At 38.4% G+C, this 104,230-nt stretch overlaps 8 protein-coding genes, 1 long non-coding RNA gene and 1 pseudogene across 15 annotated transcripts in view; 6 read left to right on the plus strand and 4 right to left on the minus strand.

Moving 5' to 3' along the window:
* LOC131792870 (EF-hand calcium-binding domain-containing protein 5) overlaps nt 1–5,417 on the minus strand; it is a 13,919-nt gene extending 8,502 nt beyond the window's left edge. Inside the window, exons 1-8 of the mRNA XM_059110291.2 lie at nt 4,487–5,417; nt 3,012–3,075; nt 2,830–2,903; nt 2,162–2,274; nt 1,963–2,005; nt 1,615–1,714; nt 688–1,035; nt 414–536 (exon numbers count right to left, since the gene is read on the minus strand). Coding sequence (XP_058966274.2) covers nt 414–536; nt 688–1,035; nt 1,615–1,714; nt 1,963–2,005; nt 2,162–2,274; nt 2,830–2,903; nt 3,012–3,075; nt 4,487–5,308 — 1,687 coding nt within the window. The 5' untranslated portion in view covers nt 5,309–5,417. The remainder of the gene's footprint in view (nt 1–413; nt 537–687; nt 1,036–1,614; nt 1,715–1,962; nt 2,006–2,161; nt 2,275–2,829; nt 2,904–3,011; nt 3,076–4,486) is intronic.
* Nucleotides 5,418–5,515: 98 nt separating this feature from the next.
* LOC131792845 (uncharacterized) lies at nt 5,516–11,176 on the plus strand. 2 transcript variants are annotated; one of them, XM_059110255.2, is made up of 6 exons: nt 5,516–5,555; nt 5,735–5,906; nt 7,228–7,324; nt 7,974–8,084; nt 8,476–8,538; nt 10,166–11,176. In XM_059110255.2, the coding sequence occupies exons 2-6, from the start codon at nt 5,797–5,799 to the stop codon at nt 10,271–10,273; spliced, it is 489 nt and encodes a 162-aa protein (XP_058966238.2). In that variant the 5' UTR covers nt 5,516–5,555; nt 5,735–5,796; the 3' UTR covers nt 10,274–11,176. The 2 variants fall into 2 exon arrangements, with proteins under 2 accessions (XP_058966238.2, XP_058966237.2); XM_059110254.2 differs by lacking the exon at nt 5,516–5,555 and having other exon boundaries at nt 5,562–5,906.
* An 8,382-nt stretch (nt 11,177–19,558) lies between these two features.
* LOC131792871 (circumsporozoite protein) lies at nt 19,559–22,162 on the plus strand. Its single transcript, XM_059110292.2, has 4 exons — nt 19,559–19,729; nt 20,397–21,131; nt 21,405–21,512; nt 22,015–22,162. The coding sequence occupies exons 1-3, from the start codon at nt 19,588–19,590 to the stop codon at nt 21,473–21,475; spliced, it is 948 nt and encodes a 315-aa protein (XP_058966275.2). The 5' UTR covers nt 19,559–19,587; the 3' UTR covers nt 21,476–21,512; nt 22,015–22,162.
* Nucleotides 22,163–22,966: 804 nt separating this feature from the next.
* LOC131792872 (ataxin-2-like) lies at nt 22,967–37,243 on the plus strand. Of its 4 annotated transcripts, none has more exons than XM_066162400.1 (31): nt 22,967–23,213; nt 24,367–24,478; nt 24,689–24,721; nt 25,100–25,165; nt 26,175–26,294; nt 26,477–26,580; nt 27,312–27,366; nt 27,505–27,536; nt 28,984–29,151; nt 29,593–29,691; nt 29,767–29,865; nt 29,935–30,033; nt 30,161–30,259; nt 30,330–30,428; nt 30,502–30,600; nt 30,673–30,771; nt 30,841–30,939; nt 31,234–31,307; nt 31,563–31,620; nt 31,776–31,962; nt 32,630–33,129; nt 33,199–33,297; nt 33,368–33,466; nt 33,536–33,634; nt 33,704–33,802; nt 34,082–34,155; nt 34,411–34,468; nt 34,624–34,810; nt 35,478–36,212; nt 36,486–36,593; nt 37,096–37,243. In XM_066162400.1, the coding sequence occupies exons 1-30, from the start codon at nt 23,115–23,117 to the stop codon at nt 36,554–36,556; spliced, it is 3,921 nt and encodes a 1,306-aa protein (XP_066018497.1). In that variant the 5' UTR covers nt 22,967–23,114; the 3' UTR covers nt 36,557–36,593; nt 37,096–37,243. The 4 variants fall into 4 exon arrangements, with proteins under 4 accessions (XP_066018497.1, XP_066018498.1, XP_066018499.1 ...); XM_066162401.1 differs by having other exon boundaries at nt 27,315–27,366; XM_066162402.1 differs by lacking the exons at nt 22,967–23,213; nt 24,367–24,478; nt 24,689–24,721; nt 25,100–25,165; nt 27,505–27,536 and having other exon boundaries at nt 26,178–26,294.
* Nucleotides 37,244–38,038: 795 nt separating this feature from the next.
* On the plus strand, nt 38,039–67,676 carry LOC131792869 (Fanconi anemia group J protein homolog). Of its 2 annotated transcripts, none has more exons than XM_066162415.1 (35): nt 38,039–38,294; nt 39,460–39,571; nt 39,782–39,814; nt 40,179–40,244; nt 41,251–41,370; nt 41,553–41,656; nt 42,375–42,595; nt 44,026–44,115; nt 44,692–44,794; nt 45,243–45,365; nt 45,819–45,914; nt 46,224–46,359; nt 46,636–46,682; nt 47,185–47,334; nt 47,604–47,647; nt 47,923–48,033; nt 48,567–48,612; nt 48,722–48,749; nt 49,207–49,262; nt 49,919–50,059; nt 50,456–50,524; nt 51,011–51,061; nt 51,182–51,253; nt 51,689–51,761; nt 51,833–51,907; nt 55,021–55,130; nt 61,247–61,282; nt 61,773–61,874; nt 62,426–62,451; nt 63,212–63,276; nt 63,351–64,504; nt 64,844–64,913; nt 65,523–65,693; nt 66,789–66,922; nt 67,146–67,676. In XM_066162415.1, the coding sequence occupies exons 1-35, from the start codon at nt 38,196–38,198 to the stop codon at nt 67,200–67,202; spliced, it is 4,191 nt and encodes a 1,396-aa protein (XP_066018512.1). In that variant the 5' UTR covers nt 38,039–38,195; the 3' UTR covers nt 67,203–67,676. The 2 variants fall into 2 exon arrangements, with proteins under 2 accessions (XP_066018512.1, XP_066018513.1); XM_066162416.1 differs by having other exon boundaries at nt 42,378–42,595.
* LOC131792823 (nucleotide-binding oligomerization domain-containing protein 2-like) lies at nt 55,189–59,581 on the minus strand. The gene has a single exon (XM_059110230.2). It carries the CDS (start codon nt 59,294–59,296, stop codon nt 56,093–56,095), a length of 3,204 nt encoding a protein of 1,067 aa, XP_058966213.2. The 5' UTR covers nt 59,297–59,581; the 3' UTR covers nt 55,189–56,092.
* A 200-nt stretch (nt 67,677–67,876) lies between the features above and the next one.
* LOC131779695 (uncharacterized) lies at nt 67,877–72,789 on the minus strand. Its single transcript, XM_059096266.2, has 4 exons — nt 71,756–72,789; nt 70,352–70,504; nt 70,037–70,127; nt 67,877–69,691 (listed from the first exon to the last, which is right to left on the minus strand). The coding sequence occupies exons 1-4, from the start codon at nt 72,594–72,596 to the stop codon at nt 69,454–69,456; spliced, it is 1,323 nt and encodes a 440-aa protein (XP_058952249.2). The 5' UTR covers nt 72,597–72,789; the 3' UTR covers nt 67,877–69,453.
* A 747-nt stretch (nt 72,790–73,536) lies between these two features.
* LOC136279050 (uncharacterized) lies at nt 73,537–75,923 on the plus strand. Its single transcript, XM_066162417.1, has one exon. The coding sequence runs from the start codon at nt 73,553–73,555 to the stop codon at nt 75,197–75,199; it is 1,647 nt and encodes a 548-aa protein (XP_066018514.1). The 5' UTR covers nt 73,537–73,552; the 3' UTR covers nt 75,200–75,923.
* Nucleotides 75,924–75,930: 7 nt separating this feature from the next.
* Nucleotides 75,931–77,692, plus strand: LOC131779689 (uncharacterized). Of its 2 annotated transcripts, XR_010716681.1 has the most exons (3): nt 75,931–76,337; nt 76,488–76,706; nt 77,313–77,692. It is a non-coding gene; the product is annotated as an uncharacterized lncRNA (long non-coding RNA). The 2 variants fall into 2 exon arrangements; XR_010716680.1 differs by lacking the exon at nt 75,931–76,337 and having other exon boundaries at nt 76,344–76,706.
* A 4,909-nt stretch (nt 77,693–82,601) lies between these two features.
* LOC131779694 (uncharacterized) lies at nt 82,602–84,265 on the minus strand (annotated as a pseudogene).
* Nucleotides 84,266–104,230: the final 19,965 nt, after the last annotated feature.

Consider the following 104,230-nt stretch of genomic DNA (forward strand, 5'->3'; position numbering starts at 1 on the left):
TGGACTAGGTGTCATAAAACAAAAAAACACAGTCAATACAACAACCAATCACAGCAAGCCTAAACATCACAGGCAAACTACATGAGGCACAGAAATACGTGAGTAACCAAATTGTTGCATCAGATTGTTTGAGAGGGTGGTGGGACTTTTCTGAACCAATCACTGGGCAAAGTAGAGCAGGATAACTTTCAATATTAAGTTGAAAATCACTCCAAAGGTTCAAACAGCAAAAAGCTCCACAAGATGTGTTGGGTAAAAGTAAACAAAAATTTTTTCAGTGGTGCCACAAGCATACAACCAAATGAAATAACAATATCAACCAATGCTTGTGTTTTACAGCATTTTTCTGTGTTAAATATTATCCTCCTCTATGTAGTAAGAATATTGAGCATTTTAAATAAAACGAGACATACTTTCATCTGGGATTGATTCCAGCAGCTTTCTGTCTTCTTCTTCGTTATCTAACAATTTTTCCTTTATGTTCTCTTTTTCAACAGCATTGTCTTGTAATTCGTCTTGATTATCATCTTCCTCACCTTAAAACAGTAGATGAAAACTCCAATAAGATGTTCAACTATTTCATCTACTCTATTGGAATGAATCATAATAACAAAATTGCCTCTTTAATGTTCTGGATAATAGAGAATTCAAAAATAGGACAGTGAGGAAGCAGTAGCATGTGCAAACCTTCTATCTGTTCATCACCATTTCCATCACCAGTTTGTTCCTTAGCTTTATCAATGCTTTGCTCCTCTCCCTCCACAGCTTCTTGAGGTTTTTCATCTTCTTCTGTTGGTTTCTGGGCAGTGTCTTCTTCTGCAGGAGTCTCTTCTAGCTTTTCTTTCTCTCCTTCTTTTGGTTCCTCTGACACTTGTTCTGGTTCATTGGCATCCTCCTTGGGTGGGATTTCTTCAGGGTCTGCTTGTTCTACTTGTATTTTGGGTTGATCATCTGTTCCTGTTCCAGTGTCTTGTTTGCCCTTCGGCTCTTCATCTTCATCTTCATCTGTGGTTTCTTCTATTTCTAAAACTGGCCCTGATAAACAACAAGTAATGGTTGAATCACAATCGGAAATCCTCAGATAACACCTCTACAATTACTGCATATAAACCAGCGGTAAATTTAAATTTGAGTCTAAGGGTTGCCACAAATGCATTCATCCCTGCCCAATTATTTGTCAGTGCCTTTTGTTTAAATTTAATCCAAACAAAATGCACTGATGGTTGTCCTTTCTTCTTTCCCATTGTATCTTCTGTGCAGTCACTGCAGCTAGTAACTACTTAAAAGCTGAAAGTGGCTCTTATGAACTTTCCTTTCTAGATGGAGATGTAAATTCCCCAAACTATCCTTCCTACAATCCTTGCTATTTGAGCAAGAGGATGGAAAAAATCCTGTATATTGCACCTGTTTCATAGAGCTCTCCTAGTTAAGCAGTAACAGGTAACAGTTGCTGTTTGTTACATCACTAATTTTCTTCGACCTGTAACTACTTAGAATTCATAAAAATTCAACTAATAATTTTTTCCATATTTATCAGTTTGTAGGATTAAAACCTACTTGCCTGTGTTGTATTGGAAATAAGGGAGAACAGAAATTTGGATACTTAGAACTTACATTTCCTTGGATTTTGTAAAGAAGACCTAACAGCTTCAACGGCATTATCGTAAAATGAGCTCATGATATCCAAAATACGCTTTCTGTCCACATGACCAGACTTGGGAAAAAGAAAAAAATGTGATAAAATCATAAAATAACTTGACTTTGGGTTAAGATTTTTGTTAACTTAATAAACATGTGTTTCCAGGTTGAGTGTTGTTTACATTTTACAAAAATTTAAATGAAATGAACCAATTAAACAAAAATTAGACAAATCTTGACAACAGACTGTTATGTCACATATTTTAAGCGACAAATACAAGCTTAAGGTAAATGAAAAGGAGGTTTTATTTCAGAGTTACTTACATTCTTCATGTCACAGCTCAAGAAAAGGTTCCTCAAAGTAAGTCTGTAAGGTAAAACATGAAAATTGAAGAAATGTGGTTAATTTGTTTCCTCTAGGAGGTTTGGACAACAAAAAAATTAATATAATGTCTACCATTCCAAGGAAAGAAAATTATTACAAAATTATGTAAAACTCAAATGATGACAATTTTAATATTACCTCATGGCTTCTTTCACAGTTGCAATTCTGTAGTGTGCAGCACAGCGAGTTAAGTGTTCAATAAATGCATTGAAAGCTTCCTTGGACAAATTGCCAGCATATGGACGAACATACTGAAGTGAAAAAACCAACATGAAATTTAACAACATAAAGCAAATAGTTGCAGCAATGGGGTAATTTAGTATTATCAAATGAGTTGATAACATAAGTTGGCCACCATAAAGAGTTTAAAAGCTGACGTTTCGAGAGTTAGCCCTTCGTCAGAGCAATTCAATTGCTATCTGTCACTCTGATGAAGGGCTAACACTCAAAATGTCAGCTTTTAAACTCTTTACAGAGGTCAATTTACATTATCAACTCATTTGATAACACTTAAAATTACCCTGTAATACACCAACTGAGCATCACAGTTTCTTTAAAAACTTATCCTCTTTATTCAGTTGCAGCAACAGTTGAAAAATACAAAAGAAAAGTTGAGCAAAAATATATGGAAAATGTCTCTTTATTTTGTAGAATTTTGCAGCAGTGGTGGAAAGCAATTAAACAAAAATGAATTAGAAATAACCTTTTGAGTGTAGCTGAGAATGACAATTGCAAAGTAAAAATGCATATCTTATTGATCTTAATCATATTATGAAAGTGTATAATGCAAATAAAACAAAACTTACTTCTTTAAATTGCTGAAGATTCACCATCTTGTCAGTGGAATCTGTTGTTTCAAGAGGAATAAGAAAGGCTGCACCTGCAAGAGTATAAATAAACAACCACATTGAATTTCATGATTTTCAGAATAAAAAGAGAAATGAGATGACTTTCAAATCATCACAGAGATGATATTTCAGAATATTACCTTTCCTGATTTCATCTGGAAGATTTGTGGCTACTTCTTCAAAAGATTTCAGCACATTTTGAACCTGAAATTTAAGAAAGATTGTTAATTGATTCATTTACATGTAGATCTCAAAAATTTAGCAAAAGTTCAAAGCAGATAAAAACTACAGTGATATTGACATGTATCAGTGGATCATAAACACTCTAATAAGCCTATAATGCCTTTCTAGGAAGTCTCTTATTCAGAGCTTTAACTTTGTAAAGGCAATCAGCCTGCACCTCCTCCTCCCATTTAAAAAAACTCTTAACATTGTTATTCATCTTACATGTACATCTTAGTTTTGGATAAGCTATCTTTGTTCCTCTTTTTAGCTTGACAGGATTTCAAATCAAACAACATTCTTTAATTTACAAGTTATTCATTAAAGACTGGATGACATTTTGGCTCTTATCAATAAGGTTTCAATGAGCCCCTCTCCCCACCCTCCTCCCCCCAGGTTCTCCCACTTAAAAACAAAGCTCCTCTTTAAGAAGCAATGGGAATCAATACATCATTGGAAGTTAGGGCATTTGTGGCATTCTTGAATTAAGCAATGGATTTAACCTACAACCATTTTCATCAAGTCCTAGGTCACAAAAATGGTTCCTCCTGTCCAAATTAACAATAAACTTCAGCTAATAAATGTATGTACACATAATTAATAATCCCAAGGTCTGATTTTTAATAGTCCATTTTACAGTTGCATGCTTGATTGCCAAGCCTTTGAACAGGACTGAGGTGACCTTGTTATAATACAAACCTTGCTGCTCTTAAAACATAAATAACTTTTTATCATGCTAACTAGATCATGGTCTCTATCACAGGATGGTCAACTTCAGCCTTATTTTCCTGTAAAATGGTTTGAGAGAATTTAGCCCAACATGTAGATCAGGGAAACATAGTTAAGTGTCTCATCCCACCACCTGTTGGCTAGGTTATTTATTAACAGTGTAAGGGAAATTTTCATGTGGCATGAAAGCATTACTCAAGGGAAGATCCAAGAATTGTGGGTGGGGAATTCCAAACTTATAAAGAGTTTTCTTTTTACACTAGTGCTTAAATATGTATGAAATAATTCAAGAAGAGTAAAATTTTGATATTTCAAGTTGAGGAATAGTAAGAGATCTTATTGTTACCCATGAGTCTGACTGGGGGCCTAAATCTCCCAGACCCTCCCCCTGGATCCACCACTGTTACTGGGTGTTTAAGGGTTAATTAGGACTGAACTGTTGACCCTTTAGCTCCCACGATTAACCAAGACTGAATTTCTCCTTATAATATCAATAAAATATAAAGCAGACAAGGGATGAGAATAAAGGAAAATATCAATGAGGGCATGATCAGTTGATCCACTGCCAAATTCTCTGAACAAACAAAGTGAGAATGATATGGAAGATAGTAAGGAGAACAAATAGTGATATCTTGGGAGTGAAAGGGCTGATGAAGAAACTTACCACTGACAGTGGTAGAACCCCATTCCAATCAGCCGTCCACTCAGGAAATTGCTCCTCTAATGCTATAGAACGCCGTCGCTTTTCCCTGTTCCTTTCATTCTCCTCTTTTTCTCTTGCTTCGCGCCTCTTCTTGGCATCAGCCTTGAGTTTAGCAAGTTTGTTATTTTCCATAGAAAAAACCTCCTTCTTGAGGTCTTCCACTACTTTGCGCAGGCCCTTTGCGTAGGGAGAGGCTTCAGCAAAGTTACTGTATCTGGGATTATTTCTCATAAGAAACTGAGCTAAATAATCTATGGGATTGAAGTCTGGACAGAACCCCTCAGAATCTGCCAAATCTCTCTTTTCCACCTCGTTCAACAGTTTCTCCACTCCTAAAATCAACGTTGGCATGAGGTTTTCCACCAAATACACTCTCACATCCGAACTAATTTCGTTGTCATTAAGCCAGTCTCTGGCCAAAACATCCAAAGGAACTGTTCTAGCCACAAGCCGGGTAAGCTCTTTACTTTCTGCATCTCGCTTCTTACGCTCAGCTTTCACCTCCAACAATCTTCGTGTTATCTTCTTTTCCGCGTTACCTCTCCACCGGTTAATTGCACTCCGTGTAAAAGCCCTGATAATCGGAGAAGCCATACCATCCCTTTCCATAATATGCTGACTCAAAACATCAGAGACAGACAATGCTCTCGGTCTTTCAGACGACATGCTCTCTGATCTTCGAGAGTCATTTTCTTCGAGGTCATCCTTTCCAAAATCGTCTAATTCAAATTCGATCTCCGTAGCGTTAGGAGGCTCTTTTGATAGTGCTACTGCTGCAGCCATTTCTAACAACACGGTAAGTGGATTCTAATTGGATCTCCAAGTCAGGTTCTAATTTATCACCGCAGTATTTATTCAGAGTTTCTTTGATTCGTTTGCGAATGTTATGACTTCAAACATGGCGGAAAAAGAACAGTTGACTGTATCTATGACAACGAAAATTGACTAATTACCATGCCACCCGCTACGCCGACTGTTATGAACGCCTGGGATATATTTCCACACAAGTCACCGAAATTTGCATTTGCAGGTAAAGTTGATTTATCACACTTCATTTATCACTACCGGTAGTCTTTTATCCGGTTCGGCCTTAAATATCATATTTTGTCCTGACACGCCACTTGGTTCACGAAAGATCGTGTAATTTTCGGAGAATATTCGGTCGATTTTCGGTCAACCGTCCCGTTAATTGTCAACTCCCACTTGTAGGCGCGCTGTTGCCATCCGAGAATCGAATTAGAAGGTGAAAGAAGCACTACTGCTGTAATCAAATGTCTTCAGCTGATTGTTGTTGTGCCATGTGGCAGTCGCCAATTCAGGGCGTACTGAGACCCGCTGTATGGTTGCCTGGTGTTAGAAATCTCCATAGTTGTAAAGAGACGTAAGTTTCTTTAATCGTTTTCCTTGTTACTTGTATGATATACACTGCATTTATTTTAAATGCCATTACCAGCGAATCCGTTCGGTATGCTTTAAATTTTCCTTAAAAACTTAATCCAAACAGGATCACTCCATTATTATCTCTTGATTTTAGAGATGATATATTTTGGATTGACTGCGTTGGCGTGGGGTCTTGAAACTGATCATGTTAAGTCCTATTCAAAACACCCAGCTGTTTGGTATTTAGAAACAACAAAATATGTCATATTTTTATTGAAATCAGCATGATGTTATTAGGTCGTGCAACCCTTCAACGTACGAGAAAGTGAATGATTTATTAGTATTTCGCACTTTACGTTTGAATTATTACCAATATTGATATTTTTCTAATCATGGTCATCTAAGGAGCCCCGCGAGTTCTGATACAAATCCAAAAGACAGTTATCAGAATTTGTCCATTAACTAAGAGTAATTTATATGCATAAGCTAAATGTTTAAATGTACTTTCAAGAGATTTAATGGCTTTTTTATTTTCTTTCTTGTTTGCAACACTATATTTCTTAATAATTTAGTCTCTTTGGGTTTCTGCTTAGACTTGAATGACAGGTGAAATTTGGACTGTGAAATTATAAAACATTGAATTATTTAAGGGTCATATGAAATGCATATAAATATTGATTATTTCTCACAGAGCAGATTTGTTAGTTCAATGCAGAGAAAAATGTATTATACACTCTTTGGAAACTAATGATAATCTAATTGTATAGACTGAGCTAAATTTAAAGGTTTTCAAACATCTTTTAGAGTCAAATTTGAGTGTTTTGAAGCTAAGTATAAAGCACTTAACCCTTTAACTCCCAGATGTGGTTAACATGTAATTTCTCCTTATAATATCAATCATTATCCAGCAAATAGGTAATGAGAATATTCGATTTTATTAGGTGGATGTTGTTATCTTGATCAAACACCATATTCTCCCACTAAATTTATAGGGAAATGCATAGTTTCTAGAGGGGAGAATTAACAGTCAGGTCTTAGTAGTTAAAGACATCGCAAGGAGACCCTGGGGAATATACCTCATAGAGTTTCTAGTGAATTTATTAAGTTGAGCCATGAGGTAGACAATGCAGAGAGTAAGATCTTGAGAGCTAAAGCTGTGAGGGTGTTGCTGTTTACAGGTAATTGTTCCAAAGGTAGACTGTTCTGAAAGTTGTATGGTTTTCATATCAGATAATTGCCTGAATTTTTTTGACCAGCCAAATTAAAAATACTTTATTTGACTTTAAAATTATATGTTGATACGTTTTTATTAAAACATTAAGGTGGATAATACCAGAAGCAACTCCAGAAGTGTGCTTAGAACATTTGGTATCAGCCATATCCTTACTTAGTGAAACTGAGAAGATGCATATAAATAAGGTGAGTGAAGAGCAGACTTCAATACTTTAGTAGACCTTTAAATGCAACAAACCATTTTGACATGAAACTTTTAGGACTCTCACAAAAATTTGAAAGATGTGTCTGAAAAAAGTTTAAAATGGTGAAATTTGAGATACTTCTGGTTTCATGCAATATAAGGGTGGTCAATTGCATTTAGGCGACCAATGAGCCAAGCAGGAGACCCACTCCACTGCATGCAACCTATCCCAGTTTTCATTCCACAAAGTGACAAGGAATTGTGCTTCTTCACCTGGATGTGTTGCTGATATTTCAAAGGTTATCCCCCTCCCCTTTCCCCTCAGTTTTTTAGTCAGGTTTTTGGGACACTTTGCTGACACCCAGACATTCTACTGGTTATATGGAGACACTGGAAGAAAAACAGAGGCATGTTAAAAGTTTTTAGGGAATTGGTTGACCAACCATTGGGGCTTTGAAGAGATAAGATCCCAGAGAACTCAAAGTTAACCAAGGCTAGAGAAAATAACCAAGATTCTCAGGTTAAAGATGCAAGGGTACCTCATAATCCTTTAAAACTTAGTTTAAGGTGCATATAGCACACTTCAACTTGTTTTGAGATAGTAGTAAGCTTGCCTTAGGGACATTTATTTAAACTACTTGTCTTCTGTAGATTCATCATGAAAGACATTTTGTGCAAATATTTTCTTATACTGAAGCTGAGTGGCTGGACATTGTGGAAATAGAATTTCAACCAGGGCAGGAGAGAGGAACTCTTGCGAAGGTAAGTAAAGAAAGTTGGTTATTATTAATTGTAAAATTGTGAAGTGAAAAGCCCTCTATCATAGGGTCTCTAAATGTTTTTGATAACTAAAATACTGAAAATTTTAAATAAATACAATTTAACTGGCAGAAGCAATGTTGCACAGCTCATACACATGAAGGCTCCTTTCGATGGCTTGCTTACCCTCCAGTACTGTTGATAAACTCACAGTCAAATAGAATTGTCAACAGTTCTCCTGCATGTAACACATTAAGGGTCTGAGTATCCACCACAAACATGCTCCTCCACAAGGCATCTCCATTAAGTTAAAAAATTTCCTCTAGCTTGAAATATTTTTTATTTATTTATGACACTGAAGAAATAACCTTTACTGTGATATTTTTTTCCAAAGGCAAAGTCATTTTCAACAGGATTTCTTCCTTTGATGATTCCATTTGCCTTTCTTCTAAACATGGTAGGAAAAAGCTCTAAATGTGCAGATCAATTTGAAGCTTCAACATCCCCCTCTCCTTTCACCTGCATACCCCACTGATATCTTATCACATTGTAGAATGATGTTTACAGGCAAAAAAAACCTAACAGTGGAACCAAAACCTTTGCTAAATTCTGAAACATTTATTGATCACAAACAATTGTTCAATAAAAAGTTGTGCTTGGATAGGGCATTTTAATGCAGATTTTGTCCTGGGGGGTGGGGAGAGGGGGGCAGGAATATAAAGAAACCAATCTCAAAAGTTCAAATGCACAGGAAGGGGGAACATTGAAGCTTGGAATTGATCAACACATAATGATCGACCAATAAGCTCTGATGTTATTCTTAGTATTATATCTTAGTATTACTCACTCAGTGATCACCTGTAAGTTGTTGTTATTCATAGTGTTCTTCTATAATAATTTTAGAGCTTAAAAACAAAATTTCCATTTGGAATTGCTCCAAAACCCATCCATTTTTAGCAAACTCATGACAGTCGCCATCATAATGCTATCAAACAGTCTCCTAAACACCACAACAGACAGAGGCTTGTTTTGGGACCAGACAGTTTATTGAATGTATAATGTAAATAACACACAAGACTATTACATAAAAAATCCAGTCCAGTAATCAAGAAAAAATTACAAACACAAATTAGATTAAGATACAATCAAAACTGTCAATGTTGGGTGGGATCGAAACTAAAACTTTCTAAAAGCTAGAAATAAACTTGTTGCTTGCTTGCTAGGCTACTAATAACATGTACACACCTAAACAGTAATATACTAAAGTAATTTTGCAATTAAAACGCATTAGCATGGTGAATAGCCATTGGCTCTTATGACTTGTATGCTGAACAAATTGCTCAATCTTAAGAAAAGGGAAAATACTAATATGCACCCTGCCTGTACCCAGTCCAGGCGTCTCAGTTATCAATGTCTAGATTCACATTAATAGAGATTAATGTTCACTGCACTGAAGGAAAGTCAGTACTTAAGTCAAGTGACTCACACAGGCAGAACTTCTCACAGTTTCTGTTAGATGAATAGGAGTATTACTTGTCTCAGTCCATCCCAGGTTACCCTTTCTCATTTCATTTAGTCTCCCTGGTGCTGGTAGCCATTTATACTCCTGGCTGGAGAGGGGCATGTTGAGATAAAAGTGTTTTACTAGAGAACACCACACAGTCAACAGGCCAGGTCTGCAGCCCAGATTTCACTGTGATAATAATTATTGCTAACCAACTTTGTGCCTCACTCTGAGTTTTCTTTTTTTTACCAGCTCTCCGTGACCTTACCTAAAATTCCCTTTCTAATGAAGAGTTATGTTGGATCTAGACATCATCCTGAATTTGAAGGGGAAAAAAGCCTCAAGTGACCTTTGCTCCAACATCAAATTCTCTTTTTGATTGTCAAGGAAAGACAAGGCAATATGGAAGGAGAATCTGGCATTTTACCAGTGGTCACATGGGGCTTTTTCCACTCATCCCTTTACATTATCCTTTACATAATGAACAAAAATTGTTTAGAATCTGTAAGTATTTGCCTTTTTAAACTCCACATTGAGTCAACAAATTTACTGATATTTTCTATGTGCCTTTGTTTTTCAGATCTTTTTCTTTGTCCCTTTTTCTGATAATAAATACAATGAGATGAGGTTGACGCGAATTCGTCAAAAAATGAATCTTCACATTGAAGTTGCTAGAAAAGAGTCATAGAAATTATAAAATTTCTAACATTTCAAGAGTCAATCATCAACTACTCATTGAAGTATCATAAATAAAAAATAGAAGTTTTGAAAAATATAGAATGTTAATCATGTCTTCAGGAGTAATTTGAAATTGCCTTCTGTGGTAAATGATAGGTTACAGGAAATAGTTTAAGTATGGTAATTTAAGAGTTTAGAACTTTTTTTAGTTTCCATATTGGAGTTTGTTTTAAATTGAAATTGGATGGCATTTATTCACTCATAGCTTAGGAGCTAGGCCCAATTTCTGTCACTCTTTGGAGTCTACTTTTTGTTCCCTAGCCAAAGAAGGTGCATAAACTTGATTTTAAAAGAGGTTTTGTATTGCCTTTTTAAATGGCATTCAAAGAAAAATTAAGACAGAAATTCTTTTCTTTTGATATAAATCTAATTTTTTAATATTTCATGGTAATATGAGGGATTCTGGTATAAAAAATCTTAGATGACTTACATTTATAGCTTCATGCAGAAAGGCATAGGTTGCATTTTCCAGTGGTGGATTTCACACTATCTTTGTAGTCGATCAAACTGTCCATATGAGAGTTGTCCTGAAAGGGATTGTTGTCAGTGGCGGTCACTGAGACTCTGACAACCTGAAAGGAAGTCATCAGTAGGGTCACTTAACTTACTTCTGTTCAGGTTGTCCAAATGTCAGGAACTTTCATTGACAACAGACCTTTTTTAGGAGACTATCATGCAAACAGTTTGACCATATGATCAACTGCCAACCCCTGGGTTTAAAGTATTTACCGCACTATCTTCCTACTGACATTTGGGGCATGCCAAGTGATTTTAAGTAAGATCACTTTTAGATTAATTTGCATGCAAGCTAAATTTGGCCTTTCAGATGTTAATAAAAGATAATTTAACATTATCAGTGTTGTGCCTCTACAGATAAATCATTGAGATATAAATTATTTACTGTTAGTATGCACCCAGGCTATCTCGCTATAAACATTTAAGTATTCTCTACGGTTATGATATGGAAAAGTTCTGAATTTGGCAGATGGTTAGCACGACTTAGCGAATAAAATCAACCATATAAATTGATACCCCATTCTTTACTAGTAAGCTGACAACTTTATGTGGGCGGTTCACTTTGCGCGTGAACGTAGTACCAGACCCCGAATTGTAGTTCTATCACTCGGTTTATTTGATTGAGAACGATATTTGTGTGAGATTTCAACTCGACTTCTGGAGAAGACAAATCTCAATGCTCTTTTGTAAAATAGACATAAATGAACAGGCGAGTAAAAATGGGCATCATCCTATAACTTTTTTGCATGTCTCCTTAAACTTGAAGTATGCCTCTAAACCTTAAGGGCTGGCGAATAATTACCTAAAGGTCCGTCCTTCTCCTGAACGTAAGAATAACGCGAAGCAGAACCCTCCACACCTGAGGTTTGGCATTTGCGCAAATTTAGTTAAGATGAAGTGTGATTTTTATAATCTGGATCAATTCTTTACTTTTTAGCTCCAATTTTGACACAGCATACTCTGACAAAGGTGCAGGTTTTAGTTCAAATGAACATGATTTTAACTTGTAATTTCACGAAGTAACCGTTTGATATATGCGCAAAACAAAAGAATTAGATGCTCAGGAAGCCCAAAGTATGACCAAGACCGCTTCATAGAGATGTGAACGTTTACAGAGTTTTATTTTAGTACATTTGGGAAGTTAATTTGGGGATTTGATCCTTGACCGCTTATTGAGTGGCGCGTAAAATAGACTGAAGTTAGAGTCATCATTTATCTCCATGTTATTGGTTAATTTTGTTTAAGTTGGCTCGGTAGAGCGTCCGTAACAGTTTTGGTAACAAAATGTCAACTAATTTCACTGATTAACGATTAGAAAACCGCGCGCGCGACTTCAATTATTTGCGTTTATCTGATTAGCCTCTGTGACGTCAATTAACACTGACTCATTCAAACCTTTCTCATTATCTTCGACCATGGCCTTTGTCACTGTGTGGCAGGCTTTTTTCGTTGGTAATGACATCATAAGATATTTATTAGGGGAAAAAAACGTGGAAAATGTTCAATCAAGTGACGGAGTTGAAAAGGTACATCCTAATTTAGCATTATCAGAGCTTTCGAAGAGCGAAAAAGCACACCAAAATCAGTCTACCTTAGCATTGCGGTAGCCGCCGAAAACGCCTTTTTTTTGGCTTTCATGGGAAAACGACTGCTTTAAGTTTTGAATCTGACTAGTTAAAAAAGTGGCGCAAGTTTTTCTTGAAAAAGCACATAGCGCATTACCTTCGACATTTAACTGAAAATTCCTCCAATCGTACCGGTCTGGTTTGAATTCTCGGAATGGGACAGAGTACTCTCTGTGGAAGTCACCTGGCGTAGTACGAGTCAACGGATCGCCTATAGGATCGGAAACAGTATTCACCATCGTTTAACAAATAATATTTGAGGCATCATGGTTATAAAAGGAACTACGCAGCAACTACAAATCTCCACTTTTAAAATGGTGTAATTTGGCAGATAAAAAACAAATAAGACCATCAGTGTTTGTGCGCGCTTTAAGTTCTCCAGCTGACACAAAATATTTAGAGCAGATCAACATGATCAAAGTCTTATGCTGAGACTACAACCCAATTTGTGGCTCCTAAATGTTCTGACACTTTTCAATCTCGTTAGAAATATTTCGCCAGTCAGTCAAAGGCATTATTGTATACAGAATTGTCAGATATCAATTTATTAGAGAACATTATACTCCTACTTTGATCCTAGTCTTTGAACTAAAACCGTTGAAAACGGTTCTGGTGTGCAGGTTAATCACAGGTTTCAAGTCAGTATGGTCAATCATGACCCCCGACACCTGGAATGAACAAGATTTTCAGTTTTTTTCCATCCCGCTGTTTGGTATCAGACAAATCACTAAGACATGTTTGTTTCCACGTCCCACACAGGTGGTTAAGGTGCATGATCCCGAAAAAAGGGATACTGACAAAGACGTGGAAAGCAGCAGAGAGACGACTGAGCGAGTTCAATCAGTCGAGCGCGCTCATGAGGAAACGGAAAATACGAGTGGCCAGTGTAACCTTGAGGGATGCCTGGATACAAATGAGAGGAAAGAGGTATTATCACTTTTTGATACTTTTCTACCTTTCAATTAGGAGATAAAAAAACCCTCCATTTGCTTGGTAGAGATTGGATGTAGAATCCTCAACGTTCTTCCTTTTCATCACAGTGCTCCGTTGGCTACCGAGCACGCTGATGAAGAAAAGGACGTTGAGACTTCCTGCAATACTGAGGAATACGAGAATACTGGTCAAAGTAAAATGGTATGGTTGTGTGAAACTCTCTTCTACTTTTCAAGAAAGGTAGATTAAGTCTCTGTTTGGTTTTAAAGAAACAAATATAAAACAAACGGAGTACTTTGAACAACAAAAGAACATAAGCATTTCCTGTAACTCTGAGGAGTGCGAGGATATTGGACAAAAAACAATGGTACGTCTTTTTTTCTACTTTTCTTCTCTTCAGGAGAGGTAGATTAACTCCTTCCTTTTGGTTTTTAGGGAATGGATGCAGAACAAGAGGAGTATTCCGAGGAAGAGAACAACGTTGGGGTCTCCTGCAGCTCCGAGGAGTGCCAGGATATTGGACAAAAAACAATGGTATGTCTTTTTTTTCTCCACTTTTCTTCTCTTCAGAAAAGTTGGCGAGGTTAACTCCTTCTTTTTGGTTTTTAGGGAATGGATGCAGAACAAGAAGAGTATTCCGAGGAGGAGAAAGACGTTGGCGTTTCCCGCAACTCCCAGGAGTGCCAGGATATTGGTAAAAAAACAATGGTATGTCTTTGTTTTCTACTTTTCTTCTCTCCAGGAAAGGTAGCCAGATTAACTTCTTTTGGTTTTTAGAAAATGGATGCAGAACAAGAGGAGTATTCCGAGGAGGAGAAAGACGTTGGGGTCTCCTGCAACTCCGAGGAGTGCCAGGATATTGAACAAAAAACAACAGTATGTCTTTGTTTTCTACTTTTTTACTCTTCAGAAAAGGTAGCGAGGTTAAACAATGGTATGTCTTTTTTTTCTGCTTTTCTACTCTTCAAAAAAGGAAGATTAACTCCGTCCTTTTGGTTTTTAGGGAATGGATGCAGAACAAGAGGAGTATTCCGAGGAAGAGAAAAACGCTGACGTTTCCTGCAACTCCGAGGAGTGCCAGGATATTGGACAAAAAACAATGGTATGTCTTTGTTTTCTTCTTTTCAACTCTCCAGGAAAGGTAGCCAGGTTAACTCCTTTTTGGTTTTTAGGAAATGGATGCAGAACAAGAGGAGTATTCCGAAGAAGAGAAAGACGTTGGGGTCTCCTGCAACTCCGAGGAGTGCCAGGATATTGCACAAAAAACAACGGTATGTCTTTGTTTTCTACTCTTTTACTCTACAGAAAAGTTAGCGAGGTTAACTCCTTCCTTTTGGTTTTTAGGGAATGGATGCAGAACAAGAGGAGTATTCCGAGGAAGAGAAGAACATTGGCGTTTCTTGCAACTCCGAGGAGTGCCAGGATATTGGACAAAAGACAATGGTATGTCTTTGTTTTCTAACTTTTTACTCTTCAGAAAAGGTAGATTAATAACTTCTTCCTTTTGGTTTTTAGGGAATGGATGCAGAACAAGCGGAGTATTCCGAGGAAGAGAAAAAGGTTGGCGTTTCTTGCAACTCCGAGGAGTGCCAGGATATTGGACAAAAAACAATGGTATATCTTTGTTTTCTACTCTTTTACTCTTCAGAAAAGGTAGATTAATAACTCTTTCCTTTTGGTTCTTAGGGAATGGATGCAGAACAAGAGGAGTATTCCGAGGAAGAGAAAAACGTTGGCGTTTCTTGCGACTCCGAGGAGTGCCAAGACATTGCTCAAAAAACAATGGTATGTCTTTTTTTTCTGCTTTTCTACTCTTCAAAAAAGGAAGATTAACTCCGTCCTTTTGGTTTTTAGGGAATGGATGCAGAACAAGAGGAGTATTCCGAGGAAGAGAAAAACGTTGACGTTTCCTGCAACTCCGAGGAGTGCCAGGATATTGGACAAAAAACAATGGTATGTCTTTGTTTTCTTCTTTTCAACTCTCCAGGAAAGGTAGCCAGGTTAACTCCTTTTTGGTTTTTAGGAAATGGATGCAGAACAAGCGGAGTATTCCGAGGAAGAGAAAAACGTTGGCGTTTCTTGCAACTCCGAGGGGTGCCAGGATATTGGACAAAAAACAATGGTATGTCTTTGTTTTCTACTCTTTTACTCTTCAGAAAAGGTAGATTAATAACTCTTTCCTTTTGGTGCTTAGGGAATGGAAGCAGAACAAGAGGAGTATTCCGAGGAAGAGAAAAACGTTGGCGTTTCCTGCAACTCCGGGGAGTGCCAGGATATTGGACAAAAAACAATGGTATGTCTTTGTTTTCTACTCTTTTACTCTTCAGAAAAGGTAGATTAACTCCTTCCTTTTGGTTTTTAGGAAATGGAGGCAGAACAAGAGGAGTACTCTGAACAAGAGAAAAACGTTGGCGTTTCCAGCAACTCCCAGGAGTGTGAGGATATTGGTCAAAGCATACAGGTATATTTATGTGCTCTATATTTATTTACTTTTCAGGAAAGGTAGATTAAGTCTCTAGTCAGTTTTTAGGTACATGTGAATAGATATATTGTCGGCATTGGAAGACCAATCCACCTAGAAAGCATTAGCTCATTCAGTGGATTGCACCTGCAAAGTTTACGATAATGTTTGCTTGGCAAAATTTAGTAAACCACGTAATCTGTCGGACTTGACAGAAGAAGGGAAGAACAACAATGTAGGCTCGTTTTTGTTGATCAGAACCGCGTAATAATGTTTTTACAACTTTTGACACAGAACTGTGCTGTTTCCCAAAATGCGTCTGAGCCAGCCAGCCACAGTGAATGTACTACGCATACCAATGGTGAAAGGTAAGAGATGTCATGGTCGAAATTTTCATTGATTATGCTGGATATCTGGAGAATATCAGGTTTTCATCCTCAACGAGTAGAACATTCGAATGTTTGGTGAGAAATAAGCGTTAATTCGATTATTTTCTTAATAATTAACCAAGATGATAGACATTGAAAGCGCTTTACGATGAAAAGGGAAGTTATAGCGGAGAACGGCGTCGAAAATAGTTCTTCCTTTTAAAAACATACGCATCGTTTTATTTACTTTCACAGTGGCGTCAATGTGAGCAAGCTGAACCCTCTAGCAAGAGAATTTCATCCATCATCTCAGGTCTGCAATTTCACTTTCAGTAGATGGTGTGATTCGTTTTTAATGAGCTTTGTTTTCCTTGCAAATCATTTCTTTATCTAACAAAAGAAAACGAATTCCTCCATCGATCAGGGATAACATCCTAACGAGCTTCTTGTTGTATAATTTCTCTACAGACTATTTGTCCAAGGAAAGAAGTGCAACCCAAACGTAAATCTCAAATGGTTAAATTCGATCCACCAAGCCAAGGGCGGAGGCGGATGCGGTCATGCGGTCCTCCTCAAATGCTTGGGGTGGAGGCACCTCCGTGGAGCCATCCCCTGCCAAACCATCTCCCACCAAGGTTCCCTCCCATCCCACCAGGTAAGTACAGAGCAAAGACTTATCGCTGCACCTTAAAGTCATACACACTGACAATCTGGTGAATCATATTGTATAAATGGCTTCTTATCTTTCAATGCAATGTAATTTTCAGTCTAGAGTAAAATCCAATTAAATAAAACTTGGTGATTCAACGCAATGGACAACTGTCCAGTGCAACGCTGTGTAGAGGAATGCAAAGATAAATTATCTACTCAGAAGGGAGGGGTGCAATTATATTTAATTGTACCTTAACTCAACGAAATGCAAAGCGTATACAATGCAACTGTTTTCATGTAGCTGCTCTAGTTTCTTTTCAAAAAGATATCTAACTGCAGCGTCAAACAACTTGCTTATTCAACGTCACTCGCAGAGCCACTAGGCTAATACGAAGTGCAGTAAATACGGCGAAATCTGGTGCAAACACAACACCACTGCGCCAACAAGGCCTGAACCCTGTAACAGGACAGTGCAGCAACAATTCGCGGTTTACTGCGGAATAATACAGCGGAATGTGAGGGTATAGCAATACAAAACAAATCAATTCCTCTCGTGGAGAAAAAGTCACTAAAACACGATTAAACAGACTACAAGGAGACGGAATGCAGCTAACACAAAGTACGTGATACGTTGCTATTAATAATTATGAAAAATGGTCTCTTTTTTGTAGAGAGACATTGCAGGTTGGAAAGACCGAGAGTGCGGTTTTCTGCTTCCAGTAACCGGCCAGTTCCCTCGCCGATGAACATGATGCCCAGCGCGTGGCCAAATAACGACAGATATTACACGAACCAAAGAAACGGAGCCCCTACAAAACATACCCCTCATCCCAATGATCCCGTGGGGCTGTCACCAGGAGTTGCACCTTGGCTGCGGCCTTCTGTTCCAAACAACTGGCCTACTCCATCATCGATGAAAATTATGCCCAATGCTTGGCCAAATGCACACATGTGTTACACGGACCGAGCAAACGGTGTCCCTGCAAAACTGAATCCACATGCCTATAATCCTGTGGGGCCTTCACGAGGTGTAGAACCACGACCGCGGCCTTTTTTCTCCAACAACAAGCCGACTCCTCCAACAGAACAAAAGGAGTATTCCGAGGAAGAGAAGAACGTTGGCATATCCTGCAACTCCGAGGAGTGCCATGATATTGGACAAAAAACAATGGTATGTCTTTTTTTTCTGCTTTTCTGCTCTTCAAAAAAGGTAGATTAACTCCGTCCTTTTGGTTTTTAGGGAATGGATGCAGAACAAGAGGAGTATTCCGAGGAAGAGAAAAACGCTGACGTTTCCTGCAACTCCGAGGAGTGCCATGATATTGGTCAAAAAATACGGGTTTGTCTGTGTTTTCTTCTTTTCTTCTCTCCAGGAAAGGTAGCCAGATTAACTCCTTTTTGGTTTTTAGGAAATGGATGCAGAACAAGAGGAGTATTTCGAGGAAGAGAAAGACGTTGGGGTGTCCTGCAACTCCGAGGAGTGCCAGGATATTGCACAAAAAACAATGGTATGTCTTTGTTTTCTACTTTTTTACTCTACAGAAAAGGTAGATTAACTCCTTCCTTTTGGTTTTTAGGAAATGGAGGCAGAACAAGAGGAGTATTCCGAGGAAGAGATCAATGTTGGCGTTTCCTGCAACTCCGAGGAGTGCCAGGATATTGGACAAAAGACAATGGTATGTCTTTGTTTTCTACTTTTGTACTTTTCAGAGAAGGTAGATTAACTTCTTCCTTTTGGTTTTTAGGGAATGGATGCAGAACAAGAGGAGTATTCTGAGGAAGAGAAAGACGTTGGTGTCTCCTGCAACTCCCAGGAGTGTGAGGATATTAGTCAAAGCAGACAGGTATGTTTATGTGCTCTATATTTATTTACTTTCGGGAAAGGTAGATTAAATCCCTATTCAGTTTTTAGGTACATGTGAATAGATATATTGTCGGCATTGGGAGAACTCTCCACCTAGAAAGCATTAGCTCATTCAGTGGATTGCACCTGCAATGTTTACGATAATGTTTGCTTGGCAAAATGTAGTAAACCACGTAATCTGTCAGACTTGACAGAAGAACGGAAGAACAACAATGTTGATCAGAACCGCGTAATAATGTTTTTACAACTTTTTACACAGAACTGTAGTGTTTCCCAAAATGCGTCTGAGCCAGCCAGCCACAGTGAATGTACTATGCATACCAGTGGTGGAAGGTAAGAGATGTCATGGTCGAAATTTTCATTGATTATGGTGGATATCTGGAGAATATCAGGTTTTTATCTTCAAGTAGTAGAACATTCGAATGTTTGGTGAGAAATAAGCGTTAATCCGATTATTTTCTTAACAATTAACCAAGATGATAGACATTGATAGCGCTTTACGATGAAAAGGGAAGTTATAGGGGAGAACTGCGTCGAAAATAGTTCTTCCTTTTAAAAACATACGCATCGTTTTGTTTGCTTTCACAGTGGCGTCAACGTGAACAAGCTGAACCCTCTAGCAAGAGAATTTCATCCATCATCTCAGGTCTGCAATTTCACTTTCAGTAGATGGTGTGATTCGTTTTTAATGAGCTTTGTTTTCCTTGCAAATCATTTCTTTATCTAACAAAAGAAAACGAATTCCTCCATCGATCAGGGATAACATCCTAACGAGCTTCTTGTTGCATAATTTCCCTACAGACTATTTGTCCAAGGAAAGAAGTGCAACCCAAACGTAAATCTCAAATGGTTAAATTCGATCCACCAAGCCAAGGGCGGAGGCGGATGCGGTCATGCGGTCCTCCTCAAATGCTTGGGGTGGAGGCACCTCCGTGGAGCCATCCCCTGCCAAACCATCTCCCACCAAGGTTCCCTCCCATCCCACCAGGTAAGTACAGAGCAAAGACTTATCGCTGCACCTTAAAGTCATACACACTGACAATCTGGTGAATCATATTGTATAAATGGCTTCTTATCTTTCAATGCAATGTAATTTTCAGTCTAGAGTAAAATCCAATTAAATAAAACTTGGTGATTCAACACAATGGACAACTGTCCAGTGCAACGCTGTGTAGAGGAATGCAAAGATAAATTATCTACTCAGAAGGGAGGGGTGCAATTATATTTAATTGTACCTTAACTCAACGAAATGCAAAGCGTATACAATGCAACTGTTTTCATGTAACTGCTTCAGTTTCATTTCAAAAAGATATCTAACTGCAGCGTCAAACAACTTGCTTATTCAACGTCACTCGCAGAGCCACTAGGCTAATACGAAGTGCAGTAAATACGGCGAAATCTGGTGCAAACACAACACCACTGCGCCAACAAGGCCTGAACCCTGTAACAGGACAGTGCAGCAACAATTCGCGGTTTACTGCGGAATAATACAGCGGAATGTGAGGGTATAGCAATACAACACAAATCAATTCCTCTCACGGAGAAAAAGTCACTAAAACACGATTAAACAGACTACAAGGAGACGGAATGCAGCTAACACAAAGTACGTGATACGTGGCTATTAATAATTATGAAAAATGGTCTCTTTTTTGTAGGGAGACATTGCAGGTTGAAAAGACCAAGGGTGCGGTTTTCTGCTTCCAGTAACCGGCCAGTTCCCTCGCCGATGAACATGATACCCAGCGCGTGGCCAAATAACGATAGATATTACACGAACCAAAGAAACGGAGCCCCTACAAAACATACCCCTTATCCCAATTATCCCGTGGGGCTGTCACCAGGAGTTGCACCTTGGATGCGGCCTTCTGTTCCAAACAACGGGCCTATTCCATCATCGATGAACATTATGCCCAATGCTTGGCCACATGCAAGCATGTGTTACACGGACCGAGCAAAAAGTGTCCCTGCAAAACTGAATCCACATGCCTATAATCCTGCGGGGCCTTCACGAGGGGTAGAACCACGGCCTCGGCCTTTTTTCTCCAACAACAGGCCGACTCCTTCACCGATGAATATTATGCCCAATGCTTGGCCAAATGCCAACATGTGTTACATGGACCAAGGAAACGGTGTATCTGCCGTGCAGAATCCAGATGCTGGCAATCCCATAGGGCCTATGCCAGGAGTAATGCCGTGGCCACAGCCCTTCATTTCTTCCAACACTTGGCAGACTCCTTCACCATTGAACGTTAGGCCAAACACATGGACAAATAACAACGTGCCTGACATGGACCAAGGATTTCAGATACCTGCGGAGCAAAATCCATTTCCTTATAACAACGTTGGACCCGGCCCGATACAAGTTCAACAGTTATCATCATACCCAACAGGTTTGTTGTTCACATTGCGGTTCCTCTTAATGCCCAGGCTTGAGACGCCTAGAACGTTCTTTGATGAGCATCTTACTCATTCCTACCTTCTAGAAGCGTGTATATCAGGGAAAAAGCTTCTCTGCAATTTAAGCATACTTTTAGGCATAGTTTGGGTAAAGAATATTCATATTCTTAGGAGTTTAAATTACCAAGTCATTAGCCACAATCAGTGGTTTTATAATTGCTATTAGACCTGACACTTAAATAAGTTTCTCATCTTATCCTATCAAGTACCTTATGCGGAGCAGTCTCCAAATGTGCAAAGCCATACTGTTAATCCACCAGAAACTGTGGATCCTTGATCAGTGCACAACTGAAGCACTGAACCGTCCGCAGCAGGTTTGTATAAACACCTATTTGAATGTTCATTTTTAATACGTTGTCGCGAAATCATCTAAAAGTTTCCACGGCCAACACTCGGAACATGCAGAAACAAGCGACCCTTCCCACAGAGTTACCATAAATGCAACGAGCCAGACTCTCACTTGGTCTGAGCGGTATAAATTCCTATGCAGCATAGGCTACAGCCCTACGTTCGTCAGACAATACGCTGTATCTTGTTCATGGGGAGAAATCTGTCGAAAATGCGGCTCAGTGTTGGTACTTGAGCAACTGCGCTCCTACTCCTCCCCTACCTTAACTTTAACTCTAACTTGTTATTAGTCGATTGTTATTGGGCCAGGGGAGGGGTAGGTAGGTGCTTAGTTGCTCAGATACTGACATTGAAAATGCCTTTTGAGCATTGATCGCCTTGGTTTTTAAGTTGAAATGTAGAACCGAAATAGACATTATTTTCAATGTTTTTACGACCTGTTTTTTAAATATGTTTATTTATCAACAGGTGACTTACATGACACAAGTTGCCAGAATTTTTCTGCGAGGACTGTTGTCTCATTTTTTCTATTTAACTTTTTAAAAAGAGTGTTTCGATATATATTTATGAATGCAGATGTCAAACTAACTCTTTGTCAATAGCTCGTAATGCTTCCACAAATGTTAATTGTAAATTAAGAAAATACATCATATTAAAATGATAACAAATATTAAATTTCAGTTGTCTTGGGGTTTTTACTTATCAAATTAGTAAATGAGGGCTACAATAGATTGCTCTAACAGCCAAGTTTGGATTTTGGACCCTAGTGGCCGAATTTGGACACTGGTGGCCAATTTTAAATTACAGAAAACATTGGCCAATTTTGGATTTTGGATAGTAGTGCCCAATTTTAGATTTTGGACACTAAAATCAGAGCTAGAGCTCACTGAGTGACTCCGGAAAACATTCTTGAGTTTTTCACCTGGTTTTCTTGTTCGTGCTGTATCACCCTGCAGCAGAACTCTAAAATGAAGTATTCCATCGTCGCAAGCCCCAAGGAACCATAGGGGCCCGATGCTACATTCTAAATGTAAGGAATAGTATTTCAAGCCTTCTCTCGAAAAGCAGTACTTTCTGTTTCATTTCCTAGTACTTTTGCTGTTACATTGAAGAACTATTTCAGGCCATATTTCTGTATCAAACTTAAATTTTATCGCGTTAGTTGTTAACCCTTTAACTTCCACAAGTGATTAACATGTAATTTCTCCTTATACATTATTTAGAACACCCAAAACTTATCAGGTGCAAGGTATTGTGTTGATTTAACACCAAATTCTCGTATCTTATTTACAAGGAACTGTGTAGCACCTGGAGGGGAAATTCTCAGATCTTGAGGGACTTCGAGGCGAATGCTCAATAAGCGAGGAGACCTGGAAACTAGTCTCTCAACGTCTCGAATGATTTCCCGCGCCCTCCAACTTCTTTTCGCTGTTTCCGTGAGCGTAGGCTGGCGTTTTGTTGTTTTTAGAGGCCTTTCATTCCTAAGTAGGGGATGTATGGCTCAGAATTTACCTTAAAGATGACGCAAATATTATAGAACCAGTTCTTGAGGGGAAATTAACGTTAAAATGGAGAACGACGACGGCCAGTTTGTGTACACCATCCATGGCGTCAAAGTTTCCTTTCCTTGCAAAGCATATCCAACCCAGCTGTCCATGATGAACATGGTGAGGTTTGAATCAACTAGCTACATGGCTCCGACTTTTGAGAAAGTTGCTAATGATGCGAGATTATGTGTGTGGTTTACTGATCATTGAAGTAACTGTTATTGTGTTTAGCAAAAACACGCGAGATCGAAAGAGATCGATAATCGATTAGCCCTCCAGGGGACTTACCTGATTAAAAATATTTTAATACATAAAAAAAAATTTTGAAACACTGCCATTGTAACAACACGGAGACGCAAAGAAACAGTGGGATAATCACAGTGATAATGATAAATAGGTTTTTGTTAAATCTATAATGAAACAATTCATAGTAATCTGTTATTAATTATAATAATTATTTATCGGAGTAGATGTGAATGGCGGTAGATGTTTAATCGGTGACTTCGCAGTTTGGTAAATATCTATCACTTTGGATGACAATGAGGCAAGAATGAACTCAAGTAAACAGCATGCAAGCAGAATAGCTAGCTGACCAATTTATGTTAAGTGCTTGGAAAGCAAATAAAAGTCTTGGTGCATAACAATGCATGTTAATTTTCACTCAAAGGAAAGTTGAGTCAAAAAATGTATGGGAGGCACTTATTTTACTTGTTCTTGCTTCATTTTCTTCAGTTGCTATGTGAAATTAGTCTTATTGTAGAAACCACTCTGTCTTTAAAACAGCTGTTTCATGGATTGCATTATGACATGCGATCAAATTGCTTTTTATGTGTTGGTATTTGTGCTTGTATATGTATCTGCATTGAAGTAGTTCATATAAATTTTGCATTTGTTTATCTTTGCATTGGCATGAAACTTGTAAACCAAACCAATTTGTATGCCATATATTTGGTTGTTTCTAAATGATAATACTACTTTAAATTGACATACCTTTGACCCCTAATACTTACCAGCATCTAGTTTTTCTGAAAAATATGGCTCCTGAATCAAACAGTAAGGTCACAATAAAGGATATTATTACTAACTGAAGAGCTTCTTGCTTATTTAAAAAATTCTCCCTGTTGTTACCCTAGGAAATGTATAGAGAACAGTATGGAGAATATGCATACTGATGTTTGGGTGTAAAGGGTACATGTAAGTTAGGATGATTACAGCCAGTGGTTGTTGTCATTCCTTCTTCATGTAATTTTTTCACTGTTGCTTTATATTTTAGATTATCAAAGGAATTGAAAGGCATCAGAATTCATTGCTTGAAAGTCCGACAGGAAGTGGGAAGAGTCTAGCTTTGCTCTGTTCTTGTTTGGCTTGGCAATCTGCAGAATATGGTACAACCATTTGTTAGTGGCAATTTTTCTACTGATCGTAGAAATGACATCGTAAAATGCTTAAAACTAAAGTGAATCTAGCTGAGGGATTTTTGCAAGTAAAATACATTAATAAACAGATAACTGTTCGAGCCACCACATACATGTAGAAGTTTCTGTATTTTGTCTTGTAAGTGGATGTCTAATTCTGGTTTTTATCTTTATTACCAGAAAAAAAGGCAAAGATTGAGGAACAAATGAAAGGTTGGTGGTTATTTATGTTGTCCTTTATCTTTTGTACCAAGTCTGTTGGGCTATTATTTAAGGTATTGATTTTTCAAAGGAAACACTTTTGTTTTAAAATTGTAGTATGGTAATACAAATGAGGATTTGTGATTTAAAAGGTGCATGAAGAAAGGTTAGTTTTCAAACAATGTGGAAGCTTAATAATTATTATGGTAAGCTAAGATTTGTTACTGCAGAATTCCATCCTGCAAAACCCCAATAGTCTGACAACCATGTAATTTTGACCACATTTTGTACTCCATGAATGAATAAAAAGCTTAGTTGCACATTTATCCTTGGTGGTGAGGCTTATTTTACCAACAGGAAATCACATTTCTTTTCTTTTCTCTTATACAGCAGAAATAGGGAATGATGAATGCTGTATTAAGACTTGCAGTGATGAACAGAAGCAGCTTCCAATAGGTACAATGATGTAGTCTGTAATTCTCCTGTTAATTCAGTGAACAATTTTTAGTGAAATGAGACAAACTGAAAGACAAAGTATGATTTCCAAGCTTTGGTTACTCCCTGACTTATACACTGGCTTAGGTATGTTTACACCCTCCCTTTATAAAATTTTACCTCAGAGGATACTGTATTTCTTCAAATGAGCACCCATGTTCTAATTAGTGCCTTCCTCCAAATTAGCACCCACCCTCAAGGCCATGATTTTCAGTTAGTTCCCCCCTTGGAATCAATAACAGAATCAGTGCAGGAGAATACTCAGCACCCCCTTCAATTTAGCACCCTCCCTCCAATAAGTGTCTCCCCCCCCCCCTTTAAATAAGCACTTGGGCACTTGTTAGGGGAGATCAAGGTTGGGCTCTAAGAAAAATTGAAGGGAGCCCAGAGTTCTGAAACTGTGAAATCCAGGCTGCCCAGCATATGCTTTTTATGAAAAAACTAAAATTCCTGAGTTGCCCATGAGCAAAAGTAAGGCACCAGGGGCCATCGGGTGCTGCTAGACCACTAGAAAAAATAATAGAAAAAATGTTAAGATTGTTTACTAGAGAATTATTTAAGAAAAGAGAGTGTGCTTATACCTCTGGCTATTCATTTTCAAGAGGTTTTCTTCTCACTGATGTTTTCCTCGGAAAATTACACTGAGAGTAAGGTTAGACATGTGGAAATATGACGTTGACAACAAAGAGGTAAAGAGGTGAGATGAAGGAATAGAAAGAGCAATTTAAAAAAAAAGAAAGAAACTGGAAGGAAATCTAAAGGGCTAGATATATTTTCTGTTTTAAACTTTTGTCAATTTTTTTTTTTAATATGCATCAAGATGCTTCAGTCAGCATAGCACAAAGCTTGCCATCAAAATATTAATGTCAGAAATGTCAGACCAAGCATGGACCAACTTTCATGGAAAGATATCTTATCATATATTATATATTTCTAGCATTTATTTGTTATTGTATTTTTGGTTCTTTAGATCCAGCGAACCAAATCAAAAGTGATTATTTCCAGCAAAATAATTCCAGTCTTCATGTAAAGATTTCTCCTGAAACACCATTGAAAACAGAAGCAGCAGTCACTCTGAAGAAGATGCCAGGTTTGTTTTTATTGGTTTTTATTTTTTACAAATCCAGTGTGACATGCAGAATTTTGACAATGCATTATACTCTGCTTAAAATATCATTTAAATTGTGAAAGGAGTTGAAATGAAATCCAAGGTATCTATGGTATAGATAGATTTAACTTTACAGCAACTTTATGTCTAAACTTCTCTCCCAGAGCAAAGTGAGTCACTTCCAGATAAAGATGTTAAGTCTGGAAGCCCAACTGATGATGATTTTCAACCAGCCAAGAAGCGCTTTAGGACTCCAGGGAATAACCAGGTGATTAAAACTCTTATTTACTTATTTGGAATATTTAAAAAGGTTGGTCAAGTTCAGATTTAAAGCTGGTTTAAATGAGGGCCTGTATAAACAATTTAATGAGACCAGACAGTAACATCAGCAGTGACAAGTAAAAGAGAGCTGTTGCAAAAGGTAATGAGGAGAGAATTTTTCCAAAATCAAATGGCTTTAATTTTTTTACGAAATTATAAGAGCAAAGGTTTGACATCAAGTTTTTCTATTTTCAGATCAATTTCTAAGTATTTTTTTGAACTGAATATGTTTATGGAAAATGATGTTGGGTTCTTTCAGAAAATGTTCTCAAATTAGAACAGGACAATATTATTTTTGTGTTTTAAGAAAATAGTGCAATTATCCTACAAGAAATTAGGGATCATAATTAACTAAGTGGTAGAATGATTTGATTTTCATTTTGAGTTGCTGTCTCATAAACAGGTAGGCTAAACATAATTTTGATAATGAGATGGTGGAAGATAAAGATGAGAAAACTTCAAAAATCAAAATCTCTTGTAAAAAAAGAGAAACTGAGATGATGTGAAAAAGAAATTCTATCTGATCAAAATGATTTTTGAATACATCAGTGTCAGTTTCTTCTATAAACTACAAATTTTTTAATTGAGCGTAGTTTTTTTGTTGAATTTTCTTTTCTTCTGGAGCCATTTCATTTTAGGATAAATATATTCTCACCTTTACAATTTAAATTGATTTAGCAGACTGTGTCGTCATCGAAAAAGAGGCGTGTCCATCCTAATGCTGGACCTTCAGGTGAAGATGAAGCTGATATTCTTAAGTAAGAGATAAACAGAGCATCTAGAAAGAGTGGTTTCAAATGGTGAAATTTGCGCAAATGTAGTTAAGATAAAGTGTGATTTTTATAATCTGGATCAATTCTTTACTTTTTAGCTCCAATTTTGACACAGCATACTCTGACAAAGGTACAGGTTTTAGTTCAAATGAACATGATTTTAACTTGTAATTTCACGAAGTAACCGTTTGATATATGCGCAAAACAAAAGAATTAGATGCTCAGGAAGCCCAAAGCATGACCAAGACCGAAGCATAGAGATGTGAACGTTTACAGAGTTTTCTTTTAGTACATTTGGGAAGTTAATTTGGGGATTTGATCCTTGACCGCTTATTGAGTGGCGCGTAAAATAGACTGAAGTTAGAGTCATCATTTATCTCCATGTTATTGGTTAATTTTGTTTAAGTTGGCTCGGTAGAGCGTCCGTAACAGTTTTGGTAACAAAATGTCAACTAATTTCACTGATTAACGATTAGAAAACCGCGCGCGCGACTTCAATTATTTGCTTTTATCTGATTGGCCTCTGTGACGTCAATTAACACTGACTCATTCAAACCTTTCTCATTATCTTCGACCATGGCATTTGTCACTGTGTGGCAGGCTTTTTTCGTTGGTAATGACATCATAAGATATTTATTAGGGGAAAAAAACGTGGAAAATGTTCAATCAAGAGACGGAGTTGAAAAGGTACATCTTAATTTAGCATTATCAGAGCTTTCGAAGAGCGAAAAAGCAGACCAAAATCACTGTCTACCTTAGCATTGCGGTAGCCGCCGAAAACGCCTTTTTTTTTGGCTTTCATGGGAAAACGACTGCTTTAAGTTTTGAATCTGACTAGTTAAAAAAGTGGCGCAAGTTTTTCTTGAAAAAGCACATAGCGCAGTAAATTGAGGCCAAAGTAATCGGTCGCATTACCTTCGACATTTAACTGAAAATTCCTCCAATCGTACCGGTCTGGTTTGAATTCTCGGAATGGGACAGAGTACTCTCTGTGGAAGTCACCTGGCGTAGTACGAGTCAACGGATCGCCTATAGGATCGGAAACAGTATTCACCATCGTTTAACAAATAATATTTGAGGCATCATGGTTATAAAAGAAACTACGCAGCAACTACAAATCTCCCCTTTTAAAATGGTGTAATTTGGCAGATAAAAAAAAAATAAGACCATCAGTGTTTGTGCGCGCTTTAAGTTCTCCAGCTGACGCAAAATATTTAGAGCAGATCAGCATGATCAAAGTCTTATGCTGAGACTACAACCCAATTTGTGGCTCCTGAGTGTTCTGACACTTTTCAATCTCGTTAGAAATATTTCGCCAGTCAGTCAAAGGCATTATTGTTTACAGAATTGTCAGATATCAATTTATTAGAGAACATTATACTCCTACTTTGATCCTAGTCTTTGAACTAAAACCGTTGAAAACGGTTCTGATGTGCAGGTTAATCACAGGTTTCAAGTCAGTATGGTCAATCATGACCTCCGACACCTGGAATGAACAAGATTTTCAGTTTTTTTTCATCCCGCTGTTTGGTATCAGACAAATCACTAAGACATGTTTGTTTCCACGTCCCACACAGGTGGTTAAGGTGCATGATCCCGAAAAAAGGGATACTGACAAAGACGTGGAAAGCAGCAGAGAGACGACTGAGCGAGTTCAATCAGTCGAGCGCGCTCATGAGGAAACGGAGAATACGAGTGGCCAGTGTAACCTTGAGGGATGCCTGGATACAAATGAGAGGAAAGAGGTATTATCACTTTTTGATACTTTTCTACCTTTCAATTAGGAGATAAAAAAACCCTCCATTTGCTTGGTAGAGATTGGATGTAGAATCCTCAACGTCCTTCCTTTTCATCACAGTGCTCCGTTGGCTACCGAGCACGCTGATGAAGAAAAGGACGTTGAGACTTCCTGCAATACTGAGGAATACGAGAATACTGGTCAAAGTAAAATGGTATGGTTGTGTGAAACTCTCTTCTACTTTTCAAGAAAGGTAGATTAAGTCTCTGTTTGGTTTTAAAGAAACAAATATAAAACAAACGGAGTACTTTGAACAACAAAAGAACATAAGCATTTCCTGTAACTCTGAGGAGTGCGAGGATATTGGACAAAAAACAATGGTACGTCTTTTTTTCTACTTTTCTTCTCTTCAGTAAAGGTAGATTAACTCCTTCCTTTTGGTTTTTAGGGAATGGATGCAGAACAAGTGGAGTATTCCGAGGAAGAGAACAACGTTGGGGTCTCCTGCAGCTCCGAGGAGTGCCAGGATATTGGACAAAAAACAATGGTATGTCTTTTTTTTCTCCACTTTTCTTCTCTTCAGAAAAGTTGGCGAGGTTAACTCCTTCTTTTTGGTTTTTAGGGAATGGATGCAGAACAAGAAGAGTATTCCGAGGAGGAGAAAGACGTTGGCGTTTCCTGCAACTCCCAGGAGTGCCAGGATATTGGTAAAAAAACAATGGTATGTCTTTGTTTTCTACTTTTCTTCTCTCCAGGAAAGGTAGCCAGATTAACTTCTTTTGGTTTTTAGAAAATGGATGCAGAACAAGAGGAGTATTCCGAGGAGGAGAAAGACGTTGGGGTCTCCTGCAACTCCGAGGAGTGCCAGGATATTGAACAAAAAACAACAGTATGTCTTTGTTTTCTACTTTTTTACTCTTCAGAAAAGGTAGCGAGGTTAAACAATGGTATGTCTTTTTTTTCTGCTTTTCTACTCTTCAAAAAAGGAAGATTAACTCCGTCCTTTTGGTTTTTAGGGAATGGATGCAGAACAAGAGGAGTATTCCGAGGAAGAGAAAAACGTTGACATTTCCTGCAACTCCGAGGAGTGCCAGGATATTGGACAAAAAATAATGGTATGTCTTTGTTTTCTTCTTTTCAACTCTCCAGGAAAGGTAGCCAGGTTAACTCCTTTTTGGTTTTTAGGAAATGGATGCAGAACAAGAGGAGTATTCTGAGGAAGAGAAAGACGTTGGTGTCTCCTGCAACTCCGAGGAGTGCCAGGATATTGCACAAAAAACAACGGTATGTCTTTGTTTTCTACTCTTTTACTCTACAGAAAAGTTAGCGAGGTTAACTCCTTCCTTTTGGTTTTTAGGGAATGGATGCAGAACAAGAGGAGTATTCCGAGGAAGAGAAAAACGTTGGCGTTTCTTGCAACTCCGAGGGGTGCCAGGATATTGGACAAAAAACAATGGTATGTCTTTGTTTTCTACTCTTTTACTCTTCAGAAAAGGTAGATTAATAACTCTTTCCTTTTGGTGCTTAGGGAATGGAAGCAGAACAAGAGGAGTATTCCGAGGAAGAGAAAAACGTTGGCGTTTCCTGCAACTCCGGGGAGTGCCAGGATATTGGACAAAAAACAATGGTATGTCTTTGTTTTCTACTCTTTTACTCTTCAGAAAAGGTAGATTAACTCCTTCCTTTTGGTTTTTAGGAAATGGAGGCAGAACAAGAGGAGTACTCTGAACAAGAGAAAAACGTTGGCGTTTCCAGCAACTCCCAGGAGTGTGAGGATATTGGTCAAAGCATACAGGTATATTTATGTGCTCTTTATTTATTTACTTTTCAGGAAAGGTAGATTAAGTCTCTAGTCAGTTTTTAGGTACATGTGAATAGATATATTGTCGGCATTGGAAGACCAATCCACCTAGAAAGCATTAGCTCATTCAGTGGATTGCACCTGCAAAGTTTACGATAATGTTTGCTTGGCAAAATTTAGTAAACCACGTAATCTGTCGGACTTGACAGAAGAAGGGAAGAACAACAATGTAGGCTCGTTTTTGTTGATCAGAACCGCGTAATAATGTTTTTACAACTTTTGACACAGAACTGTGCTGTTTCCCAAAATGCGTCTGAGCCAGCCAGCCACAGTGAATGTACTACGCATACCAATGGTGAAAGGTAAGAGATGTCATGGTCGAAATTTTCATTGATTATGCTGGATATCTGGAGAATATCAGGTTTTCATCCTCAACGAGTAGAACATTCGAATGTTTGGTGAGAAATAAGCGTTAATTCGATTATTTTCTTAATAATTAACCAAGATGATAGACATTGAAAGCGCTTTACGATGAAAAGGGAAGTTATAGCGGAGAACGGCGTCGAAAATAGTTCTTCCTTTTAAAAACATACGCATCGTTTTATTTACTTTCACAGTGGCGTCAATGTGAGCAAGCTGAACCCTCTAGCAAGAGAATTTCATCCATCATCTCAGGTCTGCAATTTCACTTTCAGTAGATGGTGTGATTCGTTTTTAATGAGCTTTGTTTTCCTTGCAAATCATTTCTTTATCTAACAAAAGAAAACGAATTCCTCCATCGATCAGGGATAACATCCTAACGAGCTTCTTGTTGTATAATTTCTCTACAGACTATTTGTCCAAGGAAAGAAGTGCAACCCAAACGTAAATCTCAAATGGTTAAATTCGATCCACCAAGCCAAGGGCGGAGGCGGATGCGGTCATGCGGTCCTCCTCAAATGCTTGGGGTGGAGGCACCTCCGTGGAGCCATCCCCTGCCAAACCATCTCCCACCAAGGTTCCCTCCCATCCCACCAGGTAAGTACAGAGCAAAGACTTATCGCTGCACCTTAAAGTCATACACACCGACAATCTGGTGAATCATATTGTATAAATGGCTTCTTATCTTTCAATGCAATGTAATTTTCAGTCTAGAGTAAAATCCAATTGAATAAAACTTGGTGATTCAACGCAATGGAAAACTGTCCAGTGCAACGCTGTGTAGAGGAATGCAAAGATAAATTATCTACTCAGAAGGGAGGGGTGCAATTATATTTAATTGTACCTTAACTCAACGAAATGCAAAGCGTATACAATGCAACTGTTTTCATGTAGCTGCTCTAGTTTCTTTTCAAAAAGATATCTAACTGCAGCGTCAAACAACTTGCTTATTCAACGTCACTCGCAGAGCCACTAGGCTAATACGAAGTGCAGTAAATACGGCGAAATCTGGTGCAAACACAACACCACTGCGCCAACAAGGCCTGAACCCTGTAACAGGACAGTGCAGCAACAATTCGCGGTTTACTGCGGAATAATACAGCGGAATGTGAGGGTATAGCAATACAAAACAAATCAATTCCTCTCGTGGAGAAAAAGTCACTAAAACACGATTAAACAGACTACAAGGAGACGGAATGCAGCTAACACAAAGTACGTGATACGTTGCTATTAATAATTATGAAAAATGGTCTCCTTTTTGTAGGGAGACATTGCAGGTTGGAAAGACCGAGGGTGCGGTTTTCTGCTTCCAGTAACCGGCCAGTTCCCTCGCCGATGAACATGATGCCCAGCGCGTGGCCAAATAACGACAGATATTACACGAACCAAAGAAACGGAGCCCCTACAAAACATACCCCTCATCCCAATGATCCCGTGGGGCTGTCACCAGGAGTTGCACCTTGGCTGCGGCCTTCTGTTCCAAACAACTGGCCTACTCCATCATCGATGAATATTATGCCCAATGCTTGGCCAAATGCACACATGTGTTACACGGACCGAGCAAACGGTGTCCCTGCAAAACTGAATCCACATGCCTATAATCCTGTGGGGCCTTCACGAGGTGTAGAACCACGACCGCGGCCTTTTTTCTCCAACAACAGGCCGACTCCTCCAACAGAACAAAAGGAGTATTCCGAGGAAGAGAAGAACGTTGGCATATCCTGCAACTCCGAGGAGTGCCATCATATTGGACAAAAAACAATGGTATGTCTTTTTTTTCTGCTTTTCTGCTCTTCAAAAAAGGTAGATTAACTCCGTCCTTTTGGTTTTTAGGGAATGGATGCAGAACAAGAGGAGTATTCCGAGGAAGAGAAAAACATTGACGTTTCCTGCAACTCCGAGGAGTGCCATGATATTGGTCAAAAAACAATGGTTTGTCTGTGTTTTCTTCTTTTCTTCTCTCCAGGAAAGGTAGCCAGATTAACTCCTTTTTGGTTTTTAGGAAATGGATGCAGAACAAGAGGAGTATTTCGAGGAAGAGAAAGACGTTGGGGTGTCCTGCAACTCCGAGGAGTGCCAGGATATTGCACAAAAAACAATGGTATGTCTTTGTTTTCTACTTTTTTACTCTACAGAAAAGGTAGATTAACTCCTTCCTTTTGGTTTTTAGGAAATGGAGGCAGAACAAGAGGAGTATTCCGAGGAAGAGATCAATGTTGGCGTTTCCTGCAACTCCGAGGAGTGCCAGGATATTGGACAAAAGACAATGGTATGTCTTTGTTTTCTACTTTTGTACTTTTCAGAGAAGGTAGATTAACTTCTTCCTTTTGGTTTTTAGGGAATGGATGCAGAACAAGAGGAGTATTCTGAGGAAGAGAAAGACGTTGGTGTCTCCTGCAACTCCCAGGAGTGTGAGGATATTAGTCAAAGCAGACAGGTATGTTTATGTGCTCTATATCTATTTACTTTCGGGAAAGGTAGATTAAATCCCTATTCAGTTTTTAGGTACATGTGAATAGATATATTGTCGGCATTGGGAGAACTCTCCACCTAGAAAGCATTAGCTCATTCAGTGGATTGCACCTGCAATGTTTACGATAATGTTTGCTTGGCAAAATGTAGTAAACCACGTAATCTGTCAGACTTGACAGAAGAACGGAAGAACAACAATGTTGATCAGAACCGCGTAATAATGTTTTTACAACTTTTTACACAGAACTGTAGTGTTTCCCAAAATGCGTCTGAGCCAGCCAGCCACAGTGAATGTACTACGCATACCAGTGGTGGAAGGTAAGAGATGTCATGGTCGAAATTTTCATTGATTATGGTGGATATCTGGAGAATATCAGGTTTTTATCTTCAAGGAGTAGAACATTCGAATGTTTGGTGAGAAATAAGCGTTAATCCGATTATTTTCTTAACAATTAACCAAGATGATAGACATTGATAGCGCTTTACGATGAAAAGGGAAGTTATAGGGGAGAACTGCGTCGAAAATAGTTCTTCCTTTTAAAAACATAGGCATCGTTTTGTTTGCTTTCACAGTGGCGTCAACGTGAACAAGCTGAACCCTCTAGCAAGAGAATTTCGTCCATCATCTCAGGTCTGCAATTTCACTTTCAGTAGATGGTGTGATTCGTTTTCAATGAGCTTTGTTTTCCTTGCAAATCATTTCTTTATCTAACAAAAGAAAACGAATTCCTCCATCGATCAGGGATAACATCCTAACGAGCTTCTTGTTGCATAATTTCCCTACAGACTATTTGTCCAAGGAAAGAAGTGCAACCCAAACGTAAATCTCAAATGGTTAAATTCGATCCACCAAGCCAAGGGCGGAGGCGGATGCGGTCATGCGGTCCTCCTCAAATGCTTGGGGTGGAGGCACCTCCGTGGAGCCATCCCCTGCCAAACCATCTCCCACCAAGGTTCCCTCCCATCCCACCAGGTAAGTACAGAGCAAAGACTTATCGCTGCACCTTAAAGTCATACACACTGACAATCTGGTGAATCATATTGTATAAATGGCTTCTTATCTTTCAATGCAATGTAATTTTCAGTCTAGAGTAAAATCCAATAAAATGTAACTTGGTGATTCAACGCAATGGACAACTGTCCAGTGCAACGCTGTGTAGAGGAATGCAAAGATAAATTATCTACTCAGAAGGGAGGGGTGCAATTATATTTAATTGTATCTTAACTCAACGAAATGCAAAGCGTATACAATGCAACTGTTTTCATGTAGCTGCTTCAGTTTCATTTCAAAAAGATATCTAACTGCAGCGTCAAACAACTTGCTTATTCAACGTCACTCGCAGAGCCACTAGGCTAATACGAAGTGCAGTAAATACGGCGAAATCTGGTGCAAACACAACACCACTGCGCCAACAAGGCCTGAACCCTGTAACAGGACAGTGCAGCAACAATTCGCGGTTTACTGCGGAATAATACAGCGGAATGTGAGGGTATAGCAATACAACACAAATCAATTCCTCTCACGGAGAAAAAGTCACTAAAACACGATTAAACAGACTACAAGGAGACGGAATGCAGCTAACACAAAATACGTGATACGTGGCTATTAATAATTATGAAAAATGGTCTCTTTTTTGTAGGGAGACATTGCAGGTTGAAAAGACCAAGGGTGCGGTTTTCTGCTTCCAGTAACCGGCCAGTTCCCTCGCCGATGAACATGATACCCAGCGCGTGGCCAAATAACGATAGATATTACACGAACCAAAGAAACGGAGCCCCTACAAAACATACCCCTTATCCCAATTATCCCGTGGGGCTGTCACCAGGAGTTGCACCTTGGATGCGGCCTTCTGTTCCAAACAACGGGCCTATTCCATCATCGATGAACATTATGCCCAATGCTTGGCCACATGCAAGCATGTGTTACACGGACCGAGCAAAAAGTGTCCCTGCAAAACTGAATCCACATGCCTATAATCCTGCGGGGCCTTCACGAGGGGTAGAACCACGGCCTCGGCCTTTTTTCTCCAACAACAGGCCGACTCCTTCACCGATGAATATTATGCCCAATGCTTGGCCAAATGCCAACATGTGTTACATGGACCAAGGAAACGGTGTATCTGCCGTGCAGAATCCAGATGCTGGCAATCCCATAGGGCCTATGCCAGGAGTAATGCCGTGGCCACAGCCCTTCATTTCTTCCAACACTTGGCAGACTCCTTCACCATTGAACGTTAGGCCAAACACATGGACAAATAACAACGTGCCTGACATGGACCAAGGATTTCAGATACCTGCGGAGCAAAATCCATTTCCTTATAACAACGTTGGACCCGGCCCGATACAAGTTCAACAGTTATCATCATACCCAACAGGTTTGTTGTTCACATTGCGGTTCCTCTTAATGCCCAGGCTTGAGACGCCTAGAACGTTCTTTGATGAGCATCTTACTCATTCCTACCTTCTAGAAGCGTGTATATCAGGGAAAAAGCTTCTCTGCAATTTAAGCATACTTTTAGGCATAGTTTGGGTAAAGAATATTCATATTCTTAGGAGTTTAAATTACCAAGTCATTAGCCACAATCAGTGGTTTTATAATTGCTATTAGACCTGACACTTAAATAAGTTTCTCATCTTATCCTATCAAGTACCTTATGCGGAGCAGTCTCCAAATGTGCAAAGCCATACTGTTAATCCACCAGAAACTGTGGATCCTTGATCAGTGCACAACTGAAGCACTGAACCGTCCGCAGCAGGTTTGTATAAACACCTATTTGAATGTTCATTTTTAATACGTTGTCGCGAAATCATCTAAAAGTTTCCACGGCCAACACTCGGAACATGCAGAAACAAGCGACCCTTCCCACAGAGTTACCATAAATGCAACGAGCCAGACTCTCACTTGGTCTGAGCGGTATAAATTCCTATGCAGCATAGGCTACAGCCCTACGTTCGTCAGACAATACGCTGTATCTTGTTCATGGGGAGAAATCTGTCGAAAATGCGGCTCAGTGTTGGTACTTGAGCAACTGCGCTCCTACTCCTCCCCTACCTTAACTTTAACTCTAACTTGTTATTAGTCGATTGTTATTGGGCCAGGGGAGGGGTAGGTAGGTGCTTAGTTGCTCAGATACTGACATTGAAAATGCCTTTTGAGCATTGATCGCCTTGGTTTTTAAGTTGAAATGTAGAACCGAAATAGACATTATTTTCAATGTTTTTACGACCTGTTTTTTAAATATGTTTATTTATCAACAGGTGACTTACATGACACAAGTTGCCAGAATTTTTCTGCGAGGACTGTTGTCTCATTTTTTCTATTTAACTTTTTAAAAAGAGTGTTTCGATATATATTTATGAATGCAGATGTCAAACTAACTCTTTGTCAATAGCTCGTAATGCTTCCACAAATGTTAATTGTAAATTAAGAAAATACATCATATTAAAATGATAACAAATATTAAATTTCAGTTGTCTTGGGGTTTTACTTATCAAATTAGTAAATGAGGGCTACAATAGATTGCTCTAACAGCCAAGTTTGGATTTTGGACCCTAGTGGCCGAATTTGGACACTGGTGGCCAATTTTAAATTACAGAAAACATTGGCCAATTTTGGATTTTGGATAGTAGTGCCCAATTTTAGATTTTGGACACTAAAATCAGAGCTAGAGCTCACTGAGTGACTCCGGAAAACATTCTTGAGTTTTTCACCTGGTTTTCTTGTTCGTGCTGTATCACCCTGCAGCAGAACTCTAAAATGAAGTATTCCATCGTCGCAAGCCCCAAGGAACCATAGGGGCCCGATGCTACATTCTAAATGTAAGGAATAGTATTTCAAGCCTTCTCTCGAAAAGCAGTACTTTCTGTTTCATTTCCTAGTACTTTTGCTGTTACATTGAAGAACTATTTCAGGCCATATTTCTGTATCAAACTTAAATTTTATCGCGTTAGTTGTTAACCCTTTAACTTCCACAAGTGATTAACATGTAATTTCTCCTTATACATTATTTAGAACACCCAAAACTTATCAGGTGCAAGGTATTGTGTTGATTTAACACCAAATTCTCGTATCTTATTTACAAGGAACTGTGTAGCACCTGGAGGGGAAAATTCTCAGATCTTGAGGGACTTCGAGGGGAATGCTCAATAAGCGAGGAGACCTGGAAACTAGTCTCTTAACGTCTCGAATGATTTCCCGCGCCCTCCAACTTCTTTTCGCTGTTTCCGTGAGCGTAGGCTGGCGTTTTGTTGTTTTTAGAGGCCTTTCATTACTAAGTAGTGGATGTATGGCTCAGAATTTACCTTAAAGATGACGCAAATATTCTAGAACCAGTTCTTGAGTGGAAATTAACGTTAAAATGGAGAACGACGACGGCCAGTTTGTGTACACCATCCATGGCGTCAAAGTTTCCTTTCCTTGCAAAGCATATCCAACCCAGCTGTCCATGATGAACATGGTGAGGTTTGAATCAACTAGCTACATGGCTCCGACTTTTGAGAAAGTTGCTAATGATGCGAGATTATGTGTGTGGTTTACTGATCATTGAAGTAACTGTTATTGTGTTTAGCAAAAACACGCGAGATCGAAAGAGATCGATAATCGATTAGCCCTCCAGGGGACTTACCTGATTAAAAATATTTTAATACATAAAAAAAAGATTTGAAACACTGCCATTGTAACAACACGGAGACGCAATGAAACAGTGGGATAATCACAGTGATAATGATAAATAGGTTTTTGTTAAATCTATAATGAAACAATTCATAGTAATCTGTCATTAATTATGATAATTATTTATCGAAGTAGATGTGAATGGCGGTAGATATTTAATCGGTGACTTCGCAGTTTGTTAAATATCTATCACTTTGGATGACAATGAGGCAAGAATGAACTCAAGTAAACAGCATGCAAGCAGAATAACTAGCTGACCAATTTATGTTAATTGCTTGGAAATTATAAAAGTCTTGGTGCATAACAATGCATGTTAATTTTCACTCAAAGGAAAGTTGAGTCTAAAAATGTATGGGAGGCACTTATTTTACTTGTTCTTGCTTCATTTTCTTCAGTTTCCATGTGAAATTAGTCTTATTGTAGAAACCACTCTGTCTTTAAAACAGCTGTTTCATGGATTGCATTATGACATGTGATCAAATTGCTTTTCATGTGTTAGTATTTGTGCTTGTATATGTATCTGCATTGAAGTAGTTCATATAAATTTTGCATTTGTTTATCTTTGCATTGGCATGAAACTTGTAAACCAAACCAATGTGTTTGCCATATATTTGGTTGTTTCTAAATGATAATACTACTTTAAATTGACATATCCTTTGTCCCCTAATACTTACCAGCATCTAGTTTTTTCCGAAAAATATGGCTCCTGAATCAAACAGTAGGGTCACAATAAAGGATATTATTACTAACTGAAGAGCTTCTTGCTTATTAAAAAAATTCTCCCTGTCGTTACCCTAGGAAATGTATAGAGAACAGTATAGAGAATATGCATACTGATGTTTGGGTGTAAAGGGTACATGTAAGTTAGGATGATTACAGCCAGTGGAGGTTTACACAGTGATTTTCATTCCTTCTTCATGTAATTTTTTCACTGTTGCTTTATGTTTTAGATTATCAAAGGAATTGAAAGGCATCAGAATTCATTGCTTGAAAGTCCAACAGGAAGTGGGAAGAGTCTAGCCTTGCTTTGTTCTTGTTTGGCTTGGCAATCTGCAGAATATGGTACTACCATTTGTTAATGGCAATTCTCTTACTGATTGTAGAAATGACATTGTAAAATGCTCAAAACTAAAGTGAATCTAGCTGAGGGATTTTTGCAAGTAAAATACATTAATAAACAGATAACTGTTCGAGCCACCACATACATGTAGAAGTTTTTGTATTTTGTCTTGTAAGTGGATGTCTAATTCTGGTTTTTATCTTTATTACCAGAAAAAAAGGCAAAGATTGAGGAACAAATGAAAGGTTGGTGGTTATTTATGTTGTCCTTTATCTTTTGTACCAAGTCTGTTGGGCTATTATTTAAGGCATTGATTTTTCAAAGGAAACACTTGTTTTAAAATTGTAGTATGGTAATACAAATGAGGATTTGTGATTTAAAAGGTGCATGAAGAAAGGTTAGTTTTCAAACAATGTGGAAGCTTAATAATTGTTATGGTAAGCTAAGATTTGTTACTGCAGAATTCCATCCTGCAAAACCCCAATAGTCTGACAACCATGTTATTTTGACCACATTTTGTACTCCAGTAGTTAGTTGCACGTTTATCCTTGGTGGTGAGGCTTATTTTGCCAACAGGAAATCACATTTATTTTCTTTTCTCTTATACAGCAGAAATAGGGAATGATGAATGCTGTATTAAGACTTGCAGTGATGAACAGAAGCAGCTTCCAATAGGTACAGTGATAGACAATGTAGTCTGTAATTCCCCTGCTAATTCAGTGAACAATTTTTAGTGAAATGAGACAAACTGAAAGACAAAATATGATTTCCAAGCTTTGGTTACCCCCTGACTTATACACTGTGTGTACCCTCCCTTTATAAAATTTTACCTCAGAGGATACTGTATTTCTTCAAATGAGCACCCATGTTCTAATTAGTGCCTTCCTCCAAATTAGCACCCACCCTCAAGGCCATGGTTTTCAGTTAGTTCCCCCTTGGAATCAATAACAGAATCAGTGCAGGAGAATACTCAGTGTCCCCTTCAATTTAGCACCCTCCCTCCAATAAGTGTCCCCCTCCCCCTTTTAAATAAGCACTTAGGCACTTGTTAGGGGAGATCAAAATTGGGCTCTAAGAAAAATTGAAGGGAGCCCAGAGTTCTGAAACTGTGAAATCCAGGGTGCCCAGCATATGCTTTTTATGAAAAAACTAAAATTCCTGAGTCGCCCGTGAGCAAAAGTAAGGCACCAGGGGCCACTGCTGCTAGACCACTAGAAAAAAAAATAGAAAAAATGGTAAGATTGTTTATTAGAGAATTATTTAAGAAAAGAGAGTGTGCTTATACCTCTGGCTATTCATTTTCAAGAGGTTTTCTTCTCACTGATGTTTTCCTCGGAAAATTTATACCGAGAGTAAGGTTAGACATGTGGAAAGGTTCATATGACGTTGACAACAAAGAGGTAAAGAGGTGAGATGAAGGAATAGAAAGAGCAATTTAAAAAAAAAGAAAGAAACTGGAAGGAAATCTAAAGGGCTAGATATATTTTCTGTTTTAAACTTTTGTCAATTTTTTTTTTTAATATGCATCAAGATGCTTCAGTCAACAAAGCACAAAGCTTGCCATCAAAATATTAATGTCAGAAATGTCAGACCAAGCATGGACCAACTTTCATGGAAAAATATCTTATCATATATTATATATTTCTAGCATTTATTTGTTAATGTATTTTTGGTTCTTTAGATCCAGCAAACATTATCAAAAGTGATTATTTCCAGCAAAATAATTCCAGTCTTCATGTAAAGATTTCTCCTGAAACACCACTGAAAACAGAAGCAGCAGCCACTCTGAAGAAGATGCCAGGTTTGTTTTTATTGGTTTTTATTCTTTACAAATCCAGTGTGACATGCAGAATTTTGACAATGCATTATACTCTGCGTAAAATATCATTTAAATTGTGAAAGGAGTTGAAATGAAATCCAAGGTATCTATGGTATAGATAGATTTAACTTTACAGCAACTTTATGTCTAAACTTCTCTCCCAGAGCAAAGTGAGTCACTTCCTGGTAAAGATGTTAAGTCTGGAAGCCCAACTGATGATGATTTTCAACCAGCCAAGAAGCGCTTTAGGACTCCAGGGAATAACCAGGTGATTAAATTCTTATTTACTTATTTGGAATATTTAAAAAGGTTGGCCAAGTTCAGATTTAAAGCTGGTTTAAATGAGGGCCTGTATAAACAATTTAATGAGACCAGACAGTAACATCAGCAGTGACAAGTAAAAGAGAGCTGTTTCAAAAGGTAATGAGGAGAGAATTTTTCCAAAATCAAATGGCTTTAATTTTTTTATGAAATTATAAGAGCAAAGGTTTGACATCAATTTTTTCTATTTTCAGATCAATTTCTAAGTATTTTTTTTAACTGAATATGTTTATGGAAAATGATGTCGGGTTCTTTCAGAAAATGTTCTCAAATTAGAATAAGACAATATTATTTTTGTGTTTTAAGAAAATAGTGCAATTATCCTAGGAGAAATTAGGGATCATAATTAACTAAGTGGTAGAATGATTTGATTTTCATTTTGAGTTGCTGTCTCATAAACATAGGTAGGTTAAACATAATTTTAATAATGAGATGGTGGAAGATAAAGATGAGAAAACTTCAAAAATCAAAATCAGAAACTGAGATGATGTGAAAAAGAAATTCTATCTGATCAAAATGATTTTTGAATACATCAGTGTCAGTTTCTTCTATAAACTACAAATTTTTTAATTGAGCATAGTTTTTTTGCTGAATTTTCTTTTCTTCTGGAGCCATTTCATTTTAGGATAAATATGTTCTCACCTTTACAATTTAAATTGATTTAGCAGACTGTGTCGTCATCGAAAAAGAGGCGTGTCCATCCTAATGCTGGACCTTCAGGTGAAGATGAAGCTGATTATGAACCCCCAGAGTGGACCATGGAGCTAACAACAGACAGAGAAGGGAAAAATACTTCACCAAGTACTGCTGCAAATGCCTTTGATAACAAAGACAAGTTATCACCAGATGATAGTGGAAAGAGTGACTCAAAATCAGAAAGACTGAAGTAAGGGTTTTTCTCTTTTTTTCAGTATTCTTAAGTAAGAGATAAACAGAGCATCTAGAAAGAGTGGTTTCAAATGGTGAAAAAATTTCAAGAGTGGTACAAGAGTGCTTCTGCTTAAACAATTTTTTTGTCTTAGCCTCTTCTTTTTCTCTTATTTTGGCAACATGAGATGTGTCAAGCATTTTTTTAAATTCAAGTTTTAACTCCAATCACCATTTTTGCATTTTGTTGGATAAAAAGAGATTCCTTTATTGATACTATACACATACATGAGCCAAATGGGACTCAGTGGGTATTCTTTTTCATTACTTAACTCTTTCACTCTTAGGAGAGATCAAAAAGTAATTTCTTATTGGATTGTCAATACACTATCACCAGACAAGTGATGAGAAGAGAGAATATTATGAAATAAGAGAATCTTTTGGGTTAAGCACCAAATTCTGAAAGCTCATCTATCGTCATGAGAAGTGTATAGTGTACAGTAACGTGAATTTGTGCAGAGAGCCAGGGAGGGAAAGAGTTAGTAGGATAGAGAACACTAGATTGAGTATGCTCCCATGTAATATTTTACATAAACTGGGTAATTTAGTATTAACAACTGAGTTGATAACATTAATTGGCCACCATAAAGAATTCAAAAGCTGATGTTTCAAGCATTAGCCCTTCATCAGAGCAATTGGAGGAATTGTAGGTTATGTGTGTGGGTTTAAATGGAATGAAAATGGAGCTACTCTATTGGTGAGAATATTGTGACGAGAAAACAAGAATTAGCTGAATGAAAAGTGCTCATTGATACCTTGGGATTTAGTGTGCTGATTTGAAAGATAAATTTTTGTTCTAGAGTTTCACATCTTTCCAAACATCCTAGATGTAGGGGAAGGCTGCAAACTGCCATATGCTGCTTAGCATGATTAGGGAGATTAGTGTCTAGCAACTGGTTTGGAGGGGTCCTTGTCAGTTCTTTCTAAGTTGCGATGGTGTTCTCGGAAACAGTCACTTGATCATCTTTCTGTTTCACCAATGTATAACTTTTTGCAATAAGTGCATGTTATGTAGTAGATGATATTGGCAGAGGTGCACATGAGTTGATCAGTGATCTTAATGGATCTCTTGGGTCCTGATATTTTCTCTATGTTATGAATGAAAGGACAAGTTTTGCATAGTGAGTGAGGGCATTTGAAAGTTTCAGGTTGGTCATAGGTCATAACATTAAATTACCTTACTTTCCCACCGATGCAGTACCACTGTTTCTTTAGAAACTTACCCCCTTTAATATTTTATGTTACTAGTCCAACTACTTTCCTATGCTGCTCAATCTGAAAGACTAGAGAACATTGCATTATAGAATGGACAGTGATGTCTAGGGCACATATAATGACAGAAGAATCTGGGGCTAGCTAACTTAAAATTTGCATTTTGTTTCTTTATAGGATTCCAAAAATCTTTTTTGGAACAAGAACACACAAGCAAATTGCTCAGATTTCAAGGGAACTCAAGAAGACTGTCTACAAGCATGTTAAGTAAGAATGAAAATGAGATATGAGATGAGTTTTGTTGATATAATGACAAAATAACAAGTTTTTCTCCTCAATAATGTGTCAATAGTGTTTGATCAATTGATCCCTAAATACAATTATCAAAAGATATTGCATACCTTTCGGAAGCAGCCTCTCTTTCACTCTTTCGGTAGACCTAGAAGACAAAGGAAATACCCCAAAGAAAAAAACAATAATCAGGTTATGGCAAATCTTTGAAAATCATAAAACAGTTTCCTTTTATTCAGACAGGTTAATTGTGTATAGAGTGCATTAAAACAACTATCATGGTAAAATTTTTAAATAGTGTTCATTCCTGTCCTGGAAAGTCATGGAAATCTGCTTAACTCATGCGATAAATTTTTTGGAATTTGTATGAGAAATGTATGTAGGCCTTAAGGAGAATGATTTTTGAAATCTTGGGATTGATAGGGTCTAAGGTGAAATTTAGAGTCCTGGAAAAATCAGTCTGAGTTCTGGTAAAGTCCTTAAAATTTGTTTTTGAAAATGGGAGTGATCCCTGTAATAATTTGTAGGTATTATTTCTCTTTACTTATGCAGGATGACTATACTTTCCAGTCGAGAGCATTCATGTGTTCATCCAGTAGTTTCCAAAGGTAAAAAGAAGAATGAGGAGTGTAAAAAGTTGCTGGATGGTTCAGAGGTTTGTAGGGAGCTATATTTCATTTTTGATTTTTTTAAACTCAAATTAAAACCATATCAAAATGCGTCAGAAGCGACCATTTTTGGATTCTGTAGTATAAGTATAAGTTGTCAATTTAACAAATAGACTCTATGTTGGTGTGCGTCTGTTCAGTTAAACAAATAGATTTCATTTTCCTTGCCTCTGATCACAGACAGCTTCAAAATGTGATAAGAACAAAATACTGGGACACAAGGTGCAGCCAAGTGTGTTCTGATGATCTTACTATATTTTAACTATTCTGTGATCTCTTAATTACTGCCAGGTTAACATCACATTTATTTGCCTTGTATAAAAAATTTAAAAAAAAAGCTTGTTGATGGTAATGTCACCCTACATTGCATTACCTTTGTTGTGCTTCAATTTCTAATAACTTGCGTGTTTTGGTTTCTTTTTTAATAATTTCAAGGGTATGACCTGTAGATACTATCAAAAAGTTCACACCATTCGGACTCAAACCAGCTTGAGATACCATGGTCTGTCTGTTGCCTGGGACATTGAAGACTTGGTAACTCTAGGAAGTCAAATCAAGGTTAATTAGCTTTCATTATCATTAATTATCTCAAGTTGCAATATTGATATATTGTTTGAATAATCTTTCATCATTCAAATCATAGTAAGTACTAGATGCAAGTTGTACTGATACTACACATAGGATTGAAAATGATTTCTAAACAAAGGATTATTTTATTGTACATTGTGTTCCCTTCTCAGTAGTGTTATTTATGGTTAATTTTTACCTGTGTTCACTAAAATGCCAATCAAATATTCAACCCCTTCATATTTTCAGTCATAGTTTTTAAAGGAGAAGAGAGGTCACTCTATAATTTCTCAATTTTCAGTCATTATTTTTGAAAGGAGAGAGGTCACTGTCATTTCTCCATTTGTAGTCATAGTTTCCTCCTGTGTAGTCAACTACACTCACTTTTAACAGTTACACATGATCATTCTAAATAGAAGTATATTTTGTTATGTCCATTTGTAGGCTTGTCCATACTTTGCAGCAAGGGAGTTAATGAAGGAAGCTGATGTCATTTTTTGCCCATATAACTATCTCATTGATCCAAAAATTAGAATGCAGGTATGATTATGTTTGTTCTTTCTCAAGACATTTGTTCTTAACCCTTTAACTCCCAGATCAAATTTGCCATTCTCCTTAATGTCAACCATAAAAGTCTTATAATGCTAATTCACTTATCTGGTTGATATTGTATTGATATTGTAAGGAGAAATTCTGTCTTGGTCGTTCATGGGAGTTAAAGGGTTAACTATCTTTCATTTTCTACTAAGTAAAACCTTAAAGTTTATTTGAATCAACTAATTTCAATCCCCAGAAATCTTTGCAGATTCAGATCAGTTGGATGTGTGTTGCTTATTTGATATTTTTCAGATGGATATAAATCTCAAGGACCAGATCGTTGTTCTAGATGAAGCGCACAATGTTGAAGACTCTGCACGAGAGGCAGGCAGTCTTACACTGACAGCTGTAGAGTTACAGAACACTCTAGATGAACTTGATAGACTAGGTTAGTGAACATAGCAAAACTAGCTTTGAATTTGAAAGTATAGTGCCGTCTAATAAAAGTCTAACAGGTGTGTTGTGCTCTGGGGTCTCATCTAGCCAAAACAGCTCACAGTTAAATGGAGTACCAGCACATACCAAAATCTGATTGCATCCTTATTTATGCCAGCTTTATTAGAAGAGAGTACTCCCTTTTTCTCTTTTTTTCGTTAGATAGAGATCAGTATTATTTCAAGTATTATTTTTTCCATAAGTGCATGAAAATTGCTCTTTTCTATAGTTCAAATGCAGGTTTTGACAGAACACCATCGCCCTTTACATTTGATGGTAAGTATACCCCTGTTTGTATCTAGGATCATTTGTTGTTGTAATTTATGCTTATCCTTAAAGAGTGCATTTGGATTGGTGTGCCCTTCAGTTCAATTAAAATGGTTTCCTGGTGCAAGAGCCTTTACCAGATATAATTATTTTAATTTCCATCTCCACTTTTATCCCTTGAGAGTGGAATGTTTTTCCCAAGAATGTGAACACAGACTGATCTGAGTATATGGTGCCCTTTCAGAAGATTTGGCAATCCATCATTCTCTTGTATATTTTGTAACCTGTACTCTTAAACAAATTTCTCTGAGCCTTGTTTTCAAAGTTAGTATGTGTACATCTCACTGTATTTACTAATCTTATTTGCAAAAGCTATTATCACTGATAATGAAATAGCATCGTGGTTACTCCCCAGCAAAGATTAAAAAGATTGCTTCCTTCTTTCAAACACAGAAAAAATGGTGTTCTGACTATCAGCTCTGTAGTTAACTTGATTTTGTTTCTTGGTAAGATTGGGAGTTTTCTGCGATGGATTCATGAGAGTTCTGCACAGTTGAAAGAGAGAAGCTTTGAGCAGTCTTCTAAAGTATGGTCTGGAATGGAAATCATAGCTGCAATGGAGAAACAAACAATCACACCTGGAACCTTCTACATATATTTTGTATGTGACTTTTTGATTGATTTTTCTATCAGGGCTGACATGTTGTGTTCGAGGTGATTGGCTGGTCATTCAGTGAAGAAAATAGCCAAGTTAATGTGAAAATTTATTTTTAAATTTATAGTCTAATTTTTTTGCTATTTTTAATGTTTTGGTTCTAGAAATACACTGTGGGTTTATTGACAGAAAGTTATATTTTGAAATGTCTTTAAGTTACCAGTATTCTAGGTAAATTAGATCTTGTTATTTCAATGTATTCTTTTTGTGAACAGGAACATTATCAGTACATTATGGCAACCATAAAAGATCCAACAAGGTACATATAAATTGTGATTTGGCATTTAAATGCTATGTTGTATGTGAGTGCTTTTCTTATAGTGGACTTTGTTTATGTATTTCATGATTTATGGGCATAGGAAATGTTTTTAAGGTTTTGTAATTGCTAAAGGTTCATTTAAATTATTAAAAATCTTTCTTAGTACTGTAAGTGTATTGTGTATTGGCTTGTTACTTTCCCATAAAAATCTGTCTAATTACACTAACATTCATTTTGCCATTACCTTTATTTTAATCCCTTTCTTCCATTCTCAGATCAAATGACATGCCTACCTTGTCCTCTCATAGTCAAAGTCTGCTGGAAGGGATATTCCTTGTTGGGAAATATATGATGGCAAACAATATGCAATATATTTCTGATTACAGGTACACTGTTTTTCAATGCATTTGTAAAATTTATGTCTTAATCTTTTAAACCCTGAAAGTGAACAGCATGTAACTTCTCCTTACAATAATACTGTTGAATCATTCTTTAAGATTATGAGAATAAAGGAAATGATCACCAATCCTTGGAAGCTTTGATTGTTAGACAAAATTTTCCTTGTCAGTGCCAAAATAAACTTATAGAGAAAAGTATAGTATAAAATGGTTATAAATGAATTTTTTTCTCAGGTTTAGAAAATCCTCCACCTCACTTCATACTGGATTTGTTCTTCATAGTACCAGACTCTTATTATTAGATGCATGACATGTTCTTACACATATGTGTAAAATGGCTAACAGGCATGACTCTTGCTAATTAAGAAACTGTCACCACTTTCTGTCCGTTTGTTTGTGTGATTTGTGACACTGAACCTAAAAACCCTCTTTAGGGAATGGTCAAGAAAGGTGGTTGTTTGTTTGTAATGTTAAAAGTGTACTACCCAGGAGAATTGATTGGTTTTTTTCTAATCTTCCAGGTGTGCAGTACTGAAAACATCAGTCATGGTTAGGGATGTAGTTTTGGTAAGTATATAATAGCTTTAGCAAACCTGAAAAAGTGTAAAAATACGACCAGACGATTCAATTGAATGAAAACATTTGATAGAATTTTTTCCTTTCCTTTTAACTGTAGCCAGGAGGATGGAGACGATCTCATGGAGGTGAGAATTATTGCACACTGATTGATCCTCAACACCCAGATATCGTATACATATTCTCCATTCTGTCATCTATACATTTGTTATGGTACTCACTTGGTGAATTTATTTATCAATCAACAGCTTCTGTAGTTGGTGATCAGTTCCCTTTTTCTTATGACCTTAATTCCAGGTTCAGCTTTTATACTTTAAGGAGAAATTAGGTTTTTATCACTCTTAAATATTAAAGGGTTAAACACGGTCAGTGGGGTGGCAATTATAGATTTTGGCCGATAGTTGGACTGAACATCGCAAAGGAGCGCTTGTTCGAGGGAAAGCGTCGATTCAATGGTTGACGATGTATGGCAAAATTTTGAGCTTAAGATTGCAATAGATGGAAGGAAGAATGGCTGACGCGCAAGTAGCAATGGGGTGTTATTTTATTTATGGCCCTAATGAGGAACTTACTTCATCTGAACAGGAGCTAGAAAGGAATGGACGCAATCTTTGAACTTTTGGTGCTTAAACCCTGCTGTGGTAAGATATCCTCGTGCAAGGATGATGCATTTTCGCTCCTATTTTAAGTCAGTAAAGAATTCTTCTCGTTCGGTGTTAATCGTCAGTAGGGTTTAGATTTTTGCTTGTGGCTTGTTGAAAGTAATGCTAGCAGTAATGTCAACAGACGTAAACCTTGGGTTAAATGCCACTGTTTTTTTTAACTCCTACGTTAATTTGGTGATAAATCAGATTTAAATTGAGATTTTCAAAGTGAAAATGGACAACCTGCTTGAAGCGCGGGAAAACGCGAGTGACAAAGTTGGGATTGGTTTTACCTCTGCATCTAAATGGTTGAGTCGGTGGCGCGAGTTTTTCAGACAAATCACAGGTCGAAGTAAAGCGAAACTAAAGTAATCTGAGATCCATTTGGATACTCAATTGGATAAGAGTTTGCTCTATTAAGAGAGATACATGTATCTTAATAAAGCGTTGAAGGTACTCATCGTGGTAAATGCCCTGCGAGTCGTCTTCATGCCAAATGATGAAGACTTCCAGTGTGCAGTCAAAACGTTCCAATCCTCATCGGAAGTGACTACATCGTGAGACAAATGGTTATACCTCATTATCTCAAGAGAGATCTCTCCCCCAAGCTTGCCCATGGGTCTTTCCTCTTTGTCTTGTTTTTCGTTCTTAAGGTTTTCTCAGAGCTTGGCTCTCAGGCTCGTTGTATTGTGCTGACGTCTGGAACTCTTTCACCCATGGCTTCATTCTCGTCTGAGCTTGGAATCAAATTCCCAATCCAGCTGGAGGCAAATCATGTCATTGCTAATTCACAGGTATCGTTCCATAATTTGCTCCAAAATTCTAGGGACAATTTGTAGCCGAATAGCATCTGACGGTGTACTGGCAGCTAGAAGATGCAGTGACACAACTAGAGGCTTTATCCCGACTAGGGAATTTGGGAATAAATAGCTGGCCTCAAATCTGGTTGATCATAAAAGTACAACTGTAATTTTCAACTTGTCGAGATAAGCCACATTAATTGAATGTGAAAGCAAATCCAAGGATCATACTGTTTTGAATCTGAAGAAGTGAGTTGTAGGAGATACACGACTTAAAGAGACTTATGATTCTCTTGGTGACTATCCAGAATGTAGAACTGGTAGGGTGTTGCTTTTGTTGTTGTTATTGTCGTTTCTTTTTTAATGAAAGATTGTCTGCTCAACTATTAGGTGTGGGTTGGGACTCTGTCATCAGGACCAAGTGGATCAGCTATCAATGCAAGTTATCACAGTGCTGAGGTATGCTACAGAATGGCTATGAGATCTCAGTGCCTCCCAGTGATATTTCTTTGCTATAATTGGTTGTTGTGATTGCTTCGGTTTTGGGTTTTGACTCTCAGCCGAAAAGCGTGCTCATAGTCACTTGCGGTCAACAGAGCCTACTCCATTGAATGAAAGGTGTAAAACTTTCCTTTATTTTGATGACAAGTAATAAAATGGTAATGACAGCGAAACAAATTATTTCATTTAACCCTAAAGTTATGCGTACTTATCCTCCCAGGATTTGTCGCCTGGAAATTTTATCCCATAAAGCAAGAGATTGCCTTCAGTTGCCGGATTTTAATTACATCTCTATAATGTGATAATAGCAATAACGATAACGGTAATGAAATTGATAAAGATGATGATAATAAGGATGTTAAGAGATGTCGTATAGGTTGAATATTATAGGCGTCCAGTTCAAGTCAGGTTTTGTTTTGTTTAACTGAGAAAATTTATTTGTAGACCTTCACTTTTCAAGATGAGGTTGGCAAAATTCTGCTTAATGTTTGCGAGGTAATTTAGATGTCTAGCCATCCATGGAGATGTTGAGTTATATTTCACTGTCTTTTTCCTTTGGTTTTATTTCTCTTTGCCCTTAAATTGACTCAGACCTGTTTGTCGCCTTCTCTGTAGACAGTGCCTCATGGAGTACTCTGTTTCTTTCCTTCTTATAACATGCTGGACAAGCTAAGCAAACGTTGGCAGGTATGATGTAATAGTAATAGAGGTAATGTGTAATAGTTTTTTTTTTCTAAAGAGGGGGATTTGAATGGTTTTGGGAGATTTAAATTGAATTCCACTCTGGCCGTGAGTTAATCCTAATTTGACCCAATACTAGGCTCACAGGTACTGAAAAAGGACATGTTGTTCAAAGTTGATTACTAATAGCAGGGACTGAGAAATGTTCAAGACTTTCGTCTGTGGAAATAAACAAATGATTGCTTGTTTTTTTTCACATACAACCTATTAGCTGACTGGTTTTGAATGTACGTACATTGAAGAATAAATATTGTGATTGTTACTGAAATAGATGCGCCATCTCTGGCCACTTATCTTCTACAGGGCGTGAAGAGAGAAATCTCCATTGGGTGAAGCGTTTTCATTGTGTTAAAATGTTTTTTTTTTTTTAATTTCGCGTAGTCAACAGGTTTGTGGTCAAAGCTTGTGGATAGAAAAGTACTTGTCAGTGAGCCACGCAGTGGGGACAAATCAGGTTTGTTGTGATTTATTTTGTCTTTACAAATGTCTCTTTTGTCATGGTTTTTTCGCGTTTTAAATTGCCAGATTTTGATGATATTATGCACCAGTTTTACCATGCTGTGAGAGCAAGTGAAGGCGAAGAGAGTAACATGCAGCAAGGTAACTTCTAGATACCTTCTTACCTTTATGTCAATGCACTGTAAAATAGTTTACATGTTATTTGAATCGAAGAATGTAATTGATATTATACGGGTAGTGATACCGCTGAAGGAACAAATAACGCCGCTGGTCTGTGGTATCGACTCACACAGTATGTGCCCTTAAATTCCCGCGGAGCATTCGTCTTTTATCGGAGATCTCCTTTTTCCCTTTTTAGAGGAGCGGAGGGGGGGGGGGGGTGGGGTGGGGGTGGGAAGAGAGAGGAGGAGAGAGTTATAGTGGGACTCTCATATTTCTAGCGTTTTAAACATCTTGTTGAGGTTGGAAGCAGAATTATCGTCCTGATTTGGTGATCTTCATTTCGAAAATTGATTTAGGGAAAGGAGATTCAAACCGTGTGAAATCGGCATTTAAATAGTGCATGATAACTCAATTTAAAACAATTAAAAACCTCTGGCCAGAACTGTTTATCAGATTCTTGAGGTACTTCTAGCCCATACTTTCTGCTGAGCCTTTAAGGCTTCATCTAACATACCTTCTACTATATCAAGTTCCACTGCTTCTTGGCAAACATTAATATGTATTGCAGTAGTCCCATTATTTTCAGAGATTTCTCGACAAGAATTTCGCTCTTCTTCGCATTCGCTTGTGTGAGATTCCAAATCCTCTATGAAAACGGAATTTTGGACGATATTTCCAAAGCAAATGGACCTGTCTTGTCTTGACTGGCTGGTAGCATCATCGGCTGATCGGGCATGCTCGGGAACACTTCGAACAGGACTTGAGATAGGCATTGTCCGGAAAAGATCGAGGAATCCGTCATCTTTGTCGGGACTGACCGGAAGGCTAGCACAAGAACCTCGGTTGTTTTCAAACAAATCTCCATTCGCTTTGTATACGCGAGAGTGCTGTCTGCCAAAACAACTGGTTAGTTCCTCTCCCTCTAGTCCGGTAACGCAAAACCCACAGAAAAGACATCTGGTGCATTTGTTACTCCGCATAACGTATACAAAGGGTTTGATAGAGCATTGCAGCCAATAGAGCCAAAGGAAAACACATACCACTTTATCTGGTATGAGACTTTTCCCAGGGTAGAGGCTTTTATTGTTTACGATTCCTGCGATGAAGATAGGCGCTACCAGAATGACGTAGACGAGTATGAACGTCAACAGTGTCCAAGCCGAGTGCACATGCGCAGCCATGGTTAACTTTTCCTCGTTTGAGAGCAGGCCAGGACTTACCCGTCGTCTGAGGGGAAGAATCAAAGACAGAATTTTCCGAAACGAAAACGTTACAAAAAGTACCACAAAAGCTGCGATAGCGATTTCTGTTGCAATGTTAATGGCATTCCAGTGCTGAGGGGCAAGGAAACACATTCCTGTGTATGCATTGTAATCGAATTGATGACTAAGCATAACTGCAGAGGGAGGAATTGGACAAATCCAGGCGAAGCACAGCAAAATGTTGGTGTTCTTTCTCGATAAACTGGGAAAACGCTTGCGATAAATTGCTTGGTATCTCTCATACACCATGGCGCCCACATTAAGGCATGCTACTTGGGCGAAGTAATTACCGAGTGTGACATGTAAGGCGCAGAACACTTGGCCAAAAATCCATTTACCAGACGCCAGTGAAACAAGAGCGAAAGGTATTAGGAGAAGGCAACTAGCGAGGTCTGCAAAACTTAAGCTTGCTACGAAACGGTTCAACGGTGGACGTATTACATCAACAACCAACACAGTATAAAGAACGCGACCGTTTGAGAAGGTGCCAACGAGCATGAAGAGGAGAAGTGAGGCTGTCTTCAGACCAGTTGTGGTCAAATTGTCTTCTTGTTCCAACAATGATCGAGTCGTGTTGTCCATATTTAGTGGTAAGATGTTATCACGACACAGCGACTTTTTCTCTTAAGGGTCAGCCATTTGCACACACAGTAGTCGAGGCGAAACTCTGTTTTCACAATTTAGTTGTAATAGTTTTGCTTCCAGTGTTCGTATGTTTTATAATGACTTCGTTCCGTCGATTATCTGTTTTTATTAAACGAAATTCCTCCAAACTTTCCGTGAGTTTAGTTCATAACCCTTGTCATTAATCCTCCATTGTCTTGCTTTCATGTGGTGAAGTAAGGTATATCTTGTGCTGTTTCTTGCTCCTCACCGCTTGAATTTCGATCGTCCCTTGTATTACATAACTATCATTTTTAAACCAATTTCTGTACTCACGTCTCAAAATTATTAAAAGGTTATCCGTGCATTTGCAAATCTTTAGAAACTCGCTCTCATAGATGGAAGAGTCGCACGATATTTAAACGTTCCAAAAATGCTGGAACAGTAATAAAGAACTGAATGACGTAAAGAAACCAAATCAATGAGCTCTTTGCGGTACCGTATTTGGAAATTTTAATGATTTTTCAATAGGATATGTTTCCCACCTTATTTCTTTTCGTGAGTGGTGGAAAAAGTCTCGGTGGATAGTTGGACAAAAAAAAAAAAGAAAATCTTCAATTTTCTGTTGTCGAATTTGCAAATTCTCAGATCCGTATGAGTATTCAGTTATGAAGATTTTATCAGGAGAGTGAGACTCGCGGAAAGTAAATGACGTGGAAAGATTACTACGTCAGTAAACGTAGCAAAAGTCATTCTTTATAAACAATTTTCAAAATTTTATCAAATTTTCTCTGTAGCTCAGTTTTCATGCAACGCATGATACATAGAAGAAGTCCAAGTAACCGATGAAAACATTTGGCGAAAACGACTTTTATGGGAATTTGAACTTAGCTTATGATGTTATCCCATTTATTTCACGTTTTCACGCCCTACTCTCACACAATTACATCGTCAAACTTTTCGTCCCATTCTAAAAGAAAGCTATCACCTCGAAAGAGAGCAGTTATCCATTTCTTGTGCATGTCTACTGAAATTTTGTTGGTTTTGCTTTACTTTACTCTGCGATTGTTTTCGACAAATCGCGCCACTTTCTGAACCAATCTGTACTTTGTTCCAAGTTATTACGGAGGTGCAGAATATTCGCGAAATAAATTGATGCCAATAAGCAGTATCCATGATTTTATTGTGTGTGAGCACTCATCCTGGTGACTTCTGTGTTTTATGTAGATTCCGATGACGAGTCATGTGTGGACGGTGGGTTGTTCTTAGCCGTTTGTCGAGGAAAAGTAAGCGAAGGACTCGACTTTGCTGATAACAATGCTAGAGCGGTGGTTACGGTAAGAGTACCTGATTAATAGGCCATTTTATAGTCGTGTACTCAGTTGCCAAGCCTGTGATTTAGAGTGAGGCTGACGGTGACCTTGTTGTTATAGAGACCAGTATCTAGTTAGCATGATGACAAAGTAATTTACATTTGAAAAGTAGCAAGGTTTGTATCATGACAAGGTCACCCTTAGCCTCACTCCTGTTCAAAGACTTGACAACCAAGCACACAACTGTGAAATGGACTATTGCCCTCCGAAGCTTTTTGTTAGGGACAAGAACAGACTAAAGCCTCGACTGACTTCGAGAAACTTCAAGATGAAAAGTAGAATAACTGTAGCAAAATTAGAAAGAGTTTTGTTATTACAATTATTTACAATACTACAATCTTCGTGCGACCGCAAAGTATTCAGAAGCCTGTCTTTGTTAAATTTAAGTTATAGTGGTGTAGTATCAGCACAACTACGGGGGGGGGAGGAGAGTCGCTCAGAGTGACATTATTTTTTCTCTACGCCAAACCTTGAATAGTGCAACATATGCAAAGCCATAATTGCACCGTATAAATTATCACTTTTTCAGTTTTATTACTGGACTTAAACAAAGCCAGTTGAACTGACCTGAACATAGGAAAGACAATCTTTTTTTTCAGCCTCGAAGGAATTTTGAACAACTTTCTGAAAAATTTAATTGACTTCATCAATCAGTCAGTCACTAAATCGATGATAAATCTAGCCATAAAATTTGAACAAACCCATCCTCTTAAGTGGTTCAACCTCTCGTTTTTATAAGCCATTTGGTTGAAAACGGGAACTTAGCCCTGCAAATGCATATACTCGTCTGCATCTGTCCCTTTCGCGAGGTTTATACAAGTCACATTTAGGACGGTACAGTCCTTGCGACAGTTAATTTAAAATTAAGTGATTTTCCCTTTTTCTTTCCCACTTCCCCCCCCCCTGTGAAATGTATATAACGAGAATTAGAAGTGGACTGCATGAAAAAACTCAAGTTTGTGAGATGTTTCACGGAAACTTATCGAGGGTTCTAGTTCCTTTGGAGTTTGTTTTCTTACGGAAATGGCAGCTTCGAGCGCATCTTCAAGCTTCTGTTTGCTTCGGTTATTGATGTTCCACGAAGTAATGTGTAGCGTCGAGAGTTTGCAATTCTGGTGCTTCACTGCTTTACACAAATTTGGCAGCACCACAGCAGTAATTCGGTTGCTGGTCAGGTTGAGCAATGTAAGTTTACAGTGCTTACATTCCAGTGCTTCACAGAAGTAGTGTACTCCTTGATTTGTTATTTTATGGCCCGAAATTCTTAACGCGGTTAGGTGGCAGTTTGGGTGTCTAAGTGTTTCACAGAGCTTTAGTATGAGCGCATCAGTCCAAAAGTCGTCATTGGTCATCTTCAGGTAGGTCAATGAGGAGTTCACATGTTGAAGTGACTCACACAGTTGTGTCAATACATTATCAGTGAGTTGGAGTCCTCCAAGGTTCAAATGGGTGAGTTTGCAACTCCTCTCTTTCAGCGACTCGCATAAAAGACCCAAAGCTTCTGGAGTGATCGAGGTATTCTTAACAAGGTTCAACTTTTTGAGTTTGCAACTGTCCGCACTGATAGCTTCTACCAGTGCAATCAAGCCCTGATCGGTGATATTGTTCTCGGGTATCACCAGTTTGACTGGACCTCCCTCTTTTAGCAGCTTTGAAAGTTCTTTACAACCGCCATCTCCTAAGGAATTGCAAGTCAGCTCAAGGTAGTAGTTTAGCGGCTCAATGTGTTTTAAGAAGTAAACGATTGCTGTGCAATCGGCAGGTGTGACGTTACAGTTCCATAACTGAATGAATCCGTGGAAATCCCTGTTCTGCTTTAACATTGAGGCTACTCTCTTCACTGTAGCCTCGTCATTGTATTCGTACAGGCAGTTCATCATGAGCAAAGCCTTCCTTCTTGACGGTCTGCTAGGTGATTTTGAGAGCAGCGAATCGTGAAGGCAAGACACAATACCCTCGATGGCCTCCATTTTTTTACCATGGATCAATCCTGCAACGAATTGAATGACAAGCTGCCACTTTGGATCCTCAGCGTTGGAAGTGATAAAGATCTTCAGTTCAGCCGGATCCATCTTCGAAATTTCCCTTGCCGCGAGAAACTCTTGTAAGGTTAAATGGATGAAGCTGAAGCGCTGTTTGAATTCCACCGGTGACAACCTTGCGTCAGGTAATTGGGTCAGCAAACCACAATTTGTCATTCCTGCGACTTCTTCTTTATCGAATATTAACCGTCCTTCCTCTATACCTCTCCTCGCCAACGATCCAAGATCAGTCAAAGTCTTTTCAACCGCATCTGAAAAGCTTTCGTTTCCTCGAAATGGTTTATCTCGAAATTCAGGATGATGTGAAAAGACAAACAACCTTAGGGCTCCAAGGTACACGTCCGTCAGTCTTGTGGGCAAAATGACGCTTCCTGCGTCAGGTGGAGATGGCTTGATTAACTCCTTCAGAAAGTAACAAAATATGCGGCAATTCACAGGGATGTAACATAAAGACAACAAGTGTAAGTTACTACTCAGATGCTCCCATATTCTGGCTGCAGTGTGGCCGTCTCCTTGGCAGTATTTGTTCACATATTTGTGAGCCTTCTCTTCCGTAAATCCCATAATTTCCACAGTCCTCTCAAAATGTGAGACCTCGACGCTTTCCAATGCTGTCGGCCTACAGCTCGTCACCACTGTTACATCCGGAAGGAGTTTGCCTTGCAGTAACTTTACGAACAAGGCTGATACCGGCATTTCCTCGGTAGGAGAATTACCGAACCGTGCGGCTTCGTTTGCAGTACAACTGCCCTGGTCCCTAAATTCATCTAAGCCATCAAATACAAGCAGGATTGTCTCGGGGTTGTCCAATAACTCTTGAAAAAGGCCATGGTCGACTGGTCCGTCCATACAAGCAGCGCGATTAAACAATTGCCAAAGGGAAATCTTTTCTGTCGTTTCTGCATAGAATGATCGAAATTGGAACAAAAAGGCGTACTTAAAACGCTCCGAAATGTTACGGAAAAGTTCCCCTTTGCTCCAGTCCCGAAGCAACTTTCGACAGAGCAGTGACTTCCCGATGCCAGGGCGACCAACGATAAGAATTTTGCGAGGGTTGTCGGCATCTTCGTTGGCTAGAAAAAGCTCTTTGCGCGTCTTGATCTCAACAGATCCTTTTTTACTTTCAGGCTTCAAGTAAAAGTCGTATATTAGATGCCTTTTGCATTCCCTAAGAAATTCGTCAGTAGCTCTTCCGGTGTAAATGATCACATCGAGGAATATTTCATCCAAAGAAACCCTCTTATTTGCGCTTTCCTTACCACAGTGGATAAGTGGTTCCAGAAATTCTGTCTCTTGTAGTATTCTCCTTTTCATGCGTTGACGAGAGCAAACTGGTGTCAGAGCTGTCACGCTTTGGTGAAAGAAATAATTCGCACAAAATTCTGAGTCAGACGCGAATTTGCTTCTTCGAAATGCTCGCACTACAAGATAAACAATTTCCCCGAAGACCAGAAATGCAAATATGACATTAACTGCAAGGACCAACAGTGCGCATGTGCCCTTTTCAGACGCAACGGAGTTGTGACAATATGTAATAGGTTCGCTTTTTGCGGACGAAGCGCTCTTTGTGCCATTCAACGAAACGCAGACGAATGCGACTTGAAAGCCGCCTGAATAAAACATGAAGTTTTGCAACACCGCGAAAATGATCCCCAACGACAGTCGTGCAACGAGATGAAGGAAATACAAGAAGAAAATACAACGAGTTTCGACTCTAGGCCGTGGACGAGGGTTTTCTGCGTCTGGTATTACCGCCGCTTGTAGCTTATCCACTCGAGATTTCACGCAACACCAACTGTAAACAAGGCATACCACAATCACCGTAGCAAAATTTAATAGGACAAACACGTAAAACGGCAGCGGAGAATTATAATGTTGCTCATACTTGTCAAAGCACTGCGCCTGAAGAAATAGTTTGTCAGCCGGTTGTGCGCCGCTGAAATCGCAAAGAAACGTTCTCCTTTCGTTCAGTCTCAACTTACTTGTGATTCCTACAAATACAACTCCTGCGAAGAAATAGACGATTGCGACAATGTAGCCGAATAAACTGAAGCGAGTTGAAGTTAGGAACTCTTTCAGTCCTTCCATTGGAACGGTGAAGATTTGCTTGACGATCACTTCGAAGCCGAATTAGCTTAAGGACGAAGGAGTCAAAAGCGCATCTTTTGATTCATTCGTTGCAACAACATCCGCCGGCCATTGAATAGGCAAATAATTTTAAAAATGTGAAAATCATGAAGTCTTCCTTTTGTCCTTCCAAAGCGACAATTTGAATCGGTTACAGTGGATCCACGGATATGAATAACTCTTCGAACTTTTCATTGCTTCGACACCGACAGCTGACAGAGAGTAGGATAGTTAAAACGCAGATCACGTTCTTAATGGAGCAACCAGCTGCAATAAATTTTGGAGGGTTATTTTAAGACTGACAAGAAGTCCATTGTCACTGATGAAATAATATGACAGCTTTTTGTATCGTATTTCTGTTTGAACATGTTTTTAAAACTGAGACATTTTTTTTCGTTTCCCCGGGTGATTTTTTAAACTTTTTCGATTCATGGATTTAAACGGAATTGATAATTTGCTAATGGAAAAAACGCCCCAGGTGAAAGATCGAAAAAGAGATTAATACGGCGCAACTGATGTCGTTCAAACAATGATAAAAATGCAAATTTTATTTAATCCTGTCGAGTGATGTAAATTAAGATCGATAAGCGGTTGATGTTATAAAAACAGCTTTTTTCTTACATTCAATTATTGTGTTTCAATCCTGTCTGACTCCACAAAATGGGCAGTTTCGCGACATACATATCCATTGAAAGATTTTCAAGATACATCCCAGGGGTTTTTTTACAAAAAAGTCAATAAAGAAAAAGGGAAGACGTGTTAACGACTATGCGTGAGGTCAAGATGGCTGGATGTTGGCCCAATTCCCTTTTTTTCTGCGATTTTTATGGAACGAATGGAAGTCGCGGCCAGTAAAAACGTAAAGAAAAAAAACGAGGCGAATATTTTGCGGTCTTGTCAGTAAAGGATTTATCACATAGCAAAAAGATATGACTTCAAAAGCCCAACTGTGTTTGAAGCGCAGTAAACCCACGAGAATCGTTTATGTTTTACTTTTTTTTGACTGCCTTCGGGCCCATCTTGCCCGCTCGGATAGCCAATCAGAAGACAGGATTCGCTTCATATTTCCCGTACCGCGGGTGATATAATGAAGGCGTTTATTTTAACAGCTAGGCCGTCAGAAGATCATTGGAATTCAATCTTATAGTTTTTGGAGCCCAGATCTCTTCTCTTTGTTGAAAATCATTCATCTCAGTTGATGTCTTTGATCAAAGCCTTGTCAAAGCGTATTTGATCGAAGTGTTACAAAACCAAAGCTTCAGGGAAAAAAAGCCAATCAGGGCAAAGTTGAATGTCACAAGGAGCCAATGAAAACGCGCTTTTGATTGTTAGACAAATTCTCCTTTTCAGCCCCCAAAAAATGTACAGAGAACAGTATGGAGAATATGCATAAACAATCACAGAGCGGAGAGAGGCAAAGCTTATCAGTTTTTTGTCACTTACGGACGTTCTGTACTAAGTCGATTCGTACCCAGTTAGAACTTAATGTGTATTTTACTCGTTTGACTCAACTAACTTGTTGTATGCAACAATCGACGTCTTTTCACGCCCTTGTACTAAGGTATTTCGTGACATATCTGGGCTCTGTTCGTTACTGAATGTAAGGATAGGCACGAATCGATCAACGGTTCGGGTACAACTGACATAAACTAGGTACGAATCGTTTGAATTTGGGTACGAATCGAATGAGCGTGAAACGTCCTTGGGTATGAAATGACTAGTTGCCGAGGCAAAACCGAGGCAAACCATATGGATGTTCAATTGTAAATTTTATTACTCTTGATATAAAAGTTTGAAAAGTCAGAAAGAGTTTTAACTTATGGAAGAGACAAACCCAATTTATTTTAACTTGGGTAAGAGACAACCCCAATTTGTCTTAAAAGAACGTTTTCTCTCTCTCTTCTTATGCAGATCGGAATTCCTTTTCCAAATGTGAAAGATGTCCAGGTAATTAGGCGATAAATTATCTGAAATAACCTATCTTGTGCTGTTAGCTATGAAATACAATTGAAGTTCATAAAATGTCGCTGACTGACAAAACTACGTAGGCGATTGTGTCGAATGACCGCCTGGGTTGGTATGACTTTCCTGTCAGTGCTCAGGTGAAACTGCTGAAAGCCAATCATGATCGAGAATTTGTTATAGTGGCGATGAAACCTCTAGCTACCAAGAGCGATTAGTTTTAAGCCAATTCAATTTATTTATTAGTATTATGATATTTATCTTGAAATTTTGGAAATGAAAAATTAGGACCTTTTTGTATATCCTCCGAAAACGATATTCCGATAGATCGGAATCGACGATGGCATATTTTCTTTTCATTTCGTCCACCTCAAGAGTAGGGTTGGATTCTGTTCTTAAAAAGGCAGACGACGTGAAGGGTAGTTTTTGGGACCTTCACCTTGTTCAAAGCGTTATTTTTCACTTTTGTTTAAAGGTGGAACTCAAACGAAAATACAACACGCAGTATTCAGCGAGCCGAGGACTGTTAACAGGAAGTGAGTGGTATGAGATCCAGGCCTACAGAGCGTTGAACCAGGTTAGTCTTTCAAGTTAATCAAAATGAAAGGTAAAATTAGCTTACGAGCTTACGGGCTTACAGCCAGAATGCTGCTTCTGCTGGAGCTTATTCAATTTTCAGAGGCATGAAGGGACTAGGAGCATTGTTACTTACCTCTTGACGGGATGTTAGTCTCTTGTAAGGTTACCTCTTCCTTCCTCCCTTCCCCTCCCCTCCGACAGTATTCTTTCAGGCTTTCCCGACAGTTAGTCGGTAAGTGCATATTATCCTGTGCACCGAGAGGCTCTGTGAGATTTGAGTGTTTTGCTCAAGGACAAATAACAATCCGCCTGTTGGGGCTCGAACCAAATGCCTATACCGTTTATTACCTTTTTTGCGTGGCGACACGGTTGAAAACAATGCGGAGTGATGATACCTTAATTTTCTTCCGGAGGATTCAATGGATTTGACATTCTCGTCGGCCTAATCTAGAAAGAAGAGCCTATTACATCGCCGTTCGCATGTCGAAATATTTGTAGTAGATTAAACATCTATTACAAAAATATCTAAAATCTTAATGCTTTTTTCAGGCTCTAGGAAGATGCATTCGCCATAAGTGAGTATGTCTTATTTTATATGAACTGCCTAAAATTGAACTCAAAGAAAACAGGCTAGCAAACTAAACTGGTATAAACTCGGAGGGCCGGTTATTTACACGAGATCTAACCCAAACCAACGGTTTTACGCAATCAGTGGACTTCAAGCTTTCTATAAAGGAGGGTTCCTTCCACTGTTAGCTTTCGGCTCTCTTTTGCCCGCAAAAATAAATGTTCAGATGAAAGGTTCGGCAAAATTAGAATTCTTTAGGGCACGGTTTTGTCATATAACGGCTAAACTTTGCCGTTTTACTAATGTAATGGCTTGCCGGAAACTGAGTTCTTTCGTCAATCTTAGACTTCTACTACTATGACGATAAGTATCATATCGTTTGTATAAGTTTTTTTAGTCTAAGAAACTATTACAACAAGGCTGTGACAGATCGCATGGCTATTTGGTACTTATTTGTTGTCAGGTTACTTCGTTGTAGGCAGTCCGCACCTAACTTACACCTAGCTAGGCTGTGCTAGGCTATCAGTTAGTGGGAAAGGGAAAAAAAGGGAGCATGTTTACAATGGCGAGCGAGTACTCGAAGAAATCCTTAATAATCACTTAATCTGTTTCTGAATAGAGTGTTTTATTTCAATAATTACGTTTGCGGGTGGATTAAGGCTTCAGAGGGCCGACGGACTAGAGGCTCTCTGGCTTAAAATTAAGTACCCTATAGCGTTGAACCTTCTCCTAAGCGGCCTGGTAACTAACAATTTGACTTTTCACAGGCAAGACTGGGGAGCTATTCTATTGATAGATGAACGGTTTAACAAGTCTCCAAAGTATACAAACGGTAAGAAACTACATCTGTGAACTTCACAACAGGTCTGCTTAGTTTTACCTAACAAAATGTAACCATCTATATAGGGATATCCAAATGGGTCCGAAAGAGAATTGCAAAGTTTAACAACTTTAATGAGGCTATGTCGTCCTTGAAAGAATTTGCAACTGTGCGTAAACTAGATCCATGCCCTTCCGGTAGCAGCCCGGGCTCACTCAGCCAGTTGAGCAAAAGCACAGTGGAGACTCCAGCTAAAGAGCAAGGCGTTCACTTTCGCACTAAACCACTTGAGGACGACAGACTGTCTCCACAGCTTGATCCCAGCAGAACTCCGGTTCAATACACTGGTACTAAACCATTTGCCGAGCAAACATCGCCTGTCAATTATCAAGGAAATAAAATCTCTGGGTTTATGCCTGCGTCTCATTTGACCCCTTCGGCACTCTCTGAAGCCACTCCCCATGGCGTATCTCTTAGTGTTGAGAGGGCTGCCTCAAAACTTGCGCAATTCAAGCGGAAAAGTGTTGGTCAAGACAAGAGCGAGAAGCACGTTTTCAAAGGGATGGAATCGATTTCTGATTTTACACCAAGAAATGGCGGAAATGTTTTATCAAGTAAGCGCAATGAGGTAAATGAGGACAAGAAATTTGTCAACCAGGTGTCGGTTGGGAAAGTTGACTTTAATCATACCAGCGAAAACCACTCAAATGAACAGCTGTCTTACTCTCCTGTTCTGTTTGCTACGCCCCAGTCCAGTCCTTCGCCTTCACCAGTTAAGCAGGAATTTGACACGTATAAACCAGTTGAAAGAGAAGTGAGGACAGATGTAAACTCTTCGAACATGAATTCCTTCTGTAACACATCAAGTTATGCTAAAACTGTAGAAAATGGATACAGTGATCTAAGCAAAAGTTCAATCCAGGTGTCAAAAGATATCAGTGATTTCGAAGAATCGGGAGGCCAAGGCTTCGCTGTTAAGGAAATTCCCTGCGAGGTAAAAGAAGAGAGTAAGCCACGTGACTTCTTAGACGAGGTTGAAACTGATTTTCCCTTGGATAAGTCTGAGTTGGCAAACCGTTATGTAGACTCAAATGTGGGTGCGAAGAAATGTTTCGATGGGAAAAATTGTAAATCTGAGATGCCGAGTAACGTTCGACAGGGACGGAGAAAGAGTTCGAGGCTCAGACGATCTTCAAATGGCACCGGGTGCACTGAGAAGGAACAGAAAGAAGAATGCGAGGTATCACTGTCACTTTTTCGTTTTTCACTTTAGTAAAGACGGGAATCATGTTGATTAGCACCTGCCTCAAACGACGCTCATTTTTTCCTAGTGTGAAATTTCACGTTGGTGGTGCCCTGTTGTTTGTAGCATTATGTCTTGCGGTCAGTATTTAAAAAGCCGTATTAGTCTCACTAAATTACGAAGTCAACTTTCGTTTTGATTTAATAGTAGTATGGTTACATTTTCATCTTCATCTGGAGTACAATATAGACTTGGAACCACTACAGTCGATTCCATTATGTTGTTTGCGGAAAATCACTTTTTTCACATCACTTTTATTTCATTTCTTGATTTTAGGAAAAACCAGAGGTTAAAGGTGGCAATCCAATACTGAGTTGTGGCCGATGTGGAAGCAACCTTGTTGCAGGTGAGTTAGTAGAGCTGTTGCACAACCCAAGCAGGTTTCCAGGCATTTCTATAATATAAATAAGCCATATCTTTGGTATAGGAGGCACGGATACCTTTTCATGATAACCAGGTTAAAATGTTCACAATTAAACCTTAACTCCCTAACATCAGTAGGCATATTCTTAATACTCTTTTCGATGTATTTCTTTTGATACTGACATGGAGAATTTGTTAAACAATCAACAGGTTCTTTAGTTGTTGATCATTTCTTTTTATTATAATGACCTCAATGGGGTGATATTGTTAATAGGAAATCAGACGCTAGTCACTTTAAAGGGTTAATGCACTTAAAATCCCTTTAGCTCCTCTCTTCACCCAGGGTATGAATGGGACAAATGAGTATAAATGGGTACAAGTGGGTTGTTAGGGAAGTCTGACGAAATGCCGGGTGATGCCCTTTGTTGGATTTTCATCCCTTCCTGGGAAAATAGCAATACTGTTAGTTTTCATGGTAGGAAACCTGGAATAAGCTGCATCAGTGGGCCATTAGGCTCGTTAACAGAGTTAACCTTTAATTCGGAGCTGTAATTAATTCTAGTTCGCTGATCTTGTCGTCTCGTCCCTGTAGGTCGCGTCGTTGTTAGACCCTTCCCACAAAAGATTCCGGAATTACTGCGGAGCTCTTTTAGGATGTTGGAAACAATTGATGACAAAAGTATCAATGTTATCGACAAGGGGGCTTGCGAAATTTTAAACCTGGGTTACCCGGTTGCAGATGCAAAAAACGATGACTTTTCAGGTAGTAAACAATAATTTCACTTATTTTAGTAAAATTATTTCGGTGGGATTGTTAAATCGTAACCTTGAATCCCGTCAGGAAAAAGCATTTAAGTGTGAAACAGCAACAGTGTAGAGACTATTAGTCCTTGATGTTATTTGTTTCTGATTTCGATCTCTGATTTGTCTTCGTTTTGTTTTGTTTCTGTTTATCTTCATAACGTGGGCGAAACACAGTGGGACGGTTATTTAAACAAAGTTTAGCCGTTATACAAAACCGCGCTCTAAACAATCCTAAATTTAGCAGAATCTTTTTTCTGAACATTTATTTTTATGAACAGTGTCGAGAGGGCCGAAATTTAACAGTGGAACAGAGGACATTTATTTAATAAAACAACCGTCTTATAGAGAGTACGTAAGGCCCACTGCTTGCGTAAAACCGCGGTTTGGCTTAGACCTCGTGTAAATAGCCGGCCCAGTGTGGTTTATGGATTGGTGGAGGTTGATGGGCAGGAATATTCCCTCCACTTCTCACTTCAAACGCAGCCTGTGCGGGCCCTTCTGGCGCACCAACAACAGAAAGGGCAATAAACGAACCGCTGAGTTAAAAATGTACAAAGAATGGAAAAAAATTAATATTTCGGGGAGAAAACTACTAAATACAATAGAAATACAAACGAATTGAGCAGCACCGCGGTATATCAATGTTAATTAGCTAGTTGTTGTTCGGTATTAACGTCTTAATAACGGAGTGTGGGGGTAATACTGGCTTAAAGTCGTGGTAGTGCGGACCGAGCTTAGCGAGGTCCGTACAAAAACGACCGAGGGCCTTATACTCCCCAGTACGGCTCGAGCAAGCAAGGCTAGCTAGTAATTTTTTATATGGCACTTGGACCAAACTTGCTGATTTTGAATTTGCTGGCATTCGCTAACAGAAGCACACGGCTCACGGCCGTTTCTGTGGCAACGGTCCGTATGGCAAAATAACAACTAAGTAAGAACCAATCAGAACGCTAGGATTTACCTCAGGAACACCTTGCCGTGTGATAGATTGAGATACTTATTTCGTGTAAAATTAATAAGTTTTCTGACAAGTTTTCAACTAATGTGATTGTAGGTGTGAATTCTGTTTTCGTGCCAGAAAGCGAGATCTGCTACATCCCTCAGGTCTGCAAGGTGTGCCAGTCTACAAGAGATGAATCACACATCGTGGGCTTACAAGTGGTATCCTTCAGAACGTTTTCTGAAGAGGTAATGTAGTGTTTTTGTATTGCTCTTAAATCATTTCTTAAGCAACACCAAATAACACTTTGAGATAACCGTGAAGAAAATCAAATTTTTGGGATAAAGTTTTCAATTTGCGACCAAATTGATCTCTACATGAAGTTAACAAATTTGACTTTGTCTTCAAAGTGATTGTGATGTTAGCCTTTGCCTACTAACACATGTTTGTGGTTCCAACCTTACTTGACAGGTCTGGCTATTTCCTAGTATCGTTTTTAATCGTCAACCATCGAGCCACCAGAACTGAAAAGACCTGGCTCAATCGTATCTCTGCAACTCGACTCTGTTTTGTCTCTGAAACACGTCATGAATAAAATTATTTGATATAATGTGATTATGGCTCGGCCATTCCATCGCTCTTTTACGTGGTTGCTTGTTGCATTAACTGACTTCTTTTGTTTTGTTTTGTTTGTTCGTTTGTTTTGTTTTGTTTTGTTTTGTTTTTTGGCTTCAGTGCGGTTATTTGGTACTTATTGACTCACATTCCCCGCCCAGCTCTTGTCACATTTTATTCCAACAAGTGACCAGCATCTTACTTCTCCTCACAATACCACTGGTGAATCACACATTGAGGTCACGGGAATATAGGAAATGATCACCAACTAAATGTAAAATGTATAGAGAACAGTATGGAGAATATGCATACTGATGTAAGGGTTAATTGTAAGCCCCAAGGTATGTTCTAGAGGGTGCGACTTTTTGATGAATCAATTACATTTTTGCAAGCAGTGCATGTACACATTTGCCTTGTGGGTGGCTCGGCTAATCCGTCTCGAAAAAGACTTAAACAGAAGGAATGCAATGCACAGTTTTGCTGTAGATTAACAATATTGATACTACGGTATATAAAAACATCATTATAAGGATATGACGGGTTTTTTATACATTGTACTTTATTATAACAGAGTCTATGATAATAGTAATAACGAATATTTATACAGGATAGCCCCTCATTACATAAGAACTGTTATCAAATAAAACCTGTATAAATGATACAAATGTAAATAGAATAAAAACGAAAATAAGATAAAATATGACCTTGGCTAGCGCTAACTTACAAAAACTACGCCATACAATGTAAAATTAATTAAGAGACTTCCCAAATAATACCCTGCTGCTAATCTGCTTGGTTTGTAACTTTTCAACCCCTAAGAGCGACAAGCATCTAATTTCTCCTCACAATATCACCCCCAAATCACACATAGAAACATCATAACAAGGATATAACGGGTTTTGTACTTCATTATAACGGAGTTTATGATAGTACTAATAACTAATATTATACAGGATAGCCCCTGTTACTGTTATCAAAGGAAACCTGTATAAATGATACAAATGTGAATAGAATAAAAACGAAAAATAAGATAAAATATGACCTTGGCTAACGCTAACTTACAAAAACTACGCCATACAATGTAAAATTAACCAAGAGACTTCCTAAATAATATCCCGCTGCTAATCTGTTTGGGTTTCAACCCTTTAACCCCTAAGAGTGACTAGCATCTAATTTCTCCTTACAATATCACCCCTGAATCACACATGAAAGTCATGAGAATAAAGGAAATGGTCACCAACTAGAGAAGCTCTGAATTATGAAAGAAATTCCCCTTATTAGCACCTTAGGGAATGTGTAGGGAACAGTATGGAGAATATACATACTGATTTTAGGCTGGAAAGGGTTAAAGGTAAGGAGTTTAAAGATGGAGTGCTCAAAAAATGAAAACTTTTGCGAGCATATTCAAGTTTGACTTTCGGGAGAACAACGATGATACTATTGTTCCTCGTATGAAAATTGTGTGTTAAAAAATATAAAACATTTACTAAGGGAATACCGACATTGCCTTAAAGGTAATCAAACACAAATAAACAAGCCCTTTTTAAGATATTTTCAATTGCGGGAGATTAGTCCCTGTAACTACGTTACGCCAGGTTTGTGATTTGACACTTGCGTGTCTCTGACCAACCAAGCGTGTTTTAGCCACAGTCAGAGGCTTTATCATTGTTCTGCATATTCGCTCAGCGCTTAATGTGTCAATGTTTGAACGGACTCACCGTAATCAGTTTTCTCTCCCCACTGCTTTTTTGTACGTTTTTATGAAAGTATTTTATTAGCTAATGGTGTATTTACTAAATGAAATTGTTGCAATTTGTGCAATTTTAAGATGCATCCGGCATGTTTAACTTTGAAAGATATCTTTTGATGTTATCTTGTTTTGACTACCCGTGATTGCCTCTGCCTTTTTGCTATTTTCATTTTGTCACACAGGTAACTCAGAGAAATGAGTCATTGCCCATTGCACAAGCTTAACCGAGAACAACGAACCCTTGCTACTAAGCTTGTGTACAGTGTAAAAGAACCTTACCCTGGTTGTAAGGCAAGGTTTCAATTAAATCCCTTATTGGAACCCTTTACTCCTAAAGTACAAAAACAAGAACAAACCAAAAAGACAAATGCAAAATAAAAAACAAAGGATAGCTTTGTTCCCACCAGAAACATCTTAATGGGGCTGGGGTAGTAATGGAACTTTCAAAGAGATCACACTTGGTCCCAGACCTCTCTTGGCAGTTTTCTGTGCAATCCACGATGGTTTGTTTACTCCTGCGTATCCAACTAGCGCAAAGGATCCTCGAAAGTCTGGCAGTACAGGGTCGGTAGCGCCCAGTCTCTTGAGAGCGTCAAGTGCTGATTTTACGTAATATGAACCTTCATCTTGAATCGCCACTAAAACGATTTTACTGTAAGGACGAAAGGGATATTCGTTAGGAATAACTATCAGGAATATCATTGTGACGAGTAGTGTCATTTGTAATCCTCACTTTCCCCTTTCATTGTCTGGTGCACGTTTTTTTTATAACAAAAGGGGGGGGGGGCTTTTGACAGTTTTCGCCTGTATACACACATAGGGGAGTACATTACACATAATGAGGTGAGTGAATGCCGCTGAAACTCAGAACACTGGCTTTACAATGCTGCAATTTGGTAGGAGCATAGAGGTTACAATATATAACCATTTGGTTTCTTTAAGTTAGAGTGTACCCAATTCCATACATGCTGTACCCTACACTCTACCCTTGACATACTTTCCGTTGAGCTTGTTGAGATATTCCTTAAGGTGATCACCAGCATCGGGGTTCCAATGCGTATCAAATGTTTTACTTTCGAGAACTTCACCTGCATGAGAATAAAAACAATTTCCTTGATGTCTTCTCGAACAATTAGCGGAGTTCAAGAAGAATTTTAAAAAGGCTGTTACACCATTTTGCCATTTATTTTCTGTTTTACTGGAGAAAAAGATATCGGGGGAATAATGGATAATTTAAAACTATCTCTGCCGAACTGGGTGAGATTACTAAAGACCAGCCTTCAGGGAAATGACCCGGCAGTTTTCTTCTTACCTGTTGTGCCATCAACAACTACAACGTTGTATCCCCTGCCGTGAAGAGAGTAGTCCGTTCTCTTCACCGTGATATTAGCGAAACCACAAGTGTTTTTAGGTCGTTTTGGATCTTCACAGCCCTCGCTTTTGATGTGAATGTCCACTGGTGGCCCTGAAAGTGTAGAACGTGAAATCTTGGCTCAGGAGTACAGTAAGCACTGGTAATTGAAACTTAAAAACTTTATCATTAAGTAGTCACGCTGGAATTGGGCACAGAGACTGCGCTAAGTCGAGACCTTGAATCCAAGTACACAATCGGGAACACAGGTTCCCTGTATGTATACGTTTTTCATCAGTTCTTGATTATTTGAACTAATCATTTCCTGAATATTCACGATTCCTTACCACGCTCGCACTCTTGTCCACATTGTTTGACAGTGATCCAAAGTATTAACATGATATTTTTTGGGGGTACACGAGTCACTTTTTGACTGTGTAGCGGTATTTGTGCTAAGGAACCGAATGAGAACATAACGTTTTTTCTTTTTTTCCTCCTCGTATGGAATTCGAGAACTTAATAAACTTTTGGTAAAAAGGCCTAAATTTAAGGTTTCCGTTATCATACCTTTTTGAAAATTGCAAAGGCTCCGTTTGAAACAATTATATTCCATAGTGATTCTAAAAGTTCTACATGAGCCTGGCAGTTATTTACAAGAACTTTATTGCAAATTGTTCAAGGAGTCAAAGTGACAGGTTGTGAATTGAAAATATTTCTCTGTTTGGGTGCATTGGCCCTTTACCCCCAAAGAGTGACAAGCATCTGGTTTCTCCTTACAATGTCGCCCCAGAATCAGACATTGATTATCACGTACGAAAGAGGCTCTTGATTGTTCAACAAAACTCTCCTTGTCAACCCCTTAGGAGATATATGGAGAACAGAACGAAGAATATGCATACTGATGAGGGTTGATAATGTGCGCCTAAAACTGACACATTCTATTCAAGCATACAAGTTGCAGATGGGTACAAAGATTAAAAATTCGCTTTTCACAGAAGAGAGACATACAGTATAATAAAAATGTAGAGAGAGAGATAGAATACTTTGATGAAAACAAAAAATGAAATGTAACATCACTGTTAACCTTTTTACCCCTAAAAATGACTAACATTTAACTTGTTCTTACTTCATTTTCCCTGAATGTAACATTAAGGTCATAGAGTCAAAAAAGCTTTCGATTGTCAAGCAAGTGTTTGTCAGTTTCACAGAAATTGTTCAGTAAATGTATGGTATACGTTTACAGAATAACATGTGGGGGGGGGGGTTGGAAAAGAGTCAGTAATCTTTAAAAGTCTGGGCCAGTGTTGAGAGAATTTCTTATTCGATCAAGTAGCTAATGAACGGGCAGTGAGTGATTAAGTTTACCTTTCATCCAAGCAAGTTGAAGTCTAAGCTGAGTTCGATTGCCGGCTAAATCTTGCCTTAGCTTTTTCGTTTCGTTCTGCAACTGGTTCAGTTCTTCACTGCATTTGTCAAGTAAAAAAAAACTCGTGAAAGACTGAATAATAACTCCAGTGGAAGTTACACATGTTAAACCTCTTACCCACAAAGAGGTAAAGTAAAAGGAACTAGAACAAGCGGCTGTCGCAGCAACAATGTACCAAATGGCCCAGGGTTTATTATGTTGACTTTTGATGAGACTTTTTTTTACGTCATTAGTTATCTCCTCGAGCTTTCTGTGAAAATCATCCAGGATTTTTATTACTTCCTCGATTCGCTCGTACATCGTGGCAAAGTCGATGCTCTTTGACAATGAGGAAAATTTTGTTTTTATCGCTTGTTGTACAACTCCCATTTCTGTCTGTAACTCTTCGAACTTATCCCGATGCTGCTTGCAGTCTTCAGTTAAGATAACAGCCTGTTCGTACAGGTTATTACTTAAGAATATTAAATGCACAGACACGATAACAAGACTTCCCTTTGCAGAATTTGCAATTTTAGGTGGTATGCCCTTGATCAGTCCTCGGAGGTTTTGTTTGGCAAAGGAAGATAACTGTTGCCATTCCACTGAAGCCAGGAATTTGATAAGTAATTTGTTGAGCTCGTCGTCTGATTGGGATGGCTTCAAGGCCCTTTCTAGTTTAGGACAGATTTCTGGCACGCTGAGCCCATTCGTTGCAGATGTCGTTGGAGATGTAAACAGGATAAGTAAAACCAGAATTCGGAAGAAACGAAAGCGGAAGTACTTCCGGTCTTGCGAAGACATCCTCCCTGTAGATAGTCCCTTGCAGCGGTGACCGATGAAAAGACTCTTGAGCAATCGACTGTTGGCAGATGTGATGGGATCTGTTTGGGAACTTTGCAGACAATCCGACGACTCAATTCACGGATACGTTTGTTGTAAACCTAGTTGAAAATCTCTTGGTTCTGATCGACAACAGCCGAAAAGCAAAGCCAGTGCACATGCGATCACGTGACAACTAATTAAAATACTCGACCCAGTGTCTCAAAACAGGATTCTGTGTTCTATGTTCTGTTGCTATGATAATCAGTCGTAAGCATTCCATCCTGCGGCGCCTAATTAGGAATAATATCGAGGACCTATATCCCACAGTTCATTTCAGATTCTAGAATGTTGTCTTTCGAGGGACGACAAATTTGAGAAAATTCTTTCGCCGTTTTCATCCACGCTTGTCTGTTCCCTGTTTTAATGTTTCGTTCAAACCGAGATAGATTATACCGGAGTTGGGAGAAAAAAAAAGTCAAATTTGATTTGTCAAGGAAGAGAAAAAAGCAAGAGGTTGTTAAAAAACCGAAAGCAAGCTAAAAGGGCGGGAAACGAGAGAACCAGCTATGACAGGCCAAATGTAGCAATATTCAACTCATCCAATTTTATATTCAATTTTGTACTTTCTATTCAGCTATGAGTTTGATATTCAACTTTTATTCAACTTCCAACGTGTTGTTTTATAGTCAACTCATTACTTGATATTCAACTATGTATCTAACATCCAACTGTTTATTTGACATTCAGCTTTTCATTCAACATTCAATTATTCATTTAGCATTCAACTATTCATTCAACATTCAACTATTGATTTAGCATTCAACTATTCATTCAACATTCAACTATTCATTCAACAATCAAATTTTCATTCAATCAATTATGCTTGAGCCCCTAATACATCTAGCCAGTCAAGGGCAACATAGCCTGTTACAAACATGGCTGCAGCTTCTGAGTCTGTTGCACTGCGAACAGCCCATGAGGACGATGACACGATTATCGACTTCGATGTGGAATTTGACCTGCCAAGGTTTCTTTCCTCTGTCCTTGATAAAACTGACCAGGTTTCTCACACGAAAGGGGATCATGAAATTTTGGAGCAGAATATTGTCGTGGTCGATCAAACAGTTAGTTTTCTTCGTACCCTCCGAGATAGCAGCCCGAACATCAGCGCAGATGACAAAGAATATTTAGATAATCTCTCATCAGCTTTCTATGATGTCTCATCTGCTCTGCGGCAATGTTTAGCCTTAGCATCTTTATCTCCAACTACAGTTGCAAATAATGTTTGTCCCAAGGTAAAAAGTGATGGGGCTGGTAAGCCAGCTTTCGATATCTCTGCGGAGTTGCTCGAAGACTTCCTTAGTTTGGGATTTAGCTACACTAGAATTTCGGAAATTTTGGGAGTGTCTCGTTGGACTGTATCAAGGAGAATGAAAGACTATGGTTTAGAAGACTTTAAATCGTTCAGTAAACTGTCTGACGACGAGTTAGACAAAGTTGTACGAGGTTATATACGTGAACATGGAGCGACAAGTGGACAAGTGTATCTTACAGGATACTTAAGATCCTTAGGATTGCGAGTACAAAGGAGAAGGCTAAGGGAATGTTTAGCTCGCCTGGACCCACAGAACAGAGCCTTGAGATGGGGAATTGTTGTTTCAAGAAGAGTCTACTGGGTACCATGGCCCAACTCTCTATGGCATTTAGATGGCCATCACTCGTTAATACGCTGGAAGCTCGTCATTCATGGCTGTATAGATGGGTTTTCAAGACGTATTATATATTTAAGGTGTAGTTCAAACAACTTAGCTGAGACTGTACTGAACTTGTTTTTGAATACCGTGAGCAGAGATGGTGACCGTTGGCCATCAAGGCTACGAGTTGATCGGGGAGTTGAGAACGTACTCGTGTGTGATGCAATGGTGCAGTATCGAGGAGAAGGGAGGGCAAGTTTCATTGCTGGTCCCTCAACTCACAATCAAAGGATTGAACGTCTTTGGAGAGAGGTGTACCGATGCGTTTGTCACCTTTTTTACTATACTTTTTATGCTATGGAATCATCAGGGCTTCTCAATGTGGAGGATCCGATTCAGCTCTTTGTATTGCATACCATTTTCATCCCCAGAATCAATCATTGTTTAAATGAATTTTCCGAAGCTTTCAACAACCATGCAGTAAGTACTGAGGGTAATTGGACTCCATCTCAAATGTGGATAAATGGCATGATCCATTCTAACAATCCACTTGCACATGGGGATATTGATGAAGAGCCAGCTGATGTTCAGCTATATGGCTATGATCCAGAGGGCCCCTCTTCTTCAGAAGAAAATAACAATGTTGTTGTTGAGTCAATTCCTTTAGATAACAAGGATATCTTAGAGTCTTACGTGTTGGATGTTGTTGACCCTCTAACAATGTCCACACAATTGGGTATTGATCTTTACACTCAAGCTCTAAACCTAGTCATGGAAAGAATGGACCTAGTCACACACACATGTAATAAACCTTTTGGGACATTATGTCTATTAAAATACCATTCTGAAATTACTGTCATAAGTCTTAGTAATAATGACATTGTTTAACTGGCTGTTAAGACTGCTTTATTCTCTCAGGAAGTAATTGAATACCTTATTTTATGTGTAGAAAAAGGCCAAACTAAGCCTCTATTTTTATTTATTCTTGTGTAGGTGTAAAATTCATCAACACCTAAACTGGCAGTGTCACTATGAAAAAATGTCAAAATCTCAACCACAGTTCTGCAAACTCATGGAAACAAGTCACACGTTGGCTCACTTCAGATGGATGTAAATTTTGTGACTGTTCTAAGAGGACTTTCTATAGTGAGCTACTTTGAATCATAACAAAAGTGATCCAAAACCACAAAGTACAGCTTTTTACCTCCTAATTATGAACTTTATTGTATGGAAGGAACCATAATTTTTCAAACTTTAACTGACAATAGTGAAGTAACTTATGGTTAAGAATGATCAAAAGTACTTTTAAACTTATTCCTATTTACTCAGTGGTGACAAACAAGGTACCTAACATTTTTGTGTGGCTTACACAAAGTGTGTAGCCACACTATGGCACGATCGGATTTATTTATTTATTTAACACGAGAGTCGAGCGCCTGTCACCTGGTCTAGTATCGTAGTATTGTACGGCGTACTAATCTGAGTCAGCCATCTTAATTGTAAGCGTGGTCTCGAGTAATTTTTTTCAGGTGATCGTACCACGAGTTAGTTCCCCTCACACAAGCCAACACATTCAGACCCGGCTTGTGTTATAAGTGCAGCTTGGGTAAAATTTCCGCACAGCCCCATACTACATTATGCATTCAGTTCTTGGATAGAGAAAACAATGACAAAAACAATAGATTGCCATTGGGAAAACAGATTTGTTTTACAATAGTATGGGGCTGTGCGGAAATTTTACCCAGCTTGTGCAAGAGCCTCTACGTTCTTAAAAGACAATATTTAACTGCTTGAATCTTCGGTACGGGTTGTACCACACTGAAAGGAGTTATTGCACTCCCACAAGCCAACAACTATCGGCTTGATCTATCGGTGCGGGTTGCACCACTGAGTGTCTGAAAGCGTTTGAAAGTGTTTTAAAGTGTCTGAAGCCACCTGAAAGTGCCAGAAAGTGAAATAAGTTGTATTGCAGTTGCTTTCTCTTTGCACTGTTGAGAATTCACGGAGGCTATCTCAAAACGAAAAAGTAAGTATGGGAATCTCGATTGAACAATACCGGTCAAGTATTGGCTCTCGTGACAATTTCGTGAAAACTAAGGATATCTTATCACGTTTTAATGATCATTGTTGGAGTTTAATGTTTGTGATGTTCTATTTAAATTATTTTACTTGCCAGTATTGAAACAAGTTGTTGGACAACACAAAATGTGGAATGATGTGATGTTTTGGTTTTCACAAATGATTTCCTACAATGCCTATATTCCATTGCTTATAAGGCAGGCAAATGATGTAGAGGAAAATCCAGGCCCTACAATATTTGATGTCATCGATCCAACAAGAACAATATGTGCTGACTACAATCAAGGAAATGAAGCTCTCCTTGGTGAAAATGCTGGTAAGCAATGTATAGCAATGTCACTTACTGCTATTATTTATCATCAAGATATCAATTTGTGGACTTCTTCCATTTTGAATAATATTCTTACCATTGGAAATAATTTGTATACTTCTATTAGATGTTCTGTCCAGACAAATGATTACTTGCTTTTAACTGATGTTTCATGCTTTGTTTCAATTTACAATAATGTATACACATTAGAATATAGTGAGTCATTAACAGGAAGTTTGTTCATGACATCAAATAATGGGCCATACATGTCTCTTCAAAATTCTCTGACAGAAGTGTTTTCAAATTGTCAACTTAACTACAATTGTTGTTTGTTAACAATTGGAATAAATACTGTTGCAGTGATTAAGAATTCAGAGCAAAGCTTTAAATTTTTGATGCTCATTCCAGGGATTTGCATAGGATGCCCCACTCATTTAGGGAATGTACTTTGCTTACCATTGAAGGAATTGAAAACCTTGTATCATATTTGAACATTTCCTGCTTACAAATAGGGTTTGTTCCTTTTGAAATTAAAGGTGTCTTTGTCAGAGATAATGAACTTGATTTGCAAAACGTTCGTGAGAGTCCAAAAATTGAACATTTGCCTTTCAGAAATAAAAGAAACCAAACACAACATATGAAAAGGAAGCAAAAGTCTTTAACTGAAACGCCAGAAGAAAAAGAAAAAGAATTGATTGCTAGACATGAATCTGAGAAATGAAGAAGGGTAAATGGAAGTGAGGAATCTAGGGAAAAGAGGCTGGTCCAGCAGCTTCTGAACAGGGAAAAGAAACGTGCAAATGAATCTTCTGAATCAAGAAAAAAGAGGCTGGCAACCCAATCTCAGTATCAAAGACAAAAAATTGCAAATGAATCAGCAGAATGTAGAGAGAAGAGACTGTTAAACCAACGTCAATATCAGAATGAAACTAGATGCATAATTGTGTTCACCTAGGCTTTCTTTTGGAAATAAACTTTGTTTTTTGTGTTTGCATTTGCCTAAGTTTTCATGCAATTATTGGTTTATCCTGTAACTGTTTTTGTGTGGTTTACATGAAGTGTAAACCACGCTATGTCATGATCCAAGATACTTATTCCTGGCTGGATTTGTCACAGTGAACAGAGCGCTTGTCACATGGTTTACTATTTTCGAAGATAGGTTCCAGTCTATGGTTGGCTAAGTTACCTAAGCTTCAAAGCTTCAGAAAGCAACCATTTTGCAATGGTGGCTGTAACACGCTGTCCAAGATCGTTTTTTTATCTAGTTTTTCATTCATCTTTGTTGCTTAGATTTCACACGCCAGCTTTCCTACAGTCGGCTTGTCTTCTAAGTTTGGATTACAGCATGGAGTTGTGCTCTCACTGGCCAACATTTCATGGTCTGGACCTTTAGTACAGGTCATGCCACCTTGAAACTTTGGAGTCATTATTGACTCTCTGTGTGGTCACATTTCATGTGAGTCATTCACTGGAACATTTTTTATCCTGAATTTCTGTCTATACCATATGCTCAGTAAGAAAATTACTTAACCAGTCTTTTTAGTACATGCAAAGATAAAATTTTGGTCAAACTGCAGAATACCCTGCCACCCATGGCATTATGTGTCATTGAATACAAATAGAATAAACCATATTTAGCCAGTAGTGAAAATAGGACTTTTTTGTTGCCATTAGAAAATCAAGCAATGCTGTTGTCTGGAAATTCAATTTGACGGCCTCTTTAAATGAAATTGTACTTTCATGTTTACATAGCTAAACCAATGAAAGTCACAAACATCTAATGCTTAACCTGAAACTGTGGTTTGTTGTTAGCATGGTGCTAAATGTCTATTGTGATTGTTTCCAAACTTTGGGGAGTAATCCATTGAAACTCAGTAACAGAGTGGTTTTGCTTCTATTAAAATATGAATAGGAGCCTAGTGCTTTAATGTTAACTGAAATGTGATTAGTATTATGTTTTCCAAGTTATGGCCAGAATTATTCAGACCTTAACATTTCATGACTTCCTTCAAGCTTGGCAGTCTTCTAGATTCTCTTCATAATGGTTCAGATAAGCATTGGTATCTATACTTGGTGGCAATACATGTGTATTAGGCCTTTATTTGGTAGACTACAACTCCTTTTCAGTTACTTGTTTGGTTTGGTGAATTCATCACAATACTGATTTACATGAAAAATTACACTTTTTTGATTGGCTGAAAATAGCTAAGTACCTTTTTCATTTATCATTAGTGAAAAAGTAATAACTCATGTACAAAATAATATAAACTAGGCTCAGCAACAATAGATCACATTAGAAACCAATCAGATTTACACAAAGTAGGTTGTTCTGATTGATACATGCAGTAGCTGACAAAAATAAACAAAAGCTTGGATACTTTTATGTATATTGATAAACACTAACAAATTGCATTCCTGAGTAAGAATTCAGCTGAAGGACAAATTTTGATGGCACACACTTCATTTAGCCAATACTGTCAAATTTATCTGCCATCAGTTTGTTGATTTCCTGTGAATGTGTATCTTTTATGTATACATTATGAAAATTAATAACACGATTTCTCATATGATAAGCACCTGTAAATTTTTAATACTTTAAACTGCACACACACTATGAGCTCAACATTTGTTATTTGTGAAAAATTTACTTCTGCTTATATGGAATATCTAAGTACACTTTAATTAACTTTGCTTAGACTTTGTTGAGTTTTTATGAAGACAGTTCAATGGAACTGACATTTGTTACGTTTATAGTTAAAAGTTAGAGCTACTTGATGTGGATTAGATAACCATCAGGTATCCTCAGAGACCCAGGTTCTAATCACATCTGTAGACCCCTTAAAAGTTCAGTCTTAACAGATCAGTTCCAAACTGTCACAGTCATTCTGAATTTTGATTGGTACCAGAAGTTCAATCTTGTTCTGACAAATGGGAGTGAAGCAGGTCTCACAAGTCCTCTTGTATGCTCTAACACAAAGTGATACATGAAGTTCAGTTGCTTACCATGTTTGTTTTGGACCTTTTTGTACGGTAGATTAGCACTTTGCATAATGATGTCAAGTCGACCATTTGCATGATGATGTCAAGTTCACCCATTCATTTCTCCACATAACTTGAATTTGGTAGACTCACTGGCATGAAATTACAATTTCAATAATAAGAAAACTTGAAAGCTTCTGGTAGTTTAAATCATATGATACCATCATGCACTTGCCTATACATTGAACCTGCTGTGTTTAAGTTATGCATCTGAGTACTGTTTCTGAAATCTATTATGGCGACACTCTATCTCTATTGAACTTTCTGTTAAATAAAACCTTCAGGTCAGATTATAAATCTTATTGGGTTAAAAATTATTAGCAACGTGAATGTAATGTTACTTCAGAGTACTTAACTCAACATATGATTCATTAAAATATTGCTCTTGTTCTGATCTTGTAATGCACCTATCTTTTTTCCCTAGACTCTTCCATTTGCAACCTCATATCTACCTACCTGAACTAAATTTTTCTGTTTTCTATTGAAAATACAGTCCCACAAAACCTAAATAAAATAATTATAGTAAACGTTTTGCTCTCAACCAACTGAAAGTTGAACTTTATGCCCTAATGGACAAAAGAAACCTACACCCAGCATTATGTTACTTTACATGTATGTATTGTCTAAAATTAGTCATACATTCAAACCAAATCAAGCTCCCAATGGCTTCTAGAGTAGATTACACCATTTCCCGAATGTCCCTGCCCTTCTCCAAAGTTTTGTCTTTGTGTACTGGTACACAAAATGTCAAAAATATTCATATGAAATTCTTCCCTAGAGTTCATTTCACATCATTTGCTTTGGAAAAGACAATCAACCTACAAACTTCAGAAGTCAATTCCACTTTGTTACGTAGACATAATCATGACTAAATCTATCAGACCACTACGGGAAATTATGCTGATGTTTTTTCAGTTCCTTAAATCCTCAGGTTACATGTGCAACTTTTGTTGTCAAAATGAGACCTCCATAACAAAGTTTGGCCAATAACTCTCATCTTCAGAATGAACATTTCAGGACTTTTGTATGCTAGTTGTCTAGTGTTATTGATGAACAGGATCAATATTGAAAACTATCTAATGGTAATCAGATATTAGCTCTTCTAATAGAAACCCAATGAGACACCAGACACCAATAAGCAGCTTAATTTTGTAAGCCACACATGTATGCATTGCGGACCTATTTTTAACAATATTTCTTTCAACATGTGTATGTGAAATATCAATCACAAGTATGTTTCTCTCAGATGGATTTGGGTTAACCCTTTAACTCCCAAATCAAATTTGTAATTCTCCTTACTGTCAACTATACAATTCTTACTATATCAATTCATAGAATTTAGTTTTGGATCAACAAATTATCCCCAAATTGATATTTTTCTTTATTCTCATCCCTTATCTGGTTGATATTTTATTGATATTGTCAGGAAAAAATTCTTTCTTGGTCACTCATGAGAGTTAAAGGGTTAAGAACATGGATCGAGTACTGTGAACATTAATATAAACTTAAATTAGTAAACTGTGGATGAAAGTTTCAGGTTAAAGAAAGTAACAAGAAATTATCTAAAAACCTGAGAAATTACATACCAGTAATGGTTAACCACCTAGCTATTTCACGAAAGTGATCAACCACACTTTCTATAGGTTTAACCCTGTGATAACTAACTTGGATGGTGGTAGAATACACCAATATTTTTGTTGTATTCTCCAAATGTCCTGTAACAGGTTTTATACCTCTGAGCCAATAGAAAGGTTGGTCTTTTGCTTAATGATATGCCACATAGTTTTACTCAGTAGGCTCCAAAGTAGCACCCATACTTGTACTGGGAACAGTACTTTAGGCAGCTTAAAAAAATTACCTTTCTCAGACACCCAAACATGTACTCCAATGCTAAGCCACAGCCCTCACACAATTTTTTAAGGGGGGGGGGGGGGGAATTTCACTAGTCATTTATAGTGAATGTACATTACAATTACTGGCCAAGATATCTCATAAAAAATACCTTTAAACTTAAAAGGATCGCTGACAAGTTTTTTTTAATCATGTCACTTGATTTCACACTGAAGTTTGGATAGGACTAAAATGTGTTCATTATTAGTAAATACCTGCCAAGGAGTCAAACAAATTAGAAAGAGCTATCTTGATTGTTTTTGACAGAACTCAAAATGACAACCACATGCCATTGAAATTCTGTGATCTTTGAACAAGGGAGTGGCCATAAAATTCACCTAAGGAGATTAATTAATTGTGATTAATCTACTTCTGTATTTAAAAAGTTTGTAAAGTATCATATAGAAGTCACCACTCAACCTCACAATTGTAAGGCTGTAAAGGTGGCAAAGTGAATTCAAATAAGTAAAAAATACATGTACCTATGGATAACTACAATAAGAGGCAAAAGTAGTTGGCAAGCCTCTTGTTTCTAGGTGGGTGACAACCCTCCACTCAAAATAATGTACAGAAATCTTGTACTTAATCTCCATCAAGTTACTTTCAGTCCCCCCCCCCAAAAAAAAAAACCATTTTGCCTGAAATTGCTGACAATTTTTAAATCCATGCCCATTTAATTGGGGAAGGGGGGGGGAGCAGAATTGGTAGGGTATACCATGACTTTTGCCACAAATTGTAGATACAAAATTTAGTTGCCTTATATAGGTCCAAAGTAATTATTTGCAAATGCTGTGTCAAACACATCAAAAAGGTCCTCCTCTGCTGGACTAAATTAAGACTATGGGAACCCCTTATTAAAAACAGTCTTACTACATGTAGTAGCTGTAGGAACAAATGACCATTTTAGTTCTTCAGCTGCTGAAACAAATTGAATGCTAGGTTGCAATTCAAATCCAAGAGGTGGCTCTTCATCAAGCCCTGTTACAAATTGTAATATGTTACCCAGAGTAATTGCACCTCTTCTTCCACTAGCAGCCTCACGGACATACTTGGAGAATGAAGCAAAAACTTCATTCTCATACTTATGTGCATTGGACCCTTCCGCTGAGAATGACGGCTAGAGGAGTAGCATTAACTGTCGTCTGGAGAGTTGATTAGCTTCACTGGGACATAGCAGGTGAAGAAAGAGTGGTAGGGCTCTTACAATGTCATAAAGACCAAGTTTCATGAATCCTTTGCAAAGCTCTACAATGCATGGATTCTGGGGATCCCCCAAAAAAGTCTCCTGCAAAATTTCTTCAGGGATAAACCGTGGAACTGATCCATTCTAAAGAATACTCAAGGCCATAATAGTTCCTGCAAACTCATATTCTTGGGCTATAAGTCCATATAAGTCACAAAGTCCATTTTCAAACAGTCACTCCTGTATTTCTTTAAGGCACAGTCTAAAAAATTCTTTCCTTGGTCCTCCTGCATCCTGGGCCTTTTCTCCATAGTAGGAAACTTCTAAAGTAAGTCTCAGGTTTTGAATATAGTGGAATTCTTCAGCTGCAGAACTGAAAACATTAAACCTGTCTATACATACAAAGTTAGTTTCACCATCAAGTGCCTCTTCTGTTGAAAGTACATCAAAAGGGCAACCCTGTAAAATCAACTTTTGGGCACATTTCAGTACCTCGACAGGATTGCAGACATTGTTTTCCTTACAGATGCTGATGCACTCTGCCATGGCTGTTTCCAGATTGAACAATTTCTCTGCAGTGACTGCATTCAGATTTTCATTACCAAGCCCAGTAACTGTACTGAGACCATCACTATTGTCAACCTCTTGGCCTTCAGTAAGTGGTTGATTGGATACTGGTCTACTTTGTGTGTGGTTGCTGTCAACCAGGGGGCCTTGTGCTTCTGATAAAGTGGATGTAGGTCTGGTCAGTGCATGGTTTCTGAACTCTTCATCATTCAAGCTGCTGCTATCTGAACTTTGACTGTTGAGAAGAAAGCTCAGGCAATTCTTCAGTTTGACGTTAATGGCACCTTGACCAGCCAGTGATTTCACTTGTTTATACGAATATTCATGGCAATTAAGTGGTTTCGTCAATCTTCTCCTGTTTGCCTTGAGGAAAACTAGGTCCTCACTTGCAACTGCAGGATACTTCATCTGAATAGTATCAGACAACGCCTTTCTGATTGCCTGCTCATTATCGTTCGAGCTGAGCGTTACAAAGCCTCTCAAGACAGTTCTTTCATCAGTCAACACCAAGCTGTCAGATAGAGCATTATCCGAGTAACCATCCTCCCCCTCATCGTCAAACCTCACCAATACAAACTCAAATACCTTACTACTCTCGAATTTTGCTTTCTTCGACTTAACGGGAGTAGTCACAGAGGACGAAGTGGCTCAAAGGCGCTCTCGACTGTTTAAACGCGAGTAAAATCCTCTGGCGGTGGACTGGCTCATCATCGCTCGAGCTCTACTAACAGCTTGTCCCTGTTGACATGGCTGCATTTGTGCTTGTTGAGGCTTCGTCATCATTTACAACAGCAGCAACATTTCCTCCGCTATTTGCAGCAAGTGCTTGAACTACTTGGCTTGCCTGGTTCAAGCATTGTGATGATCTACGAAGGTTTTCCTCCATATTTTACAACGATGAAGTTGCGCGGGAAAACAAGCACTCGAGCACACCCGAGCAGCACTGGGCTAGGGCTAGGTTACTTGTTTACTGATAAGACCACTGAACAGAAAGAGGGAGGGCTCAACGCTAATTGATTAACTATTAGTTGAATGTTGAATGAATAGTTGAATGCTAAATGAATATTTGAATGTTGAATGAAAAGCTGAATGTCAAATAAACAGTTGGACGTTAGATACATAGTTGAATATCAAGTAATGAGTTGAATATAAAACAACATGTTGGAAGTTGAATAAAAGTTGAATAAAAGTTGAATATCAAACTCATAGTTGAATAGAAAGTACAAAATCGAATATAAAATTGGATGAGTTGAATATTGCTCCTTTTGGCCTGTCATAACCAGCCGTAAACACACCACGTTGGTCGGTATGTGGCTAAGATGATAATTCCATCACCAACAGTGTCGTCTCTTTCACAAAAACTCAACACCTGCGTAGTTCATGCCAATTCTTTGGATGGAAGTACATTGGATGAGTTGGGCAAAGCGTAAGGATATCGTCTACAAAGAAAAGTCTCCGTGGAGAGTTTCTGAGGAGAATGTTTACTCATGCATTATGTGCCAAAGTTAAGTAAGTTGAAATTTCAGTACAGTATTATTTTTATGAAGCTGAAATCTGTATAATTCCACTTACCCAGTTGAGATTTAAATGAGAACATAAAGGTTACTTCGTTTAATTTAGCATGCAGGTGAATTTGAAGTATCATAGAGCAAATTGAACAGAACCAAATTGTGCCAATCATTGCCTTATTAGACTTGTCATCTTGGCTGGGAATGGAATGGCATAGGACTTGACCTGAAAGTTACTTGCAAATTCTAGGGCTTTTTCACTATGAACAAAGTGAGTTCAACTGATGAGCAGAGTGTGAAAAAGTTCCAGATTCATCAGTGTTTGGAGTATTACAAAGGTTCCCCAAGTGTAGAGATTGAGTGTGCCAAATGGCTTGGTTGTAATTTTATCACGTACACAAGGATCACTTCTAATGGAACTCAAAAGGCTCATAATTCAGTTTAGAGCATTGAAAATCTACAAAAGACAGGCCACGAACATCATAGAAAAAGAACAGACCTTGCATTGAACCCAAATGGAAGAATAAAGCAAACCTAGAAAAGACTGAACATGCAGAGAAAAAAAGGCCTTGCAAAGAACCCAAATGGAAGAATAAAGCAAAAGAAACTTAGAAAAGACTTTGAATATGCACATTTCAACATATTTTTACCAATATAATGTGTTTCGTGAGAAACTAGCTTGACTTCTATTATTGACCCCTCTTAAAATGTACAGTTTTTTAGCTTATCTGGTTGCCCAGTTTTCTTTCATTTTCAGAGACATTGTTTTGATTTGATGGTCCAGCTACAAACAGGTACTGGACCAATAAATTCTTCTCAGGCATCAAAACAATGCCCTCCAGTTAAAAGTTTCAAATTTTAAGGGGGATTTATGTGCTGATCACTCCATGGAATCATGAGATTTGACCTTTTCACTCAGTGCAATCAAAAAGGAATTTCTCCTTATAATGTTAATTGAATTTCTAGCTCAGTGAATCAGAAGAAAGAAAAACATCACCTTATGAATCCTGATTGATTAAGCACCAGATCTGATTACACAAAATTGTAAGAAACGCTCGGCAGATGAAGGTAATACTTAGCTATTGCAAAATATAGTTGTTTGTCATTGCAAAAATATAATAGAGATAGAAAAAATATTTTACCACCAGGTTGGAAGGGGATAAAAAAGGTTCTTTTTAAAAGATTTTGCAGAGATGGCAGACTAATAATCCCATCATTATCAATCTATCAAACAACTGACCTTGCACTCCTAACCAAAAATAGAAGTTAGTTATCAGGAAGAATAAATTAATTGGCTAATAGGGATACATTTTCTGTTGCATTTATTGATCAAACTGACATAAACTACACAAATGTTGTTCCTAGCTTATTTATTTCCTAACTTTTAGGTTATTTTTCTGTACACCTACCAACTAGAAAAAGTACAAGTCATTTCCTTTACAATGGGCATACTGACTTTTTTGTGTTTGATAAAAAGTTGATGTATACTGTAAAGAAATCAGTAGTATGCTGAGACATTCAAAGTTATTTTTCTCAAAAATATCCCTTCTTATGATTGACTTTCCTCCCTCAGTAATTTTGGGTCAGATTATTGCTAGTACTTTGGGGAGCAACATATGGTCCCTGATTGTTTGCTATGTTCTCGAGTCACAAGTCTCTCATCTATCAAAGTTTTTACCCTTTACACCCTAACATCAGTATACATATTCTCCACACTGTTCTCTAGATATTCTCTGAAGTCCTGACAAGGAGAGTTTTTATAACAACCATAAACTTATTTACTTGGTTATCATTTCCTTTATTCTCGCAACCTTCATTATTGATTGAGGGGTGAAATTGTAAGGAGAAATTAGATGCAAGTCACTCTTAGGAGTTAAAGGGTTAAGAAATTATTGAGATTACTCGTGGGTTGATCAATTGGTGAGGATTTTGCAGTGAGAGTTTAACAGTTGAAGATTGAAAGCTCTTTTGTTCCTAGTCAGCATCTGCTTGATATCCCTAGAGTATCTGTGTACTGCGCTCAAACAGAAGTCATAGACTAATAATAATAAGCAGAAACAATTGTAAAACCCAAAGGTTGTCATCTGTTCAAGAATAGTATGATACTCTTCGTTTTTCATGGCCATCATTTTCATGTCCCCAAAGAGCAATTCGTGCTTGCTCATGGTCAATAAGAGAGTCAACAAAGCTGAGTCCAGTTAATCCTTAACACCCTAACATCACTTTGTATATTCTCCATACCATTCTCTTTACATTTCATATGGTCCTTGCAGGGAGAACTTGTCAAATAATCAAGGGCTTCTTATGTTTCTGATTATTTCCCTTATTCTCATGAGCTTAATGTTTGATTTGGGGGTGATACTGTTGAGAAAAAATTAGATGCTTATCACTTCAAGGAGTTAAAGGGTTATTATACTTGCAACACCACCAGGGGCTTCCCAGCCAGAAGAGCTCCTGCCCAGGCAGCTGTTGAAACAAAAGCACTAAAAGTGGCCCCCTATCATTTGCTCGTATTTCTGTTCATGTCTTTGTATGGGGGAACCTTGAAAGAAGTGTCAAGGAACTGGGGAAATCAGCGCATTATGTTGAGGGTTTGTTATATCAAGGGTTCCTTATATCGAAAACCTCTGACAAATTTGCAGAAAACAACCTATTGTTTGTTATATCGAAGGCTGGATGATAATTCTTTTTTAAAATTTTTATTCCTTATTTTTTCTTTTTGTAGTGTAGCTACCCAGCATTTTGGGATCGGAATGATTACTGAAAATAACATTTGAGCTTTTATGTCTACATGAGGCTACAGAACACTATAAAGGTCTGTACATAGCTACAGCACCTAGTTTTAAAAGCAAAGAGGACAGATTTCAGTGGAAGTCACTGGAAAACAGAGAAATGATTGTCAGTCTGCTTGCATTTGTCTTCTGTCACATGTTGACATTTGTTCATTATAATGGGGTATATCATACACTTGGGCTTCTGAATCAAGTTCATTATAATGAGGATTTCATCATATAGAGGTTCATTATATCGAGTTTCTTTCCTACACATTTTACTGTAACTTTAGCCGAGCTGAAGAGTATCATTCGTTATGCTGAGGACTTTGTTGTACAAAGGCTTGTTAAATCGAGGTTCCTCTGTGTATTGTTTGAGGAATCCTCACTTCCCCCTTTCACCTATAAAAGAAGCTCTTGATTGTTCCACAAAACTCTCCTTGTCAGCCCCTTAGGAGATGTATGGAGAACAGTATGAAGAACATGGATACTGAGCTGGGTTGATAATATGCGCCTACAACTGACATGTTCTATTCAAGCATAAAAGTTGCAGATGGGTACAAAGATTAAAAATTCGCTTTTCACAGAAGAGAGACATACAGTATAATAAAAATGTAGAGAGAGAGAGAGAATACTTTGATGAAAACAAAAATGAAATGTAACAGCACTGTTAACCTTTTTACCCCTAAAAATGACTAACATTTAACTTGTCCTTACTTCATCTTCCCTGAATATAACATTAAGGTCATGGAGTCAAAAAAGCTTTCGATTGTTCAGTAAATGTATGGTATACGTTTACAGAATAACGTGTGGGGGGGTTGGAAAAGAGTCAGTAATCTTTAAAAGTCTGGGCCAGTGTTGAGAGAATTTCTTGTTCAATCAAGTAGCTTATGAACAGGCCGTGAGTGATTAAGTTTACCTTTCATCAAAGCAAGTTGAACTTGAAGCTTGGTTCGATGCTTGGCTAACTCTAGCCTTAGCTTTTTCGTTTCCTTCTGCAACTGGTTCAGTTCTTCACTGGTTTTGTCGAGTGAAAAGAAACTCAAGATAGAATAAGCAATACCTCCAATAGAAGGAACACATGTTAAACCTTTTACCCACGGACTTGCATCGAAGGTGGAAGCACCACAGACGATTACCGCAGCAACGCCGCATCCAATGGCCAAGGGTATGCCACGTCGACTGTTGATGATACCATTTTTACGTCATTAGTTACCTTCTCGAGCTCGATGTGAAAATCATTCAGGATTTCCATTACTTTCGCCATTCGCTCGTACAACGTGGCAAAGTCGATGCTCTTTGGCAATGAGTTAATTTTGTTTTTATCGTTTGTAATACGACTTTCATTTTTGTCTGTAACTCTTTGAACATATCCCGATGCTGCTTGTAGTCTTTAGCTAATATCACAGCCTGTTTGTACAGTTGATTAATTGGGCATATTAAATGCACAGACACAGTAAAAAGACCTCCCTTTTCAGAATTTTTCAATTTCAGGTGGTATTTTCTCGATTAGTCCTTGGAACTCTTGGATGGCAAAGTCAGATAACTGTTGCCATTCCACTGAAGCCAGGCATTCGATAATTAATTTTTTGAACTCGTTGTCTGATTGGGATGTCATCAAAGCACTTTCTAATTTGAGAAAGCTTTGTGGTAGGCTGAGCCCATTCGTTTTAGATATCGTTGGAGATGTAAACAGGATAAGTAGAACCAGCATTCGGAACAAACGAAAGTGGAAGTAATTCCGGTCTTGCGAAGACATCCTAGCGGTGACCGATGGAAAAACTCTGGAACGATCGAGTACTTGAGTAGCAGATGTTATGGGATCTGTTTGGGAACTTTGCAGACAATCCGGCGACTCAATTCAAGGATAAGTTTGTTGTAAACCTTGTTGAAAATCACTTCGTCCTGATCGTCAACAGCCGAAAACCAAAGCGTAAACTTATGCGATCACGTGACAAGTCATTAAAAAAAAAAAAATTCGACCCAGTGTCTCAAAACAGAATCTGTGTTCTTTGTTCTGTTGCTATAGTAATCAGGTGTAAGTATTCCATCCTGCGCGTCAGTTCTAAAAATAGATATGTAAATTAAAGACTCCCCGCGGGGGAAGAAGAAATGACCCAAATACAAGTGGTCAGCGGGGAAACAACTTTAATACTTCATATAGAGACATATCAGTTGTAGTTTCAGAAAACAATAGTGTTTGTAAAGCCGAAATGTTAACAGTGTACTTCGCTAAATAAAATGTTAAGCAATTTTTCAAAAGTGTTGATTGTACATATCTTTTACTGCAGTAATAAACAATGGAAGCATCGGAAAAGGCATCGGTGGCATTCGGAAAAGCATCAGGAACAATTATATTTACATTTTGTAACTTGCAGAAAACAATCGTGTTGTAAAAGCCAAAATGTTACCAAGTTTATACTTCGCTACTTAAAAAGTTGAGCAATTTTCCAAACGCTTTGACTGAAACAATATTTTTGCTGCTATATAACCAACGGAGGCATCGGGAAAGGCATCAAGAAGAATGATATTTACGATATGTAACTTGTTGTATGACGAAAAAAAGTATCTTGCCTTGTTAAAGGCGTTAATCACAGTTGGCTTGCTTTTCACTTGAATTTTGCAATATAGACTTTCGATTCCGGAAAAATGAAAAGCTAAGCTACTCTAAAAAAATTTGTTCTCGATTTTATATTTTTAGAGTTATTAATAAGTTTGTATCCACAGCCTAAGATAAGAAATTTAAAAATTTCCATCAGCTGTAGTTCTTTTAGTGTCTATTATGTAAATTCAATCGCCCCATTTCATGGGAAAAAGGCAAGTAGGAAAACACTGAGCTACGAGAAACAGCCAAGTTAAGGCTAATGTGTTTACCATGCTTAAATATTTATAATCAAGGCCACTCGTTTAGGAGACCTTTTACAAAAGATCCAGACATTAAAATAATTCTGTTTTCCGTTCGAAGTGTTTTTTTTTCCTATTCAATTTAACAAATGCCCTCGGGATGAAAACTTAACGTCCGAACCGAACGGCAGGTGAAAGTTTAACAAGTTTAATAATGCTTTTTTCCACTGTACAAAATCCCACCAATAGAATGACTACTAATAAAAATCACAACAACATCAATAACTAATAATAACCATGTAATATTCATTAAATCTTAATTACCATATAAAAGTACAGTAGGTAAAGGAAAGCAATATGGAGAAACTGAATTCCCATATAAAAATGCTCTCCAAGGCTAGTATAAATAACTATACGTTATTTAAGAAAGAAGCAACTGGAGAAACAACTAAACAATAATCAAAAAGTAAAATCTGAATAAATCTCATGTCCAGATAACAAAACAAAACTATGTACAGGGATAATTCAGCAACCGAGTTCTGAAGGAATTCGAACTGGAAGCTGACTTTATTCTCCGACACGTTTCGTCTAAAACTGTCGTAGACTTCTTCGGGGAGTTCTACAGTAACACTAAACGGGTTAGGGTTAACAGGCGAAGTTACGAAAAATTTGAAAACTTTTTGGGACAAGGTAGGAGAATTATTTGGGGACCACGGTTTTGGTTTTCTTTCTTCGCCACGCACGTCACGCAGTAAGTTACAAAACGTAAATATGATTCTTCTTGTTGCCCTTCCAGATGCCACCGATGCCCTTTCCAGTGCCTCCATTGTTTATTACGGCAGTAAAAGATATTTTTGCAATCAACACTTTTAAAAATTGCTTAACATTTTATTTAGCGAAGTTTACTGTTAAAATTTCGGCTTTGCAACACCATTGTTTTCCGCAACTGAGTAGTAAGTAACAAACATCCAAGATGGCGGAATGCGAAGAGGACTAAATGAGACAAGTAATCTAAATAATTCCAGTTAAAAATAGTCAGCACAAAGCATTGCTGCTAGGGGAAATGTTCAAGCGATTCGAGATTTCCCGAAAGGCTACCAAAATCACTAAAAGAAATGGCAAAAACTGTAAAAAAAATATTCATACCATTCCTAAAACCATCGCAAGGCATTGAACGTTGTCAACAATGGATCAATGCCTGCTCTCGTGTACATTTCACCGCGAAAAACATTACTAGAAACACCTGCATTTGTGCCTTACACTGGCCAGGTGAAATGGGGCCGACAAAGGAATTTCCAGATCTTCTAAAGTTCAATTTATCGGTGAAGGACATTGAAGAGCAGTTTATATACGCCGAAAGAGAAAGCCGCCAAAACAGAGGATAGAGCCGATTGATGTAAAGAAAGCTAAACTTGAGCTTCACGACGATTCAAATGAAAAGGAAGAAAATCAATTGCACAATTATATCCACGCGGGAATAGAAGTGGTTAAATGGCTAATGATAAAAGTACTCAGACACTTTGCAGTAAGGTAGAGCTAGCATCGAAGATTGAAACCATGGTTCTAAAGAATGAGCTTAAAAATTGTCTACGAAGAATACCGACTCTAGAATTGTCAGCAACCTTTGTTGCTTCATGTGAAGTTATTGGAAAAGATTCACAACTAATGAAGCACTTTACTGGCCTTTCAAGTCTTCAGTTCAATATTGTCCTTTGGATGAGTTAACTTACTGGAGTTGCAGTGCAAAGAAGCTATCAAAGGTCTCATGTAAACTGCCTGAATGGTCTTCTAAAGAGAAACTGTTCATTTACCTTTTACAACTCAAAAAAGGTTTTACAATAAAAACCCTTCAATACTGTTAAGTTGTCCTGGAAATAAAATCAAGGAAACCTCAATAAGGGACATTTTTACCACATATTCAGCTGATGTACAAAATTTTTCGACAAATGGAGAAATTATGTTTCCCTCGAAGGAATTCCTAAAGAAATTCCTACCAGAAGTTTTCAAAACTATTTTTTTTTTTGTATTTTTGTTAATTTTTATTAATTCAAAGTTACATACATTTTTGATAAACAAACATAATTTCACATAAACAGACAGACACGGTACATCATATATCTACATACACAACCCACAGTTCCTCTTAGCTCTCCTCATCTTCTAAATATAATACTAGTACAGCGCAGCAACAACACGAGATTCTATATCATCTAATAATTTTTGTACTTGTCCCATTTCATATTATGAGCTTTTAGCTTATTATTTGATTTTGCGATCATAGTCTCGAGTTTGTGGATCGTTTTAATCAAACTATGAGGAATGTCAGATGTAGCACTTATTGTACTGAATTCAGAATGGAGACCTCTAGAACTTTGCCCAACAAGGTAACACTTATGCTTCATATCAGCATGCCATAGTTTTAAATGTCTGATAGCTGTAACAACCGCTAGTCTTCTCAGTATAAACAATGCTTTAATAGAACAAACTTCTCCGACTCGAGCTGACAACGTGGTAATGCCAAGTGTTGCTAATGCGCATGTGCGAACTGAACTATGTTGCAAATCTCGGGATACTGGACTGGATATTACATTTCTCCTTTTCTTTCGAGATAGTCCTCTTCCTTCAGTGAAAAATAACGCAACTTAAAACATGTGTCCTAACTTAGACTAGGCATGCTATTTTAAAGCACAGTCCTTTCTGTTTCCATGTTAGGTACAGTTTTTAATTACAGTCTTTAGGTGACAAAGTCTTTCTAAATACTCTGGCCTTTTTCGATCACGCCTTGGTCTGGTCGCACGCTGCTGGCATAGGTTTTTTGCTCTGGTCCGCGTTGGTTGGTTTTAGCTGCTTCCTTTGCGCTGACGGCTTTCCTTAGTCTCCGCCTGGACTGAGTGAGGGTTTGCATTCAGTAGAATCTTCCTCTCTCCAATCCTCTTGGTTCTTTTGTTCTTCTCTGGTCTCCATTTTCTTCGCTGGTGTTTTCATGGATCAGTGAGTTAGCAATCTTGAACTGGCTTGCGTCAATCGGTACACGTCGCGTCCATCTGTGATCCTTTTTGCTGCAATGCTTGATCCTTCTATTCGACGTACTCTGTAGAATGCTGGTTCAATACGCGGTTACTACATGCCATCTTGTTTCGCTCTCGCTTGCTTCCCCTTCGTTCCCTTCTGTTTCCAACATGCACAGCTCCTTGACGTCCCCCTCTCCGACGAAAAATTGGGCCTCTTTGATGTGTTTCCTTTTTCTTCGCATTCTGTTTGATCTTATCTTTGTATGTCTCATCCCGCTTGGTCGATGGCTGTGTCACTGGGATTCTCATTGCACTCCCTCGCTTGGTGATCTAGTTTGGTTCTGATCTGTCTGTTCATTAGGGCTTCATATGGTGGCACGCCAGGAGCAGGAATGCGGTGTTGAGCGATAGCCTGTCAGCATCTCTTGAACAGCTACAACACTGCTTTCTCCCCCATTGAGACGATCGATCCGCTCAGTCCTTATTCAGTAGTTTCATGAAGCTTTCCGCCTCTCGTTTAGCACGTGCGTGGTTTCTGGGGTAAATCGGTGATGGCTGTAATCCCTCTAGTTTTTGGCACACTCGGCAAATTCTCTGGAGTTAATTGGTGGTCCATTATCGCTTTGTAGCTGTCTTGGAGTCCCCTGATTGGCAAAACATGGTTTGAGCTTTTCCATGGTCGTCTGGACTGATTGTTCGAGTGAGTCTTCATCACTGACTTCAGGGTATCTTTTTTCTCTTGTCAATGGCCACTAGTTATAATGACCGTCAGGATTAGGTTTCCGCTGAATATCCTACAGATATGCCATCCCATGGTTTCTTCCTTTGGTAATGTCTGTGACTTTGATGGGTTCCTGTCTGTGCTTGCTTCGTGGTTACCTGACATTCGGAACATTGACCGATGATCTGCTCTACCATTTTGTTCATGGTGGAAACCAATACTTTGCTCTTAACATCTGCTTGGTTTTTGTCATTACCCCGGTGTCCCCAGGTGATGTGCTGCCTTGATGACCTTTCTCTGTAGGCTTGTTTGGACAATGATCTGATTCATCCTGAAGATTAGGTCATTGACTACGGACCACGCATCCTGTACACTATAAAAGGGTGCCCTGGTCTGGTCCTTCTTGTGTTGTTCCCAATCTCCAGTGATTATTCCTGATTGAAAGTTTCTGAAGCTGGGTGTCTTTGAGAGTTTCGTCCTTGATGTGATCTACAAACAACAGCATGTTCGGCTGTCACCGTGTAGAACTTGATCACTCTCTCTATGGTATCCTTTTCCAGTTTCTGGCAAGGGTGTCTCGACAGGACGTCAAGTGGATCCGGCTTCATCCTTTCCAGGTTCATAGATTAGCTCAAAGTCCGCATCTTGCAGTCCCCATTACCCATTTTTCTATTCTTGGTGGAAGTCGCATGGCTGCCTTGTTAAAACAATGGAAGTAATGGTTGGTGATCTGTGATGATCTTGAATTTTGGCGCTCCCCTAAGGTAATGCTGAATTCTGTTCTTTGCCCATGTTATGGAGAGGGCATCTTTCTCCTGTCTGAACTGTATCTTTTCTACGGTGTCAGTCCATGCTTGCGTCTAATGAAGTGGACTGGCTGTAGGCCTTTGCCTGTGTCCTGGAATAATCCGGCTGATAGTCACTTCATGGTAGCTGGCTTCAACTCTCACGAACAATATCTTTCTGGGGGTGAAGTACGCCATTGTGCTGTTCACACTTGTTATGCTTGCTTTGAGCTTCTCAATGGGGGCCCCTCATTCTCTTCTGCCCCCTTTGAACTCTTATCTTTTGTGGTTCAGCTGTCTCAAAGTGCGGTTTAGTGATGCGTATTTGGGGATGAACTTTGATAAATACCCCGTCATGCCAAGAAAGCTTCGCACAGCTTCTTTCGATTCTGGTGTGCTGCGTTCCTTCACGGCTCTGACTCTCGCTGGGTTTGGTTTAATACGTTCTTCGTGAACTTTGTGCCCATATAACTCTATCTCTTCCTCTCCGAATTGGCCCTTCTCAGGTTCTTGATGTCTGGCAACTCTTCCTGGATTCTCAGGTCATTGGTCTCGGCGAAAGAGCCATCTTTGCGGATCTGTAGCATACCTAGCTCTTTGAGGGTGTCTTTGCTGATGAGCGGTGGGGAATTGATTCTACCCCTGACCACAACAAATCTTGCGACTGCTCTGCAGGTTTGGTTCCTTACGGTCGCTGTGAATTCTCCTTTCACGGGAAGCTCACTTTGTAAGGTACTCAGCTTCACTCTGCTTGGATGTAGTGTTGGCTTTAAGCTTGATTGATTTGCCAATACCTTGAATTGGTGTTCGTCCATAACATTCACCTCTGCACCACTGTCCAGCTCAACTCTAACATCAACATCTTCTATCTTCACTGACACAGTTTCTGCTCTCGTTATCTGTTTTCATTTTCTTCACCTGCTTAAGATGACGTACAGCTTGGCAGAAAAGTTCGTCATCAGAACTTGTTGAGTTATCAGCATCTTCTTCTGTGGTTCGCTTGACACGGTGCTTGTCCCTCGAGGTTTCTGGTGGTTTTCGAATGTGTTTGTGCCCATGGCTTTTCTTGCTGTTGGGAGGTCCTCTGAACTTGCATACTGAGCTAAAGTGGTTAAACTTCTGGCATTTCATACATTTCTTCCCATATGCTGGACAGTTTTTGCCTTCCTCGTGTGTGCCTGTTTGTCCACAGTATCCACATGGTTGCTTTTTCTTGTCTTTTCCATCGTTCTTGGGCAGATGCCACTTTCCAGACTGTCTTCTGACCTTCTTCACATCTTGGGGAATTTTCATGTCGCTTATTTGAACTGTTGGGAGGCTCTTTTAGCGCCGAAGGCGCTAAGACGAGCACCAACGGCGCGAGCTTCAAGGGGGGTCTGGGGGCATGCCCCCCCCCCAGGAAATTTTGCAAATTTAGTTTCTCTCAAGTGGCATTTCCAGCATTTTGACATCATTTTTGTGGTTTTCTTTAAGGTCTTAGATTCTGAAAAGATGGATTAACAACAGCAAAGAAAAGCTTAAAAATATCTGTGATAAGAATAAACAGGGAGATTTCTTTTATCACTTTCGCAATGGCCACTTAGAAAAAAACATGAAGAATTGTAAACTTACCACAAGGCATAAATTCATTCAGTGGGGAGCCACACTGGTATGGGCCCTGTTATACTCTCTACATGTCAAACAAATTAGAAAGAGCTATCTTGATTGTTTTTGACAGAACTCAAAATGACAACCACATGCCATTGAAATTTCTGTGATCTTTGAACAAGGAGTGGCCATAAAATTCACGCGAGGAGGAGATAATTAATTGTAGATTAATCTACTTTCTGTATTTACAAAGTTGTGTAAAGTATCATATCCGAGTCACCACTCACCTCAAACAATTGTAAGTGGCTGTCTAAGGTGGCCAAAGTGGAATTCAAATAAGTAAAAGACATGTACCTATGGATACCTACACTAAGAGGCAAAAATAGTTGGCAAGCCTCTTGTTTCTAGGTGGTTGACAACCCTCCACTCAAACAAATGCACAGAACTATTGTACTTACTCTCCATCAAGTTCCTTTCAGTCCCCCCCCCCCCCCCCAAAAAAAAAAACGCATGTGCCTGAAATTGCTGACAATTTTTTAACTCCATGCCCATGATTGGGGAAGCAGGGGAGATCAGAATTGGTAGAGTATCCCATGACTTTTCCACAAATTGTCGATACAATGTAGTTGCCTTAGATAGGTCCAAGTACTGATTGGCAAATGCTGTGTCAAACACTCAAAAAGTCCTCCTCTGCTGGACTAAATTAAGACTATGGGAACCCTTATTAAACACTCTTACTACTGTAGTAGCTAGGAACAAATGACCATTTTAGTCCTTCAGCTCGCTGAAACAAATTGAATGCTAGGTTGCAATTCAAATCCAAGAGGTGGCTCTTTCATCCACGCCTGTTACAAATTGTAATATTTAGTACCGAGTAATTGCACCTCTTCTTTCCACTACAGCCGGCCCGACATACTTGGAAATGAAGCAAAACGTCATTCTCATACGATATGTGCAATTGGACCCTTCCGCTGAGAATGCCGGCTAGAGGAGTAGCATAACTTTCGTCTGGAGAGTTGATTAGCTTCACTTGGACATAGGCGTCAAGTGAAGAAAGTGTAGGAGCTCTTACAATGTCATAAAACCAAGGTTCATGAATCCTTTGCAAAGCTCTACACTTCATGGATCTGTGGGATCCCCCCAAAAAGTCTCCTGCAAAATTTTCTTCAGGGAGAAACCGTGAACTGATCCATTCTAAGAATACTCAAGAGGCCTAATAGTTTCCTGCAAAACTACCATATTCTTGGGCTTATAAGTCCATATAAGTCACCAAGGTCCATATTTCAAACATTCCCTTCCTGTATTTCTTTAAGGCACAGTCGAAAAAATTCTTTCCTTGGTCCCTCCTGCATCCTTGGCCGTTTCGCCATAGTAGAAACTTCTAAGTAAGCTCCTCAGTTTGGAATATAGTGGAATCTTCGGCTTGAACTGAAAACATTAAACCTGTCTATACATTTTAACACAGTTATTTTCACCAGCAAGGGGCCGCTTCTGTTGAAAGTACATCATAAGGGCTAACCCTGTAAATCAACTTTAATGGGCACATTTCAGTACCGTCGACAGGATTGCAGACATTGTTTTCCTTACAGTTGCTGATAGCACTCTGCCATGGCTGTTTCCAGGATGAACAATTTCTCTGCAGTGACTGCATCAGCTGAGTTTCATTACCAATCCCGGGTGGTTTAAAAAAAACTGTACTGAGACCCATCACTATTGTGCAACCTCTTGGCCTTCATAAGTGGTTGAGTGGATACTGGTTCTAGCTTGGTGTTGGTTGCTGTCAACCAGTGGCCTTGTGCTTCTGCTAAAGTGGAATGTAGGTCGGGTCAGTGCATGGTTTCTGACTCTTCATCATGCAAGCGGCTGCTTATCTGACACTTTGACTGTTGAGAGAGAAACTCAGGCAAGTCTTCAGTTTGACGGGTAATGGCACCTAGACCATGCCCTGATTTCACTTGTTTTATAGCGAAAATTCATGGCAATTAAGTGTTTCGTCATTCTTCTCCTGTTGCCTTGAGGAAACTAGGTCCTCACTTGCAACTGCAGGATACGTCACTTGATAAGTATCATACAACGCGCTTTCTGATATGCCTGCTCCTTATCGTTTCGAGCTGAGCGTTACAAAGCCTCCTAAGACAGTTCTTTCATCAGTTTCCAACACAGCGCGTCAGATAGATCCTCATTAGCCGAGTAACCCTACTCCACCTCATCGTCAAAACCGCACCATACAACTCAAATACCTTACTACTCTCGAATTTGGCTTGCTTCGACTTAACGGGATTAGTCACAGAGGACGAAGTGGCTCAAAGGCGCTCTCGACTGTTTAAACGCGAGTAAAATCCTCTGGCGGTGGACGGGCTCATCATCGCTCTATCTCTACTAACATCTTGTCCCTGTTTACATTGGCTTCATTGTGCTTGTTGAGGCTTCGATCATCATTTACAACAGCAGCAACATTTCCTCCGCTATTTGCAGCAAGTGCTTGAACCTACTTGGCTTGCCTGGTTCAAGCCTTGTGATGATCTACGAAGGTTTTCCTCCATATTTTACAACGATGAAGTTGCGCGGGAAAACAGCACTCGGCACACCCCGAGCAGCACTGGGCTAGTGCTAGGTTACTTGGTTTACTGAATAAGACCACTGAACAAAAGAGGGAGGGCTCACACTAATTTATTAACTATTAGTTGAATTGTTGAATGAAGAGTTGAATGCTAACTGAATATTTGAATGTTGAAGTGAAAACGCTAATGTCAAATATAACAGTTAAGACGTTAGATACATAGTTGATATCAAGTAATGAGTTGAATATAAAACACCCATTTGGCATGTTGAATAAGAAAGTTGAATATCAACCTCATAGTTGAATAGAAAGTAACAAAATCGAATTATAAAATTGGATGAGTTGAATATTGCTCCTTTTGGCCGTCATAAACCAGCCGTAGAACACACACACGTTGGTCGTATGTGGCTACGATGATAATTCCATCACCACCAGTGTCGTCTCTTTCACAAAACTCAACACCTGCGTATTCATGCCAATATCTGTTGGATGGAGTACATTGTAATTAATTGGGGCAAAGCGTAAGGATAATCGTCTACAAAGAAAAGTCTCCGTTAGAGTGTTTCTGAGGAGCATGTTTACCTCATGCATTATGTGCCAAAGTTAAGTAAGTTTGAAATTTCAGTACAGGTATTATTTTTTATGAATCTAAACTCTTTATCATTCCACTTCACCCAGTTCAGATTTAAATGCGAAACAAAACGGGTTAACTTCGTTTAATGTAGCATGCAGGTGCAAATTTGAAGTATCCTAGTAGCAAATTGAACAGAACCAAATTGTGCCAATCATTGCCCTTATGTAGACTTGTCATCTTGGCTGGGATGGAATGGCATATGACTTGAACCTTACTTACTTGCCAAATTCTAGGGCTTTTTCACTATGAACAAAGTGAGTTCACCTGAGTGAGCAGAGTGTGAAAAAGTTCCAGATTCATCGAGTGTTTGGAGTGATTACAAAGGTTTCACCAGTGTAGAGATTGGAGTGTGCCAAAGGCTTGGTTGTAATTTTAATATCACTACACACGGATCCACTTCTAATGGAACTCAAAAGGCTCATATTATGTTTTAGAGCATTGAAAATCTACAAAAGACAGGCCACGAACATCAGAAAAAAAACAGACCTTGCATTGAACCCAATGAAGAAATAAAGCAAACCTAGAAAAGACTGAACATGCAGAGAAAAAAAGGCCTTGCAAAGACCCAAATGGAGAATAAGCAAAGAAACTTAGAAAAGACTTTGATATGCACATTTCAACATATTTTTACCAATATAATGTGTTTCGTGAGAAACGAGCTTGCCTTCTATTATTGACCCCTCTTAAAATGTACAGTTTTTTAGCTTATCTGGTTGCCCAGTTTTCTTTCATTTTCAGAGACCTTGTTTTGATTTGATGGTCCAGCTACAAACAGTACTGGACCATACATTCTTCTCAGGCATCAAAACAATGCCCTCCAGTTAAAAAGTTTCAAATTTTAAGGGGGATTTATGTGCTGATCACTCCATGGAATCATGAGATTTGACCTTTTCACTCAGTGCAATCAAAAAGGAATTTCTCCTTATAATGTTAATTGAATTTCTAGCTCAGTGAATCAGAAGAAAGAAAAACATCACCTTATGAATCCTGATTGATTAAGCCCAGATCTGATTACACAAAATTGTAAGAAACGCTCGCAGATGAAGGTAATACTTAGCTATTGCAAAATTAGTTGTTTGTCATTGCAAAAATATAATAGAGATAGAAACATATTTTACCACCAGGTTGGAAAGGATAAAAAAGGTTCTTTTTAAAAGATTTTGCAGAGATGGCAGACTAATAATCCCATCATTATCATCTATCAAACAACTGACCTTGCACTCCTAACCAAAATAGAAGTTAGTATCAGGAAGAATAAATTAATTGGCTAATAGGGATACATTTTCTGTTGCATTTATTGATCAAACTGACATAAACTACACATGTTGTTCCTCGCTTATTTATTTCCTAACTTTTAGGTTATTTTTCTGTACACCTACCAAATAGAAAAAGTACAAGTCATTTCTTTACAATGGGCATACTGACTAATTTTTGTGTTTGATAAAAGTTGATGTATACTTTAAAGAATCATCGTATCTGAGACATTCAAAGTTATTTTTCTCAAAATATCCCTTCTTATGAGTGACTTTCCTCCCTCAGTAATTTTGGGTCAATTATTGCTAGTACTTTGGGGAGCAACATATGGTCCCTGATGTTTGCTAGGGTTCTCGCGTCACAAGTCCTCTCATCTATCAAAGTTTTTACCCTTTACACCCTAACATCATATACATATCTCCACACTGTTCTCTAGATATTCTCTGAGTCCTGACAAGGAGAGTTTGTTATAACAACCATAAACTTATTTACTTGGTTATCATTTCCTTTATTCTCGCACCTTCATTATTGATTGAGGGGTGAAATTGTAAGGAAATTAGATGCAAGTCACTCTTAGGAGTTAAAGGGTTAAGAAATTATTGAGATTACTCGTGGGTTGATCAATTGGTGAGGATTTTGCAGTGAGAGTTTAACAGTTGAAGATAAAGCTCTTTTGTTCCTAGTCAGCATCTGCTTGATATCCCTAGAGTATCTGTGTACTGCGCTCAAACAGAAGTCATAGACTAATAATAATAAGCAGAAACAATTGTAAAACCCCAAGGTTGTCATCTGTTCAAGAATAGTATGATACTCTTCGTTTTTCATGGCCATCATTTCATGTCCCCAAAGAGCAATTCGTGCTTGCTCATGGTCAATAAGAGATCAACAAAGCTGAGTCCAGTTAATCCTTAACACCCTAACATCACTTTGTATATTCTCCATACCATTCTCTTTACATTTCATATGGTCCTTGCAGGGAGAACTTGTCAAATAATCAAGGGCTTCTTATGTTTCTGATTATTTCCCTTATTCTCATGAGCTTAATGTTTGATTTGGGGGTGATACTGTTGAGAAAAATTAGATGCTTATCACTTCAAGGAGTTAAAGGGTTATTATACTTGCAACACCACCAGGGGCATCCCAGCCAGAAGAGCTCCTGCCCAGGCAGCTGTTGAAACAAAAGCACTAAAGTGGCCCCCTATCATTTGCTCGTATTTCTGTTCATGTCTTTGTATGGGGGAACCTTGAAAGAAGTGTCAAGGAACTGGGGAAATCAGCGCATTATGTTGAGGGTTTGTTATATCAAGGGTTCCTTATATCGAAAACCTCTGACAAATTTGCAGAAAACAACCTATTGTTTGTTATATCGAAGGCTGGATGATAATTCTTTTTTAAAATTTTTATTCCTTATTTTTTCTTTTGTAGTGTAGCTACCCAGCATTTGGGATCGGAATGATTACTGAAAATAACATTTGAGCTTTTATGTCTACATGAGGCTACAGAACACTATAAAGGTCTGTACATAGCTACAGCACCTAGTTTTAAAAGCAAAGAGGACAGATTTCAGTGGAAGTCACTGGAAAACAGAGAAATGATTGTCAGTCTGCTTGCATTTGTCTTCTGTCACATGTTTGAACATTTGTTCATTATAATGGGGTATATCATACACTTGGGCTTCTGAATCAAGTTCATTATAATGAGGATTTCATCATATAGAGGTTCATTATATCGAGTTTCTTTCCTACACATTTTACTGTAACTTTAGCCGAGCTGAAGAGTATCATTCGTTATGCTGAGGACTTTGTTGTACAAAGGCTTGTTAAATCGAGGTTCCTCTGTGTATTGTTTGAGGAATCCTCACTTCCCCCTTTCACCTATAAAAGAAGCTCTTGATTGTTCCACAAAACTCTCCTTGTCAGCCCCTTAGGAGATGTATGGAGAACAGTATGAAGAACATGGATACTGAGCTGGGTTGATTATATGCGCCTACAACTGACATGTTCTATTCAAGCATAAAAGTTGCAGATGGGTACAAAGATTAAAAATTCGCTTTTCACAGAAGAGAGACATACAGTATAATAAAAATGTAGAGAGAGAGAGAGAATACTTTGATGAAAACAAAAATGAAATGTAACAGCACTGTTAACCTTTTACCCCTAAAAATGACTAACATTTAACTTGTCCTTACTTCATCTTCCCTGAATATAACATTAAGGTCATGGAGTCAAAAAAGCTTTCGAGTGTTCAGTAAATGTATGGTATACGTTTACAGAATAACGTGTGGGGGGGTTGGAAAAGAGTCAGTAATCTTTAAAAGTCTGGCCAGTGTTGAGAGAATTTCTTGTTCAATCAAGTAGCTTATGAACAGGCCGTGAGTGATTAAGTTTACCTTTCATCAAAGCAAGTTGAACTTGAAGCTTGGTTCGATGCTTGGCTAACTCTAGCCTTAGCTTTTTCGTTTCCTTCTGCAACTGGTTCAGTTCTTCACTGGTTTTGTCGAGTGAAAAGAAACTCAAGATAGAATAAGCAATACCTCCAATAGAAGGAACACATGTTAAACCTTTTACCCACGGACTTGCATCGAAGGTGGAAGCACCACAGACGATTACCGCAGCAACGCCGCATCCAATGGCCAAGGGTATGCCACGTCGACTGTTGATGATACCATTTTTTACGTCATTAGTTACCTTCTCGAGCTCGATGTGAAAATCATTCAGGATTTCCATTACTTTCGCCATTCGCTCGTACAACGTGGCAAAGTCGATGCTCTTTGGCAATGAGTTAATTTTTGTTTTTATCGTTTGTAATACGACTTTCATTTTTGTCTGTAACTCTTTGAACATATCCCGATGCTGCTTGTAGTCTTTAGCTAATATCACAGCCTGTTTGTACAGTTGATTAATTAGGCATATTAAATGCACAGACACAGTAAAAAGACCTCCCTTTTCAGAATTTTCAATTTCAGGTGGTATTTTCTCGATTAGTCCTTGGAACTCTTGGATGGCAAAGTCAGATAACTGTTGCCATTCCACTGAAGCCAGGCATTCGATAATTAATTTTTTGAACTCGTTGTCTGATTGGGATGTCATCAAAGCACTTTCTAATTTGAGAAAGCTTTGTGGTAGGCTGAGCCCATTCGTTTTAGATATCGTTGGAGATGTAAACAGGATAAGTAG

Source organism: Pocillopora verrucosa, chromosome 2, assembly GCF_036669915.1.
Source record: "Pocillopora verrucosa isolate sample1 chromosome 2, ASM3666991v2, whole genome shotgun sequence".
Lineage (NCBI taxonomy): Eukaryota > Metazoa > Cnidaria > Anthozoa > Scleractinia > Pocilloporidae > Pocillopora > Pocillopora verrucosa.

Excerpts from the sequence above, each read along its gene's own strand:
- LOC131779695 (XM_059096266.2), bottom strand. The coding sequence starts at position 72,596 with ATGTCTTCGCAAGACCGGAAGTACTTCCGCTTTCGTTTCTTCCGAATT. Across the intron at positions 70,505-71,755 it reads TCAACTTGCTTGGATGAAAG|GGCCACCAGTGGACATTCAC; the intron begins GTAAACTTAATC and ends CTACACTTTCAG. Across the intron at positions 69,692-70,036 it reads CTCAACAAGCTCAACGGAAA|TAAAATCGTTTTAGTGGCGA; the intron begins GTATGTCAAGGG and ends TCGTCCTTACAG.
- LOC131792845 (XM_059110255.2), top strand. The coding sequence starts at position 5,797 with ATGTCTTCAGCTGATTGTTGTTGTGCCATGTGGCAGTCGCCAATTCAG. Across the intron at positions 7,325-7,973 it reads AGAAGATGCATATAAATAAG|ATTCATCATGAAAGACATTT; the intron begins GTGAGTGAAGAG and ends TGTCTTCTGTAG. Across the intron at positions 8,539-10,165 it reads TTGCCTTTCTTCTAAACATG|ATCTTTTTCTTTGTCCCTTT; the intron begins GTAGGAAAAAGC and ends TTTGTTTTTCAG.
- LOC131792871 (XM_059110292.2), top strand. The coding sequence starts at position 19,588 with ATGGTTAAATTCGATCCACCAAGCCAAGGGCGGAGGCGGATGCGGTCA. Across the intron at positions 19,730-20,396 it reads GTTCCCTCCCATCCCACCAG|GGAGACATTGCAGGTTGAAA; the intron begins GTAAGTACAGAG and ends TCTTTTTTGTAG. Across the intron at positions 21,132-21,404 it reads GTTATCATCATACCCAACAG|TACCTTATGCGGAGCAGTCT; the intron begins GTTTGTTGTTCA and ends TATCCTATCAAG.
- LOC131792869 (XM_066162415.1), top strand. The coding sequence starts at position 38,196 with ATGGAGAACGACGACGGCCAGTTTGTGTACACCATCCATGGCGTCAAA. Across the intron at positions 44,116-44,691 it reads ACTGTCTACAAGCATGTTAA|GATGACTATACTTTCCAGTC; the intron begins GTAAGAATGAAA and ends TTACTTATGCAG. Across the intron at positions 51,062-51,181 it reads TTCTGCTTAATGTTTGCGAG|ACAGTGCCTCATGGAGTACT; the intron begins GTAATTTAGATG and ends CCTTCTCTGTAG.
- LOC136279050 (XM_066162417.1), top strand. The coding sequence starts at position 73,553 with ATGGCTGCAGCTTCTGAGTCTGTTGCACTGCGAACAGCCCATGAGGAC.
- LOC131792823 (XM_059110230.2), bottom strand. The coding sequence starts at position 59,296 with ATGGAAGGACTGAAAGAGTTCCTAACTTCAACTCGCTTCAGTTTATTC.
- LOC131792872 (XM_066162400.1), top strand. The coding sequence starts at position 23,115 with ATGGAGAACGACGACGGCCAGTTTGTGTACACCATCCATGGCGTCAAA. Across the intron at positions 26,581-27,311 it reads GGACTCCAGGGAATAACCAG|CAGACTGTGTCGTCATCGAA; the intron begins GTGATTAAAACT and ends AAATTGATTTAG. Across the intron at positions 30,034-30,160 it reads ATATTGAACAAAAAACAACA|GGAATGGATGCAGAACAAGA; the intron begins GTATGTCTTTGT and ends TTTGGTTTTTAG.